At 39.5% G+C, this 144,179-nt stretch overlaps 3 protein-coding genes and 1 long non-coding RNA gene across 5 annotated transcripts in view; 2 read left to right on the top strand and 2 right to left on the bottom strand.

Annotated features, from left to right (window-relative positions):
- Window positions 1-3,264, bottom strand: part of epas1b (endothelial PAS domain protein 1b) — a 52,824-nt gene extending 49,560 nt beyond the window's left edge. Inside the window, exon 1 of the mRNA XM_085183299.1 lies at window positions 2,833-3,264. Within this exon, the coding sequence (XP_085039425.1) occupies window positions 2,833-2,858 (26 nt within the window). The 5' untranslated portion in view covers window positions 2,859-3,264. The remainder of the gene's footprint in view (window positions 1-2,832) is intronic.
- Window positions 3,265-7,633: 4,369 nt separating this feature from the next.
- Window positions 7,634-111,977, bottom strand: LOC146505786 (protein kinase C epsilon type-like). 2 transcript variants are annotated; one of them, XM_085183300.1, is made up of 15 exons: window positions 110,847-111,976; window positions 71,026-71,089; window positions 59,993-60,161; window positions 57,252-57,286; window positions 57,073-57,161; window positions 56,847-56,976; window positions 56,584-56,726; window positions 56,171-56,267; window positions 55,814-56,082; window positions 55,539-55,712; window positions 32,692-32,846; window positions 14,601-14,739; window positions 13,525-13,713; window positions 11,152-11,298; window positions 7,634-10,879 (listed from the first exon to the last, which is right to left on the bottom strand). In XM_085183300.1, the coding sequence occupies exons 1-15, from the start codon at window positions 111,192-111,194 to the stop codon at window positions 10,733-10,735; spliced, it is 2,295 nt and encodes a 764-aa protein (XP_085039426.1). In that variant the 5' UTR covers window positions 111,195-111,976; the 3' UTR covers window positions 7,634-10,732. The 2 variants fall into 2 exon arrangements, 1 of the variants encoding a protein (XP_085039426.1); XR_014877679.1 differs by lacking the exons at window positions 7,634-10,879; window positions 11,152-11,298 and adding an exon at window positions 11,946-12,753 and having other exon boundaries at window positions 13,367-13,713; window positions 110,847-111,977.
- Window positions 111,978-123,862: 11,885 nt separating this feature from the next.
- atrnl1a (attractin-like 1a) overlaps window positions 123,863-144,179 on the top strand; it is a 384,066-nt gene continuing 363,749 nt past the window's right edge. Inside the window, exon 1 of the mRNA XM_085182462.1 lies at window positions 123,863-124,806. Within this exon, the coding sequence (XP_085038588.1) occupies window positions 124,562-124,806 (245 nt within the window). The 5' untranslated portion in view covers window positions 123,863-124,561. The remainder of the gene's footprint in view (window positions 124,807-144,179) is intronic.
- On the top strand, window positions 124,813-142,402 carry LOC146505788 (uncharacterized). The gene is made up of 2 exons (XR_014877688.1): window positions 124,813-138,037; window positions 139,171-142,402. It is a non-coding gene; the product is annotated as an uncharacterized LOC146505788 (long non-coding RNA).

Raw genomic sequence — 144,179 nt, forward strand, 5'->3', positions numbered from 1 at the left:
CAAGTCTTGTACTGTTTGTTGATATGTGCATTTTTTTTTTTTAATTTTCAGTTACTGATGAAGTCCCAACCCATCAAATTTTTGAATATTTGCCTTTAAAGTTCCAACTGCAGAAACATAAATGATTAGTCAGTTATTAAAAAAACATTTATTATTATTTTATCCATTTGCAGACTATATTGAATTGAATTGAAATGTTTATTTCAGTCAACAACAACAACAACAACAGATTATAATTTTACATAAAAGTACTCAAACAGTAACCGAAAAAGGAATAGGCTGAAGCTTTATGGCTTATACTTATCCTATCCCTTACCCCCATAGAAATAATCAAATCCTTAACCAAGAAAATAAATAGCATTGATAAATAAGTTGTATAACAGATTGAAAAGAAATCAATGATAAATCAAGAAATTAAATCAACACAAACCTTTTTTAACAAACCCAATTTCTATAACCTTGTATAATACACATTTTTAAAATCTTCCTGAAGAATGACAAAGAAAAACACATCTTCAGTTCATCATTAAGTCCATCCCCTAATTTCACTCCCAAAACTGACACACATCTATACTATATCTGACAGTTCATTTTTCCTTCTTCCATGGACATGTTGGGCTTTTACAAAACAATAAGCAAAAAAACGATCAAATACGTTCCAGCTGTAGCTTTAAAATCGACACGCACACCAACTTATAAAGAAAAATCAGTGACTCTGTGATGAAATCTTTTTGTGTATCACGATACAGAAAATATGTACCAGCCGGACAAGAAGTCAGTTCACCACATCCACATGAGTATTATTAATAAAACCAGTGAGAGACGCCGCATCTCAAATAAACACTGGCAGCTGTCATGAATCAAAACTTATCAAACCAATTATGACTTCCAGGCAGCAGCAGTGACAGCATACTACTGTGTGACACAAAGACAAACACACACAGAGCACACCAGCGAGAGGACAAACACCAGTGAACTCTCACACACTTACACACACACGCAGCCTGACAGAGACACACTTGCAGAGATCCCTTCCCCTAAAATGGCCGATAGGTCTTCAGTGGGAGCACCGAGGCGTTGACCAGTCAGAGGAAATGCCCTATACTCATCTCACTTTCCATCTCCCCGAGTCATTTTCTCCCTCTTTCTCTGAATGTTTTCACCCCTGGCACAGTTATCCTGCCTTAGTCTCCTGCTTTGTTCACCTTTACGCTCGATCTGACAGACAAGAGTCAGAGAAAAGAGTCAGAGGTGCACGGGACATACAAGCAGGTGTCGAGCGAAAACAGCTGCACTGGCTGAAATCAGTTTTCTTCTCCAGGTAGTGTGAAAGATTAATTTGCAGAAAATCTCTGGGAATCTCTTAATTAAATGTTAAGTTGAGCATCGTTTCACCAGGAATCAAGCAGCAAACCTAATTTAGATTTTCCCACAGGTAAGATGTTAAAGCTAAACGGCCTGTTGTGACCACACAAACCGAGACAGGCTGAGACGAGTAGAGCATTATTACGCAAGATTAAGCCTGAGGCTTCATGGCTACTGATAAACAATTAACAATCAGAAAAAAAAGGAATAAAGCCAGGGAAACCTGAAATATTACAATACATAATTGTAGAGCCAAATTATAAACAACTTCACTGGTCAGATCAATGCTGCGATACACTGACCTAGATGAAACAGGCACAATTATCTCCTGTTTGACTAGTTACAGGACAAGATTATCTGCTGTGATATGACTAAGTTAAGAAAAAGATGTCACAGCTCTATGACATCCAAAATATCAGCAACAGTTTTTGAGATTTTGGCTAAACATCAGGTGGTTAGAGCAAGAGCAAGGTACTGCAATATATCTGCAGGTCTAGAACTTTCCTGATCAGGCAGTCTGACATCTGCTGTAATGATTGATTATCCTTTACTGATGCCCGGCTTCTGTTAGAAGGAGGTTAAAGGTTAAGAGCTTGGGTTCTCTCCAGATAGTGCTGCCTTACTCAAAAAAAAAAAACCAAGAAAAAAAAAAGTGTGGTGTCTTTTTTTTCTTTGTTACCACTTGTTCAAAAGTCCATGTAGATCTTGTTAATATTTATACATTTATAATGACATGCACCTTTCTATAGTAAGCTGCTACTTCGCATGCAAGTTGAGCCTTTTCTCTGTCTGCTCTGCATCCTGTGTGCAGGATCAAAGTGTTTTACGTGGGTTTCATATGAAGAAAAGAACTTCTATTTACAAAGATCACAAGTGTTGTGCATTTCAAAAGTGAACCTCTACATGATTTTTTAAAAGTTAATGATTTGTTTACAGGACCACTTAATGTGGAAATTAGTCAGTAGTGGGGTTTAACCTTAGAATGAGCGAGAAGCAGATCAGAAATTGTATTAAATTTGAAAATATTTAGAAAGTATTTTAAAGTCCTTTAAAGTTCATTCGGGGTTTTAAAATATGCACAATTCAATGTGACTGCGGCTTCTCGCAGTGAAACCCAAATTAGCTCATTTCCAAAACAAAAGCTCAGTTCAGTTACAGGCTAAACCGGCCACTTACCTTCCAGCCCCGGTGCATCAGCGTTAATGCAATGCTAAGATTAAAGCTGTGTGAAACCACCGCCTGTCGCTGCCTTCCAAACGAGCACAGAGCGCAAAGCTAGGCCAAGTCACATGCAGCACTGCAGCAACAGGTCCCTCTCTGTGCCACAGCAGCCAACTGTCAGGCAATTTCTGCACTAAATAAACAGCCTCTGTTATTAAAGCCGCGAATTAATAAAGTCACATCCAAGCGGAAGGCAATTAAAACCGCAGAGAGGCTGAAGGAGAGGAGTGAATCCATATCTCTTACCTCTTTTTCTCCTTTTCGGCTGTCATATTTTCGCAACGCTGTTTCCACGACAGTCTTGAGTAAAGTCCAACTTTAGAGTTAAAATAAAATTATATTAAAAAAATAGGGAGACGAGAAAAAAGCAGGTTTAAGACCGAAGTGCGCAGGTCACAAGGAGCCCGCTGACAGATGAAGTCATTAAACCTGTGAAGCGTTCAGTTAGTCCAGGCTGGCGGTGATTGAGCTGGGGGATTGGGGCCGTACAGTCTCAGAACACTGCCGAGGATTGTACAACCTCTCACCCGCTGAGAAAAGACTCCACACAGGCTGAACGCTGAGCTGCTGCTGCTGCTGACAGAAGCCGCCCGCAGGTCCGCTTGTCAAAACTTTTCTTCGCTTGCTGATATGCAAACTCCCAGAGCTGCTCTGCCTCTGACCTGAGGCTCAGCTGAAGCTCGGTCCCGAACAGCTGATTGGCTGGAAACGCCACCGGGAGACCACCCCGCCCCTTTATTCAGCCCCGCCCCTCCCATTGTAGCCGCAGAGCTCCTTACCTGTTTTGTTCCTACAGATAAAGTCGCTTTTTGGCCTAAAAACTAACCTACAGTAACGAGACTAGAAGTATAATGTAATCACCTCTCACTTTAATGTAAGCTTATGAAGCTTTACATGAAACCATGATTACGACTGTTCTGAGAATTTATCTTTATGCCATAAACACACAGGATCAGATTGTCTCAAAAGCAGTGTTGGGAAGGTTACTTTTAAAATGTATTCCATTACAGAATACAGAATACATGCCCCAAAATGTATTCTGTAACGTATTCCGTTACGTTACTCAGTGAGAGTAACGTATTCTGAATACTTTGGATTACTTAATATATTATCGTGCTTTTTACAACTACGTGAATGTACTATTGTAGTGATTTATTACTGTTACTGAAGGTCCGAACCGTAGTAAAGGGACCTCTGGCTAATACGGCGGGTTCTGTGTTGGGTTCGTAGCCGAAAAATAGCTTTACTTTGTTGTCTGGGTCAACTTTGCTTGCGTGAGACAGAGAGAGGCGTTGAAAGGCTGCTCCAACGGAACTTATTGTTTCGGAGGAAAACACGAACAAAGTGTACAGTCGAGTCTTAATAGCTTACTTACAACTGGGCTCGTCAGGCTCTCTTCTTGGCTGCAGTGGTTATTATTATATTTACATGCTTCCAGCTGCTACATTCTTTAGAGCTATACCTGTAGCATTCTGCCTATTAGCTTAGCACAACAACAACTGCGCTCTCTCACCCAGGAAACACGCAGAGAGAGAGCGTCACCCTGTAACCATGGCAACCGTAACGCTGCCACCTGAAACAACAGAACGTAGCTGTCAAACAAAACCAAAACAGGCCTGACCCGCGACAATATGAAACAGGGAAGTCCCGCCGTGTAATCCATTTATTTCAACAAAGTAACTGTATTCTAAATACCACCTTTTTAAACGGTAACTGTAACGGAATACAGTTACTCATATTTTGTATTTTAAATACGTAACGGCGGTACATGTATTCCGTTACTCCCCAACACTGCTCAAAAGTGAGTTTTAACTCAGTGTATCCTAGTTCTGCTTCTTTAAAGGCACAGTTTAACTACTCGTGTGACCTTTCTAGGAGAAACTAAACTTTTACTGGAGGAAATGCTGTGTCAACTTAGACTAAGAAGTTTAAAAAACAGTCTTAAGTTTGCCAGAGTTTGCCCATCATTTATACTTCATGTATTAAACTTAGGAAATCCTAATCAGGTAAGGCTCAACCTCCAAGTTCAGTAAAATTATGTCTTACTCGAAAGTGAATTGACATTTTGAGACCTTTGGTCAGTAAATTCAGATTTTGAGTCAGGTAACTCAATTGTTTTGACAATTTCTGGCTTTCTAGAGGTGAAAAGCCTCCACAGAGTGGGATGATTTTCTTTATTTAACAACTGGATGCGTCTGGATACTGGAATCAGGGCGACGGCTGCGGTGATTATTCCACCGTCTCCACGCTCGCTCAAAAAACACATGCTATTGTTGAAACTTTAAAATGTGGAATTCAAAACCAGTGAGTGATGTCACGGTCATAGTCTGCATGTCATAGGTGTGTTGTGACTATGATACATCTACAATCTGTTGTTTGAAACACACTAATGTCACCATTGCACAATACAACCAAAATGTATAGTGCTGTAGTTTGTAGTACTGTAAGTACTTTGTTACACAACCTGTTAAATTACTTTTGAGTTACTTTGAAGGTTAGTTTTAACACAGACGCCAACGACAATTTCCAGTTTCCAAATTTATATACGTTTATTTACATATATATATAGTTGGAACTATGGAATGTGTATATATATATATATATATATATGTGTGTGTGTGTGTATACACATTCCATAGTTCCAACTTCCAACCATGGAATTCTTGACATTTTCAGTGTCTTGTGTCAGATTAAAATGCCCAATCATGCAACGTCAGCCTAACGTCTTTGAATGACCTGTGGTCTTAGCTAACTTGAAAAGTATAAAATGTACTAAATGTTTTTACTAGAGTTTTAAATTGGATTAAGTAGGACAGGAGTCAGTCCCGAGGCCCGTGCACGAGTCGTCTTCTCTTTGCCTTTCTTATCACTGATCTGCTGTCAGTCTTCACAGCAGTGTTTCCATCGGCGACGCTCCACAACGTTCAAAAAATGTCAAAAACATGGAAAGTATATTCATCCAAACTCATTTCTTCCACTCATTCTCTAATAGAATAATGAAAACAGCCTGCTGTCCTGCTTTTAGCCTCAGTTAAAATGGAAATCTTGTTCTGGGTTTTACGTAAAACTTAGATTTTCTATATTGAATCTCTTATCATGGAAATTTTTACCATTCAAGTCCATACAAGTTCACCATTTGAACTTTTCTGGCGGTTGTCGTTCGGGAGTCATTTACTGGCATTGTCCGCTGAACTAGGAAACAGATTTCTATCTATGCTGCAGGTTGTCAGGTGTAGATGTAACACAACTGTATCAATTTGTGTTTATGTGTGAGCACCTGCAGAACAGACCAAGAGCTGGCTTTAAATATTCACTTTTTCTAATTATGATATGTAAGGTGTACAACGAAAAACCAAAGTAGACAGCAATAAACAGCCTGTGTCACAGCTATTGTTGCTATTCTCAGCGAAACATCGAAGTTGAGCTGTCGTTTTAAGAGCAGGTTGCACCGCATTGTTCAGAAACACATGCTTTGGGTGTTTAACGTTGTCCTCCTGAGTCAACATCTCAAATATTTCAGATGGAAAAGATACACTTACAGTAGTTTCTGCGTTTTGCAAATTATAAAACACATTTTCATCTGTTTTTTTGACACATCTGAAATCAGTGCAAAGTGAGCATTAAAAATCACAGGAGCTGAAATGATACGCCAAACAAACAGGCGTCTCTCTCTGACATCATGATATTTAATCCATTTCAAAAAAAATGAAAATACACCTTCACATCCTTTTAAAATACAGTACAATTGGCACGTAGCGCAAAAGGGCGAAAAGAAAAAAATCAACATAAACACACATGAAGGGCATGGAAATAATTCATCAATGAACAAAATGTACAGACAGAGCTTCACAAATACAGGGACTGCGAACAAACCGCATAAACATACAGTAACACTCTGCGGGAAGATGAACGTTTGACACTGTATGCATCATAATACTGTATCCACTGTTTGAAATCAACATCGTGCCTCCTTGTTTTGCATTTATCTCCAACCGCCTCCATCGCCGATGTGACAACGAGTGAAGATGAGCTTCCTACATGAAGGATGTTTTTGTTGGAAACGGCATTTGGCATTTAACATGGAGGACTGGGCGTCCCTTTCTAGTTGTAGTGGGACAAATAGTTTGACTTTATTGTTTCAAATTAAAGACTAAAGCAACAGGAGACACGAGAGAAGAAGAAAAGTTGGACAACGTTAATCGATAGATCCGCTGTATTTACAGTAACGCATCTTCAGCTCTTCAAACTGCTGCTACAGCATGAGTTTTACTGCTACATGAACGGTGCTGCTTGTTGTGCTATTCTTGGACTTTAATGAAAGCTCATTTAAATGTCATCTGCATGTGAATAAAATTAGATCACAACTCCCACAAATTACCACATATGTAACTTTTTAGCACGATTTGAAACCAATTTCGCAGTAAAGGTTCTGTGTTGTCATCTTTTGGCTGATATTAGCCAATCACTGCTGTATGTTGTCAGATTTCTTTCTTTTACACAATAAAAAGAAAAAGCATAAAAGATGCTTGATGACATTTATAAATGCCGTCATCACACAGTTTGTTCAGCTTTGACTGACTGGCGCTGGTACCGGTCCAAAAAATGCGGCATCACCCTTGAAATGTTTGAGCACTTTGTAAGCAGAGGCTTTATAGGGATGGATGGGGAATCATTTTGGAAATTGAACATATATTCTATGCCGTTAACATCCCTGACACTCTGCCTTCTTCCTCTACTCTGTGCTACCTTAAAGGGACCAAAAGTAGCTTCTGAGATACTGAAATGTGCTGCTACATGTCTGGTGGAAGTATTGTGCTCAGGGGACATAAGCGGCTCTGGTGTATTACCGGGACCAGTCTTGCTCCAATCATAATGCTTTTTTTACACACAGCACTCAAAATCTTCAGATCTGAGAATGGCGTGTCTGAAAAACACTCATCGTCTATCCCTGTATTTCAGGGTGATATCTTGAGGTTAGGCAGCTAAAACGCAGAGATAATTCGGATTTTAATTGTAACTGCATTTTCTTTCTGTTTGTTTCAACAAATTAAGTTGTTATTTTCTGAGTTGTAAATTAAATGCAACCCATCAGTGCCAGTGCAGTAGTTTTGTCTTTGTCTAATTCAAAATCAAAGTCTTTGGTCAGCATGATCCATCCATCCAATTCTGGGTCAAGGCAGCTGGAGCCTATCCCAGCTGCCATAGGATGAAAGCTGGGGTACATTTGGGACAGTGCTAACACGTAGACATTCACACCTACGGCCAATTTAGAATCACCAGTTAACCTAAACTCTACTATCTGCATGTCTTTGGACGATTGGAAGAAGTACCTGGAGCGAACCCATGCAGATGCAGGAAGAACATGCAAACTCCACACAGAAAAGCCAGAGGCTGTGTGCCCCATGATCCGTCAAGAAGATCTAACATGTTCCAGATATTTTAGCAGATTACCTGCAACTGCTTCTGTCCCCAGATAACCAAGGATTTCTCAGCAGAGAACCGGGGTGTTGTCTCCCACTGGAGCTGTTGTTGCCTCTTCGTGATGGGGTGTCACACATATGGGTGGAGGCTGCCCCTGTCAGACAGGCTTTAAGGTAACAGCCCAGCATCCCTCACACCGTTCAATTAATTTTGTCATTTATTTGTTTTGTAAGAATCATTCTAAGTAAGAATTAAAACTACGAATGACCAAACTAAATGGTCACCACGACGAGTTAAGAAAGGTGTTGATGTCCACAACCTGCATGGGACAGGTGTGACCTCCAAGCACTCCAGTGTTGCACATTTTCCTTAAAATTGAATTTGAAGTTTGCACATTTACTCACGTAGCAGCTCAACATGAAACGTGCACTTGGGAGAGTTTAGATTTGCTCCAACTAGTGGTGCACGAGCCCATCGGCGGTACAGAGACTACTTCCTGTTTAGCTATTTGGGAACTGTGACCATTATTTACACACTAACTGAAAAAGTACAAGGAAATTAAAGAGCACATACGCTTTAGGTATTAGTAAACTTTCGGTCATGTTTGTGTTGATTAGTGCCCTTATAATCATAATTTCTGTTAAATATGCCCTCAGGGGCACTTATTGATACATAAATGATTATTTTTTTATAGGATCTGAAGGCAGATTTCAAAGCTTCAATCTACTTTAAAACCTCGTTGTGTGTTTCCTTCAACAGTTTTTTACAATCGTCTTTGTTCTGCTGTCATGCTGGAAGGAATTTAATAAACAAATGAAAACTTGCAAAGTCTTTTTAAAGTCACACAAGTAAAAAGTGCCACAAACTGTAGCCATTTTTTTTCTTATAATAGCGCGCTACTTTCTGCACTGGCTGCTCTTGACAATATTCATTTTTGGCAAACATCTTTCATCAGTGCGTGGCAATTACATATGAATGTGCGAGAAATGGTGCTGAAATGCTTATTTGATGGTTTCTGAGAGAAGGTGGTGAATACTTGTGACTTCTCTCTGTGAGCTGAACCTACTGTACTTCTCTTCAAATGCAAAAAAGATAGAAAACCCCCCAAAACTCCTATTTCAGAGTATTGCACATGGAGCTTTCTTTAACATTTCTGGATTCTTTTCAGCTCGCTATAAAGGTATCAACCTGCAACATGGAGCAAAATCGGTCCAATATCTTCCTTATTTGAAGCTTATTTTACTTCCATGTTTAGGCCGTACAAGAGAGGGGAGGAAGAGGTCGAGTGAGTCTCACTGAAATCTACAACATGAAATTTAAAGATTTCTAAAAACACAAAAAGAACAAGACAATCCAGTAAAAACTACTCAACAAAAACCAAAAAAATGTATTAAATTAAAGTACAACTTGATGGCAAGAGAAAACGGGCTCTCCACGTATGTACACACACACACACACTGCAGAGCAAATACATTCAGTTGAACACATTCTCCTCTGTGTACGATCCTCGACTTTCCTGTGGAATCACGGGGGTTTGGTTTGTCACGTTAGAGACAGTAGGTCCAGTACGTTCACTGGTAACGCAGTTACTGTACACACACGCGCGCGCACAAGGCATTTCAAGGATAAACTGGTCACAAAGGTGTTTAAGGAGCTGACCCGGGAAGATTTCGCTCCGCAAGGTGCATCGAGAGAGTCAGTAACAAGCACTTCAGCTAAAATGAATCGTCTTTTTAAAGGGCGCCCCGGACGTTTCCGATTCAGCTTGTTCCAGCTTGTTATTTGGCTTTACTAGACAAGTGTCTCCGTGTCAAGTATCGTGTTGTATGCAAAACAGCTTGTTAACACTGTAAGCAAACCTCATCCCCATAATGGACACTCCCAGTAGTAAGCTACAGTAGTACCATTTGTTTTTGTTTGTGTTTTTTAACGAGGAACTGGAATGTCGATGTCGAGAAGCTAAAAGAAAGTTAGTAACGGAGCGCAGCAGAACTACTGAGATAATGCTAAACTCAAATTTAAAATGCCAAAGTGTCACTCCAGTGATGCCTCTTTTCTCGAGTTATTATTTAAGGTATTTAAACGCACTGACGAATACTGAGACTAAACTTTTAACGGCAGAAAAATCTCTGAATTCTCACACCTCCTTTCCACACTTCTTTCCATAACGAATAAAACAGTTTTCAAGATATTTCTTGTTTAAATACAATCATTGGTTCAATGATTTTTTTTGTCATTTACATACACGTAGGAAGGAAAAACACTGTTTAAACACTGAGATACAGGACGCAGCACATCATGTAAAGAAACGACTCTCTCTGGAAGAGGTGTGCAACAACACATGCATGCACACTTGTACACACATGATTTCTCTCTCATTCTCACACACAAAGAACATGACCTTGCCTTTGTATCTACTTCCGTTTGGTTTTGTCCGCCTGCTTTTACAACATACCCGAACCAGCCGAAGGAGCATCGGGTCGTTTCTTACAGTAACTGACCTGCACTTGCATGCTGCTTGAGGTCCATGGGATATGCACAAATGGACAAACGACAAGAGCACAGAAACCATAATGAGTAATACAAATGGTCTAGTATATTTCCTGGAGTGGTCAGAATCTGGAACAGCTCAGGAGGCCGTGTTTCTTTAAATACGGTGTCTTTGAAAGTTTTTCGGGTGTGGTGTGGTGTTTGTGGTTAATGTTACACATCGGCATGTACGTGTCTAGGCTTTGGTCTCATCGCCAAAATAGGAGAATCCTTTGAACTCGTCTTGGTTGATCTGCTTGATGATGCTCTCTTCAACAGGCGTCAGAACGGGTTCCTCACGGGTGAAGTCCTGGTCAAAGTTATTGACGTCCCTTTTGGTTTTCTGGAAGGAAAGGAAGAAGAGATAAGGTCTTCTTTTGGTGGATTTAGCCTTTGGACATGAAGTAACTGGGTGTGCAGCAGTGTCAGCAGTCTTCAACAAGTAAGATCAGTGTTTGGTCATTCAAAGAAATTGCATTTTTGCAACAAAGGCTTAACTTTAACTTCTTTTCTCCACCTTTGAACAGAATAGTAATAATCTTCACATTTTTGCATCATCCTCTGCAAACAGCTTTCCCCCACAGTTGCTTAGTTACTTAGCGTGTGTGTACTCACGATGCGAGGTTTGAACGGTGGTCTGATCTTCCTCTGCTCCAGCAGCGTCCAGTCAATCTCTCTAAAGAACGGGTGAAGTTTAATGGCCTCCTCCAGACCCTGAGCCACCACGCAGCCCAGACGCTTGTTAGGGCTCTTAGTCATAAACTGACAAGTGCCAGAGAGAAAGAGGAGAAGCAGATACGAAAAGAAAAAGCGTGAGAACATTTTTAAGGATGTGATTTAAAAAGGGAGATTCGCTGCTGAACAAGAATGTCTTTGTTAAGTCTGTTTCATTATTAATTTCTATTTCATTTCCTGATTCTAATCTTGTAAGAAGCAATTAACAGGTATCATTTTCAGAGATCTCAGACTGAGTCAGAGGAAGATTCGCACAATAAGGCCAAAAACACCAAACATTTAAAAAAGACAAAGTTTTGTTTCAGAACAGAAATTTAAATTAAAAATCTTTCATTTTTTTCTGACTCTTCAGGGTCTTGCTGCGGCTCTCCCAGAACAAACTACCAAATATAAATTACCACTGATGGAAATAATCTTCTTTTAATATTGTATTTTAATATTATATAATATAATTTTTTGCCTTACAGTTGTTTGCTCTTTTTCTAATGCGATCTTTTACGTATAAAGGCAAAAAAATAGCATTAAGGCTCAGGATGGGTTCAGATCCAAAGGTTTATAAAACAGCATGTGAAGAATCACCATATTTTCAAGCAGAAAAGGGGAAATTCTGGGACTATTAGTTGCTTATTTATATAAACGATACATAAGAGCCATTGTTTTTTTATTAAAATGCCTTCAGGATTTTTCGCATGTATGTTAATTAAAAACTAGTGGAGCAGTAGCGCACAAGCTGTTCATGTGACTTGAAGTCCTTCAGCTGGATGACATGTCCAATCAGAGCCCGTAGCACCGGTCAAGTGACCGGTCAGAGTCCAAGACACTGTCCAACATAAACACACACTTTCCCACAAGGCTTTGCAGTCAAACTGTACCCACAGCCAAGGTAAACGCAAAGCTTGTGATGGAAAAACTGGATGAACAAATACACAAATGGACAAGTGGTGCTGCACACGCAACCAGTACCACACAGAGACAAAAGTAATAGAGAGGGAATTATCTTATGTTGCTTTAGTGGAGGAACAGGAAACATGGATCAACAAATGACACTGAGAAAAAAGCAGCATCCTCACTCACATGTGAAAAAGAGACAAAAGCGGGGAAACACGAGGACAGATGGAAACACACGACCAGCTCCATTTGTCCAATTGTGATACACTCTACTTGAATCCTTTATAAAGTGCAAGTTTTAGTGCTAAAGATATACATAAGATCGAATTATATGTCTTATGTAGCATAAGGAAAAACACAAGAAAAATCAGGAAAGACTCAGAAGATGGTAGTAAAAAGGGTGATTTGATTATGTTAATTTGTGTTCTTACTAAATATCCAAAAATGTCACCACTGGAATTATCATGATATGTGGAAACATTATCTTTCTGTCTTTGTGGAATCTAAAATTGGTTCAGAATCTTCAGAATAATCCCCAAAAGTCTGGACGCAGCATTATCCACATAGCAGACTGTGTAAGTCAGGAGTGTCCAACTCCAGGCCTCGAGGGCCGGTGTCCTGCAGGTTTTAGATCTCACCCTGGGTCAACACACCTGAATCAAATGATCAGTTCATTACCAGGCTTCTGGAGAACTTCAAGACATGTTGGTCGTGTCCAAATTCATGGGCTGCATCCTCCTGAGGACCCGGCCTTCGCGGTCTACGTGGGCCGGGTCCTCAGAAGGTCGGGTAGGCCGGAAGTAAACGGACGTGAAATTGGACGGTCTAGCCGTTTACACAGCCACTTTCTCGCCTGAAAATATGTTAAAAGTTTATTTTGTGACCCAGAAAGATTAGTATGAGTAATTTTAAAACTTAGTAGCGGCCCCCATTGTTGGAAACTGGAGTTTGGCTGGGCCGCGCTATGAATTCTGGGATATGGTAGGCCACGAAGGACACACCCGACCCATCCTTCAAATTCGGGGAAAAGGAGGACGCATTTGTCGGCTGCATTCAGAGGAGTCTACGAATTTGGACAGCCTTCGGCGCGTCGCTGTGACGTAATCGGTCTATAAATGCAGGCTCAGGCGGATGCAGCCCATGAATTTGGACACGACCGTTGAAGAGGTAATTTAGTCATTTAAATCAGCTGTGTTGGATCAAGGACACATCTAAAACCTGCAGGACACCGACCCTCGAAGCCTGGAGTTGGACACCCTTGGTGTAGGTGAACTGTTTCTATTTAATCTGTATGAAAGTGCTTAAATAACTCATTTGCTGGATGTCGACAACAGCGCAAACGACACAGTGCCACAACTAACTGACCGCTCTTAGAATGGACACGGCCTCCTTGCTGAGCCAGACCGGATAGAGCACGTCATCGTGGAGGATGGACTCAAACAGGTCGTCTTCGTTATCGGCCTCAAACGGTGGCTGTCCTGCCATCATCTCGTACATCAGCACCCCTAGCGCCCACCAGTCCACTGACGGACCGTAATCCAACTCCTGGAGGATCTAAAAAAACCCAAAAATACTCCTGTCAAGCCTAAAATGCTTTTATATACAGTTTATCTTTCTTTCTTTTCTTTCAAAGGTCTTTTTATTAGACAAAGGTTCCAATACAATGTATACAATAATGCAAAATGCTTCAGAATATTCCAAAATTTCAATCTTGTTCCCACCCTAACCCTTAAAACAACAAATAATTGGCAGCCTGCTGCCCAAATAAACCAAAAAACAAACAGAAAAAAACAAACAAAAGCAAAAAACAACAAACAGACTCATAAAAGAAAAAAAAAACAAGACGGGGGGGGGGGGGGGGGGGGGGGGGTGTTCCTTGGACTGCTCAGTAACAGTAGTTGTTGGCCTTTCAAAGAAGTCCAGAAAGGGGGACCACAGTTTATAAAATTTATTTTTAGACCCACGAACTGTATATCTAATTTTTTCTAAATCCATACAAGACATTATATCTTTTAGCCATTGTGTGTGTGAGGGGGGAGAAGAGTCTTTCCACTTCAGCAGTATAGCTCGCCTGGCCAACAATAATGAAAAGTTTAGTGTTTTGAGTCTGGAGTTGGACAGATTCAGGTTCTGGACCGCACCAAACGTAGCACAGAGTGGCTCTGGTTCAGTTTGATGCTGCAGGACTTCAGACATGGTATGGAAAACAGATTCCCAAAAGGTGGACAAAGAAGGGCAGGACCAGTACATATGAAACAATGTACCAGGAGCTTATATAGAGTTTATGAAGATGAGCATTGGTCCCCCTATTTAGTCTATCTTAATAAACTGTCGGGGATGGCGTGCTTGGTTATAAAAATACCCGTCTAATCACAGCTTAGTGTTTAATACTCAAGTGATGTTATGTCTGTTGCTCTGTTTATGCATTGTTTGAGTGTTACCTCAGGTGCTATGTAGTCCGGTGTCCCACAGAAGGTAGTGGTGGTGACTCCATTGAGAATTCCCTCCTTGCACATCCCAAAGTCGGCCAGCTTACAGTGACCCTCAGCATCCAACAGTATATTGTCCAGCTTCAAGTCTCTGCAGAGCGGAGAGGTTGTACGGATGAATAATGACAGGCATCTGTGTTGTATAGCTACAGCGTGTTTCCATATTCAGAAAGATCAGTCAAATATAGGCATAGGAAAAGCTTTTCAGGAACAGGGGAAGAAAATATTCATTTGGAATGACGCGGAAAGCAAACGTGTTAGTTAAAGCTACAGTTGTATCATGCACTTTATTTCACACAAGAGTGTATATTTGAGAAGTGAAAGATATAGCCACAGTTTTAGTCACAAAATAATACAGGGAACGGCAGGAGGACGGGGGGCAAAGAGAGAAAGTTAAGGGTTGAACAGGAGGAGCACGTAAAGGCGAAAGAGAGAAAATGAGAGAGTCAAAGAGATAAGAGCAGCAGTGTTGAAAGATGACAAGGTTGGTCATGAATGCAGCCGCTCTGGGCTTGATGGTTGATCGCTACAAAAATGTCAACATGTCCTCGATGCAGCCACTGCAGCCATTCAGCCCGAGGTGTTTTCATAAATACAGTCGCCCCGACAAGCCAAAAAGGAGACGGAGCGTGCGTGCTTCAGGTCGAGAGCTTATGCAAGTGTTCTGTTTTTGTAAGCCCCAAAAATAAAAAAGGGAGTTGCACAATCCCGTGCTGTTGAAAAGTTTGTTCTTTTCTGTCCCACCGTGTTTTTGTCTGATGGAGCGTTAAAAAAGAAAACCCTACGAAAAATTCAGATATGCTAAAAATGTCTATCTGGTTCCTGTCCGTTATGTTTCATAACTACACTTATATCATTTTTTGTCATGTGATGTATTTCGCGGTAATCTAACAGGTCCGAGCAGTTAGGAGATGCATCTGGATCTCGTGCAAAGTTAAGCCGCGAATGCTATGCTAATGGGAAAACTAGCGTGACATGTTAGATGCAGCAAAGCCTGACAGCTGGGTTTGACCACGTTTTTGCATAACAGACTTGGAGTCAGGCTCAGGTCACAAAAAATACTGAACATTTTCTTTTTTTTTTTACAAGTTGGAGTGATTTTCAATTGAGCAGGGGAATGTAGTGCACGAGAAGATGATGTTTAATGTTGCGCTGTTTTCACATTCATTCGGTGATTAACCCTTTAAGACCTACCATAGAACCAAGTCCGCCAGAGCTTATATTATATTTTTACATGCTGTGGAGCCATTTTTGGGAGCATTTCAAGTTGTTATACATCAATACAACCATTATAGCCCAGATTTTAATAATATGTCTGCATTAAGTGCATAGTAATTACATAAATTGCAAAAAAGTGCAATAAACTACAAAAAAATTGAAAATCGTTTTTGTTTTTTAACATATATTTCTAGTTAGAGAAATTTAAGAGGCTTATCCCTCAAAACTGTAAATACAAAAAAGTTGCACAAAATAGTTTCCCACCACAGGAAAATTATTTTGAGTGTCTTCATAGTTTTATTTTTGAAATACACCAATTTTAATATACTGCAGGAAAAACGAAAATAAATATTATAATGCAAATTTGCAAAAAAGCAGCATATGCATCAAAAGAAACTATTTCCAGCAGTGCAATATGAGTCCTAAGCATCCCAGAAACGACACAGAAAGTCATAAAGTCAAAGATAACTTTTAAAAACACCAGTATAGGCTCATGAGGCCTTGATGGTAAAAAAACTACATTTCCGCGAAAATGACGTCACTTCTGGTTTCGGGCAGGTCATGGCGGACATGCGATAGTTCGCGCTGATGGACGTAGGAAGTGTTACAAACAGCTGATCGGATCGGCAAAGCGTGTTTTTGGAATATTATGTTTTTGTTGCTGCAAGTGCTTTTTATGCAGTTTTTGCAAAGCTATATGTGGAAGGAAACTGTGACCGAGGACAAGCTGATGGCATAAGATGTAAGTACAACTCCTCAGGTTTCATATGCAAAAAAAATTATTGCGCTAGCTTACATGGTTGCAGAGCTACCGGGATTTAAAAATAGCTACGCAAAACGGAGCGTGTCCGCTCTGACCGGTTTTAAAGGGTTAAAGAACATTCAGCTTCGTCTGCCAAGAAATCTATTTTTTTGTGGTTTTTGTTGTTGATGAACGTTTGCTTTCATTTCTCTGAAAACCACTGGAAACCCTAAACTCTCATCAATCCGAGCTGAGCTGCCCAGAACAACCGTGGTTTTGTCCCGCCGAAGAGCTGGACGCTGTGCCTTGCCAAAAGGCACACTGGCACAGCAAAGAGCAGCGCTTGTTCTGTACTTTCCCAGATGAAAAATTACAACTGCGACCCCCCCGGCTGCCTGTTTGCATATCTCACCCCAAGGCGACTCCCTGCACATTAATTCCGCGCTGCCTGTGGAAAGGTACAAAAATCACATATGAATTTAATGCATTTTTGATTGAATTTAAATGCCCGCTGACGTTAATCTTTGTATTACACATCACCTCGGTGCAGGAAATTCAATATTAAGTGGCTGCAGGTGTTCAGCAGCACTAATGGAATGATATTTATTAATGTGAAAATGCTTTGTGGGCTCAGAAGTGGGTGTAAACAAGAGCTAATAATCTATGTTGCAAACCAGAAAACAGACAAAATTTATATAATCTTTGTGAGTATAGTTATATCTTTAATTAATGTACTGCAGATTAAGAATCCGTCTTCATCATCAAACTTTGATTCTCTGCACAAATCTTCACTGCTATTATCACAAGTGATGAAGTCTTTCTGTTAATAATTGGTAGGATTATGGTAGGATGCACGGCAGCCTGGATCAGAATGAAAAAATAAAAACGTCTCTGGGCTTTGAACCAACTTCTTTATTAAGATTAACGATCAGTACAGCCCATAAATGTATTAGTTTTTTATTTGCAGGAACAACTTTCAATAGAGATTTCACATTAACATGTCTTTATTACTTTACTAATAAATGCTATGGTTTGCTCGTTTCATTCGTACAGTGTGCTCCTTAATATCAAGTCTGAAAAACATGTTCGTTGTGTTCAAGCAACACAATAATCAAAACCATAAAACATTAACTTATGTCATAAAGATTCAGGATCAAAAGTTGCAGTATCAGAGTCCAACATTCAGTTAATGCTTAAGTACCATGGCTTGTATTTCAGTCTTTTAGTAAGTCCAACGAAAGCAAATGATAAAATGTGTCATCAGTAGATGGTCAGGGTGTACGAGATATACAAATCTAATTGTTTGAGTTTCGCAGCTTCAAAGTCGATTGAATCAAACGGTGCGGAAGGTGGGGAGGGGGTCAGTGCATGCAAGGTAGTAATCTGGAGGGTAAAAAAAAGAATAAAGCCAAGACAGAAGTGCAAAACACTACAGCTACTCAAACGGACAGAGATTGTGTCTAATGTCTCCAAAAAACAAACAAACAATCAAAAAAAAAACCTCATGATGTGATATTATAGTATATCAGAAATCTGTTCACTATTTTTATTACAAATTATATCAGTAAGGAAGCTGACTAAATATTAACTGATAATTTATGGCGAAGGGGTGGGATTAAATAAGTGTTTACTTCTTCCCTTTCAACATGTAAATTAATCAGAACGTTTTTTTTGTATGTAATTTGTATAGTTTTTTTTTCTTTCTTATTTTCTTTTCTAAATGTACTTGTATATTGTTCACATGTTGAAATAAATTACCAATCAATCAATCAATCAATCAATCCAATCTCCAAAGCTCCGTATTGAAGCAAATATAAATGTGTTTACAGACATTTAAGTTGCATTGCGACTTAAAGTTATGCATCTTTAGAAATAAGGTTGCTCCATATCACACTGCCCAATGACAGAAATACAAAGCGGGACCAACATGTAAGCCGCCAATGATGATTCAATAAAAAGAGAAGGTAAAAAGGGACCTACATGAAGGTTGTTCAATATTAACGTTTTTGTATTCTTAATTCCTTTTTTTCTAACTAAGGTACCTCTGTCTGTTTGATAATATGCATTCAGTGCACTTGTCCACATCTGGTTACTCCTGGATCCAAAAATCAACATCTATGATATCACCCCTTTGCAAACTCTGAGGTCCATAAACAAAATTCTTACTTTAGGCAGCTTTTACTCAAATTTTCAAATACAAACTATTATTTATTATATTTATTTATTTATTCATTTCGTGCTGGCACTAACAGAATAAAGCATTACGAAAAACTGAAATTTTACTTTATAGAATCTCCTGGGATGGAATTTTGTAGAAAATTGTATCTTATTGTATCCAAATCAGTATCAAGTCATTTTCTTTCTGCAGGGAATTCACTGCTGTAGTTTCTTTTAGAGGAGCTGTAATAATGCTCAAAAAACAGGAGCTGCTCTGCTCACACTGTCAGGAGCTCTATTTGGAGTACGCACACACGCACGCACACACAAGGCAATCAGGCCCAATTGAGAGCATTTCCTGTGTTTCATGGTAATCTTGAGTGATTTTTCCATTACGTCCCCAGCGGCAGGGCCTATGCTCTGTGACAGCTAACCCTTCTCTCCCAACTCTCTAACCCCCATCCTTCCATCTCCTCATCTGTGTGACTATATGTTCCAAACACACATCTGGTCAAACATACAAACACACACAGACTGTTGCCACTGTATATTTTCCCTTTGTGGAATCACTGCATGAGAGGCACATCAGGCTGGGAGGATATTAAAGTCAATAAACTTGAGGATTCATTTGAAAAACTATAAAAACTATATTGATGTCAGCGAGTATGAATATTAGGTTTTGCAACTATACTTTAAATAAGCAACCATGCCATATGTGACAGAGTAGCACTCAAATACTTAAGTTAGATATTAAGGATGGAGTTTTATTACTTTTAAGCAGAATTTAAAACTTGCAAATTCTTCATAAGAAAAAAAACCCCTTATCTAATTACCTATTATAAAAGAAAACAACTTACCTAATTTCAGTTACTACTACTGCTTATTTTTTTGGATTCCTCTCAGATAGTCATATCTTTACCACTTGTTTTTGTGCATGTGCAATAATCGCTACTAGTAAAAGATCTGGGTCTTGAGGTTTGACCCAGACACCCAACAGCAGAGTTCAAAACAAGATTTTGTGATGACCAAGTGTTGCATCAGGACAGGAACGTGATCAATTGGGAGACAACAATATAATCGTCACTCGAATTGAAGACAAGCTGTTTTGTCACAGATAAAAAGGCACATGAGAGCATGTGCAAATGTAAGAGGGTGCACCGAACAAGTGGAATGAGTGGTCAGAGTGGGAATTTGACTGTGGTGTGGAAAGAGTCTAGAACTATAGAAAAAGATGACCCTGAAAGCTTGTATATGGTGTTCCTTTTTAGCATCAGGGCAAGCAATTTCGATCAAACGCTACACTGTAAACGACTGAGTAGCATTAGTTGTTTTGACGTATTCATATTCACGTTCCTAAATTAATAGCATATTAATTATTAATTAACTTAATAAACTTCATTTATGACATTTAATAATTAATAGGTTTATTATCCCATTGTCTTTTATTTGGATGTAATGTTTCCCAGATTTCCTCTAACTTCTCTACTGTGATACTGTCCAAAAGAGGCACATTTGGCCTTGAGGGCCAGTGTCCTGCAGGTTTTAGATCTCACCCTGGGTCAGCACACCTGAATCAAATTATTAGTTCATTACCAGGCCTCTGGAGAACTTCAAGACACGTTGAGGAGCTAATTTAGCCATTTAAATAAGCTGTGTTGGATCAAGGACACATCTAAAACCTGCAGGACACCAGCCCTTGAGGCCTGGAGTTGGACACCTGTGCTTTAGGGAATTATTCTAAAGATTCAGAACCAATTTTAGACTCGACAAAGACAGCAAGATATGGTTTCCACATATTATGATAATTCCAGTGGTGACATTTTATTTATATTTAAATCAGCTGTGTTGGATCAAGGACACATCTAAAACCTGCAGGACACCAGCCCTTGAGGCCTGGAGTTGGACACCTGTGCTTTAGGGAATTATTCTAAAGATTCAGAACCAATTTTAGACTCGACAAAGACAGAAAGATATGGTTTCCACATATTATGATAATTCCAGTGGTGACATTTTATTTATATTTAAATCAGCTGTGTTGGATCAAGGACACATCTAAAACCTGCAGGACACCAGCCCTTTAGGTTTGGAGTTTGAGACCGCTGATTTAAGCTATCCAGATAGAAGATAGCAATAGCTATCTGCTATTCTACAGGACAGATTTAACAAGTGTTGGATACATTCCTGAGACATTTTGGTCCATACTGGCATGATAGCATCACACAGAGGTTGCTGCAGATTTGTCGGCTGCACATCCACGATGTGAATCTCTCATTCCAAACGTGCTATTGGATGGAGATCTGGTGACTATGGAAACCATTTGACTACAGTGAACTCATTGTTATGTTCAAGAAATGATTTGTGAGATCATTGAGCTTTGAAACATGTGATCTACTGGAAACAGCCATAAGAAGATGGGTACACTGTGGTCATGAAGCGATGGAAACTGTCCGCAACAATACTCAAGTATGCTCAGTTGGTGCTAAAGGGCCAAGAAGACATCCCTCACCCCATTACAGAGACACATCAGACCAAATTTTTCTTTTCTACAATTTCGGTGTGAACTGTAGCCTCAGCTTCCTGTTATTAAATGACAGGCGAGGCATCTGGTGTGGTCTTCTGCTGCAGCAGCTCATCTGCTTCAAGAATCAATGCGTTGTGCTTACAGAAACGCTCTTCTGCACACCGAGGACAAGCTGATGGCATAAGATGTAAGTACAACTCCTCCGGTTTCATATGCAAAAAAAATTATTGCTCTAGCTTACGTGGTTGCAGAGCTACTGGGATTTTTAAAAAGTTATGCAAAACAGAGCGTGCCTGCTCCTACCGGCTTTAAAGGGTTAACTTACAATATAAAGTAACTTTTGCACCATTTGCAAAAAATTAATTGAATTGAATTAATGCCAGTATCTGAGTGGACAATCACATGGCAGCAACTCAGTGCATTTAAGCATGTAGACATGATCACGATGAACTGCTGAAGTTTAAACCGAGCATCACAATGAGGAAGAAAGATGACTTAAGTGAACGTGTCGTAGTTTTGGTTCCAGACGGGCTGTTCTGGCTATTTCAGAAACTGCTGATCTACTGGGATTTTCCCACGCAACCATCTCTAGAGTTTACAGAGAATGTTCCAAAATAAGCGAAAATAGCGACAGTGAGCGGCACTTCTCTGGCAAAAATGTCTTGTTTATGCCAGAGGTCAGAGGAAAGAGGCCAGACTGTTTCAAGATGACCGGAAGGCAACAGTAGCTCAAATGAGCGTTAGTTACAACTAAGGTCACAGTTTCCTTCCACATATAGCTTTGCAAAAACTGCATAAAAAGCACTTGCAGCAACAAAAACATAATATTCCAGAAACACGCTTTGCCGATCCGATCAGCTGTTTGTAACACTTCCTATGTCGATCAGCGCGAACTATCGCATGTCCGCCATGACCTGCCCGGAACCGGAAGTGACGTCATTTTGCGGAAATGTAGTTTTTTACCATCAGGGCCTTATGAGCCTATACTGGTGTTTTTAAAAGTTATCTTTGACTTTATGACTTTCTGTGTCGTTTCTGGGATGCTTAGGACTCATATTGCACTGCTGGAAATTGTTTATTTTGATGCATATGCTGGGCTTTTTGCAAATTTGCATTATAATATTTATTTTCGTTTTCCCTGCAGTATATAAAAATTGGTGTATTTCAAAAATAAAACTATGAAGACACTCAAAATAAATTTCCTGTGGTGGGAAACTATTTTGTGCAACTTTTTTGTATTTACAGTTTTGAGGAATAAGCCTCTTAAATTTCATTAAAAACTAGAAAAATATGTTAAAAAAAACAAAAACGATTTTCAATTTTTTTGTAATTTATTGCACTTTTTTGCAATTTATGTAATTACTATGCACTTAATGCAGACATATTATTAAAATCTGGGCTATAATGGTTGTATTGATGTATAGCAACTTGAAATGCTCCCAAAAATGGCTCCACAGCATGTAAAAATATAATATAAGCTCTGGCGGACTTGGTTCTATGGTAGGTCTTAAAGGGTTAAAGACCCTAAACTATTAAAAAGGAACCCCAACTACATCTGACTCGTATAAGCAAGCGCTTTGGCGACAGCGGGAAGGAAAACTCCCTTTTAAGAGGAAGAAACCTCCGGAAGAACCAGGCACGGGGAGGGGCAGACATCTGCCATGACTGGTTGGGAGATTAGAAGGAGACAGGAAAAAAGGCTACACCTCTTCAACTGCATTAACAAGCAGCTGAAGAGGTGTCTCTAACAAAATGTACAATACTAAAATAGGATATAACGAATATTACTAACCATATAACTAACAGCAACCATAGAACTGATTCAACTATAATACATGTTAAAATGAACTAAATGGCTGAACCCGATAGACAGACCATCTCATTAGGTCAGGCATTCAATCCTAATAACATTATGCTGACTGTGACCCAAAAGACTGTGAGGTGCGACATCTAGGTCTTTGTTCCCACTATTGTATGACGCCGTGTGATGGTGTATATTCATAGGTTTACTTTACACAGATACATATCTGCTCTTAAACCAGTCTCAACCTGCTCTGACAACAGTATCACCTCTAAACATTACCTTCCATTTGGTCACATAACAAAGTTGAAAAGAAGGGAGCGTGAGCTGCAGTCTAAAAATATTTCTTTATGAGGAGTGCGGGGTGGTGGTGGAGGTGATGGGAGCATAGATGAGAGGCTTATGGGAGAAAAGACGAGATGGCGAGGAGAGGGAGGGAGCAGAGGAAGAGAGCCGGGACGTAATGTTCCCAAAACACTTGTTGTTCATCTTCCTCTGTTCAATAAAGTGGGTCAGGGACAAGAGAGAGTGAGAGGAATAGGTGGCGAGAAAGACACAGTGGTAGCTTAGTCAACTCAGCCATCGTGAATTAACACGCAATGCGTGCGCATCCTTGCCAACCTCTGACAGAGTAATATTCACTATCAAAACAGCATGACTGAGAAAACACTGTTGAAAGACTGAACCATTAATCTCAATGTTCGCGAACGCCAAGTGGAGTCGGTTTGACCTGGGAATGGGAATGAATTCCTTCTGGAGGTGAGCCAGGAACTTCAAAAAATGTCTCCATTATGATGAATTTCAATATGCTTGTGCTCTAAACTCAGTGGAAAATTACCTTCTGTGATACATGAAACTGAGCTGGAGCAGTCAACAAAGCCTTGGAAGCCCTTTCTCGCCAAAAATGCAGAATTCAGATACAGAGCAACAATCCTGCTAAGGCTAACTAAAGCAAGAATTATTCTGACAACCTACTTAAAAATGTCCAAACATGGACATAAATCTTATTGTCAAGTGATGCTCTATAGCAATTAGTAGGAAAAAAAAGTTCTGCATCTTTTTGAAGTATTTCTGTTTTTACAAGATTCATGAGGTGGACTTTGGGTGGAGTTTCACTTTAATGCGTGATTATGAGGCCAAAAGCAACAAAAACGAAACGCGGGACAATAAAGCTTAGAGCTCTTGGTTAGGACTTTGATGACTGATTTGGATACCATTGTGCCAACCAAAAGAAACACAGACATGTTCACACAGTTGAAATTGTATGATTAGACCCTCCCCCTTCATTAATAAAACCATTGTAACACAAGCTGTGTGAAACAATGAGTCCTGTTCGAGCAGGCACCAACAGGACGGGACATTTGTTTGTCTGAGATCATGTATCCAAAACAACCACGTAACAAAACAGAATTATGAAAAACTGTAGATCTGTATTTGACATCCTCTGTTTGTAAATTATGTAAATATGTTACACAAGTGTTGCCTTTTTTATCCTTCTTCTTTTTTATGTAAAAGCTTGTTACTCTTTCTTCATATTTAGTTTTCCACTATGTTTAACAGTTCTGCTCTTTGCCCTTGTTCTGAATTTGATGTTCAACCAACCATAACGTACTATTTCAGGCATTCACTCTGTAGCTGCTAGTCAATTTAACAGCTATATGTTTCATAAGTAACTAGTTTAGTTTGTTTACCCATTATAGTCAGCTTTACATTTTTAATACTGTTAGTAATAAAAACTGCAACTTAGTTATCTTTTTAACAATACCAAGTCATTGGCTTAGTTTTGGCAAAACACTTTAATTAACATTCATATTAATTAATATTGATATTTTAATATTTTAGCTCACTGAGAAAAACATATATCAGCTGTTGTATCTATTATATGTAGCTAGCAATGTAACTTTCCAAAGCATGAAGTACTGATTCTTACTTTTAAAAACTATTTAAAAACTTTCACTTTTAGACCATTGTTTTGTGCAACTTAAGGTTGCTTCACACACACACACAGAGCAAAAGGTCAAAGGCTTCAGTGAATAGGTGACATAATCCATTTAATCCATTACTGGTTAAACTTGTTCAAATATGCACAATTATTCTCCGTGTACTCCTGGTTGGGAAACACAGCTGTAACTGGCTTATCTTTAGCACCCAGCAGGTACTGTGATATTTTTCGTTGTATTTCAATGTAAAAAAAGACTGCATAAGAGATGGATGTAGCTTCCAGGTTTTAAAAAAGGATGTTAGTGTTCAAGTGCCTTACATTAGCTTTTTTTTTTTTTTTTAATGGCTATAAAAAGACTTTCAGTCCTGAGTCGAACACACACTTTCCTGGTGAGTTGAGGTTCTCAGTCACTGGGTTACAATCAATTTTTTAAGTTTTCTTCATATCATGTCTTAGAGATGATTATTTGTGGTATGCTTATTGGCTAATGATTTGCCAAATCAGTGTGTAGTTTTACAGGATTCCAGAAACCAGGTGACATCACAACATTTCCCATCATCTCACTCAAAGTGCTTTTTAAAACTTGCCTCAGTCACTCAGTCATACAAACACTGTTTTCTATGCTTTTTCTATGTAAATGTGTTCTATCTAGTGTTCACACACTATCATACTCAGATGGATGCTTTGGAGAGAAACTATTTTTTGTGTTTTATTATTCTGGAATTACAAAAAAATGGCCAACCCATTTATTTCTTGTTTATTTCTTATCCTATTCTTTCATTTGAAATGAATATTTTTCCTTCAAAGCACATCTGATTTTATAAATATTTACATTTTCAACTAAAATCTTCTATATTTAGTTTTATTAATGCTTTACTGACACATACAATACTGTAAATATAAACTAAATAACACGCCAGACACTAAGATTTGTTATATTAACTTCAAGGAAAAAAAGTTTTTTTTCAGTAGATGCACTAAAAGGAACAAAAAAGTTTTCTGTTCTATTGCTCCTTTGACTCAGCTGATGCTAGTCATATTTCATCCTGTCTGTCTGAAGAGCAAAACAAAGAAAACATACCTGGCAATATTGTGATCAGCTACAACAAAATGAGACTTTATTAAACCCTCTGGCAGAAATCAGCTGTTGGAGCAACAAAACAACACGATTCATACAAAGTAAGAATGTTTAAAGCAGTCTCCTGCAACCATTATTATCCTGCACATATTCATCTGATAGTTATGACTTTTTGAGTAATTTTTAGAGGGGTGTTGAAGAAGAACCCCCCCAAAAAACACATGCTTGGTAGGTTTCTGGAAATGAAACCAAAAGACTGAAAGGGCAGATAACAAGAATTTTAGGTGGGTGATTACAGGAAGAATGTGCGTTGTGCAAATGGAGTTTACCATCATCTCTGGCGTGAACTGACCTTTAATTTCTGGGCAAACGAGCAAATTCCCAGTTCTGCTCACACTGTGTTTTTGTGTGTTTGTGCATGAGGATTTCATCCCATCACTTTGTATTCATGGCTTTGAAGGGCAGACACATGGACAATAAAAAGTCACCACAGTAAACGTGCACATACACACAACCAGCAGCCCCGGGACAAGCTGCAACCAAAACAACCACATCTGATGTTAATGCAGTATTTGTTATTGTAATAACTGATATATCATTTTAACAGAGGCATTTTTTTTATTTCAGGACATGTTTTGGAACAACTCAGAGACATTTCCAAAACAGCGGTGGTTCTTTTTGTTCTTAATAATAGCCCCAATGTTTAATGCCAAGACTGGAACCAGATAATTAGACTATTAAAGGAGGTTAAGTTTTTGGAGGTTCTCACATCATAACCAGCCAGGGTACCTGCTTATTTGTGAACAACTGCTGCATTTATCAGGTATCATTAACAATATCAAAAAGTTTGGGTTCAATGAGAAGGGTTTTTTTTAGAGTAAACTGAAAGTGCATCACCAGGCTGCTATTTTAGTTTAGACTGGCATTAGCTTTTAATAGGCTTAGAAGTTACGGTAACTTTGTAGAGCTGCACCGATTACTGGATAGTTACTGGTCTCATTGACTGTTAATTTACATAAAACTGTTGTGTCTGCTCTGACAGGATGCTTACAGGTTTAAATACTTTCACGTGAGAAAGAAGGTTTTCACAGGACTCTATGCAGTCCTTTGAAAAATCGTCGTGGAGGACTTTTGGCCCACTCTTCTTTGTAACAGTTAACCAACATTTGCAGCCGTTCATTTATATACAGCTCACTTAAGGTTCACCCACAATATTTCCGCCGGGTTGCGGTCTGGACTTTGACTGGGCCACAGGGACAACTTTTCTTTTTCGGCCATTCTGTTATCAATTTGCTGCTGTGCTTGTGACCATTGTTGTGTTGCTTGAGCCAATTTGAGCCAAGCATTTAGCTATCAGACAGATGATCTCACATTTGACTCTAGAACACTCTGGAGTTTGGAGTGCATGGTCAACTTAACTGCAAGGTCCCCAGGTCCTGTGGCTAGAAAGTGAGCCCAAATCATCACCCGAGGTGTCGACACGAGGTGTTTATGCTGATATGCTGTGTTGAGTTTTTGGCTGAAGTAGTGCTAAGGCTTATGGCCAAACATCTCCACTTGAAAAGAGATATTTGGCACCCCTTTCAAACAAGCCATAGTTGTTCAGTCTTTTTCTAATTGTGTGGTCAGCTTTAGTATTCAGTATGCTGACTGAGGCCTGTAGAGTCTGATATGTGGCTTTTAGGTTCAGAATTAGGATTAAATGGTCTGATATTCTGGTGAATCTGCTTGTACATCAATCCCTGTAAAGACTGTGGCCTCCTACAGCAGCCTACAGTTATCTGGAAGCAGTAAGGCTTTACTCAGTTTTTCACAGACCTACATGGAAAACTATAATTTTTACACAACTTCCTTAACCCATAGGTATTGGTTCAGAATAACAAGGTAAAATGCAATTATTTGGTAAATTTTACAAATTATCCTGATTGCTAATGTCACCGTATTGTCCTAAGTTTGATAAGCAAGCAACTACCAAGACTGAAAGTATAGTTTACCTCGTAAATCTCACATCTGTCCTTTTTCCTGTCAGCTACCAAGCATTTTGTTTTTTGTTAGTTGGCAAACAGCTGTCATTTTGTCACATTTTGTCCAATCTTCTCGCCCGCTCCAAAAATAGCACACTCTTAACAGTGCCGTTACACTGTGTGATCTAAATGTGTCGAGGGGTCAAAAATAGTAGCATTCAGTTCTGAAATGTTTGTGCTGGCAGAATCCATACAAACTCTGAAAGGACAGTTTGATCCTGTTCAATGTCTTTTATCAGTAAATGTGTGTTTAAGATTTTTAAGAACCAGCCTGTAAACAAGACAAGTAAAAGTAGCCAGTGTACTTATCTTTTCTTGAGACTTTTTTTGAGAATAGACAAAACAATGAAACAGTTTTTATTGTTCTGCTCAGTTTGTAGAGTTCATCAGATATCAAAACAGGGTGAACCTGAAACTGAATAGAAACTTACTACTATCCCAGTACTCTTTAGCCGACAGGGTGGAATAATCAGGGCTGTGTAATTTTTTTCAGATAGGTCAGAGCTGTTGTGGTATTCTTTCTCTATTATTGACAGGAACAACCTAAGACCTTGACAGTCTCCACGCTGGGAAGGTTTTGACAGTCTGCCTGATTTCACATCGCCTTCTAGGGTTCAATCTTGACCACAACTCTGACCCGTCAGAATTTAACATTTTTAAATATTATTTGTTTTTCTCTTGCTGCACTGATCTTTTCTGCTGTGGAACAATCAGCTTTTAAGATAACAGTAAGAAAAAAAAATTATAGATGAAATTTGAATATCAGAGATGTGCCTCAATCTTTAAATTAACGTCTTAACTCTGAGAATTTTATCTCCTTATTTCTTATATTTACTTCTGTTGACAAGAAACTGTCCTGAGATGTTTGAAGCAAACATGTCAGAATTTTGTCATCATCAAGTTCGAGACATTTTATTTCTAATGATAAAAATATTTATGAATTCTTAATGAAAAGTACATGTAAATGTGTTTAGAAAGTGGGAGTATTGAAAGTTGCAGGACATTTTCTTAAAAAAGATCAAGTATATGGACAGGATATTTTCATATATGGTCTTAGACAAGGATGACATGTGGAAATGTTTAAAAAAGGAAGGGGCACATGGAGGCTGCTGTGCCTCAGGAGGTAAAATTATAGGTCGTGTAAGACTGGAAGGTCAATAGTGAATGATGCTTGTAGTATACATATATATATTTATTCTTTCTGGATTCTTACAGTGAGTGTATTTTCTAACATACAACAGAACATTTCGTTTTTTTTTCACAGCACCATTCAAAGAGACCTGGTTGTTAGTCTAGATTCGGGCTGGACAGACTGCTGTGAGGACTGACATGAGGTTTCAACTAAGGAAAATGTTTTATATCAACAAGCCTGTAGGTATAGATGTGAGCTTGTTTGTGTGTTTTAAATATTTTGCTGTTGGGAGGATCATACAGGTGTCAGGGAATTGGAAACTTAAAGCCATGGTAGATGGTACGACATAAACACATGCAAACTCATGCACAGGTTGCATGATGAGAGACTCTAAACAGCAAATTAAAGTTCACATTCATCCAGGAAAACAGCAGAGAGAACAACATGCTTTTCTTCCATCAGTGATATTTTTGGATCAAACAACCAAAATCTTCTCTGAGTCTCCATCCATCACAATGGTGTTGTGATTCAAGTTGTGTGGATTTTTTGGGACCAATTGTGTGTTTCTTATTGGTTGACAATGATATTATGACTGAATGGATCCATGCAGACAGAAAATACCTGGAGCAAAAGGACAGTGAGGTAATCTCAGCACACGTATGAACGCAGAGCACTTCCAGGGTCATGACCAAACACAAGAACACTCTGTGAGTCCTCGACAACAAGCAACACTGTGTTAAAATGAGCTGTTCCTCTCTCAGTCGCTGTTCTGAAGGATCCAAACCAACCTGACATCAGTGCCACTCAACATGCCTGGATGAAGTTTAACTACACTCACATATTTGGCTTAATTGTTGCTTGAGGATGTTTTTTCTTAAAGGGTGTCCATCCTCCACAGAACCAACTAGCAGTGGTATAGAAACCCAAACATTCACTTAGCATCACCGGGTAAAGTATTCGTTAGCAACACGAAGTGAGGCAAATGACTGAAGCAGCTATCGGTAGGAAAACCACTGATTTACATGTGACTGAGAAATAAATCCATTAGAGAGTTATCTACCTAAATGATTGTGCACTAGTTACCAACTGTCAGCAAAGCAACCCCCACTGAGTGAATCACTTTCTATCTTAATAGGGCTTTGTGTTGGAAAATTACGTTTTTCTGTGGTTGTTTACAAAGCTAACAATGTGCAGCCCAAGACTGATGATGCCTGAACTAAACTTGAGTTTAGCTTGAACGGAAAGAAGTTAGAAAAAAATAATCAAACACTGGTCAAACATAGCTGGTGAATAGAACTGAGACGACCAAAAATGCAAACATCTTGGTATTTAACAAATAGTTACCAAGATTTTGAGTTTGATGAGAATCACGGCTTTACTATTATTCTTAAAGTGTTTTTTTTAATCCACCCAGTATTTACTCAGAAAATACATTCATAACAGACAATATATTAGATACTTTGGTAAGTCTTTGGTAAGTCGGAGGAACTCTCATTTATACAGTTTTATATATAAGGCAATACTTGGGTTGCTGCCTTCTTATATATGTTCCCTGCTTGTAATGAAACATGCTGGTCGGTATTCTCTTCGTCCGCATGGCTACTTGTTGCTTTCTGTTCCATTTGCCCGAACTGAACTTGGTAAAAGAGCTTTTGTCCATTTAGCACCCTCGGCTTGGAACAAACTGCAGAAGGAAAATGACTGAATTCATTTCATTAAGTGCTTTTAAATCTAAACTACGAATCCTTGAGGCCAAGTCCATAACATGCAACTGTTTCACTTAGATTGATTGTCATTTTAACTGACTTTTTTATTTTTATTTGAATTGTATTGAATTTTATTTTATTTTATTTGTATTCTTTCACTTATTGTTAAATGGTAAATGGACTGATTCTTATATAGCGCTTTTCTACTCTCACAGAGTACTCAAAGCGCTCTATACAACATGCCTCATTCACCCAATCACACCCATTCGCACAAGCACTTTATCTACACTTAGTGCTTTCTAACGACATTCATACACATTCATACTCCGATGGATGCATCGGAGAGCAAGTTGGGGTTAGTATCTTGCCCAAGGATACTTGACATGCAGACTGGAGGAGCCAGGGATCAAACCACCGACCTTCCGATCAGTAGGTGACCTGCTCTACCTCCTGAGCTACAGCCACCCATTGTTGCATGTGTGTTGTTGCTGCCTGTGTTTGAGTAATTTCTGTAACTGTGAGACATCTGCTGCTGCCTATCTTGGCCAGGTGTCCCTTGAAAAAGAGGTTTTTAATCTCAATGGGATCTTCCTGGTTAAATAAAGGTTAATAAATAAATAAATAAATAATACTTACTGGAACACACTTCTACATACAGGGGTGGATGCAGCTACCAGCATCGCCATCACTGGCTAATAAATCATACAATAACTGACTCTACAATAAATAAATTGTTGTTGCTAAAGTGTTTAGAAAATGTTCAGGACAAACTGTATAAAGTTTGCAGTTGTTGATTCTCCATTCATTCTCTGACTTTAAGCATTACAAACTGCTGCACTGCAGTGCTGATGTACCAACTTCGGACAAATGCTAGTGCCTTAGCCAAGGGCAATGACAAAATAATAGTAGCAAGGTAAAGCAGATTAAGCATGGTGACAGCACGCAAACTGCACAGAAGAGATGTTATGCAGCATTTTTGTCAAATTAAATGGTTACCTAGCACCGTATAGCAAAATTTGAAAAGGACTGGTTTTTGCCCCAAAGCCACTATCAATAAACAGATAAAACTACATTTGGCACAGAGGAAAAATATTACTTTAACAAGACTTTATGTTTTTTAATTACTGTGCTGCATATGTATTGAAGCAAAGCAATAGTTGTAAAGTATTTGGTCATTTGTGTTTTCCACCTTGGAAACTCAAAAGTACATATTTAAAGGTTCTTAAATATATTTTCAAACCTACCACTCCACCTTTTATGGTTCGTGCATTCAGAAACGTTCAAACCAGCAGAATGATGTGCAGCCACTGAGCAGTTTGACAACAAAGTTCACAAATTACGTGCTCAGTGATTCTGTGAATCACCCACCTCTGAATGACTGTCCAAACAATGGAAACATGTTATGTGTTGTTAGAAGATGGGCGCTCTGACACCTACTCAGACCAATGTACATTTCAGGAAAGGAAGGCTTTGCTGCAGTTTTCTTCATTCTTTGATTTTTTTCAGAAATTCTCTTATGTCTCCTGTTAATCGAACAAGCAGCATGTGCACGCTTCGCAATCACAATTAAAGAAGGGCGAGTTAAAAGGCTAAAACTAAAATATGTCCTGAAAGAGGACTGGTGTGCTAAACACTGCTACACCCGCTAAAATGTGGTAATACACCATGAAAAGAAAAAGATTGCATGGTTGCCTGCTGACCATTTAAACACATCACGGTTACCTGTAAATGACTCCGTGTAGGTGCAGGAACATCAGGGCAGATGTGACCTCGGCGGCGTAGAAACGAGATCGTGCCTCATCGAACTTCCTCGATCGCTGGATCTGAAACATCAGGTCTCCTCCATTAACATATTCCATCACAAAGAACAAGCGGTCCTGCGGGAAGACAGTGAAAAACAACTTTATTCAGTAACTGTGGAAATATTTCAATTCGAAAATGGCAAAAATATCAACATATCAACACTGATGTTGGTAATTTTGTGATGAAACATGGCAATAACAGAGCAGCACTTCCTCTTTTAAGATCCTTGATTTTAAGCTAGTGCTTTTATATTTATCCATTAACAATAAATAATTTAAACCCATAAATCATATACAGTCATTAAAACAAAATACATTGTATACACTTGCTTTTGAATATTTTCAAAACTTTAGATTATATGAGTTTTGGAAACTACGCAGAAAAAGTTTACAGTTAACGGTTAAATCTTCTCTTACATATTTTTTGGAAACTTAAAAGGAACCTATTATTCTTTTCTTTATATTCTGTCTAATGAAAACCATTACACTGGTGGATGTTCATTTTAAATATGTTTCAAACGTTTCAAATAATGAGGTCGGTGTATGTACGAAGAACCCCGGTAAGCCAAAAGTTCCATTTTCAAACCGTTTTTCTGCTCTTGATTCTATATCAAGCCTCTTCAAATGGCGGCCCAGAAGCAACCTCCGAGTGGCCCTGCCCGTGGTTCTAGCAGAAACGCAGAGAAAACGAAAAAAACAAACAAAAAGAAATTCCTACAGCATAGTAGAGGTGGGAATCACCATACATCCCACGATACGATATTATCACAATACTTAACGCACGATACGATATTATTGCAATTTTTAAAAAATATTTTGCGATATTCAGATTCTGTACATAAAGGTAAACTTTATCAATATTCATTTGATCTAATATCAAAGTCTCACACTCAGTCTTTCTCTCATTTCAGTTTTATTGTTGACAAACTGAACGGTTTGTATTACAGTCTAGTCCAACTTAACTGAATCAACCATCTGGTACAATTATAGCTATTCTGAACTATGCAGTTTATGAAAACTATGCAGCCCCTTCAGCAACTGAAGAATTTGAAAGTAAATTAAAACAAAATATAATTTTACATTAAATAAAAAAGTTTTACACTTAATTAAAATAAAACATGTCTTAAATTAAAATAAGTAAACTGTCATGTTTATTGCTGCCATAAAAAAGTTAAACACATTTGGACAGTGAAGGAATGTCAGGATTCTTGCTCAGAAAAAGGATCAACATGCTCTGAAGTCAGAGCACAAAAACCTTTTTTGTAACAAAATATCGATTTCTGCTGTCCCTGTATCGATACATTATTAGCAAACAAAATATCACGATGCTACACAGTATTGATTTTTTCCCCCACCCCTACAGCATAGTGTGGACTATGAATGCAACACTCCTAGTAGCCTAGCAATATTCCACCCACAATGCACCGTGTTGTAAACATATCGAGCTATCGCTTCACCGTTGCCTTCGGATTGCACTGACATCTTATGAGCCAACAGTTGCCGCAAATGTTCAGAAAAGAAAATGTCACTTCTCCCATTAATAATGTCAGCGTAACTATAGCCCACATATCAACATAATGTGGAATGTCTAACAAAGCCATGCCTAATTCCAGGGGTTGATATAAAACAAAACTGTATTACCTCAGTGTGCAGCAGTAAATGTTGTATTCTTACGTGTTACTGCTATGGGTTTGTGCACTGATAGCTTCTGTTCTATTTTAATTGTGTTAAATGCACTTTAAGATGTGTCTGGGTCACATATATATTGAAAGGGAACTTTCAAAATGTTTTTTTTATTTTATTTTTTATTTTATTGGAGTTTTTGGTGTGCATTTGTGAGATGTCACCAGATTTAAAAGGGACAAAATGAATAAACATTACTTGTTTTTTAATACGTTTCTGTTGGTTTGAAATTTATCACGATATGCTGCACGATAATATCTGGCCCAGATAAATTCCTTGTTTTGAAAATCAGGCCCAACCAACTTTTTACTTCTATATAATATCCTGGAGTCTCTCATATGATCGTCACAGGTACACAGCTCTGCTTCGCACAGCAGCCCCGCCCACCAGCTGTTCAAACATTCAGTTTTTCACAATTTTTTCATATCACATCTGCCTAAATCAAGACATTAGAAGAAAAACAATAAATGGAACACGAACTGTTTATTAATCAGAGAGAAAATCTTAGTTGTAAATTTAACCCATTTTTAAAAACACAAGACACTTTGGATTTTGTCTCAAATTTCCCCGAGTAGAGAAAGAAAAACAATACAGATCGCTATGTGACAACCACTAATTGTCCCTACTTCCATAGAACCCCTTCCTGTGATACACACACATACGGAGGTGAAAAACAACACACACACTGCTGTAGACCACGCCCTCTGAGCTCTATTCTCTTGGTAATGAAAATGGGCTCCGTGGGGAAACAAACGGCCTCCTTCCTGAATTCCAGCTCGCTTTCTCATATAGGAAATAAGAGAGAGAGAGAGAGAGTATGTGCAGTGAGGGTGCTGTGATATAAACAGCTGGGTATATAAGAAACAAGGAGGAGCCCGTCAGAGCCATTGTGTGAGGCCTCAGGGTTCACATCGTTAGCTGTTAAGGTGACACAGAGCTACAGATCTGAAGCGTCTGTGTTTCCACCACATTAAAGGAGACCCCCGGCTGTGAGGCGTATATAGGATTTGTAAAGAGCGACAAAGACTGAATCTGAGACACAGGAAGTATGTAAACAGAATATGTGCATATGTCCATTTATCCCGTAAACTCTCTAGAACAAAGACAAATGAATTTCTATGTGTGCGTTTCATTACATCGAGAGCAAACAAAGTTCTGTTTCTTGCATGTACCTAAAACTGTGGAGCTAGCTGCACAAACAACCGCAGTTTCCTCTCCAATGCAATTAGCTGTGAATGGGTTTAGGCATGACCTTTATTTTTAATTTGCATGACAATGATTGTGCATGTTCTACCCTTTGTTATTTAAAAAAGACAACAGCAAAGAAGAAGTCGAAATTTTGTGATTGTCTCGCACCCACTGAGTTCTCCTTATTAGCATTGGAACAGTGATTAAGCACAAACATACAGCATCTGCTCCATTAACTCATCAGATGCACGTCAAACCTGTCGCCTGCTGGATATTTGGGGCATGTTTACCTAAAAAACTGTCTGTATGTTTGGCCATAATGGAGTGTTGAGTTGCTGATCCTGAACTAGTGAAAGATTTTGAAGGTAGTCGTCACTCTAAAAGAAAGACATCTTGATTTGTTGTTTCGAACATTTCAAAAAGCTGGAACATTTTTCTAATACCTTAAAAAAAGCAGTTGGTCTTGGTTTAAAGTCCCGGAATAGACAGCGAATGTGACACAATCGACCTGTCAGGTGCAACTCCGTCTTTGCAGGTTTGTAAGCGACTGTAAATGTCTAATGGACTAAAGTAAACAAATACATAAGGACAACAGACATTTATGAGAGCATCATTAAACCAGAGAATTGAAAAAGTTTATGGCATAAAAAAGCCTCTTGTTTCTTAAATCTAAAATTAGAGTTTTCAGTTTTTTTGACCACTTTGCCCCAGTTTTCCCAACCCACTTTACAGATGAGGACATAATTATTAGCCTCCAAGTATTTCCCAAGTGATGTTAAATAGAGCACAGAATTTTAACACAGCTTTTCCAAACATCCTGGTTTTATTTTGGATGCTTACATTTGCACAGAAGCAAAATGAATCTGAGAAAAATCAAAAACTACCAGCGTCAAAATGATTAGGCCCTGTGATACTAATAGACAGTTATGTTGTAGTGCAATCATTTGTTGTAGTCTCACATCCTTCTCTCCCGAGTACTCCCAGACTATTTTTCTTTGGCGAATCTTTCAAACTTCTCTAGATTTGCTGGTCTTCCTGCATAGACCTTGATCTTCAGTTCACCTCAAAAATTTCACTGGGATTCAAGTCGGGGCTTCGTGCAGGCCAGTCAGTAACCTTCATATTGGTCTTTTGGAGGTAGATTTTCTGCCAGGCTTGTTCTGTACTGTGTGGCTCTCTTTGAATTTCTCAATGATTCTTCCCACTTGAGTTTTAGACACTTGGAAACACTGTGGTAACTTCAATTCAATTCAAAATGTTGGAAATTTATAAAACAGTGCACAGATTTATTTCTCTTCTGATAGTAATATTAACCAGATATGGCAATTCCATTTTAACCATTGCAGCTCAAACAACACAACAGTCTGTCACCAACTGTATGCTTCCTTTCTACAGATATACATTAACCTTCCTCTGGTTCCCCTTTTTTTAAATAAAAAATACAAATAATTTATATTTCAAGTGCTAAGTTTCCCAAATGTGAGGGTCATTGCTAGATGGAGAAACTACCCGTTTCTAAAATTTTTATCTTGATCACAACTTTTGACTTTCCACAGTTAACCCTTTAAAGCCAGTCGGAGCGGACACACTCCATTTTGCGTAACTATTTTTAAATCCCAGTAGCACTGCAACCACATAAGCTAGCGCAATAATTTTTTTAGCATATGAAACCGGAGGAGTTGTACTTACATCTTATGCCATCAGCTTGCCCTACGTCACGGTTTCCTTCCACATATAGCTTTGCAAAAACTGCATAAAAAGCACTTGCAGCAACAAAAACATAAAAAAAACCCCAAAAACATAATATTCCAGAAACACGCTTTGCCGATCCGATCACCTGTTTGTAACACTTCCTACGTCCATCAGCGTGAACTATCGCATGTCCGCCATGACCTGCCCGAAACCGGAAATTTTGTTTTTTACCATCGGGGCCTCATGAGCCTATACTGGTGTTTTTAAAAGTTATGTTTGACTTCATGACTTTCTGTGTCGTTTCTGGGATGCTTAGGACTCATATTGCACTGCTGGAAATTGTTTATTTTGATGCACATGCTGTTTTTTTTGCAAATTTGCATTGCATTTTGCAGTGTATAGAAATTGGTGTATTTCAAAAATAAAACTATGAAGACACTCAAAATAAATTTCCTGTGGTGGGAAACTATTTTGTGCAACTTTTTTGTATTTACAGTTTTGAGGGATAAGCCTCTTAAATTTCTCTAACTAGAAATATATGTTAAAAAAACAAAAACGATTTTCCATTTTTTTGTAGTTTATTGCACTTTTTTGCAATTTATGTAATTACTATGCACTTAATGCAGACATATTATTAAAACTTAGGCTATAATGGTTGTATTGTATTGTAAGTTGATGTATATCAACTTGAAATGATCCCTAAAATGGCACTACAGCATGTAAAAATATAATATAAGCTCTGGCGGACTTGGTTCTAGGTTTTAAAGGGTTAAATGGGGAAAAATGGGGAACAAAAAAATCAGTACCCATTAATGAACCTGCTTGTGCCAATCCCAGTGCCATACACCACCATTTCTTCCTGTTAAAAGGGAGTTTTCCTTCCCATTGTGGCCCATTGCTTGCTCATTAGGGAATCATACAATTATTAGGTGTTCTTTCTAATCTTGTAGCGTCTTATGATGTAAAGTGCCTTGCGCTGACATATACTGTAAATTTGTGCTATATTTTATTAAAAGCTGAACTGAAATAAATTTAACTGAATGCAGTTACAGAGCTTCAAAGACTTGATTGTTCTTTAATGAGAGTCGCTGAATGTAGACGACGAGGAAGTCCAATTTTGTTTGGGTGCAAAAATTGTACATTAGCAGATATTTTGCAAACTTTTCTTCTTCTCATATACAGATACTTCATAAGACCATTTTAACCCTTTCATGCATGAATTATGACAACCTCAATCAGGACTTTTTTTTTCTTAAGCATTTTTATTCATCTTTAGGCATGAAAAAAAGATTTTTGAACTTCATTTTTTTAAACATGAGTTTTTTACATATCTGAATTATGAATTTGGTATGGAGGGACACATCACTGTCCAATGTACTGGTTGATGTGCAAGTATGCCATCAACACTGGCACAAATACAGGAAAACAGCCTTTGAATAGCCACTGTAGTGACCACTATGCGTGAAAGGGTTAATGTGCTATCATTATTTCCAGCAGGCAGGTTAGTATAACAGATATGATGGAAATCCTTTGACTTCAAAACAGTTTGCAGTTGTGTAACAACTATATGAAGGCTACAAGAGCTAAAATATTACGCTCTATATGAAATATGTCAACGCTTATCATATCTAAGGGTATGATAAGGGTACCAGATGTTGGTAGATATTATGGTCTGCTGAGATTGCGGTTTAAATGATTAAATTGGATATGGACTTAATTAAACAGCATTTGAAAATCATGTCTTCTTAGCTTACCAACCTCTGTCCCTATGTAGATGTTATACCTTATTTTGTGTTGTGTTGTGTAGCACTGCCTAACAAGTCTAAAACTGATTGTAAACAGGTACAAAGTCCATTAAAATGTGATACAAAAGGGTCCTGACTAGCAGTGGGTATATGTTACTATACTAATACACTTTTTAATCCTTTTTAACTGTCATGAAATCAGGATTGCTACTGAGTTTTAGGGACCTTCCATAATGAAGTGTTATACTGTCTGTAGTGTATTGTTGCTTTTCTTTAGTTGGATCTGATTAAAAAAATTAATTTGGCCATTCACCAAAACATGTCACATTCATGCCATGTATATTTAAAGCCAACCTTGGGCTCTTTTCTCCCCTCTGTTATCAGTTTAAAGAGGCCTCAAAATTTCGTGTTACATAAGTGGCCGATAGTCCACCTCAGAGAGAATTTCTTCCCTCCCTCCACTCCTCCTGAAAGCGACTTTAAACAGGATGTTGAAATAGTTTGTTTAAATGTACCCAAAGTCCCAGCTGGTCCCACCCAATCAAACACGAATAAACATTTCCTGACTGTAATTACAAATGTACAGATACTGGCTTCCCATTTCTGACACACGGGCGCGCACACACCTACACACACACACACACACACACACACACACACACAGAGACAAAGTCAGGGCATATTTTAGAGGCACACGGCCAGACGATTCACTACATACTACATAATGCTGACAATAACGTCTTGATGGTTATCCGACTATTTTGTGTGTGTGTTTCTAAAGTTTGTGTGTATGAGCCCTCTTGGTGCCAGCCGGCTGTTAAACAAGTCTTAACTTGAATCTCATTGCATCTTATATAAGCCCAAACCATTACCTCATACTGTCTGTACTGTGACCACACAGTCAATCACACACACACACACACACACACACACGCGGTTAGCTCATTAACGTGTTGACGCCACGTCAACGTGTTACTGATATATATATATATATATATATATATATATATATATATATATATATATATATATATACACACTAGGGGTGCAACAATACATACCATTCAGTACAGTGCTTTCGGTTTGGTACGCATATGTATCGAAAAATCCAAAATTTTTAATTTATTTTATCAACTTTTCTTCTGACGATGGAGCTATTTTGGTTTTCATGTGAAGTATGACCCTGATGGACAAAAGTAAAACAGTATGTCGGATGTGCCACGCAATGCTCAGTTACATTGGTGGGAACTAGTGTGTTAGCGCAGTTAGCTCGTTGACGTGTTGACGCCGTCCAGCCCCATGCACGGGGTGATCCGCGGTAGCTCGTTAACGGAGATTTGCCGTGTTGTGGCGTTAACGTCATTTCAGATTAACGCTGACAGCACTAGTGGGAACACAACGAATATGACTGCACATTTACTCCGACATCATCCTAGTGCAAAGACAAGTGGAAGCAGACAAAAACAACAAGCACGCATGCTACAAACTTTAGCCGAGTCATTTAGACAGCCGTTAGCACATGGTTCTCCTTATGGGCACCTGATATGTTTAATATGCTGCTGAGAATATAGCCCAGAAGAAGCGTATAGTATAGCTTTTATTTTGGAAAGAGCCATTTCTCTGTAATAAACTCTCTTTTCCAAAGATGAGTGATTCCTCAATCAGATAGATTTATTATTTTGTTGTTTCAGCATATATCTATCTATATATATATATATATATATATATATATATATATATATCAAAGAAAGGAAGAAAAAGAAGTAAATTGTGTGCAGCGTAGAGGAGTTTTTCTGTATTTGTTTATTAAATTGCAATAATTTTGATGTGCTTAAAACTGAGATCTAATTATAGAAATGTTAGATAAGATGAGTTCATCTGCTGAATTACTTTCCACCACTCCAGTTGTTGAAATGTTAGCTGTAACGCACTGCTTCTCCTCTCCTGAAAATATGAACGGCTGACATGAAGCTAAAATAAACACTTTCATCAAAGTCAGTCAAAAAAACAACAAGTGGGGTTTGAACTTTTGTCCGTGCACGAACAAAAAAACTCAATTGCTGCCCCATTTTCCTCGGAACATTATGAGCCATTACCGTTTGGCTGCTGGTCATTACCACACAGAGGCAACCAGTAAAGATTCACTTGGTGATTTCATTCAACAGAATCTGGGTCCTGAGTTTGTTTTGTGGTAACTTTGAGAAGTGACTTTCACTCCAGATGTGACAATGACTCTTCAGAAAAACTTTGATTCATCCTTTTATTTCCCTTTTTATTTTATTTATGTGTTTTTCGCAGATGTTGACTTGAAGAGAAGAGCTGGACTTGCAAAAGGAAATAATTGTAATTGGAGGACAGAGCGTACTTTGTGTGTGTGGCCACTGAACCTGTTTTTGCTTTCAAAAATTCTGCATTCTAATCAGTTAAACATATTAAACCCTAATGTGTTTATAAGTAGAAACATCATTCCTGCATTCTTGGCTTTGCCTTGAGTCTGTATAATCTTCAATTTAATTTGTTCCTCATATTTATCAATCACTGCACGTATAAACACACTACAGCAGTAATACAGGGCAATGCATAATGCAGTAAGGGTTTCATACATATATATTTTTACGCAAATGGAAGTTAAAGTTGAGAAATGTTGATCATTTTAGATGTCTGTTGTATTCCAAATGTCCTTCTACTACCCCATGTTATTAAAAGCTACCAAATTAAATATGGTGAGATGTACATTTAATAATCTGTAGCTTAAGGTGGATATATTTATACATTTTTCTGGCTCTGGCACAAAAATACAACATCCAGAAATCAGTAATTGACTCAATCATACGAACAAATGCTGGCAGCAATTTAGAGTTTTGGAAGCAGCCTATAGATGATGTGTCTCTATGGACAGACCGCAGACTGTATATAAAAGACGGTCATAGTCATCCACTAGTTTGTCAGTTTTAGTTTGTCAGTGTTTCCAACACATGCTAAATATATATAATGGCAGCTAAAAAGATTTTTTTTAAAAAACAGAGCCATAAAATACACACTTTGCTCATTTTAAAAGTGTGGACATTGCATAGTTTGTATGGCACTGTGTGATGTATGGTATCGCTCTTAAAAAAAGCTTATATATTCCAGGCTCAAACTGAGAAACAGAGACGTGCACTAAAGCATAGCTCGATTTATTTTCTATTTTCCACTAATTGGACCATAATTTTTTTTTTTTATTTTTTTTTTTAGAAAAACCTGAGATACTATATCAAAAAAGTAATTTTCTTACAGACTTTTTTTAGAATCTGACTTTTTCTCCCCCTGCTGGCCATTAGGAAGAATGCAAGTTTAAGCCACTTTAGTTTTTGGCGCATATATGTAAAAAATAATGTCAATAACTATATAAAAAAAACATGTCATCATAAACTAAAGACAAACTTTATAACAAAAAAACAATCTTATATAAGATCAAAATCAAAATTGATTTATATTAATCCTTTCTGACCTGCCACCTCTACCACCGTTAGGTTTAGGTAAGTAAACATCAAGTCTGAGGTCTAAGGAATGCATTATGTAAAGGTTTCAAGTATAAAATTACATGTTTGTCTATGCCTGAACTGCAACCCAAGAACAGCAAACATACCTCAACTAATAACTGTAGTTTTGTAAAGAACAAGGCTGACACATATTTGGCCGGGCAACCTGAATGTTGTGCCTGTGTGTGTTTATTGTTCTCACACACTAGTTAGATACTTGGTGTGGGCTGCTGGTTCTCCCTCAGAATATCTTCTTACTCCTTGTTCCCATAATAAATAAATAAATGAATGACAAGAAAAACTTGTTTTTCATTGGTCAAAAGAAAAAAAAGGAGGTAAGTAGTTGACTGTGATTCATTTAATGAGAAACAGACTTCCAGGAATGTCAGGTGAACTGTGTACTGTGTGTGTTTTGTGTGATTTTGAACTGGACAAAGAGGTAGATGATTCTGTTTGTGAAGGTTTTTTCTGTCTCTAAGCAACAAAAAAGTGCTGTGAGGATAATGTTCATCCACACATGTGTGAGCACTCCCTGCACATCTTCAATGTGTGGACAGAGTGAGAACGTGTCAGCAGCACATCAGGAGGAAAAGAGGAGGATGGAGGGAACAAGTGGCAAAATAAAGATGTTAGTCATCCTTATTTTGGAAAACAGAAGAGAGTGGGACAGATGAAGCCAAATATGTACTTTGATGGGTCGGCACAATAGTGCAAAAGTTTGCCTCACGGCGAGAAGGTTCACCTGTTGGTTCTCCTGTTTCCTCATGTTTTTTCTTGGTTGTCTTGAACAATCAAAGATATTAAACTGTATTTATGGCTCCCTCTGCCTTCTCTAGGAGTAGGATTATGGGAATTTAACCAATGCAAAAGCTGAGGACACAAACCTGTGCAGGCCCGTACAAGCAAAAAATGTGTTGCCCAACAACCATGGGGATGGATGCTACATTAAGGCCAAATTCTGACTGGCTGCAAAGTGAAATTAACCCAAGTACACATCACAAATCATCTCAATCATCTCTCGTACAACATCAAAGCGTCCCAGTGATGTGAAGATTCCCAATCAGGAAGAACAGCTACAACAGAGGAAGTGATTACCGGCAACATGGCGAGAAGAAAACACAGAAAGTCAATCACATTAGGTGACGGTCTGGTGCAGAGGTCTTGAGATAAAGTTTTCTCAACTTCAACGCGAGCAACTAAAGCAACTACCAATGAGAGTGAAGGACACTGTTGACAGACATATGGCAGGGTAGTATATACATTGGAGGGTTACCTAGGCAACCGGAGCCTGGACTGTGCTTTAGTGACCAACCAACAACTACATCTCTGTGTGGACGGCCCTTTAGGAGAGGCAGCCATCTGTTGCAACCAGTCAGAGAGTGAGGGGCAAAAAAATATAGAAAACAGGAGTGCCAAGAAACCAAAAAGGGCAAAAAGTATGAAACATAAACTGAGGAAGAGATAGAAGATGATATTTAATGAAAAAATCTTTACCTACATTAGTCCACTACGACAAAAAACCCTATGATGGGCTGGTGAGGCTGAACCCTTCTGCCCAGCTAGGCTAGGCTGCAGCTGACTTCCACCCTAGTCAGATAAGTAGTTAAAAAATGGATGGGTGAAGACGCGATTGTAATAACAGCACTGTCAATGTTACCAGTGCTTTCCTCTTTTCATTTGAAAATGTGCAAAAATGGTGCCAGCAAAATCTGTTGTGCAAAGAAAGGAGCAGCATGACACTGCTGACATCGGGTTAATGGTTGTGTCAGAGATGCTTTTTTAACCCCACTGCAGTCTTCAAAAAGCTCTTTGGGGAAGAGAGGACAGGACAAAATGCTCTCATTTTAAAGGTTGCACAAGAAGTGCAAGAACACACACACACACACACACACACACACACATCCAAATAATTTGTACTGATGAGGTGATAAACACAGAGCTGGCATCAGGCTGCTGTTACTACTGATCCGTCTATTAAAAAGCTAATTTGCCCAGAAGAAACGCTCAGAAGACATCTTCTATTCACATAATAGTGTCACAGTGACTTGTAAAGGGTCTAACTATCACCCAGCTCTCTTGAATACCACTGAAGATTTGTCATAATGATAAGAAGTAGACTATTCCTGGAAGGGAAGGCTGTCTGGGTGGATATGTTCGCTACAGGTTTTTCTTGTGAGTGTTTACATTCAGTCTAAGGTGAAGAAATGGGGTCAGTTCAAGGGTGTCAAAAACAGGCCTTGCAACTTACATTTGTATTGTGTAACATCAGGTGCTGGTCTTAGTTTATATTTAATATCTAAATCTAAATGCAAATTATGCTCTAGTTCACCATCTGACATTAAAGACTGCAAACACATCTTTAGCTTTAACTTAGCTTAGCTGCAAGAAAGGTTCAAATTTCACAATAAAATAAGTTTGCTATTACCACAAATAGCTACTAGGTTGTCTGTATTTAGATATCATGACTGTCCACATAAAAGCACATGTAGATGTAGATATTGCACCCCCAACCTCATGCACACAACGTTATTTGCAGGTCAGGTCACTGCTAAACCACAGGTAGGTTTAGGGTTAGGATGCATTTTAGCAAAACATTTTAGCAAAACAAGCATAGCTTCAAAAGCAAAATGATCTTATCTTTCAATCAAAGTCTCTGAGGTACAGTTTGGCCTTGCAATTCTTCAATTACTAAATTATGTATAAATTCCATATAAAGGGGAAGATATGACCCCAGCCATAACCCTGACACAAAGCCTGTGATGAAGTTAATGTGAATAATGTCCTGTGTTACCTGAGCCACAGGGGGCAGTGTTCAGCTGAACTGTGCACAACACTGCTGCTGAAGAGTTTGAGAAAAGTGTCGGCAGTGACAAAAAGGACATCCACTCTGTCGTCCTCAAAAGCAGAGCTTATAAGCATGAACTAGTAAGTCTAGTACATCCTAAGTAGTGGTAGTAGGAGTGCTAATGAGCTCGATGCTCAGCTGAGACATGGTGTCACACATAAATGACCAAAGCAAGGTTGCAAGATTGATATCTATCAAACTGCTTTATCCATTATTACTGCAAAGTAGAGGTGGGAATCACCATACATCCCTCGATACGATATTATCACGATACTTAACGCACGATACGATATTATTGCAATTTTTTAAAATATTTTGCGATATTCAGATTCTGTAAATAAAGGTAAATTTTATCAATATTCATTTTATCTAATATCAAAGTCTCACACTCAGTCTTTCTCTCATTTCAGTTTTATTGTTGACAAACTGAACGGTTTGTATTACAGTCTAGTCCAGCTTAACTGAACGCAACCATCTGGTACAATTATAGCTATTCTGAACTATGCAGTTTATGAAAACTATGCAGCCACTTCAACAACTGAAGAATTTGAAAGTAAATTAAAACAAAATATAATTTTACATTAAATAAAAAAGTTTTAAACTTGATTAAAATAAAACATGTTTATTGCTGCCACAAAAAAAAAGTTAAACACATTTGGACAGTGAAGGAATGTCAGGATTCTTGCTCAGAAAAAAGAGCTGATCAACATGCTCTGAAGTCAGAGCATGTTCCAGTCCACAAAAACTTTTTTTGTAACAAAATATCGATTTCTGCTGTCCCTGTATCGATACATTATTAGCAAACAAAATATCACGATACTACACAGTATCGATTTTTTCCCACACCCCTAATGCAAAGGCGGTCACTTAACATACAATAGGACAAAAAAAATTGATGAAACCAAATAATTTTTATGTCGCCACATGTGAATGTCAATAGTTGCAGATATAACAGATGTTAAAAAGTAAGACACATGGGTTGAGTTTGACTGATTTTCATCTCTGCTCTCAGTCTGTGTCTGCTATTCTCTGGCTGTCTTCATCTCTATCCGTCCTTCCATCGTTCTGTGTCAGTCCATCTGTCGCTCTCTGTCCTAAGCACCGAACAACAAAGGTTCATTAATGGACCTGCCTGGTTTCTGGCCATCCCTGCTTCCTCTGATCTTTCCCTCTTAGAGTTCATTAAAAAAACACTCACTCTCCACTGCAATCTAACCGGCTCTTTACATCACAGCTACTTTTTTTCCCCTTTAAACCAATCCATTTCAACGTCTGCTTCTCTTTATGTAATCTTTCCTTCACTTTGGCAAAAAGAAAACAACAACACAAATACCACCAGCCATCTTGTTATCACAAATACTGAAAAAAAGACTTTTTCACGTCTTCCCCTCATCATCTCTTGTTTGCTCTCCTCGCCATCTGCATTTCCTCATCCTCTCCTTCTCTGACTTCACTTCTCAGCCTCACAGTGTATCGAGCAGAACGAGGCCTTGGCGCTACTGTTGTATAATGTTATTTACATTTCTCGGCGGTAATTAGGCCGATAGGGGAACGGTTGTGATCCCACAGTCGATTAAGAAGAACGAGGAGGGCAGGGCGGTTGTCGGTAGAACATAGGTCACACAAAGTACAAAGACTTTTTTAGGCATAGTGATGTCACCATGAACTCAGTGCCTCCATCGGGTTTTGGGATATCTTATAATGTAGTCAGAAGTTTAAAATCAAATTGAATAAAAATGCATAATATAAAAATCGACCGCAATAATTATCAAAATAGATTTAGACAAATAATATAATAAAATAACTTAAACAATTAGTAAAATAACAAAAATAAATAATCCAAATGATAGTTTTCTCAAATTTTGGAATTACTCACATTTATATAAAATGAATCAATACAAGCACTAAATTAAAAAAAAATCCTATAAATATTATAAATCAAAGAAAATGGATTTTACAGTTATCACTTTAGAAAAAAAATTCAAATTAGCACAATCTCTCTTAGACAGACAGACACACAAACACTTGCATAACCACGTTACATGTATTCATCACCAAAGATTGTGCACGGCACAACATGTCTGGACAGGCTTGTGTACCGGAGGCCTGCAGGTAGAGGCCACTGAAGCGTCGCGTCCTTAGACCTCACCGAGTTAAAGGGACAGACCTGGTTACTGAGGTGAGATCAGTTTTTTTTCGGGGTTCTTTAAAAAAAATCATAATTATTATTTTAAAGTGGAGTAATGCTTCTAGCTTTGTATAACTGTGATGGCTGCACTTACAGCCACACAGTGGTAATACCCACCATGTTAGTGTAGAGGCTTCCAAGTAACATTGCATTCACATTTGTCTTTCTTTAAATATGGGAATTAATTTACAGGACAATAAATAACTGGTTTTGGTTTAGAGTTAATTCACATATCCACATAACACTGCATTCTAAAATAAGTGCGCACATTTTAGTTTACACTGTTATGTATAATTAATCTTTTGTTTTCTGAGTTACCTTAGTTGCAGCTGTTCCAGTCCCTTGATTAAGGAGCCAAGAGGTGGAAAAGGGGCGGAGCGAGCTTTAAAGGAAGACTGCAAATTGGTTCATGCCATAACTCGGGACCATGGGGGGGAATTGGAGTTCATTATGTTTGGTTTAGTTAGGTTTTGTGTGTTTTACCCCTTCTCCTGTTTTTGTGGGCTGATCAGCCACTATTTAAGTTTCCCCTTTGTCTCGTTAAGTTAGGTCCGTTTGTTTGAGTTATCAGTAGTGTTGTCAACTTTGAGTAGAGTTCTGTTATTTTGACCTCTTTTATGGGCCCAAGATTTTGATTCTTTTGGCATGATTTAACCAATTATGGGTTTTTTTGGGTTAAATAAAAAATCATTTTTTTGGACTTTAACCTGTGCCTAAGTTTCCTTCACTGCTCGGTCCATCACAATAACCTACAAGTAATTAGTAGGCTATATTAAAAGTAGCATCTGCAAAACCAAGGCACGGTTGTCATTTGGACAAGGGTGGAGATGAGTCAGGGCCTCAAGTTGAGGACTTCAAATATCTCAGGAACTTGTTAAAAGTCGGGAAGGGAGAAGATGGACTGAAGGCAGCGTCATCAGTGCAAACAGTGTATCAGTGCGCTGTGGTGAAGAGAGAACTGACCATGAAGGGGAAGCTGTTGATTTACTGGTAGATCAATGTTCCTTCCCTCGCCTATGGCCATGAGTTCTGGGTACTGATCAAAAAAATAAGATTGTGGATACAGGTGGTGAAGCTTTCTCCAAGAAAAAGGTTGAGAAGCTTGTGATTGGGGAAGTTTCAGAGGGAAGCTGCTATGACTTCGCATAGTAAGAAGCCAGTTGATGTGGCTCAGGCCTTTGATTAACACATCTCCTGAACACATCCTTAGTGAGGCTGGAGGAGGTGGCTGAGTAGAGCGAGGTCTAGGCGCCTCGGCTTAAACTCCAAGTAGTGGAAAACAGACGGATGAAAACACCTCAAGAAACAGAAATCCTTCTGCAGACACTTGAAATGAATGTCAGAATCAATCTCTTGGATTAAATTCTTCAGTTTAAATCAGTGCCACATTGTATCGTCACGGTCAGACTAGCACACTGAGTCGATACAGATCAGCCCGGTGAAAGGCTGAGTGGGACTGGCGTTTTGCAAGAGGCGAAGAGTGACAGCGCTGCTGTGTCTGTGTCGTTGTATATGCAGCATGTACATGTGGGTTTGTTTACAGAGCAGTGTTCTAAGAAGAGTGAGGTGGGAGGGTGAGGGGAAGTAGACGGGGTCAGTTGGGTGAGGCAGGTGATGAAGGTGGGGGTTACACAACATATGGGATACACATCACTGATAAGGATCAAAGCTGTTACATAAGAATCGCAGTCCCTTTGTCTCAATCAAGAACACAGTTTCAATAACCGCTGGTGTGTGTGTGTGTGTGTGTGTGAGTGAGTGTGTGTGTGCGCACGTAAGAAAAAAATAGGAAGAACAAAATAAAGACGAAATAATGCAAGACACAAATACGTTTTCTATCGTTCTCTCTCTCTGTCGACTCCACACACCTTTGTGTTCGCTTTGGAGGAAAATAACAGGAATAAATAAATTGAACAGGAAACGCCATCAATTAGTGTAAGACTTTCCAGAGCATTCAGAGAAATAAATACAGATGCAGCTTGCAAAATATCTTCTCTGCCTCCTCCCTGACATATCTGGCTCCCACTGGTCCACTGCAGAATTCTTGCAATGTGAAGTAGAAGCAGAAGCAGGTGAAATAATCTCTTTACAAGTGTGTCATAATTCTCTTCCTTTGAAACATTTCTTTAATTGTCTACTTCTTCTAGATTTTTAACTATAAAGAAGGTGATTATGGTGACACTCCTCCTTTCAAAACATTAAAAAAAAATGTCTGAAATGTCTTAAAAATAGTATGTATATGGATCACTGGCAGCAGCAAACACACCTCGAGAAGCTACTCGATTGATGGTCTGTTGACACAGAAAAGGAAAAGAACAAAGAAGCGCTGTTTTACCAAAGAAAGTTATTCCCGAAAGTGAGGTCATGTTGCTTTAAATGAGAAGGTTAACTTCTGACTTTTTACTTTGATGTTAACCTAACTTTGAGGCACGAAACCTCCCCTGAACTTCGGTCCAGTGACGACAGCTGGACCAGATCACAAAACTCAAAGATGGTTGGTTTCAATTCTAGAGTGGAAACTTAACCCTTTAAGACCTATCATAGAACCAAGTCCGCCAGAGCTTATATTATATTTTTACATGTTGTGGAGCCATTTTTGGGAGCATTTCAAATTGATATACATCAATACAACCATTAAAGCCTAAATTTTAATAATATGTCTGCATTAAGTGCATAGTAATTACATAAATTGCAAAAAAGTGCAATAAACTACAAAAAAATTGAAAATCGTTTTTGTTTTTTTAACATATATTTCTAGTTAGAGAAATTTAAGAGGCTTATCCCTCAAAACTGTAAATACAAAAAAGTTGCACAAAATAGTTTCCCACCACAGGAAATTTATTTTGAGTGTCTTCATAGTTTTATTTTTGAAATACACCAACTTTTATACACTGCAGGAAAAACGAAAATAAATATTATAATGCAAATTTGCAAAAAAGCAGCATATGCATCAAAATAAACTATTTCCAGCAGTGCAATATGAGTCCTAAGCATCCCAGAAAGTCAGAAAGTCAAAGATAACTTTTAAAAACACTAGTATAGGCTCATGAGGCCCTGATGGTGAAAAACTACATTTCCGCAAAATGACGTCACTTCCGGTTTCAGGCAGGACATGGCCGACATGCGATAGTTCACACTGATGGACGTAGGAAGTGTTACAAACAGCTGATCGGATCGGCAAAGCGTGTTTCTGGAATATTATGTTTTTGTTGCTGCAAGTACTTTTTATGCAGTTTTTGCAAAGCCATATGTGGAAGGAAACTGTGACCGAGGACAAGCTGAAGGCATAAGATGTAAGTACAACTCCTCCGGTTTCATATGCAAAAAAACATTTTGTGCTAGCTTACATGGTTGCAGAGCTACCGGGATTTAAAAATAGTTATGCAAAACGGAGCGTGCTCGCTCTGACCAGTTTTAAAGGGTTAACTGAAACTCTGAAAAATGTTGATTCTTTCCAGATCTCTTCAGAGATGATGACAGAAAGAATGGAAGAAAAACGATACCACGTGAAGATAAGGAAACTATTTCAGCAAACCAATCCCTAAAACAATGTAGAGAGCAGCAAGAGAATAAATCCATGCATTTATTATTTATCCATCCACTTTTGCAGATAGGAAGCTACCTGCTGAACTGACAACAGTCGATGTCAGAGGCACAACCTTCTATAAACTGAGGATTCCACATAAGTAAAGTTCAGTGGTTTGGTATGATTGAAATATGAAATATAACAAACTGAGAAAAACTCACATGCAGTGGAACCTGACCATTAGTGTGAATTATGTATATAATGTGTATGTATATCATTTTGACCCTGTGTGGATTAGAGAAAATTCTAAATATTGTCAAAGTTGTGCACCCGATTGTTTTATAAAACCATAAAAGTTAAATGCTATAGAATCACTCCACCCTGCAAAAATTACATACCCCCCAAAAAATCATAGAAAGCCTAAAATTACCATGACATCTATGGCCGTGACAAGTGTCTGTGAACTTGTGACCAGAGCTATACAGACAACACACATATGCAGTATGTGTATATTCCATTTCCTGTCAAAACATCATTTCCTGGAACATAAGCTGAATTCTCAGAAGTGTTAGTACCTGTAAGAACTGCACAGCAAGTCTTCTAAAATAAATGCCTCATTTACAGCAGACCTATAGTGTACAGTGCATGTAGTGAACATATAGTGTAACTTTTTTAAAGATTGTTTTAACGACTGAAACCAATATCTTCAAACAGCACCTTCAGGACCTTCAGCTGAACTCAAAGACGTTTTCACGCATTTAATCCCAGCATCTTATCGGACCTTTAATCTGTTTTGCATTTGCAGTTATCTCATACAACCGATTCCTGTCTATCTACATGAACATGAAATGGCTATTTTTCACTTTTAAGACGCAAAGGTCAGTAATGGATCAAATTATTTTGCCGATCACACCAGACACCAAAGTGTGAGAGATATGCATCATAGGCTTTTACGGCTCCTGTGTGACCAGGCTGAACTCTGGATGCTGGTGGAAGAACTGGGATGGGACAGAGCCAGCAGGCTGTCTTTTCTCACATGTTGGACATGATGGGAAATTCTCTGCATCAGATGCATCCTCACTACTCAAAAGACTCTGGCTGTATCCTAATTCAGGGTCTGCAGCCTTAAAGGCCGTATTTTAAGGCCGATTACGTCACAGCGACGCGACGAAGGCTGTCCCAATCCAAAGGCTGCTCGAAATGCGGCCCTCAAATGCGTCCTTCATTTCCCTGAATTTCAAGGACGTGGCGGTGTAGACTTCGTGGCCCAACATATCCCAGAATGCATAGCGCGGCGGTGGGTGTGGATAATTTTGCCGAAAAAAAATGGCGGATGAGGGGCGCCGAAGAGTAAACTTTAAGTAAGTACTGAATATTATGTCACTTATTTATGTGCAAATGTTTAATAACGAAGAACATTAAAACATTCCTGTTGGCCACATGTTGGCAAAGTTATGTGACATTAGTGACGTTTGTACTAACTTGGTTTTAAAGCCTTTACTTTAAAATATACGCTGTTCAATAGCTGACCTTAATCTTACAGAGAATGATCAAAGCTCATGTAGAAACAAACAAACAAATGAACAAAAGATTTTCTCCTTCATTTCTGTCAAAACAAAGCTGTATGAAACGTTTCCAGCTGTTAGTATCATGGTTGCTAGGCAACCTGGGCAGCGCGACGGAGGCTAGACCGTCCCATTTCACAAGCCTCGCACTTCCGGCCTTAGCGGTCTTTGAGTACGCGGCCCTTGTGGACCGTTAAGGCTGCGTACTTTAAGGCTGCAGACCCTGAATTGGGATACAGCCTCTGTTTGTTTCAAACAAGGGTCTGAACCAGCAACGTCAAACATGCGGACCTGAGAACAAAAGTGCACTGGCTGGCTTTTTGAAAAGTGTGAAAAAAAGCAGAAAAGTCATTAATAACTCCAATTTTCTAACTAAGTGCGCTGGTAGTATTGATGTGGGGTCACTAGTGTTGCTAAATAGCAGTGAAAATACATGCACATTTAAAGAAAAACTTCCAAATGTGAAGTTGCACGGGTCATAAATAATCAGCACAGCAACTTTTGTAGATGTACTGTGATCCATAAATTTGTGTTGTGTGAAACGATGGTTCATTAAAGGTGAACAATGGTTGGTCTAGACCATTTGAGGTCAAATTGAGCCAACTACAATGACTTTGACACCCTTGGTGTTAACTTTAAATGGTCTGGTAGAGCGTGCAGGAGGCAGAACACATGGCGTTCACTCACTCGGTGTAAATTCACTGCACAGCTGCCTCGGCTTTTCACACATGGGCATGATTAGACATTAAATTGTAATTTGCAGTAAAGAAGAATGGCAAAGAATTTATAAATCCAGCAGAACATTTGCCTTCTCGTACTCAGCTCCACCAGGCTGTGAAAGTGCACACATGAAGGCACATTGACACTGATGAGTGGTTTTAGCTATTTCAGGAAAGCTCTCGTCTGCATTTTAGAAAGGACACACCTGGAAGTAGCTTTATCATAAATACACACACTCTCACACATGTGCATGTACAAAGCCACTACATGGTTCCCGACAGGAACATTTATGTAACGCACAATAGACAAAACATACAGAGGTCTGAAAGGACTGCCCATGTAGGGGCGTCCCACCTACGGCTGCCCTTTGTGCGTCTGTCTGTCACAGCCAACTTAAAGTACTGATGGATAAAGACGCTAAAAGTGGAGATGATGAAAGCAGAGTAACCTGTGAATGAGGGAGCAAGAAGACTGAAGACCGGTGCTTCGCTGCTTTAGTGTTAAAGCTGCTTGAAAAGCTGCCTGTTTAACAGCACAGTTCATAAAATGTTGCATTCAGCAGATATAAAATATGACAGCTGAAGACGATTTGATCCAAAACATAACGAGAAGTTGTGATGTGTTCTGAGACGTGAATACAGAGCTTCTCGTATAGGTTGACTGTCTTGCTGTAGTTCTCAGTCTATTACTGCTCTGGATGTGTTTACAAACCTACACGGCATGCTTAGCTGTTAACACGTCCTCCTTTAGGGCCTATTTAACCCAAAATAATGAACCTAAAATACAACTAGGTCAAGGGGTGAACAGGTAATGGTCTTAGGCCGTTTTCACACATGAACTTCGAAGTCTGAGACGATCAAGTTGGGATATTTTCTCCACAAAGTCACTTAAATCCTAAATTTGAGCCACCTCTCATTCAAAATCTTCTTCTCAGAGATGTCCAGGCAGCTTCCAACAATGAAGCGATTTTTGGAGCACGCTCCGGAGGTCCTGGTGTGGCACCTGTGATATCTCTGTGGACCTTAAACTTGCTAGCATCAATGTCTTTTTCATACACAGACAAGACTGTGGTTGTGAGAACTGTGCGTCCCACTACAACTGAGAATTTTTCATCATTTTGCTAGACCTACCACATTGTAAGGGAGGATTGAGGATTTTTCTTTTACTTTTACAGAATTGTGCACTAAGAATTTGTACCCCAGGTTAAGTTGTTGGGGTGTTACTGCAGCATCCTGAGGGAGAACATTTGACAGCATGTCACAGTGCCATCTTGTGTCAGCACAGGGCACAATGATTATGCAACCCACTAAGGCGAGGAGCCTGAGTGTGAAGGAGGCACGTACCTCCCAGTGGTAAATGCACCGGACTATTAGCAGCACCATTTGTACCTCTGAACAATCGAACATCACTCAGGCAGGTTAAATATCAGCTAATGTTCTATCCAACATAATCCCCTGCCAAGCAGAAAAGTACACTGCTGCAGTGCACGTGTGAAAGCAGCTGTAGCGTGAGCACAAGATGTACGCAGTTTAACCCAACAATCGTTTTTCTCTTAAGGAGAGGGGAAGAAAACAAAAGGAAATTACAAAAGAATTAACAGAAGACTGCCTAACAGTTTTTCTCAGGTTTTAAATGATCTTTTATCCCCTTTACTAATAATCTAATAAGACTAAATAATCAAACTGAGAAGAGCAGTAAAAATGTTAGTTATTTTTATCTTATTTCTTCAAATTCAAGATGCAGCAGAAACAAATGATCAAAGCTTTGGATTAAAGATGTTCAAAAGAAAAACAGCAGGGAATAAGCTCGAGAACAACCTGCAGTTTGATTCAGGTTTTCCTGTGATGTTAAAACTTGTTGGGTGAAAGTTTCCCTCTTTTTTAAAATTTTTCTATTTTCATTCTTTTTAATCTGTTGTACTTTTGAAGTTTTCATCAAGAAACAAACTGCAAATGTTTTCTCCAAGAGAGCTTGTCGGCTTCGATGTACGACGGTACAGATTCTAATTCCAATGCTGCCCCCTGGAGGTGCAAATAATGTCTGCATGTTTGTGTGCGTATGTGTGTGTGTGTGTTTGTGTGTGTGTGTCCCTACTTTAGTCTGGAAGCAGCAGAAGAGCTGTGTCAGGTAGGGGTGTCTCCTGGCCAATGCTAAGATCCGTTTCTCAGTCATGGTGCAGTCCACGTCGTCGTCCTGCAGGATCACGTCTTTCTTCAGCACCTTGACGGCATAAACCTCGTCTGTGCCCTTCATCTCCGCCAGCATCACCTGGTCACATGACACAAACTCGTCTGTGTTTTCCGGTCCATCCTTTTCACTGCACATCTTACTGAATTTCACAAACAGAGCTGCAGAGGAAGTGAGCCCACCTTTCCAAAGCTTCCTTTCCCCAGAACTTTGATAAACACAAAGTCATGCAGGTTCATCCTCTTGGCCTCTGGAGCGCTGTAACCTTTGACCTCGCCATTCGCCTGACTTTCTTCGCTTTCCTCTCCGACGCTGTTCCCATCGCCTTCCGTGTGCGTGTCACACGTTACCGTGTCCACAGACGAGGAGGAAGACAGTGGGTGTGTTTTGTGCTCCTCTCCGCGGTGGTCAAACGACAGAGCCTTCCGGATGTTCTCCAGCTCCTTCACGTCTGCAAGAAACCAAGAAAAATAAGAGCTGAGCTGTGTGTCTCCATTCTGTTTGCTCCTCAGACTTTAATAGTCAGAAAATGTGCCTACCCTGATCACACGGGGAGGTGGGGGCAGACTTTGAGCGATCGTCTTCTATCTGAGGGATCCCTGATAACGGCTGCTGAGGATCCTGAGCCTGAGTAAGCTGTTCAAAGAAAACACGTCCCCATCAACATGTCATCAAGAACTTATGATTCACGGTCGGTATGTTAACACCACATGCAGGCGACAGCGAAAACGCTCATCTCAAGGCTTCATAACCGGACTTCACACAGCAGCTGTTGACACCATAGTGCGTAGATCCATCTTTTAAGTACATGGTTTTTGAAGGACACATCCCCAGTGGGTACGCCCCTCAATTAGTTTCCACTGTTTATTCAGAAAAACCTTTAAATACCATTAAATATAAAATTTAGAATAACTCTAAAGCCTCTCGAGAACACTCTGGCATATTTCCAAACCTTTTTCCGTCTCTGGGCGCTGTTAGAGATCTTGTCTGGAGTGACTCCGAGGTCAGACAGGACTTTAGCGATCCCTCTGGCATCAACGCCACAGTTTGGAGCTACGTTACTCTCACAGCGTCTGTGTACGTTCACCTTACAAACTGGGAAACGAAGCAAGAAGAGTAAGAACAGATTCTAGAAAGAGTTTATCCAAACGATAATATACAGACATCTTTGCTTACAGTTGTATTAGCTAAAGAACGTCACGTGCTCACTTGTACCTTTACACTGGAGTCCCTGTCGCATCAGACCCCACAGCAGAGACCCACAGTGGTCACAGAAGGTGAGAACTTTAAAGCTGTGGATGCTGAACTTGTGCGGGACATTAACGCTGAATCTCTGAGACCCCACCTGCAGGATGCACCAAATAACAGTAAGACAAACAGAAGGGTCCCTGAAATTTTTAAGAATCCGTGCGTAGGTTGTTAAAGTGTTTCACATCCGTACCTCCCCGACCATGTCGTCCTGCTTCTTCATCCCGGCACATTTGGTAATGATCAGCTCATGGCAGCGCTTGTGGACAACACAGGTACACACTGCAGCGGGTACACACATACAACGCACACATTAACAGGTTTTACGTGTGATTAAAGTGCAGCCACTTGTATAGGTAAATATTGTCTTACCTTGACACTGATAGCCCTGCTTTCCTAAAACCCCCCTACAATCAGACAGAGATAAGAGAAATGTTAAAAAAAAAAAAAGTGTTGTGGACTGCTGTCTTCATATTTTTTACATAATTTAGAAACTTTGATTCCCTTTTTCAAGGTTTATGTCACAATTTTAGAAGATTATTTAAGCTGCATTTAATAGAAAATAGAATATCTGATTTAGAATTGTTACAGTACTTTGATTTTGAAGGTCAAGCTTTATTGCAAGCCCCATAAAGGTTATGAGTGAACATCAATGTCTGAATGATTATAAATCTCATAGTAATGCTGGAAAACGAGTCCATTAATTTGTTACATCAGCTTCTATCAGGGCCTAGAAAAATGGCTCATCTTTCACCTGTATTAACTTCTCTTTACTTTGAATTTATAATCAGTCTTTCACAGATAAAGTCCTGAATGATGAGGACTCATTGTATTTGCTCAATGCAAATAATTTTTTTTGATTTGTCTACTCTGTTCCAAAGTTTGGGTTTTGTCCTGTTTGTTGCCACTAGGGCTGCCACAAACGATTATTTTTGCGATTAGTCGACTAATTAAATCCATCGGACATAAAAAGTACAGCTTATTGCACCAGCAGCATCTGCTCTTATATAACTATCATTAGCTTACAGCTTTAAGTGTTTAAGGTATGTGCTAACTAAAAATAAAGACAAAATGATAGTTTATTAAATTTTAATGAAAGTTGCAGATTGTTTCGGTGAAGTTTAATAAACTCCTTGCTATCTAAAACATAACGGACACCGGAGTAAATTCTCCACCATCTCACACTTCTGATAATCAGCTGTCTGCTTGACATTTATTCAGCTGTGTAAAAACTATAACTTTAATCTCAGCCAAACCGATTTACTCAGGAACAAATAAAATACAAAAAAAGGCCAAACTATAACATTTTTAAGTTATCTAAGTGACTTATATATCATGTTTAACCTGAGTAGCGAAAGATAGCGATGGTTTGACAATGATTATCCGGGAGTCCGGTGTTCTCACGGACTCTAGTTAGCCTAGCCCCCAGCTAGCTATCGAGCTAGTGGGTAACAGACGTCTCCGAAAACGTCGGAGCGCTTTTGAAAATATGTGGTGTCTTGATAAACTGAGCAGATATTTGAGGTTTACACAGCTACATTCTCGCCAGAAAATATGTTAAACGTTTATTTTGTGACCCAGAAAGAATAATAAGAGTAATATTAAAACTAACTAGCTGCCGCCATTGTTGGAAACTGAGCTGGGCCGCGCTATGAATTCTGAGACACAGCTTCTTCTTCTTCGGGGTTTAACGGCAGCTGGCATCCTTGTACATGCAGTGCTGCCATCTTCTGTTTCAGTCCGTTATTACACTCTTAAATCCTACAGCTTATTCCTGCGACTTTTGGGATCTTACAAAGCTTCAAACGAAGCGTCGACTATTAAATTAGTTGTCGACGATTTTAATAGTCGACGTAATCGGGACTAGTCGATTAATCGTGGCAGCCCTGGTTGCCACTTATCTTTTTCCTGCTTAACTAACTACAGCAGGCGCTTAAACCTGAGGCTGGTTCGACTGGAAGTGCCTCCCTGTTAAAAGGGAGTTCTTTCTCAGTTATGTCATTAACCAGTTGTTGTGGTTGTTTTTCTAAAACCGTGTGTCCTTACTTCCAATTTAAAGCAAATGTGTTTCACTTAATAAACGAGAAAGAAGCGCAGCTGTAAGCCAGTTTGTGGAAAAAGCCTTTTTGTGTTTAACATCATGCAAATTCTGCAGCATCTTCTCTTTCTCCTTTGGCTTTTTTTTTTGCACACATAAGGGAAGGTAGAGGTTGAAAGTTTTCCTCCTTCTAAAATTCTACCAGGAGGATGATGGGAGTCTAGTATTATTCTTCGGCAAGATTCAGTGGATTCTTCAGCCTCTGCAAAATGATGCAGTCTATGCTGGTTTCCGACACATTTATACGGCCAAAAAGCGAAAAGTGGCACTGTTCTCAAACCCACTGAAAGGGCGTATTTTTCAGAGATTATTTCAGGATATAACAGTGAGCTTACACAAAAATTAAACAGACTCCTTGCAGTTTTTTTGCTGATTCACCACATCACAGACCCTGACCACTCGGAGACCGAAGCACAGCTCCCTTGTGATTCTGATTACACATCAAACGTTCTTTCAGAGCGCAGCTGAAAGCGAGCGGAGCACCGAGGCCACATGGTTTCCATGTGAGTGAAGCTAACAGCCGTTTGTTGGGATGGAAACAAACACAGCTGGCTTTGTTTGTTACTCCCCACTTCACAGCATCCACTGTGCTTACGTGTAAACAAAAGAGCAGGTTATTACTGGGAGAAAACTGGGTTAAGGAAGTGAAGCAGCGAACGCACATCAGTGAAAGGCAGCTATTGTAAAACGGATGTTTACACACAGCTGGTCAGTTAAGAAACTTTTTCTTTATTAACCTATCAACACTTCATACGTTCACTCTGAACCAACCTTGGCATTTTCAGTGAGAGACTCTGGATTCATTAACCTTTGATAGAAGGACTCGCAAATGCAATTGCTTTCATCTCTTTGCACTGCTGCCACATTCCCGTCCCGTCTTCAATGCAGACACACTCTCATCTACAGTTTGTTGATTATTTTTCTTTCTTTATTTACAGGTTTCTTTCTGCCGATCTGTAACGCGATGTGTGCATATTAATCACTCTATAGACATGAGCGTGCATGTGCTTCTAACCAGATGAAGTCCCTGCAGTGCGAGCAGTACGTGGGCTGTCTCAGGTAGGTGGCCATGAACTTGTGTCCGTTGACTTGGTGGACTCTCCGACGGACGGCACCTTGACGCTTCCTGGGACGCATCCGCTGTCGAAACACGCGCTCCTCATTTTCGGTAGAGCCTGCCGCTGCTGTACGAAAACACAACAAAAATACAAGAAGGATGTTATGCTGTGTTACAGTTATGGTTTTATTTCCAGTCTCTCCAGTAAGTAACGTGAATAAGCTCCATTTATTCCGCTTTTTGATAGTCAGTGCTTTATAATCTTTGTTGGTTACTCATGTTGGCATCTCCTGTAAACGAGCAACACCTGCACGATTGATGATAAATAAAAACTGCATTTCCAACAAGTAGCCAGTAGATGGCAATGACACTACAGGGCTGGCAGTGTGTCCCTTTGGTGACAATCAGCACATTAGTCCTTTTTCCTTAAACCAAGTCCCAGTGTTTGTGACCTCTGCTTTTCTTCTGGTTTAATTACTCAGGGGTTTCCCAATGGAAGTGCAGATGTTTCAATTACTGCCTGATCTTGTTAATTACACACACATTTCATAGGATGAGTAAGTGAGAGCGGAAGAGAGGTAAAGGAGAGGTCAGTTAAAGTCAAGTAAAGAGGAGTAAGGGAAAAGAGCAAAGACTTCAGGTTGAAACTTTGTAGAAATAGAGGTAGTGAGAATTAAAAAAAGATAGAAATGAGGTTGTTTGTATTTATTAAATAGGCCAAATTGTTCAATTTGATGTGTTAATACACCCAGATCTATCAGATTGTGCCATTTGGATTGAAGAACTCCATGTGGACGTTTTCCCCCCGACTACAAGCATTATCACTCACAACTAAACTCCGAGTACTGTGTGTTACATTCCACCTGACAGTGTGTATATTTTGGAGACGACTCAAACGTTTAAAAAAAGAACAATTGAATAATTCAGTCCTGTGATAGAATTGATTTGCATTTTTGATATGACCGACGCTGCGCGAACATCTGTCTTCTGACTCTGTCGGCCACATGTGCCGTCGAGTATGCATTTCCAGTTTCCTCAACGGCCGTGGCTTGAGAACTCCAAACATCCTCTCTCTTTGATCTTACATTATTCAGCATTCAACAACACTCATCATGTAGGAAAGTAAAGCAAAGAGCAAAGCTCATCTGGGACCCTGACAGAGCAGCTGCTGCCAGTGACAGCCCAGGCTCAGCTGATATCCTCCAACACACCCAACTGGACAATCTCAAATAGAGAAAGCTATTTAAGCTACTGCAGCATGCCCATCTGCAAGCTGCTCTGCATCCCAACCCCACCACATCTCCCTCTTTCCATTTAATGCTCTGACTACATCAGCGTCATATCTGCTGTCACTGATGCTTGTTCTGTTCTGCGCTTTGTTCTCAACTTTTTTTTCCACTGGCAACACCTGCAGCACTTTATCTCCCTCCCTCTGGAGGAATATGAGTTCCCAATGCTCCCGCCAATACATGAACTTGAATGCATGAAAACTTGGTTTGCTAGCTAAAAAAAGACACGTCTACGTCAACTTACATGGAACCTGCTGAATGCTATTACGCTTAATGAGTCTTGTTCATGTATATCGCGTGTTTGCTCATGTATTTGGAGGTTTGAGAGATTGGCAGTGAAGCATTTTGCCTCTCTCTCCAAATACTAGAGCCAAACATGTGACAGATCGTTACACTTATTTCTATTTCTTTAAATTAGGGGAGTTCCTGGACTAATCTGATAGTTCATTAAGTGACAGAAAAAACATTAAGAAGATTCAAGTGGTCTAAAACAGCGGTCTCCAACCCCCGGGCCTCAGACAGGTACCGGTCCGTGAGTCGTTTGGTACCGGGCCGCGAGAGTTGAGGCTCAGGTGTGAAATGTATAGTTTTCAGGGTTTTTATCGGTTTTCAGCGTTATTTTCTTATCGTTTTTATCGTTAACTCGGTTTTCCTGGGTCTTTTCACGTGTGTTATGAATAAATCTTCTTTTTTTTCGGTACCGGTACTAGTTTTATTTTGTTGTATTTATCCGCGACACCTTAAAGGCCGGTCCGTGAAAATATTGTCGGGCATAAACCGGTCCGTGGCGCAAAAAAGGTTGGAGACCGCTGGTCTAAAAGACAGAAGACACTTAAAACTGAGCAGATTGTAAATGCACAGTTTCCTGCGTAACCTTTCTGACCAGTATAATGCTGGTTAGTGCGGTCATAATCGGTTTACTTTCCACCTGTGATCGATTATGACTTCCATTCAGATAGAGTGGGAGAGAAGGTAGTAGCAAGTGGGATGATGACATCTTCAAACGGGTAACTGTTGTCGTAGATTAATACTATAAGAATAATATGTTTAACCGACCAGTATTTCTGGATATGACTGGACATGTGCATGCCTGTTTTAACACAGTGTTAGCTTATAATATGCCATTAATCACCATTTAAACGACTACAATCACAGTTAAGGTCAAATACAACAGTTGTCATGTCTTTTAGAGCTTTTTTCTTGGAGGTCAGAGGCTCGAAAAGTCTGGACAAGTGAAATACATCAATTTCAAAGTCATGATGTTACAAAAAAAAGGAGACAACAAACATGAAGAGATGGATTTTTTTGGGTGAGTATTTCACATTTTGCTGTTATGTGGTGGTAGCTGACGGAAGACACTAAAAGAACAGAGAAAGTGAGAAAGAAATAAAGACGTAGACAACAATGTTTTAGCTGGGGGAGAATTGCAAATCACAATCTGAAGTAAGAACAAATGGTAAAATGGTAAATGGCCTGTATTTGTATAGCGCTTTACACATCCAGTCATCCACACATTCACACACTGGTGATGGCAGCTACGTTGTAGCCACAGCCACCCTGGGGCGCACTGACAGAGGCGAGGCTGCCGGACACTGGCGCCACCGGGCCCTCTGACCACCACCAGTAGGCAACGGGTGAAGTGTCTTGCCCAAGGACACAACGACCGAGACTGTCCAAGCCGGGGCTCGAACCGGCAACCTTCCGATTACAAGACGAACTCCCAACTCTTGAGCCACGATCACCCGAAGAACAAAGAACAGAACAATTTAAGACCTCTGGTTAAACTCACGTGCAGTATTTCTCATTCAAATTTGTCTGGTTTGTGTAACTTAGCTTGAGTTCTGCTGTGTTTTCTCAGAGTGAACCCCAGTGATTGTGGTGATGTAATAACTGAACTTTCCTCTGGTATCACCACCTTGTCAAACTTTACATCTCCAGCAGCACCACTCTCTAAGCCTCAAAGACTTAGTCTACATTCCTTCCTGCCTGTCATGTTCTGCTTGTCATCAGTCTTACTCCTTCAGCCCCTTTGCCATCAGCATCGCCTAGCAACTGATGACTGCTGCCTGGCAACAGTGTTAGACTTGGTGTCTTACACTAGGGAAGGAGTCAGGGTTGGAGGTTGGCAGCGGTAGAAAGGTTGCTCCTCTGTCACGTCCTTATCATGACCCCAAAAGTTAGACTTAAGTAGGCCAATGCATGCATTCTTTTTTGGCTTTCAAAGTCAGGAACATATTGACAGATAGTCTCTGATATTTGTTGAGCTGCAGCACACTAGTATCAAATGTTACCTTGAAGATTAAATGCCTGAAGAATTTTGTGAATAAATCTGAACATCATCTCCCTGCCATGAATGAATTAAATCTCTGAATCCTGAAGGATATCTGGATGCAGATTCATTTGTAACACTGTCCACCAGGCCAGTGTTCTTCAGGTCAGTGTTGATGTTCAACACTTTTATGCTGGGCAGCGCCAAGCTTGCATTTTCATGCAAATGCATCCACAGTGTTTCAAGTAATTTGGCAAATGAATAGTCAGACAAACCAAGTAATCACATTACATCCTGGGTGAGTGAAGGAGGTAAACATAACTGCAAAGCTAAGGTAGATATTTATTGTTGCAAGGATTTTAGTCCATACTGGCACGATATACTGGAAATGTTTTGGCTCCACATCCATGATGTGAAGCTCAGACTCCTCAGGCCAGGCAATCGAATCTTCCTTTCTTTGGTTTTGGTGAGCATGTGCAAATTGCAGCCTCGCTTTCCTGTTCCTAGCTGACAGGATTGGTACCCGGTGTGGTCTTCTGCTGCTGTTGTTGCCCATCTGTTTCATGGTTTGATGAGTTGTACCTTCAGAGGTGCATGCTCACCCGCATACCTTGACTGTAATGAGTGGTTATTTGAGTTACTATTAGCTTCCATCAACTCAAAGAAGTCTGCCAGTTCTCGTCTGGCGTCTGCCATCAGAAAGGTATTTTCACCCAGAGAACAGCTGCTCACTGGGCATTTTCCTCTATTTTTGGACTATTTTCTAAAAACCCTCCTGAAAGTTGTGCAGGAAAATCAGAGTAAAGTAGCTTTCTCTAAAATACTGAGACCAGCCCACCTGGCACCAATGATTATGCCACGTTCAAAGTCACTATATCACTTTTCTTTTTTTTATTGTGTGCTTTTTTTGTGCATGGCTTTATTTTGAGCCCCTACTCTATTAACCTATTTCTATTCTGATGCTCAGTTTGAACTTTGAACAGCAGGCTGTTTGACCATATTCACATGCATAAATGTGCTGGTTTCTGCCATATAAGCAGCTGAACAGGTATACCGAACAAAGTATTTGGTTGGCAGTGTTGGGAAGGTTACTTTTAAAATGTATTCCATTACAGATTACAGAATACATGCCCTAAAATGTATTCTGTAACGTATTCCGTTACGTTACTCAATGAGAGTAACGTATTCTGAATACTTTGGATTACTTAATATATTATCATGCTGTTTACATGAATGTACTATTGCTGTGATTTATTACTGTTACTGAAGGTCCGCGGCTCCGAACCGTAGTAAAGGGACCTCTGGCTAATACGGTGGGTTCTGTGTTGGGCTCGTAGCCGAAAACTAGCTTTACTTTGTTGTCTGGGTCAACTTTGCTAGCGAGAGACAGAGAGAGGCGTTGAAAGGCTGCTCCAACAGAACTTATTGTTTTTGGAGGAAAACACGAACACGGTGTACAGTCGAGTCTTAATAGCTTACTTACAACTGGGCTCGTCAGGCTCTCTTCTTGGCTGCAGTGGTTATTATTATATTTACATGCTTCCAGCTCCCGTTTCTGCTCGATGACAGCTCGTACTTTTCCTTTTTCTCCCTCCCTCGCTCACAGACACATAACGGGTATGGCAGTCCATTCTCCCTGCAGCACGGACTACACTGCCCATGATGCTACATTCTTTAGAGCTATACCTGTAGCATTCTGCCTGTTAGCTTAGCACAACAACAACAAAAAAACGCTCTCTCACCCAGGAAACACGCAGAGAGAGAGAGAGCGTCACCCTGTAACCATGGCAACTGTAACGCTGCCGCCTGGAACAACAGAACGTAGCTGTCAAACAAAACCCAAACAGTCCTGACCCGCCACAATATGAAACAGGGAAGTACGTGTAATCCATTTATTTCAACAAAGTAACTGTATTCTAAATACCACCTTTTTAAACGGTAACTGTAATGGAATACAGTTACTCATATTTTGTATTTTAAATACGTAACGGCGGTACATGTATTCCGTTACTCCCCAACACTGTTGGTTGGTTAGTTTATGTTGTATGTATTTGGTTAATAAGATTTTTTACTTTTTTATCAATAAAGAACTCATTAAATTTTTGTGTGTCCTGGAGAAAGCCATAGGCAGTGCTTACTTGAAATTTTCTTTTCTTTTTTTGCTGTTGTTATTGTTTCTTTATCTGTTTCATATTAATGTTAATATTTAGTCAACACAAAAGTGAGGTGGACCCACTACTATTGGTATACGGTATCCCGTGTGCCAACAGTCTGTATTAAGCATGTGCATCTTAAGCATCGTTTTTTCATCACTTTCACAGAAGGATAGTTTAACAGATGATAACAAAAAGGGTCAGACAAAACACACACATTACACTTGATGTTAGCAGCAGAGTATGACCCTGGAGACAACAAGGCTTTGCGAGTGTGTGTGTGTGTGTAGCTGCTTCCACAACCCCGTGCTTGTATTAAAGCTAATAGGCTGATTGCTGCTCTCAGGCCTGACAGTTCACCCATGTCTTCCTTGCTATGCAAACACGTTTATGTAATAACTGCAATTGCAGTAGATCACAAACACACAGGCACATAAACATACTGTATGCCACTGCAAAGAAACAACAAGGAGCAGAGTCCCAGCAGGCAATATAGCTTTAGAGTCCATTTACGAAAAACAGGGAAAAGGAAAATTAATATTTCCTGCAGAAAAACCTAATGAGACCTCTTTGTCACTCTCCACTGATCTCCCTCTCAATCACTTTCAATGATGTAACTGGTCCATTAGCGAACACTCCACCTTACTAATCAATTTATCACCCCACAACCACTCCCCTTCTCCTCTCGCGACCTCTGGATAACTCCCTTTCTGCCTTCTCTCTCACAGTCTCTCATGTCTCTCCAACATACCGTAAAAATGCAATTAGGTACAGATTAGATGTACCAATGTTAACTTTTCACCTCTGGTTAAACATTCTGTTAATAGGAGGCCCGATTGAAAAGCTCCACAAGTATGAAGAGAAATTTCAAAATAAAAGTTTCTACAAAAAGATGATTTGCAATATCACTGTATTTTGCTAATTTACGTGCACATATCACTCAGTAGTTACATCTCCACAACAATAGAATAGAATAGAATAGAATAGAATAGAATAGAATAGCTCTTTATCGTCACTGTTGCAAGAACAATGAAAGGCAGTTTGGCATCTCTCCATGTGTGTGAAATACACACATAACACAGACAAATTTACATTTACACAAGAAAGATATGTACAAGTTATACATGCACCTGCAAACATACGGATATGATATTGACTTTCTGCTGAAGTCTGCCAGTATAAATGTCTCTGCTGTGTGTGACCAGCCCCACCGTGCGTGGCTCTTTGTGAGTAGTTCTTAACTGAGCGGTGGTTTCCCTTAAGTGACGGCGGCCTCCATTATTTTGCTTGGCCTGCCTGGTTATTGTTAATAGCAGCGTTGCTGTCTTTTTCTGTTGAAGCCTTATAGTTGTTTTCTTTGTTGAAGTGGTCACTATCTCTTTGGGTTGACCTGTCTGATTTATCATTAAAGCAGCGGTGCTGTCTCTTTTTGTTGTTACTATTTATATGATTATTGAGTTAATTGATTATAATAAAGACTTATTTTGTGTTAAATACGTCTGCCTGCCGTTCTTTTCATTTCAACCCGGATCCAACTGTTACTGTCTCCCACCCTCTTCGCCAAGCTTTTATGTGGGGATGTAACAAAGTGGTGCCGATTGCCCGCTCTGCTGCCCTCACCACCCGCTGCACTTTCCTCGTGTTCTCCACAGTGCAGCAGTTGAACCTGAGTGTGCAGCAGTAATTTAATTTAATTTTTTTTATTTATTTAGGACAGTGCATGTTAATGAACATAAATGTAAAAAAGAAATTACATGAATGTAAACATGCCAGATTCTAGCCAAAGGCTAATTTCCATCTGTTGTCCTAAAACATAAAAAAATAGACAATAATGCATAAAAATTCATCATTCATTCATAATAAAAACTCCATCACCAAACTTACACATACACACCATTCTGTTCCCAAATAAAACATTAAAACTAAGTCAGAAGGGTCTCGATGGTGGAACGGTAGAAGTTCACTAGCAGTCTCTGGGGTCTGTGACTTCTTCAGTCTGAAGTCCGAGACTGAAGAAGTCACTTGGATGAGTGACGAAACGTTTCTCCCACAAAACGCTACATCCAGATGAACAGAATCAACTTTTGGAGATTTACTTTCCTGGATGATTGAGAATGCATCAAGATATCCAGGCATTGCTACAAATCACCCAAACTGGCACAACTGGCATTTCGAAACAAATTAATGCACAAAGCTGTAAAGGATGTCACCATGGCTACATCCATCCGGTGGTGTAATAATTTCAGATTTTCACTGCATGATAGCAAATATAATTCACAAAAACAATAATATTGCAAAATTGATTGAAAATTTGAAAATGGATGCGATCGTCATCATCCTCAGCTTCATTTTATTTACTTAGCTGAAGCAAACATCAGATATGCAATGCTCAGTTTTTATACTGCAGTAACTCAGTCAGGCCGTGCACAAACTGAAGTCAAAGCTCAGTGTAGAGCCACACAGCTGCAGTGCTATGGTTAGCTTACACTGCTCAAAATGGAGAAGAAAAACCACTGCAAGAGAAGACGATAAATCAATAATTAAACTAAGTATTAATTCATCAACAGCTTGCCCGTCTCCAATGCTTGACTCAACACTGTAACAACAGCCTAACTGTACTTTTGTCTATGACTAAGGAAGCAGGTTTGCTGCGGGAAGTACCTCGCTCCACAAGTGAGAAGTTGCTGCAGCAACAGAAAAGTGAACCGGTTAGTGGTTGTCAGCTTACTTTAGTCAGGCATAGTGTGGTTGCAGAGTAATGGTTACTGAAAGGGAAGAGAACCACGATGAATTGGAAAGTGATTCTGTTGCCCTAACTGGGCTGGGCTGATTATTTTATCATGTGCGAATATTTGACATATCAGTTCTTCATTTTTATATAACTTGAACCTTGTGTCCATCTTTTACATGCAGCCTATGGGGCCTCAGCATTTAGTCAAAGCATCAACGATTATAGTCTTGTTCCAAGTGTAAGTACTAGTTCTGTATATCACATCAGTATCTGCACTCCTCAACCACACTGTTACATCTCTGTTTTTGCAGCGAAACATACAGCAACACGTAGGAGTACAAGATTACAGCTTGAGGCTCTCTCGAAGCACTGTGTCTCACATCTTAAATGATGAGGTGATCTCTGAGTTTACAGTCAAACTCTGATTGCATCATTTAACTCATACCGAAGAAGACATCATCGTCATAGAAACACATAGGGAATCTGACACATCTATTTCCTAATGTAATGCTGCGAATTCCGTGCAGTGACAGGGTGACTCACTCCTGACGTCACATTCTCACCGAGTAACAAAAACAAAAAAGAGAAGTAAACACACATATCTGTTGGTTCATCTAACACCAACATTGTTTTTTACATTCTCTTTGTTCCTCTATTCCTAATTCCAAATTATTATTTCTAAAGTGTGTGTATGCTGCATTATAGAGCAAAAACCTACTTTCTCTTAATACAAATGGAGCACTATGCTTACATTATTGCTTTCACTTTCCTTTCACTTAACACCCACTAAAAGCTCAAAAACTGCACATTAAAATTATTAGAGAAAGGATGTGAAACTATAATGACGATCAGTATGAGTGCAGTCATTTAACAAAGGCTGTGGAGACTGTTCTGGTTTTTTTATATTAGATTTTTTTTTTCCTTAATCTGATGGACTTTTGCAAATCAAGAGGTTCAAAATTTTTGTTTAACGACCATTTAAAAAAAAAAACGAAATAAAAATAGCAGCTTTTTGCTGATGTTTTTACAATTGTGCCTTTGCTAGCACTTAAAATAATATTGTTTAGAGACCAATCTCTTGTCTCTAATCCATGATCATTTACAAAATGTTTTTTCATTTATGTTTCCTTCAACTTTTGAGACCATATTTTTGTGCAATGTACCAGTGGATAAACTGAATTCCAACGACAGAAGACTCCTGTATATCCTTCTGGCCGCAAGTAAAAAGCCTCTTACGAGAAGATGGCTTAAGCCTGAACCACCAACGATAGAAGACTGGATACATTCTGTACAAGAGATCTATACGATGGAAAAAGTGTCATTTTCTCTTAAACTTCAGAGGGATACCTTCTACGGAATATGGTCTAAATGGACAGACTATGTTAAGCATATGAGGTGTGATTTTGTATATGATGTTACAACCCTGAGTACTACGTAAACCTACCTGCCCTGCAGCCTCCTAACCCTAGTTTTTCTTTTCTTTTCTCTTCTTTTTCTGTCTTCTTTATTTTTCAATTATAAGTTAAAATGTGACAGCAAAGAAAGTGTAAAAACTACATAACATGTATTTGTCTCTGTGCAATACAACCAAAAAGGCCAAAGGATGTACCTTAACAACACAACAAGGAGGGCCAAAGTGGTATACTTGAGCTCTAAGGAGCTTGGAAAGAAAAGTAAGTTGCTTCTGTAAGTTGCTTGAAGACGTTTCACCTCTCATCCGAGAAGCTTCTTCAGTTCTAAGGTCAAATGGTGGAGAGTCCCAGATTTAAACCCAGTGGGAGTATCCCCCCAAAGAGGGACAAAGGACCCCCTGATGATCCTCGACCTAATCACATGAGCCAAGGTGTGAAAACGGGTGTGGGTCACCATTTCTTTCCAAGCTCCTTAGACTACGATGACCTGGATGACTGAGGACCTTCACAGACATATACTTGAGCTACTGCAGTTAGAAACTTTAACTTTTTAACTGTTTCTAACCGCATAATAAGAGATTAATGGCGTAGTCTATGCTTTTATTTTAGCTCTGACATACCTTTAAACTGTACTTACATATTTAACTTCACAAATACATCACTACTAGCGTTGTTATTAAAAAATGCAAAATAACAAATTATTGAACTGTCACTGCATATTTACGTATCCTATTACTCTGTCCCATCTTAAAGACAGTGTTATTAATATCCTATTTATCTTCAATATTTGGTATATGAGCTTATTTGAATTTTTTGATATAATTTATTTATAAAACATGCTGCAAATATGTATAAGGACTTTGCACACATGCAAGGTGTTTTAATAGATCTGCATGTGGCAACACTGGTTTTCTGCAATTCAATGAGGAGAAGGTGTGAATGTAGCATCAGCTGTGAGAGTCAGAGTGACTTGACAAACACAGGCTTTTGCCTCGTAATACAACATCTTCATCATCACTTTACACTGAAAGCTCCTGCGACAGTTACACAGCAGCTTTTAACAAGAGATAAGTGAGACCGAGAGCTCTGTGTTACATACATGGCAGACCCCGCAGAGCTTCATAAAACAGTTCTTACCTTCACTGGAAGATCCTGATAGGTCAATAACAACATACACCTTCCCCTCTGGTTCCAGGTCAATCTGCAGAGAGAAAGGTAATGAGGAATAAAATAAGAAAGAGACAAAAAAAAAATTAGACAAACTCGTACTAAACGATGCCACATTAGCAGCTTATGCTGCAGTGTACTCATAGGAGTCAACTTAAATCCTTTTATACTAAATGAAACTGAATTATTTCCTGAAAATAAGAAAATGATTCTTTAATAAATAATAATTAATTAACAATGCTTCTCTACTTCTTTACGTGTTAGGACTAGGGCTGCCACAAACGATTATTTTGATAGTCGACTAGTCACCGATTATTTTTCGATCAGTCGACTAATCAGATCATCATCCATTGGACGTAAAACATACAGCTTATTGCACCAGCAGCATCTGCTCTTATATAACTATCATTAGCTTACAGCTTTAAGTGTTTAAGGTATGTGCTAACTAAAAATAAAGACAAGATGAGAGTTTATTAAATTTTAATGAAATTTGCAGATTGTTTCAATGGAGTTTAATCTGCTTGACATTTATTCAGCTGAGTAAAAATTCTAACTTTAATCTCAGCCAAACCGATTTAATCAGGAACCAATAAAATACTTTTAAAAAAGGCAAACTATAACATTTTTAAGTTATCCAAGTGACTTATATATCATGTTTAACCTGAGTAGCGAAAGACCGTGGTGGGTTTGAAAACATTTGCCGGAGTCCGGTGTTCTCAGGGGCTCTAGTGAGCCTTGCTAGCCCGGGCTAGCTATCGAGCCCGGGCTAGCTATCGAGCTAGCTGGTGGGTAACAGACGTCTCCGAAAACGTCGGAGCGCTTTTGAAAATATGTGGTGTCTTGATAAACTGAGCAGATATTTGAGGTTTACACAGCTACATTCTCGCCTGAAAATATGTTGATTGTTTATTTTGTGACCCAGAAAGAATAATAAGAGTAATATTAAAACTAACTAGCTGCCGCCATTGTTGTTGTTGAGCTGGGCCGTGCTATGAATTCTGGGACACAGCTTCTTCTTCTTCTTCGGGGTTTAACGGCAGCTGGCATCCTTGTACGTGCAGTGCTGCCATCTTCTGTTTCAGTCCGTTATTACACTCTTAAATCCTACAGCTTATTCCTGCGTCTTTTGGGATCTTACAAAGCGTCAAACGAAGCGTCCACTAATCGTGACTAGTCGACTGGCAGCCCTAGTTAGGACCATTCACTCATCCTACACAGTTTTCCAAGGGTCCATCAAAATAAATCCCCCAAAATCAAAACATTTAGAGATAAGATCATTGCACGTTTAAGGAAATTGGTGTTTGCAAGGATGTTACGAGGCAGCTAAGGCAGCTAGTTAGCAGAGTCAATAAGAGTAGCTTATGTATTGTTTTGGTTGTTTATTGTATTGTATTTATGCTTTGTTTTTTTTAATGATACTATTAAATGGGGGTTTTTATATACTCCTGATAGAACATTGAGTCATTGCAAACCTTTATAAAGAGCGACTGATGCAAAAATAATATCTATCAAAATATGAAGCTGCTAGACTCGCAGAGAGAAAACAACTGCGATAGATATTTCTGATTATACCGCCCAGCGCTATCTATGTTGGTTAGATATCCTGAGTAAGCGGAAAATCACACTGAATGATGTCCGTAGCTTCATGTGCTCAGATAACTCTTAAGTGGTGTGACTCAGCAATTTATAACAATCAGGCGCTATCAGTTTTAAAATGCATGAACTTCATGCAGCAGTAAGACCATTGAAATGAAAAATGAAAAATAATTTAAATGAAGAGGTGAGAAGATGGGGGACACAGGTTAGTCTGGTAGGGATTTAAGCCCCGATTAGGTTGCGTCTTTGATCTTACAAGACCATCATCCAGACAATGGCTGCAAGTGAAGCCAGAAGCAGAAGGTTGCCCAGGCTGCAGTGGACTTGCGTGCCTCAGGAGACCAACATGGAAACCACAGGGCGAGTGAGATAAAACCAGCTGCAAAGTTGTTACTCTGACAAGCGAACAGGGCAAGAGATGCAAAGTGAGATGTAGACAAAGGAAACCATTAAAAAATCCTTGCACAGCTTCACCTGAAGGCACCTTGTGAGTGTTGCATCCTCTAAACACATCTTTTAGGCTGGAACTGAGCTAAACATCAAGTGAATTCTAACTTTCAGGCAGGGTCAAAAGTGCAATCAAGTAAAGGAAAGAGGTGCACTGACTCACAACACAAGGGGAAAAAAACATGAGTTTCCTAGAATTACTAGTTTTATTCCAATACCGCTGAAAACCAAAACTGCAAATTAAATTAAAATATAATTTTCCAGCCACCTAGCCCTACCAACAACTTCCCAGATTTGATACCATCTGAATTTGAAAACGCATAAAAAATCCAGACTTTTAGACAAGGGGCACGTGGTCTGATGGAAAACTGCTTCTCAATCTGCTATCACTATGCACCATCACTGCAAGCTAATTAGCAGAGATCAGTGGAGCAAGAGCAGGGGGTGCATTACCCTGCTCTGCCTTCCCTTCTTCAAAGTTTCAGTCACCTTGTCTCAGTTACAGTTAGAGTGGCAGGTATGTAAATGTGAGGTCTGTTTTGTCAAATGCTTTTGCATGCTATGTTGCTCTCTTGCGTGCACAATTATGCAATAAAAAAAAACACAAACCCTACCAAAAGAAGTTTTAAATAGGGGATCATTCAAAGGAAAGCCCTATGATGTGATTGTTTCACATGTGGTTTTCACAGGATTTTCCGTTATGTGCTTATGGTATTGGAAAAAAAAAAGCAACGCAACTAAAAAATTTTCACCAACCTGTGAGAAATCGTACAACTGTGGCATCCTGTTGGGCCAAAATATCACAGTGCCACTTGCAAGACACACTGGCAATGTGGCAAGAAAGTTCAAGGAAAAAACTGCTGTGGCGTGCAGTTGAGATTGACACATATCCTGTCAGACACCCACACGTCAAATATATACCTCACAAACACTCACAGCCACACTCTCACACGCATAAGACCCATATGCAAATATCGAGGAGTCTGAATGGTTTTAGGGAGACGTTTAGGGAAGTGGAGATTATTGAGTGCCTGCACGTGTGTGTGCATACAGTACACATCAAAGCATGTATGTCTGCGCCTTAGCACATTTGAGCAATCTGATGAAAGCGGGTATTGGCTGAAGGGTTCACTGAGTTTCTACCAGCAGACTGTACCACCCACAGTGGTGATAATCCCAATGTGAACACACACATTCACACATTCACACGCACACTGTGAACAGCAGTAAGCGAAGACTCGTGCAGTGAAGGCGAACAGGCGTGGGTTCAGTAATGTATACAGTAAGAGATGGAAAGCAGAGAGAGGGAGACGGATGAGGGGGAGGACAGAGAAAGTTTGTTGGCTCGTTCCAGTACGACAGTGAAGGAGGAGGAGATCTTTCTTTTTTTTTTGCAGTTGTAGTTGTTAAAACACATTTTATATCCAGTACTTGTTCCTGGAATGGCACTTCTTTTTCCTTCCCTGCTTAATGGATCTTCATCATTAGGCAGGACAGTACACTGTGAACATTTTGAGGTTTAACAAGATAATTATTCTCATCCATCTGCATTTTCTAGAAGAACAAACGGAAGGAAGGAAGTCATTGTGGCAGATGGACAGATGAGAGAGGCAAAAAATTACCATGAAACTGACAGAGGAGGGACAGTCGCATTCTGGTGACAAGACTGAACGATCTATAAACAACGAAATTACTCAGATTCGGGCTGTTTTTGTTGAATCTGTCAATCAAGCAAAGAAAGTGTGTTGTCTTTGTGACAGATATGGAAAGAACATGTAGGTGTACTGACAAGTGTATTGGGGATGTGTTGTTTTTCTAAACCCATACGCGCTAAAATTATCCAGGGTAAAAATGTTTTATAGAGAGGGATTGACATTAAGTGTAGTTAAAAGTCAGGCAGATTGTTTGGAAGCAGTAAAGCAGGCCAATGATAATTGTTTTTGATGAATAAAATGGGCTGTTTCCCACAACTGCTACAGGACCGGAAGTCTTTTTGCAACCAGAAGTATAACAATCTGGCTGTTCATCCACCCATCCACCTTTGCTTATTCAAGCCTGAGTCATGGTGGTAACAGTTCCTTTTGTAACCTCCTTTTCCCAGCTAACAAGGTGTTCTCAACCCACCTGAGAGATCTATGCAAAAAGCAAAAACCAGATCCTGAGAAAGTGCAAACCTTCCATCACTCGGTTACTCTGATAAAATGGCGTTCATTCCCCTTTTCATACATTTTTTGAACAGAACTGGTGACAAAAGGCAGCCTTGGTGGAAACCAACACAACTGGGAATGGCCTGTAGCAATATACCCCTACTATATACCCCACCCCAAGATACCCCATACTCTCAAAACACCCCAACACACCCACATACATGCTCAAGGGGATAAACAGTTTACCCGGCGTTCTGGATAGGACAATAACCAGATTGTTCCTCCTGAGTCCGAGGTTTAACTAATGGATAGACTCTCTTCTCTAGGACTCCGGTACAGATCTTCCTAGGGAGGCTGTGGATTGTGATCCCCCTTTAATTAAAGCACACTCTCTGTTCCACCTTCTTAAAAAGGCAAACCATCCAATGGTCTGCCAATCCAGAGGGATCGTGCCAGATCTCTGTGCAAGGATGGGTCAACCAAGACAACCCCACAACATCAAGAGGGTTAAGGAACTCAGGCTGAATCTCATTGGCCCCAGGGCCCCTTCTACTTGGGTGGATGAGAGTTGTGTAGTGATGGATAAGGTACCCCCCACATTCCTAGAGTGCTTCCTCTATGGAAGCAGTTGAGGAGATCATCCAAGTATTCCTTCCAACACCCAACTATATCCACAATGGAAGTCAGCAGTGCTCCATCCCCGCTGACCAGATGATTTTCCCCTCCCTAGTCATCTGATGGCTTGCCAGAATTTCTTTGAGGGCAGCCAAAAGTCCTGCTCCAGGGCTTTAACAAACTCCTCACACACCCAAGTTTTTTTATGAAGGTCCATGCTGGTTATTTGGGATGTGCCTGATGAGGCCCAGCAGGCAAAGGCCAGGTAACCAGGCACTCTCTCTAAACCCTTTAAAGATCAATCACCTGCAAAGTTACAATTACCAATTACTGTTTGGCATGTAGTTGGCAAATGTTTGCAGACATTTTCCAGCCCATTCTCACTCCCGAGGCGTAATATATTGACGATTTGTCAAGTCCTGAGGCATTCCCGGGGAACGCGAAAGGTGACCTTCCGCATTCTTATGCTACGCACCGGGTTAGGGATGAAATCCAGTAGAATGACGCTCCCGTGGTAATACACATTCCAGCCATGTATTCCAGCCCTAACCATAACCATAACCTTATCCCTAACTTTAACCAGCACTTTAATGACGTTAGATAGTGTTTTCCAAAGCAATTTAAGTAAAAAATAAAATGTTCATGCGTAGAACGGTTCTCATGTTTCCTAATTTTTCCGATCTCGTAACATAGCGACGTGTTGTCACCTGGCGCAAAATGTTACGCTTTGGGAGTAAGAACGTGTTGCATGTTCCATGCAAACTACAGGCAACTGTAGCAATCTGCTAACGACTAATCGCATCATTTGCCAACAGATTTTCCCTAGCAATCTGAGATTGTCCATAATTTTTGCCTGGAAAAGGAAGGTGTGGGTAATTTTAGTTCTACATTTACAATAAAAAAATATGTGAAGCCCCAAACTTAAAATCAGAGACCTACACAACAAACAATCGAAAGTATAAACACTGGTGTAGAGCCTTAGAATGGAAACAACATCAGGAAAGAAAAAAGCGCTGTGTCCATCAGGACCTCAAAGATCACAACACACATGCACACAGTGCCTTTGAGGTCACAGCTCTCCATTCATCTGCTGCTACTGAGCGTGCTCAAACTCACAGGTGCAGATGTCACTAAATATAGATGTTGAAGAGGAAGGAAAAGGCCCTTCAGTGTGCATGCGTGTACGTCCGCTGGTTTTGTTATTATGAATTCACTCCCATACACATGGCACACGCTCTAGATTTACTTGTCATCGCGTTTGACTGGTAAAAGGAACATTTTAAGATTAATCAGGGAATAACTTCATCATATGACTTCACATAAAACAAATCCATTTTTCAGTTTTCATAAAAATCAAACATGTTAATGTGAGATGTATGTTAATCCAATCTAGATTTGATTGGTTATAAACAAAACAATGCTGTATATCTGCTACTTGATTTCACTGGCTGATCAAACGTCACATGGTTTTCATCAGGTAGTACTTCACTGTGCATATTGTGTTGTATATCAAACAAGGAGTCAAATTTAATATATATTTTTTCTTTCGAAAAAACACACACACAGACACACACAGACACACACAGACAAACAAATGCGCACATAGGATAATTAAATTGCAGCCTTTAACTCAATTGAGCAGGTTTTCCTCCATCCTGCCTCATCTGCCCTAATGCATCAAAAGCATGTGTGTGTGTGCGTGTTTGTGGTTTATGTTAATAACTGTAAAGTGCTGAGATGATCAGTCATTCTGTTCAATCTTTTAACACCATGAATGTTCATCACAATCATCCTTTTTCTGTGTTTGCTCTCACACACCTGCTACACTCTCTGCCCGAGTCATGAACTCAGACTCGGAGGTGCTAATTCTCAACTCTGCCACTTCACGCTCGGCTGCAAACCGCCCCAGCATGAGCTCGAGGCTGTCGCTCGATGAAGCCAACAGGACTTAATAATCTACTACTAGCATAGGTGAGATCCTATACCTGCAAATTCTTTCCATAAAAATCATTAACAATCTGGAACAAAGGGAAGCCTTAGTGGAGTCCAACAGCCAACTATCATAAAAAAGAGACAATCTAAAACTACCATGACCAATGTAGGGACTTTTTGTTACTTCACTGCTACTGTATCAAATGAATTAGAGATGCAATTAAGGACTTTTTGAACAGCTTAATTTTTGATTATTACCCTTTTTGCAATTTACTAAGCAGGAGTATATTTTGATAATAAACTGAGCAAAATGTATCTTATCCACAAAGCCCAAGATTGGTTATTTTATGCAGCTTTTGACTTAATTTGGGTCTTTTCTTTTTCTTTTTCCCCCAGGTAGAAACTTCAAACAATAGCCCTGGGTGTAAGGGGCAAAAGTGTGACTCAGCTGTATATTGCTGTGCAGCTTCTACTGTGTATGAGCATGTGTGAACTCCTAGTGATCCAGACTGGCCCAAAAATAAAGGTCCTTCAACAAGTCATGACTCCTTTCCACACCTGCCAGCTCTCTAAACACACAGACACACACACAAACACACAGCTCCACTGGCTGTCAAGGTTGAAGTGAAATCACATGACTTTGGTGAACTCTTGGCTCTAAGCCGCTCCAGACACACTCTGACGTTCTCTCTCCAACATGAAAACAACAATGGTAATGGAATAATATATGCCATTCTGATTTTAGGGTCTAAATTCATGCAATTAACGTGAATGAAATACTATAATCCAGGGAGAAAACTGACAATAAAATCATCGTGTTGTACAATCATGCTGCATTTTAGTAAGTCAGGAGTGACTGGGGAGTGCCCAAGACTAAGACCAAGTATCCAAGTCTTTCAATGCCAAACTATCTGTGCAGCCAACTTGTTTACCAAACTAGAAACACCGAGCGAAACATCATGCACCCCCATGGTAAAATTCCCTCTTTAACAGGAGGAAAAAAACATTTACAGATTGCTACAGATAATCGGGCAAATATGGTCACTTCTGCTGTAAAAAGCAACATGTGATCAACCAAAATGTCCAAATTCAAAGCATAAAAATGGAATTCCTCAAACCAATCTCTGATATCATGGTAGCTATGTACAGCTTTTATGGAGTGTATAACAAAAGACACTAAATGTGGCCACGTTTCAGTGTGGACAAAACGATTATAAAACATGTTCAGCGATCAGGATTAAGCGCGGATGTGGTCTCAAAAAAGAAGAGAATCACAACTGCGGGAGAAGAACTCTGAGTGATAATGAGTGAGAGACAAAGCGAGAGCGAGAACAGGGAGCACATTGTGTTTTATCTATTCTCCGTGACAGAGAGCACACGGCCCCTGTGGACTGACACACTGCAGAACCTTCAGACACACACACACACACACACACACACTGCTAAACTTGTAAGAGCGCCTGTTGAACACACGCCTAACATAAACCCATGCAAGCTTGGTGTAAGCTTGCTGTTCTGCTCTAAGAGCTCCAAAGGACTGTCTCAGATTTCAGTTTCATCCCGTTTCAGCTCGTTGGCCTGATGTGCCCCTTTCTCAGGGAAGTGATGATCATGCCTCAGTTCACCTCAGTGTAGCCACTTGGTCACTAGGTTAATTTCTTTAATTTTTTTTATTTTTTTTTATTGCATTAATCCATTTTCATCACCGAAAAAGGGACATTGTAACATTAGATATAATAATGCAAAAAGGGTTATGAAACTACCAGAATCATAAAAGCTGGTGAAAACAAATTTGGTCATAAAAACAGACAAGACAATAAATAAATAAAAATATAAATAAATATAAACAAATAAAACCGTTTTTTTTTTTAAGTAATGAAAAAATGTCAACAATGAAGTGATGCATGCGTATCACTGTTGTGCATGGGATGGATGGATGTGATGGCATGCCACACATGGTAAGCTCCACACTTCACCACCCGTTGATTCACTTTAGTTTAATTTACAGTCACTACTTTAAAATATTCTACTTGTTGTTTAATATTGTTTCTTTATTAAATGTATTTATTTTTCCATCACACCTTCCAATGTTTATATGGCGCGCACACATATTAACGTTGCAAGGTCAAAGTTCTGTTTTATGTTATATTAATGCATCTTTCTTTGTTTGAGTTACCTGGGGGTTGGCTTCTCCTCCTGTCGGGCAAAAGGTGTGGCAAAGGGCTGGGAGAGCTGAAGTACCACTGACAGCCTAATTGGATTGCACCACATGCTTCATTGCCTGGGGGGTGTTTCATGTTTGTTTAATTGTTTTGTATTAGTTGGTTATGTGGCAGCCATCTTGTTTTCCCCCGTGTGTCATTTGGTTTAGCTAAACCAGTATTTAAGTTCCCCCTGTGTCATTCCAGCAGGTCAGTTTATCTTATGTTTGTTTGAGGTTTTGTTTATTATTATCTTGAGTTTAGTCTATTGAGTTGACCTGTTTTATTGGTCTGCCTGTTTAAGTTTTGGCTTTGTTAAATATATTTTCATATTTTTGGGTCAATAAAACTTTTTTGAATTAAACTTTTGAAGTAAAACTTTTTGAATTAAAACACCTGTGTTCTTTATGCTTTACTGCTTGGTCCCTGACAATGGAGGTAGACAAGCTGAGATTGCAAACATTACCACATTTACAAGAACATGCAGAAAACGAAATCCTTATCCAACAAATATCTGAAAGTCTCTAATATGTTACAAAATTTACAAAACCTATAACCTTTCAAAAGGGTTTCATAACTTCATTCTCACTCAACCAGCAAATTAGGTCACATTGCAAAGATGCCCAGTGGTCTAATGGATAAACTATCAGCTACTGAAGCTCGGGATTGTGGGTTCAAGTCCCATCTGGGTCATATATATAGAGTTATATATAGGCAATTCCTATGGTTGCAAACACATCTCTGGGCCTATAGAAGTTGATAAGAAAGCATCCTTCTGGTCTGAACTCTTTCATGATAAGTATAAACTCATCACTTCAGTTATTCATTTTTTTAAAATATTTTATTTATTCAAAGTGAGAGAAAGAAGCATTATCTGAGACACGCTCACTGGCTACCAACACATAAATCATTAGTTGGTAGCCAGCGAACACGGCGACAGTCAAGTCCATCACTCACTCATCACATCTGATTTCTCAGACTTGACAAACCAGTTGGTGGTGTATTCAGCACAGGCTTTTTGCACCACATGCTGAGCAGTTGTAGCCGGTTGCCCACTGTTTGTAAGGTATGGTCCAACCTCGCCAGACACTCCAAAAACTGCCTGTGATTTGTTCCTTGTTGTGTGTGTTTGTGTGTGTGTATGATAGCAATAGTGCTGCAAAAACAGGTGTAGGCTGTGGTGAAAAAGCCATTTTAGTGCATGATGTATAAATGCAGTGAAAAAAGGTGTTTCCGTTTAGATCTGAAGGTCTATAGAGACTCTGTAACCCAGAGTAAAGGACGGAATGAAAATAATCTCTTTTACTGTTGCAGTCAATTAATGACAAACAAATGGAGGCATTAATCCCAAGCAGTAAGATGAGCGCACATGTTCTGGCTCCAGAGAATGACTTTAAACAGCTGGATTGTTTCTACTAATGCACTGGATTTACTTCAAACAAACCATTTGCGACAAACATACAAATATACACACTTAAACACACAGGCCCCCTGTCGGTTCCCATTCATAACTGTCCTCGTCTTTAGCCGCGTCTGTCTTTGCCTAATTTGTCCCTGTTGAATAAGTGATGCCGCAGCATTGTGAACTAAGCAGCTATGGTGACACACACACACACACACACACACACACACACACACACACACACACAGTTTCTCTGACTCATATAAACTATTTCCACCAGAGTTATGCATTTAAAGGGTTTACTTTATTAGCTGTCAGAGATTTATTTTTCAAATAAGACTTTTGTACTTAAGTTACTTTTGTTTTCTATTTTTATAAAACTGAAATTTAAAAAAATTGTGACAAAAAAACAAATTTTTCATAGATAAATATGTCATCCCCAATATTCTGCACTTATTGACCTACATTCTAACTCAATAAGAGAAGATAAGAGAGTGTCGCTTTTTCCCAAAGTAACACTATGTTCACAGGAACATTAAATTCAGTGTCAGATTGTGGGTATTTTACATGATTTAATCTACTGCTTCAAACTGACACCAACAATACAGAGGACTCTCACACACAGCTACAGTCGTCAGATAATGTTTGATCCATTGCATATTGATCAGCCAGAAGCACCACAGAGGTGGACCTGGACCTTTCCTCGTTTTCCAAGCTGCATATCCTTAAATCCTTCACTCGCTCCCCTCACACAAAGATTAGAGGAGAGGAGACAAGGAAGCTTCCCCGGGCGCCTGCTTAGTGGCTGCCCACTGCTTCACTGAGTGAATGGGTCAAAGAGAAAAAACAAGTAATCTCCCCACGGGAAATGCACCATACAATTTTTGCTGTAGCCTAATTAATGCTCATGATAAGTTTTGCGGAATACTTTTAATTAATTGACAATATGGTAAAATATGACAAGATATTATAACTATTATATAGCTACGAGTTCTCCTCTGGTTGTGGTTTGCATATATAACTGTGTCATCCCTCTTTAACATGATGAAGACAAAAACAGCACCTTTGCCCCTCCAGCATACTCCAGATGTAATTTAGGAGTTAAGACCTCTTTCAATATGGCGTGCTGACACTGAGGCAGGGGTACAAAGCACAGAGGACACAGTTAGGAACAAATTAGAGAAATGAGAAAACTACAAGCCTGCTTCAGTGTTTCGGGAATTTAGAAGCTGTTCGGGAAAAGAACGGAGACCAACCAAAACAAAGACACTGATGCAGCTCATCAGGTTTGTAAGATGAACACAACGGGGGAAAGATGAGACAGAGATGTTGTAGTTTTAAGAGCTGTAGTTAAGCTCACAAGTGATTTCTCTCCAAAACTGTAAAACCTTCACTATGGGAAGCTTTTAAGAGGAGAGTTGCCCCATTTATTGTCATTAATGATCCAGCATTAGCTGTATGTAACAAGAAACCGGAATAACTGAAAAAACTAAATTATCCTGTTTAGTCCAATCAATATTTGTGGACATGGATGTACTTGTCTCAGTAATGCAGAACAGCCAATTAGTCGATCCACATACTCACTGGCAAAGAGAGAGTCGGAGCAAGCGCCACACTTTAGAACATCCTCTCACATCCTCACAACAACCTGCCACCGTCTGAAGTACGTTTCCTTCCCCAATACAAAAACTTTGCCTAATTGCACCATAAATGAGCTTTTCTATTCTTATCGATCACTAAAGCATTTTACTTGATAAGTTACGCTTACACAGGCATGGGCACATGGCTCGGTCTAAATGATCTGTGGTCACTTTTGAGTGACTTTAGTGGCCTACTTCTATTTCCTAAATAGAACACAAACACATGATGTGCAGGACTGTGTCACAGCTTATGATGACCCATTGTCAAGGCGTTTCCTTGCTGAAAATACGTCTTTGGTATAAATGAATAAATGAACCTGGACTTGAAAATATTCTAATCAGTGAGCTGGTGACTTTCATTTGGAGAAAGTCCAAAAGTGTTGAGTCTTGACTGAAAATAAGGGGAAAATAGTGACGGGGAATGGGAAAGCTTGAACCATGGATGACATGGTCAGCATAACCTGTGCTCAAACCTTTATCAAGACATTAAATGTTCTTTTTGATCTCATTTTTTGAAACCACAAAGAAAAACTTAAACATACTGTTAATAACGGCAGGTGAACAAATGAGATGGCATTGAGACAAAATTATAAATGTACACACTGTGATAACCAAAGTAGGTCAAAAATGTCTATCATCTAAAAATATAGCACATTTGGCACACTGGATAAATATATAGCAAAGCATATCTGCAGTTTTTGTATTGAATTCTCCTTTTCCATGCTAACTAAATTACTCACATGTTGCTCAAATTTACAACAAAATCTTGAATAATCATGCCTCATAGTGCTGTTTCACCCCAACAGAGCACTTTGCTGTCAGACTGCTGGCTTGCATGTGGCTCCTGGAGTATTGGCTGTAGCTCAGGTGGCAGAGCAGGTCAGCCACTAATCAGAAGGTCGGTGGTTCGATCCCAGGCTGCCTCCTGGCTGCATGGGCAAGATACTAACCCCATGTTTGCCTACTGGTGGTGGTCAGAGGGCCCGGTGGCGCCAGTGTCCGGCAGCCTCGCCTCTGTCAGTGCGCCCCAGGGCAGCTGTGGCTACAATGTAGCTGCCATCACCAGTGTGTGAATGACTGAATGTAATGTAAAGCATTACATTTGGGGTCCTAGGGACTGCGGCTATACAAATGCAGGCCATTTAAAAGTAAAACGGGAGGCAGAGCCTCCAGCTTTCAGGCCTCTCTTCTGCAGAGCCAGGTCCCACTTTGGATTTATAACACAGAGACACTCTCTACTTTTAAGATTAGGGTGAAAACTTTCCTTTTCATAAAGCATATAGATAGGTTAGTCAGGAACTTTGTTACACTGTAATGTTTTATTTAAGTCATCTATACTTATACATCAATACTTGTTATTAATCTCTGGCTTTCCCTCACTTTGTGTCCTTTGTCCTGTCTAACCCCCCTCACCTGTTTACGGCAGATGCCGCAGCCCCTCGCTGAGCCTAGTTCTGCTGGAGATTTCTTCCTGATAAAACTGAACTTAATTAAACAGAATTTTCACCTCAGCCACCACATTGTGCACATTACATGCTGTGGACTGATTTATAGTGTAAATTACTTGATTGTGCAAATACAGTCTGTAAGGCTGTAAACTTCCTCTGATTGGTTAACTGAGGTCCTTTAGTTTGTCACTTTTATCTGGCTTTAAACAAACACTGTACCAACCAGGTAAATTTAGTGAGCACACACACACACACACACCTCCACAAATATATCAGCAACTGCTGGACTGACAGTGCAGGATTTTAATATACTGCATGTTAGTTTGTATGTTTCACATTCATAAAATAGTCTTTGCAGCATAAGACTTTCAAGCATTAAGTTGGCACACTGAACCTCAACTTCCACAACCAAATCACTCTCAGTGTGCCTATGCAGATGTCTTAGAGGCCCTCTCTGACAATATCTGTATGTACCATTTGAACGCAAGTGCATCTGTGCAAAAAGCAGCAGTTGTGGTTTCTCACAGATGGAGATAGAGATCGTTGCCTGGAATAACGGAAGAGAGAAAAACAGAGATTGAGGAGAAACATGTGCATTAACCTCCAACTGACTCGAGGCAGGGTGGATGACGCTCTAAGGGAGCAGGAAGAGAAGTGGGGAAAGAGACAGACAATACTGGAAGGAGATTCAGAGACAACTATACTCACAGTTACCACTGACTGCCACACTGCGCCTCAGTGTCCAAACCAAATGTTAACAAATGTATCTGAAGACATTTACTTAACAGAGATAATACATTTTTAGGCCGGTGCAGACATCAAAAGAAAATAAAATACTGTACATAAAATCTAATACTCATAACTAGAGCTGGGCAGCATCTCCAAACATTTGTATCACGATATCTTCTGAGTTTCTGAGTTTGCATTGACTTCTTCTTTTCTTTGGAGTTTATAAAAACTCTTGTATCCTCATAAAACAACAAAGAAGACATAAAAACAATAAAACAGCTAAAACAATACACGCTCCACTCTCAGGCTCTGTCAACAACAATTAAATATTTGGCGCAGGGCTTCAGAGCCAGTCCTTAAAAGACTTGTTATGATTTTGACTTAGCAGTAATGTCTGCTGCCACTGTTTTTAAAGCGAGTCAACATCTGGCTCATTACCTTTAGCATTTCCAACACACAGCTGTTACATGTAGACTTGAAACAAACTCCATTTGGGCTAATTCTTCCAAACTCTGGGGCACCAGTTACTCTGTCGTTGGGTTAAAACATTATCTTTGCCTTACCGGGTTCCTGAGTTGCCTCAGTGAAGTCCATCACACAAGCAGCACAATGACAAACAGGCACAGTGAAGCAAAATAAGCAAAATGATTCTCATTGTGCTGCCCCTTTAAGGCAGGCATGATAATTTGGGTGTGTGTTTTTTTGTACCAGCAGACTTGCCGTAGTACCTCATCAGTGAAAAACAGTTCTTTAGACAAACTGTCGTCTGTTCCACTTTTTGTTCACTTTTTTTTTGTTGAGCCCGAGAGAGCACATGCCTGTAAGTAGTTGCGATTTGTTTTGTAAGCTTTCCCGCGATAGTTTTGTGTAGCAGTTTAGAGGTTTGTGTGGAAAACTTTCTTTTGTGAGGAAAAACGGCCGCGATGCTAACACGTTAGCCCGTCTATGTGATTTCCTATGTAATGTTAGCATTAAGCTAATCGCTAAATGCGTGGGCCTAATAACCAGTGAAAGGGTTTGGATAAGTTTGTGTTTATGTGTTATATACATTGTAGTGCATGACTTAATGTTTGATGTTGTAAAGAAAATGCAATTACAGCAGAAATGTAATATTTTATGTTTGTTTCTGTACGAGTTTTACAGTGCTTCAACAGTAAACATCTAAAACGTATCCGCTGACTCCTGGATGTTTATTGTGGACCTGTTAGCTATCTGCCAAGCTAGAAACCAGCTTCACACCCTAGTGAGGGCAGAATACTCATATTTAAAAAATAACAATATTTTCTAAAAAAGGAAGACACAACTGGTTTCATCGTTAAAAACCAGTCTGCAGGATTTCTTATCTCCTATTTTAACATCCAGTAGCTAGCATTACCACCTTTTGTAAGTTTATAAATGTGACATTAATAATGTTAAAAACAATTTTCTTGGCTTTAAAGTAGTGAGCCAAGAAAATTAGTTCTTAGTTAAGAGATAAAAGATAAAACTTTATTAATCCCTCGGGTGGGTTCCTCTGGGAAATTTAGTAATACAGTAATACAGTTGTAGTAATACAGGCCTCTTCTCTAATGGCTGCTAATATATCATTTTTAGACAACTACAAAGTCCACAATAAATTAATAGTGTGAATGAAATTCAGATCAGTACGCCACATGTAGAACTATACAACCCGGCAATATTGATCACTTCTACTTAAACACCAGTGTTTTTAGTTAAGTTAACCAAAACGAATCTAAAAACTAAAACTAGATGTGAAAGGACCTTATTGTAGCTGGAAGTTTCGCCTCATTCACGCAGCTCCTGAAGCAGTTCAATATTCCTTGGCGGCATTTTTTCTGCCATTTAAAATTACGTTCATTTCTGGAATTACCTGAGGAAACTTCTTTGGATAATGTAATGTTTGCATGCCTCAAACATTAATGATGACACCTTCAGTATTTCTCAGTTCCATTCTTTAATTCTCAGGCTTGCAGCGGCAACACAGTCTGCAGCGCTAACTTGTTCATCTACCGTTTTCTGTTGTCTCCTTTTTTCTATATCCTCCTTCCGCCTTACATTCGACCTTTCAAAATAAAAGTTCTGTAAACATCACAGATAAAATTATTAATAAAAACATTCATAAGAGAGGGGCGATTAAAGAAATCTATACTATATTATTAGATCTACAGTCTCCTTCTCTCTCCATCCTTAAGGCACAGGGGAAGAAAGACCTTGGGATGGATATAACAGATGAACTCTGGCAATCTTTTCTCCACAGGGTACACTCCTCTTCTATATGTGCCAGGCATGGGCTCCTCTGATTCAAGGTCCTACACCGATTACCTATCTCCAAGGAAAACTTAGCCAAGCTCTATCTGGGAGCTGACCCCCTGTGTAACAGATGTAAAGCAGAAACAGGTTCACTCCTTCATACTTTTTGGACGTGCCCCAATCTTCATAACTATTGGGTGTCTATATCTAAGACCTTTTCAGAGATATGTAACATTAAATTTGATCCTTCTGCTCTTAGGCTGTCTTTGGAGTGATACCTCAAAACGTCCCTCTCTCAAAATACTTTTTGAATTCTATTGTCTTTGCTTCACTTTTAAGATGGAAGCAGGAAGCTCCTCCCACACATGAACAGTGGCTTGCAGACCTCATGAGGTTTTTGCATTTGGAAAAGATGAGATATACACTGGCAGGTTCAACCAACAAATTTCTTAAGGCATGGCAGCCATTTCTATTTAAAACATTTAAAATGATCACCGTATCATGACCTGATACCAAATCTCTACATCACTATCGTAGTTAACTGTACACTGAATGTCCCTTATACATTTTATTTTTATATTTGAGTTATGTTTGGGGGTTTGTTTGTTTGTTTGCATTTCTTATCTCTTTCTGTTATCTTTTGGGGTATTGTACATATTGAACAACAAAGTACTGTATATTCAACGTTTTCCCAGTAACATGCTGTTGTAACTGAAAATAAAATTATTTAAAAAAAAACTAGATGTGAAAGAAAAAATGTTTCAATTAATTAAAATCAAAATAGAAACTAGACTTTAAAAAAGCCAAAATAACTGAAATGGTTTTGGGAACCTGCACTGTAAGACCGAATAGTAATAGTTTGATAAATGAAAAGAGTTCCAACTACTTAAAAACCTGTTATAAGTTCATACACCTTTATTTTTTTTGAGTAGTTTGAACAAGTTTTTTCAAGTTATCAGTACTTGAATATATTGATTAGTTTCTGACATTGCCCTTAAATAATTTTAGTTTTAACACTGACGTCACTTACGTGCCTACGTGCGTACCTACATGCGCCACCTGTTTCTTTATGAAGTGCTGGTGAACCATCTTGGATTCCTCGCTTCGAGTGCGAATGCCCGCTCATTACTCCGAAAGAAACTTGTGGAACGTTAATATCCGAACAAAAATAAAAACATTTGTGAAGGGGTTGTTTTGCGGCATTGCCTTTGACGCAGGATAAAGGAGGACGTGCTATGGTATGTTACGGACTTTTGAACTGAAACTGCACTTGGCTAGCTGCATTTACCGCCTTTGCAGCATCTTCAGGAGCGCTTTTGTGGTAAGTTTTATTTTTTCTGAAACTATAGTTCTTCGTTGTAATATGGGTTTTTATCATCATAAATGTACAACTCTAGCAGGCATTTAAGAATTACATGCATGCGTCGTTTTATCCATGTCGCCTTGGTGAAAAATATGATATAACTCAGACAAACACTGAAAATAATTTTTTAAAAATGTCCCTTGAAAGAGATCCTTCACACTTAATGTACATTGTGTATTAATACTAGTTTAGCATAGCGTTGTGTTTAGCAGCAACAACCTAAAAAAAGATTTTGAACGAAACTCTTTCAATGCAGTTTAATTAATTAAATTCAGACACTTTCTCTTGAAGAAAAAAAAAAACATATCCACTGCCCGAAGCCCTTACTGTGCGTTCTGTGTTAACAGACACTCTGCAGAATATGTTGCATGTATCCTTATGACTTTGTGCCTTGAGGGGAAACTGACTGTGGGAGGAGCAACAAGACAATTACAAACTTCTTTTACAGAGCTGAAAAACACAACTGCACTGCACAAGTTCATCTTCTCGATAATACTCGTGTTTATTGCTCTCTCACTCTCAGCATGAGTGGAGGAGAGAGGAAGAGACCGCCCACACACCCATCTGTTTCTACTACTACTGCACACACACACCCACACACGCAAAAACACATACATACGTCTACATTCAAAAAATCACGCGAAAAAGACACAAATTATGCATTAGTATTAGCAATTACACCACAGCTTTCCAACTTAGATCCATTGTGCCACAAATGTCTGCAAGAAAGTGTTTTGCATGCACCAGCCTATATTATGGTCCTGGTGTTCTTCCAGGTCTCTTGTACTGTGTGATCTATTTGAACACGTTGTCATGTTGCTAAAAAAAAAGGTTGTCTCTGGGTTATCTTGCACACACACACACACATATTCACAGTACACACATAGTATATCATGCTGTCCTCGCCCGCCAACACTAATTCAAAACATACCTGAAGCATTAGTCGACCATTAGCTCCACTTAAAGATTTATATTAGAGCTGTTTGGCCTTTATAAACAGCAGGCTGCAGAACACAGCCCTGTACTGAAAGCCTCGAACACACCACATGACAAACATCTTAACTTGTAAATTTACAAGTTGAAAGAAAAAAAAAAAACGAATTACTCAAGATGTCTGCATCTGCTCTGGATGAAGAAACTACTATGAGAAATACCCAGAAACATGTGACTTAAGATTTATCTCTGTTTGATCAACAGAAGATGAATGTTCGACATTTTCAACCAAATAAAACAGCAGTTTGTCAAAAGTCTAGACCCATGCTGGCACCATATGAAAATAGGTAACAGGGTGTCTATTCTATGTCAGAGTGAACATAGTTTATTTATATGCCTCGCCTGTTGCACAGAAACAAAAAAAGAAGCTAAAATTCAATTCAGTTCTATTCTATTCATGTAGTGCCATTTCACAAAACCAGTCACTTCAAGGTGATTTATATTGCAAGGTCAACACCCTACTAGACAGAAAACTCCAAGAATCAGACGAGCCACTATAAACAAGCACTCCGTCACAGTGGGGGGGGGGCTTTGCTTTTAACAGTAGCAGCCAGAAGACAACAAGAGAGAAAGGGAGTACACAGAAAACGTAATAATTTGTCAAAAGGAACTTCGCAATTCTTGAAAAATAGAGAAACTAAAAGACCACAGGCATTGGGTGTTAGCTCTGAAAAGGGTGACATCTGGAGTCGAGAACATTTGATGTACAGAACTGACATTAATGTACCATTTTTTAGGAGCTGGTGAAGCTGGTCCAGTATCTCCAGTATCACTAGCTTTGGTGGAATCGTAACTGGAAATAGGATACTGGCATACCTTTTATCTGCATCTAATGTAAATCAAACCACAGTTTACACAATAAACAATGTACTGAAGAAGTCTCGCAAGTAATGACTGACACCATAATTTCACCACAAATGAGTTTACCAAAGTCATAACTGTAGGAAGCACTAGGGGAGTTTTGTCATGTATATCTATCTATCTATATGTATATCTATATATACAATATATAGATTGTATATATACAATACAGCAGGGGTAGGCAACTCCAGGCCTCGAGTGCCGGTGTCCTGCAGGTTTTAGATCGCACCCTGGGTAACACACCTGAATCAAATGATTAGTTCATTACCAGGCCTCTGGAGAACTTCAGAAATGCTGAGGAGCCCTTTGAATCAGCTGTGATGGATCACGGACACATCTATAACCTGCAGGACACTCGAGGCCTGGAGTTGCCCACCCCTGCAATACAGTCTATGCTGGCCATCAGAGAGATGGTTTAAGAAGCTTCACTAGTGGCTCCGCTTTTCATTTTCATAGGCAATGTCCATCTTTTATGTACTTACTGTCACGGTCCTGGGTCAGTGACCCAGTGTTTTGAGTTTCTTGTGCCTCTGAGTTTTTTGTATTATGTTCTTAGTTCTCTTTGTTGTCCCAGCTTATTCTTTAGTGTCTTAGTTTGGTTTTCTTGTATTCTGTTTAGTTCTCTGAGTATTTAGTAGCTGCTCTCTGTTGTTGTTGTTGTCTCTTTGTTGTTGGTGTTGTCTGTGTTTCTTAGTTGCTGTCTCCCCCAGTCTAGTTTGCGTCTGTGCTAATTCCTGTTTTACTTTGAAACATGTGAGTGTATCCTACTTTGCTTCCTTGTCTCGTCAGTTCTGATTTCTCCCAGCTGTGCTCTCCTTCTGTGTCTCATTCCCCTCGTTACTTCCCAGTGTATTTAAACCCTGTTTTTCTCTGAGTCAGTGTCGTGTGGGTCTCCCTGTGAGTTTTAGTTCATTGTTTCCCAGTTTAGCTTAGTTTACTTTGTATGCTCGTTTTTTCTGTGACCAGCAAATAAAGCTGTGATTTTGAGTTCATCCCCTGAGTCTGTGAGTCCTGCACTTTGAGTCCTCATCTCCTGCCTGCCACACAGCGTTTCATGACACTTACATACTGTAATATCAAGCAACAGGTTGATATTATCTGCCGATACTAACTACTTGCCGATCTGACAGTATGGGCATTTGTGATGGCCTACAAATTAAAAATTAAAAAGAAGAGAAAAGACAGGAGAAAGATATTGATATTGTAAAGTTTGTCCACCAGACAACATTGTGCAACTTCCCAGCTGATCCTAGCAGAGTCGGGCAGAACATAAATAAGTAAATAAATAACTATACATAACACACGTTAGGAAAATCTGTTTAACTCTTTAAGACCTACCATAGAACCAAGTCCTCCAGAGCTTATATTATATTTTTACATGCTGTGGAGCCATTTTTGGGAGCATTTCAAGTTGCTATACATCAATACAACCATTACAGCCCAGATTTTAATAATATGTCTGCATTAAGTGCATAGTAATTACATAAATTGCAAAAAAAGCGCAATAAACTACAAAAAAATTGAAAATCGTTTTTGTTTTTTTAACATATATTTCTAGTTAGAGAAATTTAAGAGGCTTATCCCTCAAAACTGTAAATACAAAAAAGTTGCACAAAATAGTTTCCCACCACAGGAAATTTATTTTAGGTGTCTTCATAGTTTTATTTTTGAAATACACCAATTTTTATACACTGCAGGAAAAACGAAAATAAATATTATTGTGCAAATTTGCAAAAAAGCAGCATATGCATCAAAATAAACTATTTCCAGCAGTGCAATATGAGTCCTAAGCATCCCAGAAACGACACAGAAAGTCAGAAAGTCAAAGATAACTTTTAAAAACACCAGTATAGGCTCATGAGGCCCTGATGGTAAAGAAAAACTACATTTCCACAAAAATGACGTCACTTCTGGTTTCGGGCAGGTCATGGCGGACATGGACTAGGAAGTGTTACAAACAGCTGATCGGATCGGCAAAGCGTGTTTCTGGAATATTATGTTTTTGTTGCTGCAAGCGCTTTTAATGCTGTTTTTGCAAAGCTATATGTGGAAGGAAACTGTGACCGAGGACAAGCTGATGGCATAAGATGTAAGTACAACTCCTCCGGTTTCATATGCAAAAAAAATTATTGCGCTAGCTCACGTGGTTGCAGAGCTACCAGGATTTAAAAATAGTTACGCAAAACAGAGCGTGCCCGCTCTGACCGGCTTTAAAGGGTTAAAACTCAAAAAATATTGGTCGATATATCAGATTTTTAAATGACCAAACATTGGTTTCGGTATCATTCTAATGGCGCCTATGCTTTCAGGTAGAGGGATTCATTTTGCTGGATTCAAAAAATGTTGTTGCAAGTTTATAATATATAAGTTAATAAGTTGCTAAACCTTAGGTTTGGCGAAACGTCAAGACAAAGGTGTAGTAAATATACTCTTTTTATTTTTCATTTCATTTTTATTTTGTTTTTACAATATCCGCAAATGACTAAGGGGGCAACTGACGAAGAAGTTTGGATACCTCCAAGTCTATCTCTGACTACGAGGTTGATTCAAAGATTCAATTATTAATGTCACATGTTGTCAACTGAAGCTTAATGAGCTTCATGTTAACCTAATCACACTGAGATGCATTCCTCTGGCGTAGGGGAGAGAGAAAACTGTCCCAAAGCCTTTACAGTATCACATGAGCTTTAGTCAAGCTGAAGTCATGTGGCTTCATGTATCCTCAAAGAGACCTACAGCTACACTTGTACAGGAACACAGCACAGATAAACACAGAGATACAATCATCGAGGGGAAGTTTCATGAAGGCAAAAACTAATGAGAAGAATTATCTTGCACTTTTACTAAGAATGTCACCTAGATTAAAATTTGCAGTAATTTTCCAGTTATATACTGCATTATGCATATTTAGGTGCATTCCTGTATGGCTGCTTGTGATTCGAAAGCATGTTAACATTTCCGAAGCTTTTATTGAATCTAGCAAGACACATGATTTATTATTCCCCAGGACATCACGTTGCCTTACTTAAGAAGTCGACCGCTTTGGAAGCCAACAAGTTTTAATTTAGTAGACTCAGCTCTAGCCATGATTCACAGCTCAACAACTGTTGTCATATTTTGATTAAACTGATAGTTATATCTAGTTGGTACACCACACTGTAAAAAAATAAATAAATGTAATATAAAAGTATTTAAATTTACATAAACAGACTGTGATTTTACATTTCAAATGTAAAATAACATAAAATCACTGTAAATGTAATAAAACGTAATTTTCTCATTTTTTATATATATATTTGTGTGTACATATGCATATTTAGATTGTTAAAATACATTCACAAATGTATCATAATTTCACAAATATTTGTCCGTTATTTGACAGATTGAACTGTTAAGTTCAAATGTAATGCTATGGAAAAATATATAAAATGATTCTTATAAACGTTTTTTTTTTTTTTTTACATCGAATAATGTTATTTAGGGCGATCGTGGCTCAAGAGTTGGCAGTTCGTCTTGTAATCGGAAGGTTGCCGGTTCGAGCCCCGGCTCGGACAGTCTCAGTTGTTGTGTCCTTGGGCAAGACGCTTCACCTACCGCCTACTGGTGATGGCCAGAGGGGCCGATGGCGCGATATGGCAGCCTCGCTTCTGTCAGTCTGGCCCAGGGCAGCTGTGGCTACAACTGTAGCTGCTTCCACCAGTGTGTGAATGAATAGTGGAATTGTAAAGCGCTTTGAGGGTCTCGAAAAGCGCTATATAAATGCAATCCATTATTGTTATCATTTAAACCAACTGTTAACTGCATATTTCTGTACATTTAAGTATTATTATTCATATTGCCGCATTCATTGACCTTGTTTATAGGTAATTTCATTGTTTAATCACATTAAAATCCCATGTAAAATTAGGGCAACAAACTGTATTGTCATTACTGAAAATAACCGTATTTTTATGAGAAAGTTATTTTCTGTTATTTTACGGTATTATTTTGGCGCCCCAGCTGCCGGAACATTAGGGCTGCACGATTTTGCATGAAATGAGAATCACAATTTTTTTGCTTAGAATTGAGATCACGATTCTCTCACGATTTTCTTTTCCAGTATAAATATTTATTGCACTTATTAACTGCACATCAACTTCGTAACAGTTGAGACTGAACATAAAAACAATAAATAAACATAAAAACAACAAATGTCTCACATTTTGTCGTTGCCGCAAAATGTTGTACTGCTTGAAATTGCGTCTCCACCGTTGCTCGACACTGCGTGTATAGAGCAGGTAGTGTAACAATAGAAAAATAGTTGCGGGACGGCACTGTGTAGCGTTTGTCTAGGGTGTTGATCATTTTCCTAAATCCCTCGTTTTGCACAGTGTTGATGGAGCCATATCTTTGGTCAGGTGATAAGTAACAGCCTCCGTAATTTCTTTGTGTCTGCGGGAGGTCGACATGTATAGGGAAGCGCTGTATAAGGTTCCCGTTATTGATGTTTGGGCGGTTGACCGGGACGGATTTTCTCCTGTCACTTTCTCGTCATCCCTGACGTGCTCTCCGTTGTTTTTTCCCTGCTAATTTTAGCAGCCAGCTTCTGTATCACGTGGTATAAGGCTCCGCCCTTGTCATTTGTTGAGCAGGAAGAGTGAGCGCTTGTTTTCATGCAGATTACGTCCCGGATCAAAATGCGGTACAATCGTTGTCTTTTTTTTTCTTTTTTTTTTTCAAATCGTTGTCATTTGGAAATGAGATCGCACATAAGTATGAATTGAGATCGCGATTTTCTAACGATTAATCGTGCAGCCCTATGGAACATTACTGTTTTTTTAGGATTTTTTTTTTTACAGTGCATCTCTACCTGACTGATCCGCTCTGCTTTTTCTGGGGTGGGGCCACTATCCAGAATACTGAGTTTACACCTAATTATGTTCATTAATAGTTGGATGGCTAGACGTTTACAGACATCTTTGCCCAACTGTTACATAAGTAGCTAAGTGGAAGACCACGAAAAGCAAAAGAAAGCGATTACATGTATATGTGTAATACAGAAGTAGCTGATCACAGCATCATAAGCCGCTCAAATCCTTGAGTTTGGCTGAAAGCTTGATAAACGTCCACTCTGTGTTTGTGTGAATGGAACAACAGGGTGTTTTCTCTTCTCTCATCCTGTTTATGAGGAAATGTAGATGGTGCCTTACTAAGTTTAATTCTGTTGTGTGGAGCTCACCGGTGATTTACGTTGCAGACATTCCACAGATGCTTGACCTCTACACTGCAAATTATGATTTACAGACTTCATCAGGCTGTTACATGAGCTCTGCAGTACCTCTGTGTGGTATATATCAAATCTCCAGTTGATTTTCTTCCTTTCCTGTTCTGAGAGCCCATGTTTACATTTCTGTGTTCTGCTAATGTAATGTTAACAATTCGGCAGGTTAGCCACACATAGGTAGCACCATGTTTTAATCCTCCCAGTGCCATCCACAGTCATTTTACTAGTGAACAATCCCCTCGCACTTACTTTGAAAGGTCAGATACAGCTGAGCAGCTAACTAGTAATGCTTGCTTTTGTTATGCTTTGGAGATCTACTGCTACTTTAACTAGAAGATGGTTGTGCAGAAGCATTCTCTCAGGCTAATGCTGATATCAGTACTTGTGTCCAGACTTGTGAGATGCCTCTTTTCCGCCCCCAAGCTCAGGTGTCACTACAGGTTCTGGCATGTCCTCAGACTTTTGTTCTGTATTTAACTGTTAGCATTTAGATATGAAAACCCACATTTTAAATGTGGTTTATCATAGCTACACACCCAACTTTTGCAACAAACCAAATTGCTTGAAAGTTACTTAACCCTTTAAGACCTACCATAGAACCAAGTCCGCCAGAGCTTATATTATATTATATTATATTATATTATATTATATTATATTATATTACATGCTGTAGAGCCATTTTTGGGAGCATTTCAAGTTGCTATACATCAATACAACCATTATAGCCCAGATTTTAATAATATGTCTGCATTAAGTGCATAGTAATTACATAAATTGCAAAAAAGTGCAATAAACTACAAAAAAATTGAAAATCGTTTTTGCTTTTTTAACATATATTTCTAGTTAGAGAAATTTAAGAGGCTTATCCCTCAAAACTGTAAATACAAAAAAGTTGCACAAAATAGTTTCCCACCACACGAAATTTATTTTGAGTGTCTTCATAGTTTTATTTTTGAAATACACCAATTTTTATATACTGCAGGAAAAATGAAAAAATAAATATTATAGTGCAAATTTGCGAAAAAGCAGCATATGCATCAAAATAAACTATTTCCAGCAGTGCAATATGAGTCCTAAGCATCCCAGAAACGACACAGAAAGTCATAAAGTCAAACATAACTTTTAAAAACACCAGTATAGGCTCATGAGGCACAGATGGTAAAAAAAAACTACATTTCCTCGAAAATGACGTCACTTCCTGTTTCGGGCAGGTCATGGCGGACATGCGAAAGTTCACGCTGACGTCTATTCCAACATAGGAAGTGTTATGAACAGCTGATGGGATCGACAAAGCGTGTTTCTGGAATATTATGTTTTTGTTGCTGCAAGCGCTTTTTATGCAGTTTTTGCAAAGCTATATGTGGAAGGAAACTGTGACCGAGGACAAGCTGATGGCATAAGATGTAAGTACAACTCCTCCGGTTTCATATGCAAAAAAATTTATTGCGCTAGCTTACGTGGTTGCAGATCTACCGGGATTTAAAAATAGTTACGCAAAAAAACAGAGCGTGCCCGCTCCGATTGGTTTTAAAGGGTTAATAGTTTAGCATGACATATCTTTAGCACTAATCCTACAAAAAAAAGACAGTTTTCGTCTTTTGGGTTTTTTTTTTTTAATTATTACTTGGTTATTTTGATTATATGGAAAGATTATGAATGTGTCTGTTTTAGCCTAAAACCATTCTGCAAATAACAGAGCACCAGAAACACACTGGAAAGAGACCAGGAAACGTCATCAGTCGATAGAGAAGAATATGATATAAATGCAAATAATCCCACGTGTGGCAAGCACAACGATATGGAGAAATTTCACAGTAATTCTTGCTTCAGTTCTTTTCTTGTGAAAAGTGTTTTTTTTTTTATGAAGTGGTGCTGACAGGAACTGTAGGAGAAACAGTAAAGCTTTCATCACAAGCGGCTTATTTCTTCATCATGCATTCCTTACATATCTGTGCCACTGCAATTTACCGTGTTGTAGCGAACACGGACAGCGCAGCAGAAAAATGAATGATAACAGAAGCTACGGCGGGGCACCTGGAGAGCCAGATTTCTCATCTCCCTCTTCCTTTCTTTCTCTGGGAAGTAAACTTGGACAGTGAAAACAGGAAGTAGGGCCTACCGTGTGACTCCAACACACTGCCCCTATTTTTAGACGCACACACATACATAAACATGCACAGCCCAGCCCCCGTTTCCTTCAGCCCATACAGAGGACACCCCTCTACTACAGCCCACAGGCAAACAGGGTCAAGAAGAGAGCAGGCCTGAGCTCTTCCTCTATTCCCTCTGCATGAGAGTTTACAAAGCCCACGGAAGCCAAACTGCACTGAAAATGCTGAAGAGGCTTTCAGCAAGACACTTCCAGGTCCAGAACCCATGTTAAACACAGATATGCATGTCATTTCACAGTGTTTACTGAAACCTCTTCTCCTACAGACTGTATTGCATTTTATTGTGTAATGGTGTAACTCTGCATTAACATGCAGACAGCCTTATATTTTTGTAGCTGCCTGAGATGGTGCAAGTAAAGGACTGCTAACTTTTAAGTGGCTTCATCTTCAGGGATTATCATTTGATTGAATTTTCTACTGTTGCACCACTGTAGAAAGGTTCACTGTAAAAAGTTTAGGCGAATGATTTAATAATAAGATTAGTAAGATTTATATATTCTACCAAATAGTCCAGATGTGATTACATGTAGGTCAATGGTTTAACGTGGTCAGAGTACTAAGACTGCTCAGTAACAGCAACAGCGGTAAGTGATGCCAGTTTCTGGCAAATACATTGGTATAATTATTAATTTGATCACTATCCTCTGCTAGTTATATCCTTCCTGCACTTCTGCTATTTTTTAGGTGACACCCTGAAGGTCTGTTCTGACCAATTACACTTTTGAATGTGCAGTTTTCACCACAGACTTGTGCAAATAAAAACTGCTGAGTGAGCGAGGCCCAATGGTCATATCAGAGCACAGGCATACTGGTATGCAGGTATTTTTTCCCCCTCTCTCTCACCTTTCATTGTGAATTGTATCCTAGACCAGCGGTCTCCAACCTTTTTTGCGCCACGGACCGGTTTATGCCCGACAATATTTTCATGGACCGGCCTTTAAGGTGTCGCGGATAAATACAACAAAATAAAACTAGTACCGGTACCAAAAAAAGAAAATTTATTCATAACACACGTGAAAAGACCCAGGAAAACCGAGTTAACGATAAAAACGATAACAAAATAACGCTGAAAACCGATAAAAACCCTGAAAACTATACATTTCACACCTGAGCCTCAACTCTCACGGCCTGGTACCAAACGACTCACGGACCGGTACCGGTCCGAGGCCCAGGGGTTGGGGACCGCTGTCCTAGACTGAACTTTAAAAATGAACATCTTTACATTGTGTTCGTCTGTCAGAATTAAGTTGTCATTTCTTTTCTGAAAAAGCGAAAATGAAACACTGCATAAAACAATCAACCACAAGAAAAAAAATCTTTATCAACTCATCTATGAATATTAATTTCAACCATGACAGGGGTTTCATAGGGTTAAGTACTGAATTCAACAGGGCTGAAAATACAGAAAATGTTCTGTGACTTTCAGCGAGACATTGAACCACTGCCTGATCCAGAATCAGTGCAAAAGCGTGCTTTGACCTTCGTACGCCCATTTGCATTAGCACACTAGGGCAACGCCTTTCTTTAAAATTATACTACATGAAGTGAATTTTACTTTCCACACAGACCTTCCAGTGCACAATTGTTTTTGCATGAAACATTCCTCAGATGACTGAACATAAAGTATATAACTGTTTACAGAAATCACAGGCTGGGGCCTTCATCAACATGAGCCTTGAAGTGTGGCGCACTCGTTAACTCGTCAGTCGGAGCTGAACTTGTTTTCGCCTCGGCAGACTTTTCCTGTGTGTCTCCTCTGTCAGCTCCGGCAGCTGAACCACAGTCGTTTCAACCGCAGACAACCACACAGCAATCTGCCTTTGTCACAGTTGCAATACCACAAAAACAGTGTTAGCGCCACAGCTGGGAACGAGAGAGCTGGAAGACACACCAATGATAGTTACTGGTTGAATAAAACAATATTTTCCCATTTTAAAAACTTTATCAGTCTGCTTTCATTATATCCATCCATCGATTCTCTTCCGCTTTTGCTTTTCAGGGTGGGTTGGGGGGTGCCCGAATCAGCAGATCCCCCAAACCAATGCATCAGTATCAGATTGCAAATGGCAAAAGTTGGATCCGTGCATCCCTGGAGAGTGCAGTCTTAATGAAAATGGACATTTTCACAGATAATTTCACAGGTTTCATTTAATTCACCTAGGTAGTTTTTGTACAATCTTACCTCTACCATAGAAGAAGATGAAGAATATTTGCACATGTTTATTTTCTCTATGTACAACGGTTCTATGGTTAATTCTGTGCTAATCACAAAGAAGCTATCTCAGCATGTTTGAATGATTTATAGTGTTTTTGAACCTGTATTGTTTGCAATGCACGCATCCCACGGGAATATACTACAATCACTGTATTCCCGCCTCCTACCCCTCTTAGAGTGATGTGTTCAGCTACACACAGATTACCATAGTCTACCACTGGCACTGGTACTTCATAGACTTTTTTTCATATGTATTCCATGTCCAATAGAATTAGACTCTGCACAGAGTCCATGGATGATAATTGCTAATCAAAAGCGATGCAGGAAAGTATAGAAAATGAGAATAAATTGTAATGTCTTTCATTGCAGTTCTGGCAGCTGCTGGCTAAATCCATATGGCACAGAACCAATGTTAAGAAGATATAGCTCCTGCCAACACTACTCACATCACACCCTTTACACTGCTAACAAATGAGGGAAGGTGGGAGTCTTAGCAGGAGAGAGGGAACAACAGAAAGAGGCCAAATGTCCATGTTTTTTTAACAATTATGTGAAGCGTTTTCATTCGAGTGTATCAATGTGAGATGGGCTTTTACAGCAAGTGCGCAGACCAGTTAATCTGATGAACCTAACAATGAGAAGAGTTGTGACTAAAACATGACTGGACAAAGCAAATGATATCTGTTTGTGCTCATCAGTTCTTTCATTACATCAGATGCCCCCAAAATACATGTGAAACATTACAATTTAAACAAGGCACAGAAAGAGAGAGAGATCTTTACATGTTTCTGTGCAATCTTAATCTGCAATACCAATGCTCACTGTCTCATATCTCATTTTCCTCCTTCTGTTTTGCAGTACACTACAGCAGCGGTCTCCAACCTTTTTTGCGCTACGGACCGGTTTATGCCCGACAATATTTTCATGGACCGGCCTTTAAGGTGTCGTGGATAAATACAACAAAATAAAACTAGTACCGGTACCGAAAAAAAGAAAATTTATTCATAACACACGTGAAAAGACCCAGGAAAACCGAGTAAACGATAAAAACGATAACAAAATAACGCTGAAAACCGATAAAAACCCTGAAAACTATACATATCACACCTGAGCCTCAACTCTCGCGGCCCGGTACCAAACAACTCACGGACCGGTACCGGTTCGAGGCCCGGGGGTTGGGGACCGCTGCACTACAGTACACCCCCGCCAAGTCCCAGTTTGGAGTTTGTGGCCTCAGCCATTTGCAGATTTTTTCTTAGAACCTAACTAATAAATGTTCATGGAAATATCCTCCACAAATAAATACCCCTGTACTTGGAGGTGGTAGGTTTGAAAGTAGCCAATCCGACGGCATTGGCATTTCCGCATCATAAGAGTTTACCATGTGCAGCTATCTCGAGTGTTCTTTGTTCTTCTTAAAACCCTTAAGATGCTGCCCAAATGCATATTTAGGATTTTAACTACTTTTTTCTACCACATCTGAAATACACAGTCTAAGGATCTTGCTTTGGCACGTACCACCAACCTAAACACTGTTTTCAACCAAGCCATGGCAAAGATGTCCCCCCGGCAGGACGATAGGAACAAAAACCATGACACGAACCCAAAGTGTTGAGCCAGCCTTAAAACAGTGCATATCCCAATCCAAGTGAGAGTCTGTGGGATGTTCTAGAATAAAGCTGATCCACAAAGCCTCCATCACGCAATCCACAGTACCCTGAGGTCCTCTGCCAGACACCACAGGTATTTGAAAACAGGAAAAAAGTTAATTGAGTGGGCTGCTGTTCAAACACCATTAGACCCTAGCCTCCCATTTCCCAATGTATGGAGAGGTCTGCACAGCTCTACCTCCAACTTTGACCATATCCCTGACTTTCACTAGAAACACTTGCAGCTATACTTCTATAACTAGGACTGATGTATGTAAGAACATGTTTAGCTGAAAAAGAGAAGTTATGGTTCTAGCATTTCTATCACCAGTGCTATGGTATAGAAAAATGTCTATTCAACCATGGAATCCATAAGAACTTTCATTTTGATGTGCATTTCTAAAATCCTCAACATGAGTTTGACAGCTGCTGCAGTCCTCCCCCTCCATCCCTCAGTCATTTAACCATTCAAAAGCAGACAGTTTCCTTCAACACCCTCTTTGTCTTGCTCTTTACTGCCTCTCTACCTCCCCTCAATCGCTGCCTGTTTGGCAGAAACACCAAACCCTGAATGTCCTTCTCCACACTTCTCTCTTTAATGACAAGTTCCGACAAGGCAGCTGCCTACACACGATTCAGAGGAGAACAGAAATTCCTGACAGATTTAGGAATGCGATCTCCTTTTCATGTCAAACGAACATCAGTTCTTGCACCTTTTTTCTGTTCTCCAGCGTTTTTTTCTCGATCTTAGCCAAAGCCACATATCAAACTGATATTTGCTGGACTGAAGTAGCGTTAATTCATAAATCATGTTCACCACAGACCAACCAGTGACCGGCCCTGCTAAATCACATCCCACATGTGCTGGATATGCAAGGCAAAGCACAGTTATCTCATTAATTCTGAAATTATTGAGTTTATTTACAATTTGCCACATACTTTATTACATCTTGGCAGTTTGGAAACTGAATGACTGGTCAGTACCCAAATGCTGTCACTTCAGCAAGTCAACTGTGAGCTACTGGAGCACTTTGCACAATCCATTACACAACAATTTTCATATCGTTGATTACTGTTCTTCATGCATGCTTGAATAATGAGCTCAAATTTCTGGGATGTGAACTCACTGTTATGACAGAGTGTGTGTGTGTGCGCGCACTATGTGACCTGCTCGGCAGGTATGACTTTCTCCTGAAGGTGATCATTCACAGAGCTTGTAAAGGCTTGCGGGAATACAGTGACACATTTGGATTTATGCCCAGTTTCTTTTTTGTTGTTGTATTAATATTGTTACTTGTCACAACACGGGTATTAGGTTTCAGTTCACATGCTTTTGCCAAATGAAATATCTGCTGATTTTTTGATTTCCAGGCACAGTGGATACTGTATCACCATTAGACAAAGACAACACACCAGTGTCTCCAAAACCTCTTTCGTTTGCTGCAGAACTATTTTGCGTCATGGGATAAGATCTTGCCAAAGGATAAAACTGTCCAAAAACCTTAACTCTCTGACGTTCCTTTGCCATGAATAAAAAGGCTTTTGTATGTGCGGCAAGTGGGGAACTGTGTGGGTTCTTTAATGGAGTTCATAAAATTCATAAAAGATTAAAGGAGAAAGCATTATCAGATATGAAGAGATAACAAAAGTGTGAGAAAGCAGAAGCCACAGACATAGACAGAGGAGGACAGTAAAGCATTCAGGTGGGACATTGTGGGACAGTTCAATGTGTTCTCGTCCCAGGGTTTCAAATACATCCATTCTGTCACATACTGCTGGCATTACAGAAATACACGCAGGTATTGGTGGTGTTGGTGCTGTGATGCACCGACTGTGGCAATACTGGTCTAATGTTTTAAAGAACAGTGGACCCTGGATTGAGTCCCAGTCCCAGTCTAATTTCCTTTCACTCATGTTTTTGTGTTTGTTGGTAAAGTTTAATAAGGTTTGTTTTAACATGCAGCATTCCACGATATTAACCCTACACACTGCAAAATGATGCTTATGGCCACTGACTGCATCTAAATCAGGGGTCTTGAACGCCAGGCCTCGAGGGCCGGTGTCCTGCAGGTTTTAGATCTCACCATGGGTCAACACATCCAAATCAAATGATTAGTTCATCACCAGGCCTCTGGAGAACTTCAAGACATGTTGAGGAGGTAATTTAGCCATTTGAATCAGCTGTGTTGGATCAAGGACACATCTAAAACCTGCAGGACACCGGCCCTCGAAGCCTGGAGTTCGAGACAACTGATCTAAATGAAAAGCTGTGGTAAGTCTACTGGCTCTGAATGCACCTGAGTGACTTTTATGTGGCAAAGAAATCATTTTAACTCATTATGTTGATGAATTACTGGATAACACAATAACTGCTGAGTTTAGATAGAAAGCAGCCTGGGTTTTCTTTTGTTTTCTCTGTGCCTGTGGTTACTGGCTATTGACAAGTGACGAGGCACCATCTGATATGTGTATCAGTCTGATCCTGACCCAAAAACCTAGATGGTGACAAAAGATTTCCCTCAGCAACAATCAATGGAGCGGTCTATTCAGTTCTTTCAATTTATAAAGCGTGGATAGCCATGTTTAAGTTGAGCCGTTTGTCACCTTACACACAAAACAGACACTCACAGCCTCTTTATCATGCTGACGGATTCAGTTTCCTAATTTAACGCTAATATTCAATCATTATTCTCATCATTTCTTTTAAATTAAAGATGTGTTTGAGTCCTATGGCCTATTTTTCATTGTCCCAAAATGTTTATATTAATTTCCATCCTCTATACAGCCACCGCTGTTAGGCTTTTGCTAACTCTGAAATCACATATTTATTTTCTTGTCTGGTGTTTGAGCAATCCGCACAACATTTTATTTCATCTCCTGTTTTCAAACCAACACTCCCTGAATCAGCAGCAAATTTCACAAAAATGTAAGATGAATTAGTCTTGTATTCATTAGTATAAAGAGGAAATAAACTTGGAGAGATACCATCAGTCTCCCACCCCCATGGGGCCCCGGTGTTGGTAATAATAGCAGATGACACTGCAGCACTTACTCTAACACACTTTGGTCATCTAAACATAAAATGATGAGAACCATGTAGCTCCAGAAACAAAGCACAGACTGCATTTGTATGACACTCGGGGGAAAAGTAAGAAGTTGTGTTTCATGATTGATGACATATGATACAAAAACAATCTGCTGACTAACAGTAAGTACTCTGCCTGAGTTCCTGGAAGACATGTTTGGGTGTCACAGACAGGTGGCACGGCTCTCCTGAAAAATGCTGTGTATAATAAAACATCACTGTGAGGCAAACAATGTGCACACTGTGATTTGTGGTAATGTTCTTCTGACTTTCTAAGCAGTCTGAGTATCATTCTCCTAAAAAGATCTCATACTTCTTCAAGTCTGTCATATGCCAAAGAATAAAATAATACGTTTTTTTTTTTTGTGTGGGAACTTACACAAATCTGTAACTGAGCCTGAGCCCAGAAATAACAAATAAATCACTCTTTGGTATAAGAGGGACTGTTTTAGTCTGGAGAAAAGTTAGTCTCCATCAACCTAACGATGAAATTTAGTTAAGGTTCCACTACTGATTTTACCGTCTAATATTATTATGGATGCATGTTATGCCATATTCTTGATATTTAAATAGATTTATTGTTTCCCTGCATGCATGATTGAAGAAATATTTGGAAAGAATAATACAACATGACACAAAACGATGTGGTACCATGTAATGCGATACGATACAATCCAATGGGATAAGATTGGATCAACAAACATGCAGGGTTGCTAGTTGGTACATGATACAGGACATGTTGGTTTACACAAGAGTTTTCTTTACAAGTTTCCTCTTTCTCACCACAATAAGAAACAACACATGGCCTTAGCTAATCAACTCACTGATTGGTGATTACTTCAGACCGGTATTGATTTCAGCCATAAGGGCAGTGCTAAGTGGTGGGAGTGAGCAAGAAATCCAGTCTAAGCAAATCATGTTTTGTTATTCTGGAATTATTTGATGTGAAGAATCGGTTTGAAGCTACTATAGTAAACATCAACTTTCTGAGCCTTTGCTATTCCTCTGCTTAAAGGATAAAAACACTCCACGACAGACTTTGTTGAGTAGCTTACGTTAGCATTACTCATGAGGAAATTACACAGTCTTAGTTCCCACACGCTGTTATCTAGTTCTTCTTTGTCTAAGCTGACATAACTCTTGATGTAGCTTAAGTTGAGACATGTTCGCCCGTGGGAGTGCCTTAAAACAAGTGCAAACACAAGGTGCAAGACTCAGAGGACCAAGATAAAAAATTCTTGTCATGCTGATGAATGAAAATGGATCAGGCTGACAGCCGTATAGCGCCTTTTGACTTAAAAAGCACCACTGCAGTTCAAGAAGATTACTATTTTCATGTGTAGTGATTTATATTTAGAGGTATATCTCTGCTATCTTTCTTGCATACATGGAGCTGGAGGCTGGGAAAAAGCAGCAAGACTAGCACAAACCACAAGTGAGCGTACTGGAACGAGAAGGCATAGCGCTAGGTTAGCAGCTAATGCTAGCAAACACTTTTAGTAAGTACCATTCATAAACTGTACAATGCACAGACACTATTAAAATATCACTCATCAAAAAACTGAAGCACAAACTTCTTGGATTAGCTGTGCCTCACATGTTGCCAGATAATTCATTATAAGGCTACAACAGCACCGACAGCACAAACGGTTCTAGCTTAGCAGCTAAAGTTATCAACAGTGGCCATACTGTTGGTTAACGTGCGTTTTGATGCTGAAAAGTTGGGCATTTTCACATGAAAGGTCTGATTTGCCTTCAGGAGTCAGCCTTGAGTGGCTACAAGAGGAAACACACTTTTTTGGCTTCATTTTTGAGCTCTGGAGGGTGCCACTTGCAGGCTAGAGTAGCTTCAATAGCGTGCCATAAATGAGATTTGTCAATATGATGCTTTACTTTTTGCTTGATATAACAACTTAAGAAGGTTTAACAAAGACCTGAACTCGATAAAGTACTCTGTTTCATAATAACTAGCAGAAAGTCTCAACAGGCACATTGTGTAATACTACTACTTAATTTAACTGAATTTTATCTAATTTGAGTTACTAGTGAGTAGTGAGGAGAGCAGTCATAACAGCATCCCTGTTTGATTCTTTCCTACATTCTACAAAATTAAGGGCAATTAAATGTTTTTAATATAGCGCCAGATGACAACAACAGTCATCTCCAGCTGCTTTATATTTTAGGCAAGAGAACTCCAACAATCCGATAATCCCTATGAACAAGCACTTGGCCATGGTTAATAGGTAGAACTCAGTTTTAACAGAAAGAGACCTTCAGCAGAACAAGGCTGTGTGATGAGCAGCCATCTGCCACGACCGGCTGTGGGATGAGAGGAAAGCGAAGACAGAAACAGAGGAGCGCAGAGAGACTGAACAACAAACAAGCGAGCAGAAATAAATGTAATGATATGAAATAGTGTAAATGCACAGGAAGTCCACCAGCAGCACATGTGATACAGCTCAGAAATATTTAAACCCATCAGAAGATTCACCGAGAGTCTCCTATTCCGAGTCCTTCTGTCAAGAACTTAATCTTAACACATGAGACTTCACACTCCCCCACAGAACAACCGTCTGTCCTACAGAGCAACATTCTGTAAAGGTTTCCATCCGCTGCTTTCTCTCATCCTGTCCTTCTCCCAGCTCTCTCTCACTGTGTCTAATGGACCTGATGGCCTCATCAATAATACAATCAACCAACTATCTGCTCCAGCGGCTTCAGACAACAATGGACGGCTCCCCAATGCTTCTGTGAATGTGTGCATGAGTGTCATGCATTTGGCCTAACTGCATCCACTCTTTGTAGCTCTGCCATGGGTCACTGGTTCATCTAACAAGAGCACAACAAAGGCAACAGGATCTATATTGTGTGTGTAGCAAACCCTGTTGTGCATCTGCTAAACTTAGCTGCAGGACAGCAGAGTTTGGGTTGCAGAGATCCTGCAGTGTACAACAAAAGCGTGATCTTCTTTGCACAGTTTATAAAGATGCTATCTGTGGTCTTTCCAGTAGATGTATCAATATACTGTATATCTGTATGTGAGAGCTGGATGAAACACCAACAGTGACCATGTTTGGAGTCGCTTCTGCTCACAAGTCCCTGCATCCCAGCATTTTGTCTTTAACCACCTTTCAGCTGCTCTCAGTGTTATGTGGCTAGCTGCTGAAGACAGTCAAGTTAGCTAGAGGAGCATGTAACAGAAGCAGAGCCAGACATTTCCCTTGGTTTGGTTCTCTGCACAGAAAACATGACTTCATATGAATCAGCATATTGTTCCATGTCTGCTAACACAGCATAACAATTTAATAACACACACTGTCACTTTCCCACTTGTTCGTTTTAGAGGAACAAATAAACTTTAAGAGTCAAGGAAACTGATGTACCAGCTCATGGTAAGAACATGAGCTTCTACAATATAAATGTTGTTATAAATATAAATATTTGTTTGTACTTTTGAATGTTTGAATGAGCTAGCGTCATGCTAAACTCTTATGCCCCATGTCATCTGCTCTGTTCAGTTGACTTGCAGGTTGAGATCTGCTCAATCCAACTTTGTTTACCTAGTTCACAGCAACAGTCATTTCAAGATCTCAAAGATACGCACAAGGTGTCCCATCGCTGCATTAGGAAATAGTGAAAAGGGTTTCATATTCCCAACTCGTCCTATACGGAGGCTTGCAAAGGACCATCTGGAATCACATTATAAGTCATTTAATGTGCATCATCAATGGTGAGAAGGTGAGCACTGCTCTTTCTCTTTTACCATGTCTTTCTTCAACACGCTAAAATGCAAACCACAGTCTCTGCAGCAAAAACCTCCGAGGCTAAAAAAGAAAGTTTCTTTTAATGGCCACTTGAAGCTAGCTACAAAAGTCCTCACATGTTAAAATGTCCTAAATTAAAGCAGAACTAAATATTTTACATTCTGTTATGATAAATATTTATGGGTTTCTTTGGGTGATGAGAATTTTGTATAATTCATCCATCTGGATACTGGTGCAGCCTAGACCTAGGAACATGGCTGCTTTGATTGACAGGTGTGCCCACACAAGGCTCTGTAGCCAGCAGCCGTCTGCTGAGCCTAACCTCCACTAACTGAGTCACTGAAACTGACTTACTGGTACCGATGCCTTTGGAGTGAAATTATCTTAAAAATAATACTACACAAAATAAAAAACTGTGTTTAGGTTTTTGTGAGTCAAACTTTTGTACTTTATTTTTAGGTTACTTAGCATTAATTACCCTGTCTGTACGTTGCACTTGTACAGTTTATAGATGCAGCTCGCAGACCTGGGCTCATAATTTAGCGCTCCACCAGCTCATCATTTCCAGATCCAAAAAAGCAGCATGCGGGTTGAGGAAACACTAACGCTGAGAATTCAAAATATAGAGTCTGAAATCTATCTTTGACCATCTTTTATATACAGTCTATGGTCTTACTGCCACCTCTCTTTTTCAAACGCAGCCTTTGTAGCTTTTTAAGACACCAGTTCTCTCTCTTCATCCACTAATGCACCATACAATAGGACACCATGATGCATCTGGTGATGCCAGCTCCATGTGGCAGTATTTAACACACTGGGATGGGGATCTTTCCCATAACTTTTCCAACAGTTGGAAAAGTTACTTTTTTTCTTGGCATCCACTCTTTACAGCTATCATTCGCTGCAAGTAAATGTTTACTTTCAATTGTGAACATGTCTAAAAGGGCAGGGCTTGAACTTGAAATCGAGATGATGAGCAAATGATCTTCACTTAATCTATTAGTTGACTCCTACTCGTTCGGAATATGAATCATTTATCAAGTTAAAAGCAATTAATCATTTATCAAGATAACACACTAAACACTGAGCGGTCAAAGCTTCTCAGGCGTCAGGATGTCAAACCCTAAAACGATGCACGTTTATGGTGGGTCGTTTTGGTTAACTGCACTTTTCTTTTGAAAAATGCACTCACTAGTTATTCATCTCTGCCTCTCTTCCACACTGCATCTTGTATTTGTCCTGTCTCAAAGGGGGGTGTTGGGGTTTTCTGTCATTTATTGTGGAGCAGCCACATAAAAAACATTTTTCATCCATACAAAGGACTGATAAAAATCTAATTTCTGTTAGTGTAAAGAAGTTTAACTAAAAATGTAATCAATTAGATATCTTAATATAAGACAAAAAGTGCAATTTTAACAGTATGTCTCAGTTTTTCTACATGATAAAAAATGCTGCTGTAGTAAATGAAAGGAATCTGTGAGTGTGACTCTTTGGGATTCAATTTGGTGTATCGTAAATGGCCCGAGGGGAAGTCTTTAACCGTAGGAAAAGCTGTAAAACTTGTTAAAAGTTCAAAATGTATCCCCTCCTTCACATTTTCCAAAGTCATCCAGAACTGCTTTGTTTGACACCCCTGTTGTTGGGTCTTTAGATTATATGTACAGCGCCTGGAGGTGACTGCTGTTGTGATTTGGCGCTATATAAATTAAATTAAATTAAAAACAACATTAGCTAAGCCTTTTGTATTATTAAGTGTTGGTCCTGTCTTAACATATCAAGTCTGTAGATTATGTAATATGATGGAACACACAGCTTGTATTTTTAGGTGTAAATCCCTGCAACTATATGACTACTTATAGTCTGCTTCCTGCCAGACTCCCGGGAGAATTGTGATTGGAAAAAGAGCGATTAACTGATTCATTGGAAAACTTTCCCACTGAGGTCCGTTTGCCTACGACAGAGAAGGTGTGAGCACCTTGTTCCACTATCACTCCCACTGTGTGTGCTTCAGGTGTCTTACCCAGTCCTCAAAGTGCTTGCTGCTGTTCTGCAGGATGTCCTCGAATTGGATGATGCAGTTGGCCACGAAGTCGTCGTAGCCAATGGGCGCGTCGTGGAAGACTGATAGCTCTATCTTGCGGCCGTCGTGGACCTCCGTGATGAACTCGTCATTCCACGTGGGGCTGTTGGTCTTCTGCTTGGTGGAGGTCTGGCCCACGCGAGAGTCGTCCACGTTGAGGGCGATGTACGTGTCCAGGAGGAAGGTCTGAGTCTTGGGACCGACGGCGTGACGCAGGGACCAAGCTGTGGGTTTGAGGTCCAGAGCCTCGCGGATCCTGATCTTCAGCTGCCCGTTGAAGACCACCATGGCGATGAAACGTGCTTCCAGTAAAACCACAGGACACCTTTCTCCTCAAACACCCCCAAATCAACCGTGCTTTAGCGCTTTGAATAACGTTCAACCGGTGGTCCTCCGGGCAGAGCGTGTTCCTTCCACTCCGATATGAAGGAGAGAGTGCAGTCACCAAGCACACCGGGACTGCTGTCGTGTCTCGAAACGTCTGCACTTGTCGATTATGCTACAAAATTTCCCCCCAGAAACTGAACTTCAGTGGCGGAAAAGCGACCGTTAGCCCGGGAAGCCTTCAGAAGTGCACGGAAGAAACATGAATAGCTACGGCGCACATACGAGCAGAGGCCCCAGATGTGAGTCGCTCTGTCATGGTGTTTACCTTCGAGGTATTAAAAAGCTCTGTTAGCTGCAGCGGGGCTCCCTGGAAGCACTGGCCTGCGTTGCATTGCACCGTGCGGAGGGTGGGAGGCTCCAAATACCTGCTGCCAGCCGCCGCGGCGCACTGGAGATGTTCGAGCCGCGAACCAGACAGCGGCCGGTAACGACCGCAGCAGGGGCGGAGAGAAGGGGGGCGGTGGGTGGATGTGTCAAAACGGGCTCCTGCTGCTTGGTGCACGGCCTGGTGTCAGTCCAGTGCAGCTGTTTGAGCTCAACTTCCCGTGGACACAGCCTCCCGACACCGCTGTGTGTCTCCGTCTCTCTCGCGCGCTCTCTCTCTCTCTCTCTCTGGTGCAGGAAATGCGAAAAACACGTCAGATTTAGCGGAGCCTGATGTGACAGACGGGAGAGTGCGACGCAACCAAGACTGGGGCGGTGTTTAGGAGCAGCGGGGCTGGGGGGGAAGGTTGGATGAATATGAAAGCAGAGAAATAAAAGCCCGAACAATTCACCAAGGTGCCCTTGAGCAAGGCTAGGGCTGTATAAAGAAGCCAGTGCAGGTTTACACAGTAATAGGCGTGCGTGTAAAACTGTTTTATTAATGCAGAAAAAAACAGGTGTGTGTGCAGAAAAATGTGGACGCCAAGCAGCATGTCTCCACTCATTTTGCTGCATGTCCAGGTGCAGAATTATGAACATTCATTCACTTAATAAAGGCCACTTGCCAAGGCCATAAAAAGATGGGACTTTAGGGGGATGAATGTGAGGCATGTGTGGAATTTAAAAGAGGTGACTGAAAGCCATGTTACTTATCAGCAGCATGATGTGTGCAGCACTGAAGAAAAAATATAACCTAAAACATCTGCAGCCTCAAGTGGCTTTCACAGCATTAAGCAACATTTCAGTTTTGGTTTACCAAGGATGCAATGCACAGATTGTGAGTAATTGCCTACTTTGCACCTGCAAGACTGCATTGCAAGATATGAATGTTTGGCTCTAGCAGGACTCTAATTAGTTTTGCAAAATCGTGTCACGAGTCTTCATAGTTTCCATAGTCTTTAAAACTGTACCATCGTTGTTTGAATTCCTTCCAGGGTAAAAATGAAGCGGCGTGTTTGCAAGGAGCCAGACGCAGCATGTGACACAGAGGAATGAGATTTTCTACCTTCTCATATATACAGACAAATGCTTTATATATTTGACACAGAACCTGCAGTCTGTTTCTCCCGAGGCACAGATGACAAATGTGATTTATGTGTAAGCTTAGTTTTATTTGGAATAATTGAAGAAGAGTCGGGCGTCTGCTTCATTTAACAGCAGAAACTACAAGGTGACCGCATGCACGGGGATCTGTCTTAGTGCAGGAGCACACATACCTGACAGGCTCAGTGCAACACCAACAGTGATTCACATTTTACACAAGGGGAGGATGCATTTATGTGCAGATAGCATTTAGCGTTTTCAGCACTGGAGCAGCTGAAAACACTGACAAAACTCAGTTTTTAATAGAGAGTGAACATGTTCTGTTATCTATTAGCAAATACGTAGGACAAATATGTAGACTTTCACTGGCTTTGTTTAACGTGTTAGACAAAAAAAACAGTTTAACAGAGTTGACCTGTTTTCAAACAGCTGGTCTCTTTCTTTAAGTTCACTTGTGTTGAATACTTGTGCAACAACAGTTACAAAAACAGAGAACCTTTTATTGCGATGTGTCTTCATCTCTTTATCTCAAATATGAGGAAGGTTGAGAAGGCTCCAAAATATCTTTACAATCTGCAGAACACAAGTCTGTTAGAGGCTAGTTTACTTGCCTCATTTAGGCCACGTTATGCAAAAGTGAACATTAATATAGAGTGGGTGCAGATTAACGAAAAAAGGTGGATATTGAGAAACACTCAGATGAGCAGGGTGAAAGTGATCTGTTGTGCTTAAACCTTGAACATCACTGACCCCTGTTGTCGATTGTTTGTCATTTCAAGTTTCAGGCACCTCCCACCAGCTGCAAAAATGATAAACTGCACTGCTTCTGAGAGAGGACAGAGCAGGGCCGTGCAGAGAGGTTTAAAGGGGCGGGTGCTCAAGCCCCTCTAGCCCCCCCCTCTGCACGTGCCTGGGACAGAGAAAGTAAATTACTCTACACCGTCTGTCCCAGTTTAATTCTCTTACAGCCTCTTACCATGGCCATTTCTGTGTCAGAAATACAAGAACTAGTGTATTTCTATCATGATTTTTTTCAATGTCCTAAAAAATTACAAGGTGACTGAGAAATAAAGAGACTTTTTCATATACTCATCATATACTGACCTAATGATTTCAAGTCAAGTCAAGTTTATTTATAAAGCACATTTAAAAACAACCAAGGCTGACCAAAGTGCTGTACAATAAAATACAAATATAAAATACAATAAAACACAAGTACATAAAACACCTCACTGATAAAACAATAAGTTAATACAGTAAGTTAAACCTTGCTAAAAGCCAATAAGAAGAGGTGAGTTTTAAGAGCAGTTTTAAAAGTTCCTAGGCTTGTGGAGAATCTGATGTGAGGAGGTAAACTGTTCCACAGTCTGGGTGCAGCCACAGCAAAAGCCCTCTCTCCCCTAGTCTTTAATCTGTACCTGGGAACATCTAAAAGCATCAGGTCTGCTGACCTCAAAGATCTCCTGGGGCGGTAAATGCTAAGAAGCTCTGCCAGGTAAGGAGGTGCAGTACCGTTAAGAACCTTAAAAACCAGCAGTAAAATTTTAAAATCAATCCTAAAAGCAACTGGGAGCCAGTGGAGAGAGCAGAGGACCGGAGTGATGTGGTCTCTCTTTTTGGAACCGGTCAGCATGCGAGCAGCAGCGTTCTGAACCAGTTGGAGGCGATGCAGACAGGAACGATCTAAACCAGCATAAAGGGAGTTACAGTAGTCCAGCCGTGATGTAATAAAAGCATGGACCACCCTTTCTAGATCGTTCCTGCACAGGTAGGACTTGACTTTAGCTAAAATCCGTAGATGATAAAAAAGATCCCTTGACTACGGAGCTGATTTGTTTATCAAATTTAAAAGCACTGTCAAAAGTAACACCGAGGCTCTTAATGGAGGAAGTACATTTGGAAGTTAGGGGTCCCATAAAATCAAAGGAAAGGTTGGGGTCTTTAGGAAGCCCAAACACAATGACTTCAGTTTTACTAAAGTCAAGTTACTATTTCAAGAAACACACAGAGGTGGAACCATACTTGCATACAGGCAGGGAAACATTTTTAAGCCATCTTGGGTTTTAAATCCTCTGGTTTGTACATTTTATTAAATGTTACACTTTGTTACAGTAAATGTAGAATATTAGCAAATAGTTTAAGATAAAATTAGGCTATGTGTGTGTCTCAGTTTAAAATGAGTTTGACACCTCCGATCTAAAAGAAGTGCATTGTTACTCATGTTACCAATAGATGTTAGCTTAATGTTGGCTTAACATTAGCTAATGTAACATTTGATTCCATTCAGTGCTAATGTTAAGGCAGCTTTACTGCAAAAAGTCCAAATAATAATATAAGATAAATAATAATTTTTAATAATAAATAATATAATAATAATATAATAATATAAGATAAATAATAATTTTTAATAATAAATAATATAATAATAATATAATAATATAAGATAAATAATAATTTTTAACAATAAATAATATAATAATAATAATATAATAATAATATAAGATAAATAATAATTTTAATAATAATCCAAAATAAGAATTATAAGGTAAAATATTACTACATGTAGAGAGAGGGATGATACATAAGGATCAACAGAGATTTGTATTATTAACAAAGTGATGAGGATCTGACAAACCTTTGAAGATATAAAACCACTATAAGCTTTAAATATTTCTTTGAGGGAAATCAATCATTATCCAGATACTTTGGATGCTTTGAGTGTATAAAGAGATACAACTGAAAGCAAATATGTGGGAATGTCAGCAGTTAAACTGCTGCAGAAAGATGTTATTTGCTGTGTCTGGCGAGCATTTGGTGGAAGCTCAGTCTATATTATAGATGTGAAAACACAATTTTGTCTTCCAGTTGTAGAAAAGGGTATGAAGCTTCCTTTTATGACTCTTTCAGCTGCTGCAGAGAGGAACGACTGTGGTCGGTGGTTGCAGCAGTGAATCTAATATTCTTCTTTTCTGTGGTTTTCCATCATTGTTTAAAAGGAACAATGTATTTCGAAGACTTCTCCAACTTGTTTTCTCATTAGCACATCAGCCAATGTGTCTCTGAGCTCTGCAGATAGGAATCAATCACACGCACAGGAAATCCCCTGGACTCCGGCCACGTCCTGCCCTCTTTCCCCTCTCACTCGACCGGATCTAAATCAAACGAGCGTGGCTTGGCAACAGTGGATAGGCTCTTCATCACAACTGTAACTATGGTCACACTAGGACAGTAACATCCCCATGGCTACAGAAAAATAACTGTCCTGAACATTTTTCCACTTTAAGTGGCTGCAGGAATGAAAGGAAAATTATTTTTATGGATCAGAGAGGAAGTTCCCAACAGGAGAGAGGAGAAACTGTAGACTGTAGAAAGATGGAAAACTGTTCTGAATAATTGTAGGAATTGTTACTAATTTGTTTTTATTGAATTTGACATATATTCCAAACATAAAAATTCACATCTCCAATAACAGTTCATCCATCCTTTCCCTAACTGCTTATCCAGCTATGGTTCCTGGAGGCTGGGAGCTGAATGATAAATAATAAATTCATTAAAAATAATAAAACATGACAATATTGTATAGGTTTATCTAAAGGGAAAGTTTTAAGATAGTCTTTTAAGTCTTATTGGAGCCTGATAGCCGAAGACTCTGCCTGCCACTCCTACTTTCAGAGTAGGAGAAACATGACATCTAAGAAAATTGAATAAAGATGTTTACATCTTTTTCTGAGTTGTTCTTCCCTTCCTGTAGTCGTATAAGTCAGTTTCTCCACTACTTACCTACTTTTACTGGTAAAACAGCAATCTTTCTGAGAAACAGAGAAATTTGATTTTGAAATGAAATTAAACAATTACTAGTTGAAACTAATCTAATTTTCTTACAGTTTATGACCCTGTTTTTCAGAGCGGCACGTGTTTATATCATATTTACAGGGCAAGTCTTCACTTCTCCTTTTCCAAATGATTGACACACTCAGTCACAGATGTCCTAAATCCATGATTTCACAGTCTTTTGTCATGCGTTTATTTTTCAAGAAGGGCAAAGAAATTAAACAAAGAGTCAATCATGACTTTCTCACATCTTCTGGGGGCCCTAAGCAGGATGGAAAACCCCACTCAGCCTCCAGTTAAGCCCTTCTGTGTCTTCTGTATCGATATTTTTTTAAACTTTTCAACTGGATATTGTTTGTGTTCCTCTATCAATCTTGAGTCTGAGTCTGGCTTAAGTTGAAAAATATATATCAGCGTTGAAATCTTTATACTGGGGGTTCTTTAAGCTCACAAGGACCAAGTGCCAAGTTAGGAAACCAACATATGATTGAAGACTTCACAAGAAAATAAATGTTTAGTCCATGTTTGTAATGTGTCAGGTCAGTGCACCAGCTGTTTGTTAATGTTAGAGAGGGTTACACTGTTGTGATGGCTAGAAGGGCTGACGACTTCACCTTGTCCTCGGGCTTAGAATAATTGATTCCAAATTAAATTACTATTAAATTACTTTTCCCCTATCTTGTTGGTAAATTTCCATGTAACCTGCCTTAGCAGCTACTAAACACCAGGGGGCACCAAACATCAATCAACATTTCTAACGTTTTTATTATCTCTTCCCAAGGACAATATAATTCCCCTTTCTTTTTTATTATCCACTCTCCCGCTGCACGTCAGCGTGTGTGTGTTTTAGTGTGTCTTCTTTCTTTTTTATGTCAGTGAAATGGCGGCAATCGCTCTTAATCTGTAGCCATTTTTGAGGCACATCTGTGTTATTAAACACCTCACAGCTGGTAGTGAAAAACATTAATATGAGCACGGAGAGGAAGCTGATGGGCAGCAAACCAAATGCGCTGAATGCACCTTCTCTGTATCCTGCATGTTCGCATAATCCTTACTCATCCCCGTCCCTCCGCACCACTTAGTTATTGCACTGTTTAATTATAAACAAACTGTCAAAATCAATATTGGTTTATTTATTTTTTTCATTTTTCCCCCTCAAAGTGGGTTTTTTTTGTGTAAGCCAATCAATAATCCTACTTTGGCCCTTGGGGGGAGGTTAAAAACGATCTATAATAGGATTCAACTCAAGCAGCAGGAATAACAACGAGCCAAACCAATTTCCCACAGGCTAACAGTGAGGTTTAACAGCACAGTTCGATGTCCCTTGTAGCTTAAAAGCATGAAATATGAACACAGAAGTGACAGTTTGCGTTTATTAGGCCTTTCAGCCTAGAAGTGTTTTAAAAGAATGATGACATGTAACTTTCATTTGTATTTATTCACTCAGAAACATCACCAGGGATGAAAGCATCTAGTTAAAGTTACAACACTGACAGTCCTGACACTGCGCTGTCACAATTAATTTTCTACTTCATGTCCTGCCAGAAAGTTAATGAATATTGATATGCAAAAGGTGCACACCCCCATATTCTTGACCTTGTCATTTATCTCATCTTATGAGGCGAAGCAGAACCCAGATCAGTATTCTCATCGGAAGACATTTGATAAATACTCTCCCTAATTTAGAAGCAAAGCAGATGGTCTTGTTGCTGGCAATAGAGTTGCGAAATTGGGGCAGAGAAATAAGTGTGTGTCAGCAGCAGAAGCATCAGCAGCAGCAAGGTGCTCCGTGAAGAGCAGGAGGTAGTGCTGCGTGTCCCAGGAGGGGTGTAGAAAGGGAAAAACCAGCCTGCAATAAAACAGCTGTTTCTGCAAGAAATGGCTGGCTGCCGAAATACCTGCTCCGCTCAGATAAAACCGAGTCCAAATAAGAGTTCTTGCTAAGCCAAATGTATTCTTTACATACCGGAAGGCACTAGAAATGAATTTGACTGTTCTTTTTTTGTTTTGTTTTTAAAGTAGGCTGTTAAAATCATTTAATGTTGTTGATTAATGTGCCTAGTGTGAAGTAACAACCCATATAAAATCAGTCCCAATCATATGCAGCTGATGGATCTTTTACACTGTAAGATATACTCGGTGTTTTTGCTGAACACTGCAGGCTTTCATTTATCTTTTTCAGAGTCTTTTTTTTCTTCTTCATTTTAAAATTTTGTAAATCAGTGAACACCAAAGTTTGGATGCTTGGTGTGTGGATCTGTTCCTAACCTCGACTAAACAGTTTCAAGTCTTGAGGTAAGTATCACTCATGTGGATGTTGCTCCTGAATGGCTTATGGGGATCATAGGAAATAAGAAAAAAAGCTCCAGAAAAGCATCTAAATTGATGTTTGCAAACTGTTCTGGTGCGATAACGTCACCGGCTGTCTTATGTGTCAACTTACTGTAATTATCATTTAGGTTTTAGACATTTTTGCACCGAGTAAGGTTCTCAGAGTCAGCAATTTCTTCTGAGCTCACTGTCTTAGAGGTTGCTCTATTAACATTTCCAAGTAATATTTCATCAGCTATATTTGCATTAATGATAATTGTAAATGTCATCATGTAAGGTTGTGTTACATTGGTGCTAATTTAAGCTTTTGACCTAACAGAGATTTATTTATAAGCGAGTAGTCAAGGATGTAAAATGTGTGTTTTTGTTGTAGCCTTTACTCCTGGCCTATACTTTCTTATAGACACCTGCCATCAGTATGTGTGAGTGTAGTGGTAACAGTACTCACCTATGAAACTAGGGTGTGTGCGTGTAGGTAGTAGGTCCATGTAGTGTGTTTTAGACCCTTTCAAGAAGACAGAAGTAATATTATGTGAAAGACTTATTTGTAATAGCTGAAGTCCATGTGTGCTTGTTGATCGTTGACAGTTGCTCCAAGCATCATCATGGTGTCAGTCAGCAAAATGTTTGTCCCCGTGTGGTTTAATGTTACACAGGTGGACACTGATACTGGACCATAAGTAATGCATCATAAAAAGCATCACGATCACCCTCTGATAAAATAAATTGGTCACATCAGTGTTACAAGAACTTAATGTCATAAAAAGGATCTTTTTTAACCAAACTATGATATTTTCTTTGATATACCCGAACTTAAAAAAGCAGCAAGTGAAAATCAAAGCAACACTGAGTGAAAGCAAAACTTAACTGTGGTCACAGATGAAGCTTGACCACAGTTAACCAGTTCATGGTTGAAAGTCGGGTGTGTTCGTGCCACCTTCCTCCGTGGTCACATTTCTAATGTGAAAACATTTCTTTTTGTTGCTTCAGGAATGCTAAAAGAAATCGGAGCAGCAAATCTGATGATCTTTCAGGTGGGAGACTTATTTAATTTAAAGGTGCTTTCTTTTTTATTTTGGCTACTTGGGGGAAAGATTAACTCTTGTTCTGAGTAGTTTTGTTTTCTGTTTATCAAACTACACCTGCAGTTACTCTGGAGGTTGTAGACACCTCTGTTGCTCTGGTCAGCTGAGCTGCTATGTTAGCTAGCTTGCTGTATACTTGTTGATGTAGATGTTGACATTAGACTGTATGGTCATTAGAGATGGGCCGATTACTTTTTTCAAGTAACAAGTAAAGTAAGGGATTACTATTGCAAAAACGGTAATTAGATTACCGTTACTTTCCCGTAGGAACGCTGCGTTACTAAAACCGTGATTTTTTTTGCAAGAATGTCTCATGACAGTGACGTAAGCAAGTGCGACGTTTGTGACAACAGCTGTGTGCAGATCAACAGTGGATCATATATCGAGTGTAGAGAGAGTATGAGCGTGCAGCGTTTAAAGCGTGGAAGTACTGACCTTACTTTGAGTTTGATTCCATAAAAAGTGACAAAAACATTAGTGTCCGTTGTGCGTGGGAAGAAAACTTCTTTTTACAGCGAAAAAAACCCTAAACAAGCACCGAGTGCGCTATGACGTAATGGGAAATTCACAGAGAAACTGCCGTATCCTTCCACTGACGGCGGCACACCTGCACCAGGGTAACCCTCCGCCTAACCTACTCCTGCTTTACAGGTGAAAATAGAGCAACAGGACCGCCAGTCTTTGACTTTATTTATTTTCTGCTGTGTTTTACTTGCATCTATTTGAAAGACTGAGTGTAAACACACACAAAAAAAATTATTTTATGTGCTGGAATTTGCAGAAAATAGGTTTAAATGTTAAACAAATTTCTTCCAGTCAGAGAATGTTGCATATAATTTAATTTTTGCTTGATGCATAAAGTTAAAAGATTAAAACTAATAAACAAATTTTAAAAAGATACTTTTCCATTTGATTACATTTTGTATGATGGATTATGTAGAAAAAGTAGAATTGGCCTGAAAGATCTATCACTTTATCACCTATTCAGGTTGTAAATCGTGTTTTTAAAAAGTAACTAAGTAATTAATTACTTTTGAAAAAGTAATCAATAAAGTAACGGGATTACTTTTTGGGGGGAAGTAATCAGTAATTAGTTACTGATTACTTTTTTAAAGTAACTTGACCAACACTGATGGTCATATACAATAACCTTTGGCTACAAAAAAGTCACACAGACTAGTGCTAAAGCCAACAACAGCAGCCCACAATCACATTGGTGACATAGGGAGGCCATGCTTTGCACGAGGTGTGATCAAAACATCCAGGTCCATAAAAATATCTACTTAAATCTGCCCAGTCTTATCTTTAGATCTCTTATTGGATGTGTTGGATCTCCCCCATTATGTCAGAAGACCAACTCTTCAACTTGTTTTTTTTTATTTTTGGGAAGTGGGTGAAGCTGAAGGGAGGAAGATCTGGGGTACAGCTGGTGAAAGAAGAATGTGCTGGTGTGACCCACTCCTCAGCTGTTGCAGCATGACCTGAATCTCATCACCAGCCGTGATCCTTTCACATGAAATTCAGGTCAGTTTGATACACTTGCTCTCTGCACAAGTTAGAAGTTTATGGTGAAATCACTGAGCACACAGTATAAGTGGTCACAAAGGGACGTTTCTGCTAAAAACAGCTGAGAGAAGCTGTCTGTACATGCCTGAAAAGACTTTGAACTGAATTACAGCCAAATTTTAGTCAGGCAGGGTTTTTGAAGTTTATTAACCTGCTGGTAAAATCTATATTCTCCACTAATTATTAAGAGTAATTTCTGACCGTTTACGAGCTCTGTAGATGTTCCTGTTCCATCATCTGCTGACTGCTAACTTTGCCTGACTGTTTGTTGTGCAGGAAGGACATTTTGCAGTGGATTTATCAGAGCTTGTATTAAATAGTTACATATTCCTGCTGAAAACAGCTTTTTGGTGAGGGCAGTGAGATCGAACCTTGCAGCAAATAAGCTGTAAACCCCAAAACTGCAAGATCAAAGATACTCACAAAGCTGCACCATTAGTAATAATTTGGAGTCCGTTTTGTATTACACACCTGAACACAGAATACCCTTAGCTTTTATTTATTAGTATAATTTAGCCAATATATGCATTTTTGGCAAATTTTTGCCGTGCCTTTTTGTAGCTTGGAAGAAATTTGGATACAAATAACTCACTGCAGTGTTGAGACTCACCTTGTTAAACACCAGGTGTCTACACACATGTGTAACTGCTGTAACCAATATCTCAAGTTGAAACAGAGTGATTCTCTTCATCACACTGTGGCAGAGTAATATCTTGCTTTAGAGAAGTCAATGTTTCGGTTTGAGGATTATCGTCTTTTGGCTTGCTGCGTGGTTTTTGTGAGCCCTCGGGGAGTGCAGATGCAAATCTTGGCTTTGTTTTTCAAAAGCACCGCTTGGCTCTAAAGAACATCTTTGTGTCTTTAAAGCCTTCAGAGTGAGATGAAGTTATAAATCAGGCAGACAGTTTGGGGAATTAGGCCTCCGTTGTGTCAGTCCGGTTTTAATGTTGTTGTCATATTTGCCTTTGAATCGACTCAGATGCATCCAAATGTGTCCAACCAATGCACCGAGAGCTTAGGTGGAAAGAAAGAGGTTCGTTTCTTATTTGAAAGCATCTTTTCTCAGCTGTAGATATTTTGCACTTTAAATCAACACTGATTGATCTCTGAAATAGAAAGACAGACTGTGGGATTACACATCTTTTACTGTTTCCAGCTGGTTTTGAAATGTTTGTTACATAGATAATAACTATTTAAGCAATAAAGTGTACCAGTGATTGCTAGAATGAATGCGGTGGGGGTTGTTGTGCTGTCTCCAATTTGTCTCGGGGCAATTGTTCTAGAAGAAATTACCATTTTGCTGCAGTTTTATTAGCGATCATTCCCCGCGGTTACCCTTTCTCATAAGTTTCTGTGAAGGCGCGAGTGTGTGCGTGCGTGAAAAACTTGTCGAAAATGAGTAACAAAATTGGATTTTGACATTATGGTTGAATTTACTCAGCCTTGAAAAGCTAAACAGCCAGTTTTGGGTTTTGCTGAAAAGAATTAAGCTAATTTAATTAGCTAATTTTTTTCATCAAAGACACAAAAATAATCGAAAGACAATCATATGGATAACAGACTTTCAGCCTCACTGGGTAATGCTTTGAGTGATAACGTGTCCTTTACAAGGCATGCATTTTGTTTTGACATAAGCATCATACAGCATATACATTAGCGGTCTATACAGTGTGCATGAATGTACCCTTGGTGGCCAAATTACTGGATATCAAGGTCATTCTGCATGATGTTCAGGGCCAAAAAGGTCCACATTCACAAGATTTCTTCTAGATTTGCTGGGGGAATATCAGGAGACAGCTGGCGGTGAGGAAAATACAGAAAGGTGGTGGGTTTTCCCTGTTTTCCTCCAAAACATGTGCAGTTTTTGTTTTACTGGCGAAGTTTGCTGTAGTTGCAGATAGCCAAAACTCTCAGTGATCAGTGACACTGAAGAAAAGCTACAAGAATTAAGTTTCTAAATGGAAGAAAGAAAAATAATTAAAATAAATGTAAAGGAACCCCTATACCCGATTACTTACAGTACAGCACATGGTGCATCATTTTGACTTGGAAATACAATAACTCTCTCTCTCGCTATCTCTGTATAGATTTAGGTAAGGAAATAGTGTAGGTATGCATGCCATAGGAGTAATTATTGTAAAATGAAAATATTTCTTCTGTGTGCAAAATGTCTTTCTTCCTTCTTCCTTCTTTCATTGTTCGTCTCGAACATGCGCTTCAGGTGTAAAAACGCGCTGAGACAGTCGGTGTTGCAGGCGAATGTCACCGGCTTTGTCTCTGCTGCATGCCGTTTAAAGGGAACTGCCCCTTTAACCGCGTGGCCGTACTGCTCATGCTCGGGGCTTTGTGCTGGAGTTTCCCCCTGTCAGAAACCAGCTGTGTGGACTGAAGAGCGAGAGCAGCAGGCAGGAGAAAGAAGCAGAAGAAGCGACGATCCGGGGGGAGCTGCGGCTGTCGCATCCTCGGAGGAGAACAAACCCGGGCAGAGGGGAGGGCGCGTCTTTGTCTGGGAACACATCCAGCAGGAGATGAGCGCACGGTCGTCTGAGCTCTGTGGATTGATTTTATCTCCTGGATTACAGCTTTTCCCCGCTGAGAGAGCATCATCCGCTCACCATCGCTTGTATTCATTGGAAACTGCACACTGGAAGTTATCTGGAAGAGTTGCTTGGACGCGCGTAAGGAGGCTTTCGATGTGAAAGTGGATGAATACGAGAGGAAATGCGTTCACGGGCTTTTTAACGTCGGAGCAGTTTCCATCAAAGTTTCACCTCTTTGTCCCGTCCCGCAGCTTCTCTCCTGCAGCTCGGCATGTTCTGACAGCGTAACTGCTGTTTTCCTGCGCCTTTCCCACAGGCGTCACAGGTAAGCTGCTTGAGCCAAGTGACACCTCAGCTCATGACAACACATCACCTCACAGCCTAACGTGACGGCTCGCTTACTCTCAGCTTGCAGCCTCCGAAAAAAACAAGTCTACCCGCGTCCATCATGGTCCTTGTTAGCGGGACACGTCTGCTCACCTGGACCAGGTCTTCACAGAGCAGGTCCCGGGAAGTGTTGAAAATATACCTGGGAATACTGATGATGCTTCATCTCGTGGTCCACGCGGAAGCCTCCTCGGTGTCCAAGTCTTGTGATAAAAGCTGTTTTTCAGGGAAGTGCATCAACGGGACCTGCGTGTGTGACCACGGCTGGGTCGGGGATCAGTGCCAGCACTGTCAGGGAAGATTCAAGTAAGTTGGTCGACAGCTTGCGTGAATTTACAGTTCAAATCGTACCTGTTGTACTGTTTCTCATATCACTGTTGTGGCGATCAAAGGCCAAAACATGCAGGGTCTAAACTCTGCAAATGGTTACTACATCTTCTTTTCTTTGTAATATTAGTTACCTAATCTCACTCTTCGGGGATTAAGTGTAAAATGTTCACCTGCGTTTAAACCCAAGCACTGTGGATGATACCTGGCTCTATTGTCAGAGTGTATGAGGGTAAATTAATGCCACAGCAAAACAAAAACTGAGCACCCTGATATTATGAATTCATATTTTATGTAAAAGAAATGGTAGAAGTTGGTACACAGGAATATTAAATGTAATCTACAATAGTAAGTCATGGTTATGCATGAGCAGTGTTGGTCAAGTTACTTGAAAAAAGTAATCAGTAACTAATTACCGATTACTTCCCCAAAAAGGTAATCCCGTTACTTTACTGATTACTTATTTTTAATAGTAATTAATTACTTAGTTACTTAGTTACTTTTTAAAAACATGATTTACAACCTGAATAGGTGATAAAGTGATAGATCTTTCAGCCCAATTCTACTTTTTCTGCATAATCCATCATACAAAATGTAATCAAATGAAAAAGTCTCTTTTTAAAACTTGTTTTATTAGTTTTAATCTTTTAACTTTATGCATCAAGCAAAAATTTATTTATATGCAACATTCTCTGACTTGAAATTTGTTTAACATTTAAACTTATTTTCTGCACATTCCAGCACATAAAATATATATTTTTTGTGTGTTTACACTCAAATAGATGCAAGTAAAACACAGCAGAAAATAAATAAAGTTAAAGACTAGCGGTCCTGTTGCTCTATTTTCACCTGTAAAGCAGGAGTGGGGTAGGCGGAGGTTTGCCCTGGTGCAGGTGTGCCGCAGCGGTCAGTGGAAGAATCCGCGAGTTTCTCTGTGAGTTTCCCATTACGTCGTAGCTACTCGGTGTTTGCTTGGAAGTTTAGGGTTTTTTTCGCTGTAAAAAGAAGTTTTCTTCCCACGCACAACGGACACTAATGTTTTTGTTACTTTTTATGGAGTCAAACTCAAAGTAAGGTCAGTACTTCCACGCTTTAAACGCTGCACGCTCATACTCTCTCTGCACTCGATATATGATCCATTGTTGATCTGCACACAGCTGTTGTCACGAACGTGGCACTCGCTTACGTCACTGTCATGAGACATTCTCGCAAAAAAAATCACGGTTTTAGTAACGCAGTAACGCAGCGTTCCTACGGGAAAGTAACGGTAATCTAATTACCGTTTTTGCAATAGTAATCCCTTACTTTACTCGTTACCTGAAAAAAGTAATCAGATTACAGTAACGCGTTACTGCCCATCTCTGTGCAGGAGTGTAATGTACTGCACAGCTTTGTTTGTTTGGCTGCATGAGTGTAAACATATTTCTAAAAGGAGGACATTAAGTTTTAAAGCCCAGACATCAGACTGGTCACTGCTTTAGAGCTGCAGGCACGAGTCTCATTCAGCTGGCATCAACCGAGTGATTCAGCCATTGCACGGCTGATGCCTTGCCTGTGACGTTTTCTGAGACAAATTTGATTTGGTTGCAAAGCTGAATTTTGAGTGAGTTTGAGTAGTAAGTGAAAAGTAAGAAGCGACCATACCGTTGGGTCTGTCTAGCACAGGCTGGAACGAGACAATTTAAAAACTCAGCAAAAGCATTGAACACCAAGTAGGCAAAGTTCTTCGTGTTACTCATGCATGAGGGAGACCTGCCTGGAGCCAAGTGTCGTTCCACCACTTGACCTCCGTCAGACTCTCGTCCGCTCCCCGGTAACACTGCTCTTTTATTGAGGTTACATGAATATACATAGGTTCATTAACATATGACGTCTACATACAAACAAAGAGTACCTTGCCTGTGCGTTGTGTAAGTGTGTGTGTGTGTAACCCCATAAATGACTTCCCTAACCCTGCTGGTTTGGAAGTCCAGTAGGTCATCTAAACAAAAGGCACTTAGACTAAAACAGATATAGATACGCTTATCCTACCATAAAACAATAAGAGAAGGTACGACCTCTCCCATGCTCCCAGAATGTGGGTGTGAATGCCAGAACACTCTGGAATGCGCACAAAGCCTTTGCAGACTATTAAGGATCACACATACACAATCGATTATACACCTCTAAGCATATATGGTTAAATATTTCTAAGCATAAATGACAATACAAACAATACAAATCTAACACATACTTCTTGAGAAAACTTAAACAAAGCTGACTTAAGACGTTAAGTTCTGATTAACGTCTCCAGAGAGTCTGAATGGGTTCTGCTAAAATATTTATAAAGACACAAGCCTGACCCGAAAAAAAAGGAAGAGAAGAAAAGAATAGGCATTGTTTTGTAGAAGCACTAATTAGTACAAACCACTGTCACCTGCTCAGCCACAGGCAGGAGAAGATGGTACAACCACAGAACACAGTGCTAGTGTGTACTCTAGAAAGGATTGCAGCAACAGTTAAGTTTAATAATACATCCGAGTGGGGACATATGTGTCTGCGTGCATGCAAAAAGACAGTATGCAATAATTTCAAATATGGTTCATACGGACCACATGGTTTTCTATGTGTCACTTGCCCAGAACTGGCACCAGAGTAGGTCCCTGGTACACCTGTCTCAGGTGGGCTGACTTGATCATTTCATCTCTTTATCTTCATACATGTTCTGAATTGTTCTTAGTCTGGTTTCATTGGGAAACCGTTACAGGAGAAAAGGTGGAGATTCAGAGACTTACTTAGACTTCGATCCTCCCGCGCCGATCGGCGGGAGAGAACGCCATCGAACTCGGTCTATCGCGGCAGTTGTTGCTTCATCCCGTGACAGTTCGACTGAACGTAAATCTTCAAGGAAAGTCCTCCTCCATGTTATTTTAGGTCTTCCTCGCCGTGTCTTTCCATTCTTTGGGTTCCACAGAACCGCGACACGGGCAGGTCTTGGGTCCGGTAGCCGAAGGATGTGATTCACAGAGATTCAGAGGGGGTAAAGAAATTTTAGCCCCACAACTCATTCAGTATTATATACAGATATGAAAACATCCCTTCTGAGAAGTTTAGGTGTAGAAACATAATCTGTACCACTTTATTTTATAGCACATTATCTTTTAATGCATTAAAGATGTAGTAGTAGACTGCAACTGATTTTTTTTATTTTAATCTTTTGATCTCATGCTGCATCTATGTTCAGCAAAAAGTTTTCCAACAAAGGCAATGGCACATGCATATTTTGTCATTAAAATCACTTTTAGTATTGACACCTCTAATAAGTGAAGCCAAGTAAAGGGAAGGGAAATTACCAAGGTTATTATCGTTAACGAAAACTAACGAAATAACGAAAACTAGAAGTGAAAAAACATTTTCGTTAACGGAAATAAAAATAAAAACAAAAAAAGGAAAACTAACTAAAACTGGAATGAGTGTTCACAAAACTAACTAAAATTAACTGAATTTATAGCAAAAATGTGTTTAGTTTTCATTGATGTGTGCGTGTCATACAAGAGTCAAGGGTGAAAATGAAGTTTAGTTTCCAGATTTTTTTCTTGCTGTGTCTCATTATGCCAGCAGGTGGCAGCACGTTAGTCGAGTCGTCTGTGTTGCTGCTCCGTCCACGCGCAGAATCATGTCAGGAAAAGTCGGGAGCCAGAGTCCAATTTGGGATTACTTTGAATATGACTGTGTTTTGGATAAAGCAAGTGTCTTGTAGTGGAAAGAGACAAATTATGAGGGACATTTCTAAAGGGAAAAAAATCCCACAAACCTTAAAGTGCACTTGAAAAGCTCACACAAGAAGGCTAACCTAGCTTACCTTGAGAAGGTCAGGGAGCACACTCAACCCTCATCCCCAGAAAACAGAAGCTAACCCCAGGCAAGGCAGCGTGATGCATCCCGAGACAACAGGACGGGGATATCTACACAACTGTGTGAGTCAATTACCTTCAAAAAGTTTATCAATTAACTTGAACCAAAATTACGAACACCCGGTGCTGCGAGAGTTAATAGTCTCATTGGGGCCAAGATATACATTTTATAGTTGCCTGGTATCAATGGTTGTTCATCTGCCTTTATTTATTTATTTAAAGAACCCATAGGTGGGAATGTGAGTTGTCTGTCTCTGCATGTTAGCCCTGCGACAGACAGGCGACCTGTCCAGGGTGCAGTATGGTAGCTGGAATAGCAACATACCCAAGGATAAGCAGAATGACTGATATGATGAAACTGGGATTTTGTTACACTTAATTATTGCAAACACGACTAAAACTATAACTGAAACTAATCAAAACTAAACTGAAACTAAGGATTTTCAAAAAAATAAAAACTAAACTAAACTAGCAAACAATTGGTAAAAACTAATTAAAACTGATATAAAATTGAAAATCTGAAGTCAAAACTAAATAAAAATAAAAACTAATGAAAATTGCAAAACTATTAAAACCCTGGAAATTACACAGCAAAGAGCAGATACTGGGGGGAAAAGTCAGTCCACCCACTGCCTGTTCAACTGGTTTATTCCCTCTTGACTTTTATAGCAATATAGAAGCCCCACATCACATATGCATGATGATAAAAGTGAAACATTTTATATGAAAACAATGTGTTTGCTGTTTATAAAAGCACACTAGTATAGTCACTGATGTCTAGGTCAGGTTGTGCTTCCAGCTACAGAACATTATTCTGATAAGTCTTCCTGGGGAGTGTGTGTACGTGACATAGAGGCAATTTAATCAAATGTTAGATTAAAAGTCTTCTATAAAGGAGGTGTTTCATGCTTGACTTAGAAAAACTGCTTTAGGTATTGTAAAAAAAACAGATATTTCCCTCTCTCTGCCTGGGAGCAGCTTAAATGGCCAGATCCCCTCTCCCTCCTCGCTCTGTGGCAATATTCACCCCTCATATCGTCCTGAAGGAACAAGCATACCTTGTCACGGTCACCTGCAGCCTGCTCTGTTTGAGTACGGATGAAGAAATGGCAGGATATCAGTCTGGTATTTTCTCTCTAGAGGACAGTATCGATTCCTCAATCAATACGAATGTTGCAAGAGCACCGGGCAAGACAAAACTGCAGGGATGAGCTTTTCTTCTTAGCATCCGCTTGATATCATTCACTAATACAGAGTGCTTCTTATATACAAGCGATGGGAAATGATGGGAGTGCTCGATTAAAAAGGTAGAACAGCTGCGCCATCAAATTGCCCAATGAAGTGAAAGCGTATCATTCATGATAGTTCTGAGCTATCAGTCTACAGCATGTTTAACCCTTACGTGACCACTTTACAACTATACAACTAATAAGGGCTTGCTAAGCAGAGGCTTACGGTGTCAGGAGGTCCCTGCAGCAGATTGCATCTGTTTGGACTGTTTACATTTCTTGTTTGAATGTTTATCAGCTTGCTACAAAGGTCATTAAAAGACAAGAAAGGGACTCAAATGAGTACAGAGAGACTGAAATGACCGTAAAGAAAGAAATAATGATTGTAGAGAGACACAAGCTCACTACAAAAGGGTGCAAAAAAGCAAACAGATGAAAATAATAAATGACCACAAAGAGATAGTTAAACGATACGAAGAAAAGACAGCTAAAGTGACCACCAACAAAAGAGCAAACATAAGTAGCATAAATTGGGATGTGCAGGCAATAAAGACACAGATGAAAATGGCTCACTCGCTATATCCTAAATGACCGTAGACCCCAGGGAGACCTAAATAACCACAAGGAAAGACAGATTTATCGCACAGAGACCCTAACTCGTGAAAAATATGAAAGAAAGTCAAACAGATGAAAATGATGGATGTTTTTTTCATTAGGAAGAAGCCGTGAAGCGAGACTTTTAAACACGGCACGTCTTAAATGCAGGTGGCGGCATTAACCGATAAACACACTGAAGATGGTGATTTAATGGCATACGAGGTCGTTACATATAATAGGGACTCAACTATGTGGGAAGTGACATGCGGGGAAAAATTGCCTGCATCTCGGGCTTTATATGGCATTTATTCTACTGCCAAGTGGCGATAAAAAGTGCCTACTGTGGCTCTCGTTATCCTGTTGCAGGTATGGGCTTAATTAGAGTTGCTTTGCATGACTGACAGTTCAAAATAATCCTTATCTATGTTTGACCCTTAGTTCATCCACTGTATGAAACAAGCTGTTCTTTGCTCCTTTCCCGCTCTCTTTTAGTCAACTTTGGCTGCCCCTTGTAAACAAAGTTTAAATAGCAGGTGAATAGCTTACAGTCAGTGATGTAACCACATCAGGGATATCCTCTCTCACTGATCTTATACAGAGGCTAGAGTAGAATAAAACTTGTCTGAACACTGAGCTCAGACATTTGGCATCAACTTGCACATATCCTAAAATAATTATATGAAACTTCAGCCATGTTTGATGGAAGCATCCAGCAGTGTAGCAGGTTATGCATGACAGAAAACAGGAGAGAACAACATAAGATCCTTTCATGATACGCATCTGATGTCAGAGAAGGATTAAAATGACCATGAAGTCTTGATGTTACTGGAGCGGTGGGGGAGTGGGGTACATTTACAGGCCTATGCCTGGGCGCCACTGACTCAGGCTGCTCAAGATGTGACTGTTGAGTGACCTTTGACAACATGTTTCTAAACATAATAATCTTCCCATCCTACTCGCATGAATATGGTATTAATGTCTAAAATAAAAATGGATGGATGGATTTCAAAACCTTCCTTTGACCACTAGAAGCAAGCCTCATTGTCATGCACTGTAATTAGCGCTGTGTATATATTCTACACATTGTACCTTAAAAATGGACCGATCCAGCACCTACTGTTTAGACTGTAGCTATTTTGTTTTATGTGTTTTTTGGAGTCAGAAGTATTTAAAGGATGGAGTGCTAATTGGAGTGGAGTGCAGCAAACGCTGCATCTGTAAAGCATATGGGTGCATATGGGTACACCTGCCAATTAGTGGGAAATAACAGATAATTAGTATCCCAGAGTTTCACTCTGAGACTGGAGCACAGACGTCATATTGTCACTGTTACGTCCCCTGGCTAGTCTAGGGGGTTGGAGGGACGAACATAAAGGTGGATAGAGAAGGAGGAGCCAAAAGGGTAATTTTAGTAGGTTTATTGAACACTGGTGATGGGATTTGAGTCCAGACTGAGGTGTAACGTCAGGGAGAGCCAAGGCCAACATAACAAACAAAACATCCCTGATGTAGAAATAAAAGAAACTTACCTAACTCCAAAGAAACAAAATATACAACCTATAACCATAACCTACCTAACAGCACATAAACAGGAGAAAACAGGGTGTCAAAGCAAAAGGCAGCTCTCCCCTACAAGCAGTCTGGACAAGACAACAACAATGCTCATACCAGCTACAAAGGCATGCAAGCCTGCTCAGGTATGGCAACCAAAATGGCCAGAGGGCACAGAAGCACAGCTCCACAGGCCTTACATAGTGCTCTGCTGATTACCAATCAGCCGGACTCTGCGCAGCATCCAATCAGGACAGAGGAGGTGGAGCCTGGACAAAACAAAGGGTTAGTAGGGAGAAGAGACATCCTCCTAGGGGATGTAACACCCCCACCCAGAAAAACAAACGTATAAGTTTGTTAACCTTACACCATCACATTCTTGAGAGGGCATCTGCCACAATATTTTCACATCTTCTCTTTATTCTTTATTCATCTTCTCTTCGCTTTATTTCAATGTTGTAGTTTTGTGAAATTAAGGCCCACCTCATCAATTGTTGATTGTTGTTATACATACGAGAGAGGAACACGAGAGGATTGTGATCAGTGAAGACCTCTACAGGTTGGGAAGTAGATCCCACATACACATCAAAATGTTGAAGAGCCAGAAGCATGGCCAGAGTCTCCTTTTCAATTGTCGAGTACCGTCTTTGATGAGTATCGAACTTCTTGCCAAAGAAGCAGACAGGATGACTCACTCCTTGTCTTGAAGAAGAACAGCTCCAGCCCCCGCCTCACTGGCATCCACTTCCAGCTTGAAAGGTTTAGAAAAGTCTGGAGCAACAAGAACAGGTGAACTCGACAGAAGACCTTTTGCACATTCAAAAGCATGTTGACACTCAGGACTCCAAATGAATGGTATCTTCGGGCTACACAGGTTTGTCAGTGGTGTTACGACTTCAGAAAAATTCCTACAGAAACACCTGTAGTAACCAACCATCCCCAGAAATCTGCGCAGCTCATGGCGTGTTGTTGGCACAGGAAAGTTGAGGATGGCATTAACCTTTGCACTGATAGGGAAACTTCCATAGGGATCCAGTTAGTTATGGAGATGAAGTCTAGCAGACAGCAACATACTTGACTCTAACTTTAAACCTCACTAGTATCCAAATGAAAGAGTTTAGTTCTTATGAATAGGGAAAAATGTATCAGGGTGTAAAAATGTTTATTTCAACAGTTATTTTAAAATGAAAAAATAACTATTGAAACATTTTAACGTGGGAATCTATGGAAATTTAAAGTGGCTATTTGAGGAACTGCAGTTTTCAGTATTTCGACATTATCTTCATTTTCCAGCCTTGGAGGTTTTGCATGGAAATATAAAAAGATATCTTTAATAAAAGACTTCTAATTTTAATTTGTAAAGTGAAAATGTGTCTTTATGTTAAAGTTAATAATGGAGCAGAAAGACACTGAAGGTTACTTCCTGGTATTATGAACAAGCTGTTGATAAGTTTCCTTGTCAACAATGCTCTCTCCAAACGGTTGTATTGTCTAATGGAATTCACTGTTTCATCAGCTGCATCTATAGTGAGGACAGACTGAAGGGATCTGTGCTTCAATATCGCTGGTCTGCTTTGGAAATGCTCTATAAAGCTAAAGCTTTACTGGCCATTGGATTGCAGTTGGATGAGACACACACACACACACACACTGTACTGTGCCACATAGATAGATCCAATAAAGGAGAAATAGGGAGACAGCTCTGCTTGTCTATTGATTTAAGGCATATGTGCTCTGTTTGGTCTTATTGGTTCACAGTATCACTCTTTGTTTTCAAAAGGTATTTTCTCTCTTTATTTTTTTCCTGCTCTCATGTTGTTTTTCTTTTGATACAAACTAGATAGCATCTTTTTCCCACCTACAGCACACAAAAGCATACTTAAAGACGTCATCAGCCATCAAAACGCTTAACTTTAAAATCCAATTTCCTTTGATGAAATGGTTTTTATAACCATTTGCACTACAGTTTCCAGTATATTTGAAGTTTTTGAAGCTTTATAACATCTTTAAACACGTTGTTTTTTCTTTTGTGTTGGTTTGCAGTAATCTATTTCTGTCACAGTGAAAGAACTCATCAAAGATCTATCCAAGTCAACATGGTAAAAATGTTGGCCAATCCTTAAGCTCTTATTTTGAAAGTTCAGTTCAAAGTTCACTAACAACCAAATAGGTCCAGTCGTCACCCTCTAGTAATTCCCTAAAGCTTGATCAGATTGCTCTTCTTGTGGTTCTCAGTGACATTCTGATGTCTTGAATCTGTGATCTTCATGTCGTACTCATTCTCATTCTGCTCTGGAGATCGGCTGTAAACTGGAGGGTGACTCAAAACAGAACCCACAGTAGTTGGAGAGCTGGTGCTACTACACTGAGTTCAAAGAGGCAGCCAAGCAGAATGGGGAAATACTGCTCAGCGCTCTCCAAGGTAAAAGAAACTATGTTTAACATCCATTTTCACAAGTGCTGGATCTAAGGTGTAGTGGTTTAGAAATGTTTGCCTTACATTAAAAAAAAGATACCTGGTTTGAGACACAAACTCAGCCTCTGAGGGTCACAAGCAGTGTTGGTCAAGTTACTTGAAAAAAGTAATCAGTAACTAATTACTGATTACTTCCCCAAAAAGTAATCCTGTTACTTTACTGATTACTTATTTTCAAAAGTAATTAATTACTTAGTTACTTAGTTACTTTTTAACAACACGATTTACAACCTGAATAGGTGATAAAGCGATAGATCTTTCAGCCCAATTCTACTTTTTCTACATAATCCATCATACAAAATGTAATCAAATGGAAAAGTCTCTTTTTAAAACTTGTTTTATTAGTTTTAATCTTTTAACTTTATGCATCAAGCAAAAATTTAATTACATGCAACATTCTCTGACTGGAAGAAATTTGTTTAACATTTAAACCTATTTTCTGCACATTCCAGCACATAAAATAAAATAATTTTTTGTGTGTGTTTACACTCACTCTTTCAAATAGATGCAAGTAAAACACAGCAGAAAATAAATAAAGTCAAAGACTCAGCGGTTCTTTTGCTCTATTTTCACCTGTAAAGCAGGAGTGGGGTAGGCGGAGGTTTGCCATGGTGCAGGTGTGCCGCAGCGGTCAGTGGAAGAATCCGCGAGTTTCTCTGTGAGTTTCCCATTACGTTGTAGCTACTCGGTGCTTGTTTGGAAGTTTAGGGGGTTTTTTTCCGCTGTAAAAAGAAGTTTTCTTCCCACGCACAACGGACACTAATGTTTTTGTCACTTTTTATGGAATCAAACTTAAAGTAAGGTCAGTACTTCCACGCTTTAAACGCTGCACGCTCATACTCTCTCCCGCACTCGATATATGATCCATTGTTGATCTGCACACAGCTGTTGTCACAAACGTTGCACTCGCTTACGTCACCATCATGAGACATTCTCGCAAAAAATCACATTTTAGTAACGCAGTAACGCAGCGTTCCTACGGGAAAGTAACGGTAATCTAATTACCGTTTTTGCAATAGTAATCCCTTACTTTACTCGTTACAAGTAACGCATTACAAGTAACGCGTTACTGCCCATCTCTGGTCACAAGCTAGTGCACTCACAGTGTCTCTCCCAAGCCTGGGTAAACTGGAGGGTTGGGGCAAGCAGGGCATTTGGCATAAATGGTTACAGTCCCCATTGGGAAATAAAGCCACAGCTGAAAGTACTTACCTTTCACAAGTTGTCCTTGTGTCCTTCTGTTAAACTGATACATACTCTTTCTTTTTATTTCTGTGTTGGCCTGTATCTACTGTTCTACTGTTCGGTCTGGGTATTGCTATTTATGCATTTACTTGGTTGACATCAGCTGCAGGACTGCATGGTTGCCTTGTACTATCCCTCCTCCCCACTCTCCTGCTGGACTGTGTACACCTTGCCTTGCACATCAGTTTATGTTAGCTGCACTTGCTCACTTTCTCTTTTATGCACTCTTGAAGCTGAGCTGGGGAAGCGTTGACACACTGTCCTCTAACATATTTGGTAATTAATTAACAAAATGATTTTTTACAGAGGTAGCAGATCCCTGGTCGGACACTGGTAACGATCACACTACAGACAGACTCCTACAGTGCATGATTTGCTTAACTGTGCAGTTATCACACTAGTTGAACAAACTGATCTTTGGGGGACAACTGTGCCCAGAAACATTATAGAAATCACTAAAGAACTACAAAATCTCTCCTAGTCTCTTCTAGTAAATGCAGAGGTAGTCATCCTCCTTATGTTAACTTCGGAAGCACTTCCTGTAGTTTAGCACCAAACCTCAATATCGCCATAACTTCAAATAAAGTATAAGAATAAGGGTTAGCAGACCCATCCATCACCAGGAAACTCTTGCTTACGTTAACACAGTTCAGAAAAGTAGCCCTACAAACAAACAATCACATTGTATTCGATAATACCACAGTTTTGAAAACAACTTAAATTTCGGTGATGAAAGCCGAGTGTACGATGTCCAAATCAAGCGCTTTGCTTGTGTATTCATCTTTCATAGCTGCTGTCAGCAACCTTTCTAATGGAAACATTTGAAAAACAACCCATGCTTATTTTTGTTTTAATTATTTAATTATTATTATTATTGTTTTCAGCACTGTTCAAATGGCAAATTGAAGAGTCTCCTTAAGTCAAGTGCACAATCAGCAGGAGTAAATCATAAATCACAAAGGAGAACTATGCAGCAATGAAAGAGTACTCTCAATGGAAGAATTTCTTCTAAATATGTTACCTGTTTGTCCTCAATTAACCTCATGGTTAGAAGGAAGAGGCGGTGAAACACTTGTAGACTGCGTAACAGTGGCATCTGGCAGTTTCACCAGCAAACTCTGATGCAGCACATCAAAGTCAATCTTTTTGCCCAAGGTTTTGCTAGAATAAACTGCTGCATTAATCTTGCTTTGTCTCTTGAAAGTTAAGTGAAAAATGAATTCACACTGATCAAACATTGCCAAGCCATTATCTCCCAACAGAGATGTAACAGGGAGGTCTGAAAGAAGATGCTGATGGTACTAATTGATAGAGAGGAGGGGGAAAAAAAACATAATGCTGCTGCTGTTGAGCCAGATGGAGCGAACTCAGTTTATCAGGCTTGGTGTGATAAATACAGCACGCTTCGCTCCAAATTTAGACAGGAGCCGATCAGATGACAATACAATAATGCAGTTATATTTAGTGAAAATATACATGCAGAAAATGCTATTTTTATTTCTATAAAAATGTTTATAGCTTTAGATTAAAACCCTCCACTTCATGTCTGATTTAATCTGTCAACTAATACTGTGAGCGCAGTTTTGATATTATAGTGGCACCAAAATCCTATTACGTGATGCTGGAGTCCATTATGGTCCCCGTTCAGCTCTGCACATCACATCTGTGTGCAGCAGTGTGAATATCATGAATATCATTTCCCTTGTTGGTTTAGAAGTTTGGCCTAACAGAGTTAAATCCTTAGAAGTGATAGATGAGAATTTAAATCATGATCATCGGAATTTGTTCAGTCTGAACATGACATGAAATCTTGTTGCCAAGTCGGAACAACATAGGATCTGTTGCCAAAAAGAACTTTTAACTATTTGAAGATACTTTACTTTCTAATAGGTTGATGACTCATTCTTCTGTATAGAGTAAATTGGATTCAAGACACATCCATTGCAAAAGTAAAATATGTACTTAGCAAAAAACAGTTTTTTATTTAATATGAATTAATCAGCAAACATTGACCTATAGTAACTTTGAAAATAAATCTCCATCACAGTAAAAAAGCTGAAAAATTAAGGGATTCTACATACCATATGTAGAAATGTGTTATTAAAGAGCTTTTTGTGTTTCTAACTTATGATGTTAGACTCATGGGGTGGCTGTAGCTCAGGCGGTAGAGCAGGTCATCCACTGATTGGAAGGTCGGTGGTTCTATAGAGATTGAAAATGTGACGTCATTCAAGGGTAAAACCGCAAAGAATTCTGGGAACTCGTGGCAAGAGGTACTAGCGCACGCAGGCTTTCAATTGAAATCAGTTACACAGCGATAAAAAGAAACACAAAAAACTGTCAAGAAGCGGTTGTATTATTAACTGCAATAGCCGGTCGCATGACAGCCATGAAGCCGACGGGTAAAGAGATCGTTTTTTTTTATCGATTACGTCGTTGAAGAGAAATTATTCGAGCCATGTTTCTGAAGTAAAAAGAGGCGACGGATGGCCTGGATTGCAGCCATTCAAAGACCAAATATAACGTCCCAGAACATCCAGCTCACAGGTTAGTCTGCTCCAAGCATTTCCACAAAGGTCAGTGTTTTGTAGTAGTTAATACGTCATTTTTCTTAACATAATTGGTGATATAGGTTACAAGCAAGTCTGGCGCTGAACAGAAATTGTGTGCTATGCTATCACTAATTGCCCAGTACGATTACAGCGTACAATATTATTGTCACTGCTATATTTCTGTAATGCGAACCAGAAATTATTTCCACTACTAATTAATCACCGTTGAGCTCAAAGGTCCTATTAGTAAACGGTTAATGAATGTGTATTTATGAAGACGATTTGTGAGACTCGTAAACTTATGATACGTACGATGGTCTTTCGTTCTACACGGTGCATTTCAAGGTCCTGTACCCATCCGTCGGTAAACTGTACCTGGGCTTGATGCAGTGACCTGAAGTTACTGAACTTCATGAGTGTATGCACTCACTCCAAGAACCGTATCATTATAAATATGAGCGTGGTGAAAGTTGGGCAGCACGCTAACGTATTTTGTCCACTCTGTGTGCTCGTAAGGGTCTAACCCTTTCACTCCTTTGATTTTTTCCTCGTATCTTTTCTTTGCCTTTTCATCAAGTCTGTCTTTGTACGGTCCGGCATTGTTCTCCTTCGTTTTGTACATAACTTTTTTGGGGGGCAAAGAAAAAGCAAGAAGGTATTGGAACCGGAGAATGAACGTTTTGCGGTGCTGCAAATGCTTGCATTTGATGCGGTACTTGGATTGTTTTGCCACGAGTTACCGGCATGCAATGCGCGAAAGTCACGTGGTCTGTCAATCTCTATTCCTGGCCTCCCCCTAGTCTGCGTGCCAAATATCCTTGGGCAAGATACTAACCCCTTGTTTCTCTCCGATGCATCCATCGGAGTGTAAATGTGTATGAATGTTAGATAGACAGAACAGATTAGAAAAAGTGTTTGAGTGAATGAATTAGTTGTATAAAGAGCTTTGAGTGCTCAGAGTAGAAAAGTGCTATATAAGACCTAGTGAGTCTTGGGAGATTAAAAAAAAAAAGAGATAAATGTAGCCACTATCATGTAACTTATTAATTTGTGATTTTAAAACCATGAACATTATTATTATTAGTAGTAGTAGTAGTAGTGGTAGTAGTAGTAACTGGAACCAGAGCAATCATCTTCAGTTATTAGCTAATGCTAGCTTGGCTAGCATTAGCTAGCTTGGCTAGCATTAGCCAAGCTAGCATTAGCTAATAACTCGCAAGGTGTATCAAGGTGTATCCATGGACTGATGACGTAGCTCGAGTGCTGACTCCTTCTTGGTCTGTCAGTACAGCTGAGTGCAGAAGCGTTATTGCTTTAAAACCACAAATGTGGTTGAGAGTTCCAGTTTATAAAATTAGCTGAGGTGATGCCTGGCAGACAGTTAGTGGCTAAAGCTACTCATGTCAGGAACTGTCTACCATTCAAAAGCAGCCTTATCCTTATTAACTCTTTTTCACCAAGTATCAAACAGACTGCCTGGACCTATGTTGTAGTTTTGGCTGTAAAATTTCAAGATAATTCTCATCTTTTCTGAAACATTTCAGTTTTCTCTTTAGCCCAAAATGGTTGAGGAGTTATGGAAATATAAGCACACATGGTAACATCTATTCCCAGCTGATTCCTCTATCTGTGTGTTAAGTGAGCAGTACCTTTTGAATGGTTTGTGCTATTGTGATACAACAACTATCCTTATAAAACACACGTCTTTTCTTCTCTTCTTTCTAAAACCATTTGAGTTTCTCTGTAGCACAAACGGTAACAGACTTACGGTCGTTAAAGAGTGCCTGTGAAATCGGCCCACTGTCAGGCTGATGGTAAAAAGAGTTAATGTTTCATGTCTTAAAACAACTGAAGTGGCTGATTGGTTAACACCATAAAAAGAAAAAAAATCCACCAGTTATCAGCTGTTACTAGGAAGGAAGAAACGAGCCTTTAGAGAATAAAAAAAGGTTTCCTACCAGACTGCAACCATGTTAATTTGTGCTTTAATGGGAGTCTGTTGTAATTGACTTACTTTTCGAAACAACCCCAAGTGGCTATTACTGTGTTTTGTTTTGTTTTTTCTTGGTATTTTAGGTACATCTTTTTAGGCCACGAGGTTGTGGAGCTTGAGTCCAATCCAGATTGTTGTAGATTGTGAAATAGAACAGCACGGCTTATTTGAGCTGCAGTGTAGAGAATGCAGAGCTATATTATTTATGGCCAGTTTAACCATTATCACACAAGACGCCTCTATATGAGGATCAGGATTTAACTGTTAAAAACTAAAACAAATGCCCCTTTTCAATAAATTTGTAGAGAAGTTGTAGAAATTTTAATGTCTTAAAAAATGCCAACAACACGATGTTTTAAGTGCATTAAAAATATTTTGCAGATGAAAATTCCCAATAAGGTTTCATCATCTCACTTAAAATTACAGTATCTATTGTATTTATAATACCGTACCTGTATAGTTATTGTTTTCTGTAAATTAAGTATTAAAAATATGTCATATTACATTTTCTTGAATATCCTCAAAGTGATAAAATGAACACTGTGGCTTGAAGTTTAACACTTTATTTTATAGTTTGGTAAGTACCGAAATATTCAACTTAAAAACACACACACACACAAAAAAAATAAACAACAAAAGAAAAAAGTAAAAATGTTCTATAACTACCAGCAGCTGGTGAGAATTTCAGTTCAAGAAAACTCCAAAATATTTATTGCAGTTACATCTCAATCCTGCCAGTCTCGATTTATCAGAGCACTTATACCCGCCATCAGATTTTCTGTTTTTTGTTTTGTTGTAAGCCTCTTTAGTGAATTTGACCCGAGGATGAACGTTATCGAGAACACAAAGTATAATATAAGAAAACATTTTGATTGCCTTAGGAGATGCATTTGATAACAATCAGGGTCTTATTCTTAAGAAAATATCTTAAAACACACTCATCATGTTTACAGTAAATTATAGCCACAAATATGCATAAATAGTCACAGTCGCAAAGGGAGTTCCAAATATAAATCTTGCTGGGAGAATGGAGCCATTCAAGGATAAAACAACCACACAAGTGTTTTAGTGAGAGACGTGCAGAGTGGAGTCAGAGTAGAGTGCTTTTTTTTTGCCATCAGAGTCATCATCTGCTGACATGGGCTCCAGTCCATGTGTGTTTGTGTGTGATTACGTGTGTTTAAGCCTCTGGCAGTGTGGCGTAATGATGACACAGCTCGTCTACTGAAGATGCCACCGTTCTGTGCAGAGCTGTGGTTTGTTTGTGAGTGTGTGTTGGTGTGTGTCTATGACAAACCGTGCGTGGGAGGGAGGAGCATCACACTGCCATCTGTCCAGTGGGAGTTAATCCTGCTATGATGAGAGAACGCAAGGGCATAACACACGCATGCACACATGCACGCGCAGCCGGATTGGCAGGTGTGTTACCTGAATAATGTCCCCCATGTGGTCCTCCCTGAGGCCGTAGCAGTTTCTCAGAGATGAAGGTCTGTACATCACAATAACAGTGGGCTCCACTAATACTCCATCTATAGATCAGACAGGACAAATTTAGGTTATTTTCAAGTAATTTTCCATCATTTGAAGAATTTAGCATCAGTCATCTATCAGCAACCATTAAAACAAGTAACGTGAATGTCACTGATCCAGGCATGTGCACCCCATCTAAGCATATGGGCTAGGCACATATGATTGGAGAGAAATGATAAGGCCCAATCATATCATTTCCTCTCTGTCACCTTGTTTTCAGTCCTGATTTAGTTACATGCAACTCCACATCATTAACTGTCCTTCTATTAAAAGTGAGGTTTTTTTCCTTCTGAGTGTTGCCAGTCTCAGCTATCAGGTTATTGTAATAATTTAGGATGTTTACCTTTCAATATAAGGGGGTGTGAGGTGACTGTTGTTGTACATTGGTGCTTTATTAATGAAACTGAATAGAAATGAACATGCCTTCATGAAGGCATGACACTGCCTTCTGTAATGCCACACTGCAAAAACTGCTCAGTGTGTCAACACATGAAAAAGAGCTGAAGGTACCGACCCCGATTCTCCAATCTTAAGATGTTAGACTAATTAAAACTCCACAAAATGCTATGAAATCAGCCTGATCTCTGCTTTTTTTGCTGGGCCCCCCTTTGTTTTACAGAAAAATGTTCACCCTCCCCCCCCTCGCGCGCGCGCACACACACGCACACATCCTCCAACCACACACACCCATGTTTTGCTCAATTGCGGTTTATTTCACACCTCAAACATTTAGTAAACAATTAAGCAACTACAAGTAATCTGCAATAAATTACAAGTAGTAATAAAATAAACTACTAACTACAGTTAGTAAGGCTACGTTCGCACCTACACGGGTATTTTTGAAAACGCAGCTGTTTCGTCCACACGTAAACGGCGTTTCAAATCACCGAAAACTGAGATTTTTTTAAAACTCTTTTTTTCCATTTACGTGCGGACGAGGAATACAGAGTTCGTCAAGCAACGTCAAATTTATGTGCCTTTTTTCACGCCAGCTGTGCGCCACGTTATTGCTTGCAGGAGATAATAATAATACATTTTATTTAAAAATAGCGCCTTTCAAAGCACCCAAGGACACTGTACAACAGATAAAAACACAAAAACTGAAAATATACACAATAATAAAAATAACAGATAAAAGTTAAGAGCATACAGAGGTTTAAACATAAGCAATTTTAAACAGATGAGTTTTGAGGGTGGACTTAAAAAGAGGGAATGAAGTAATGTTTCTGAGGTCAGGGGGTAAGGAATTCCAAAGTCGAGGGGCAGAGTAACTAAAAGCTGAATTGCAGAATGGCAGATAGTCAGATTAACAGTATTTTGTCTCTATCTTCAGGTTTTACACACACAGTTACTGTCCCTCCATTTACAAAGGCAGAGGCGTCACGGTGTAATTATTTTACTGTAGTTGTGTTTTTTCCTGTGTAATAATATTCAACATTGGTATCAATACATTTTTCAAAAAATGCCTCTCAGTGCAAAATGGGTTTAAAAACATAAACAGCTGTGGGATCCTGTTTGTCCGTGATTTGAACGGGGTAACAAATCATGGCAGGATCAGCCTGATGTTATTTGTGTCCCGCTGTAACTTTACTGTATAAAGAGCTAACATCTCCAAAATGTCAGGAGTAGTTAGTCATTACAACAAGTGTTTGTGAGCTAAAAATCAAGAATGGGGGATACTGTTTGTCTGTGATTTAAACAGCCCAGCGCTGCTCCCGACGAAGGGAAAACCAATTCTGCAGGGAGACCTACCTCGGCACTTGTGCAGGTGAAACCAAAGGGAAGATTTGCTTCACCATATTTTCTAGTCTTTGGCTTAGAATGAAGTTGGTTTGGAAACATATTCAGCGATGCTTCATCTCCTGCTTTGCTTTGTGTGGGCGCCCGTGCTAGCCCTAGGGGGCGGGCCCCACACTTTGGAAAGGTCTGCCATAGAACAAGGTGGGAAGTGACTTAAACTGGCCAGAAGGGAGTGACTCCTCTGGTTGGAAAAAGAAGTATGATTGTAGGACTCTATAGTTAGCTTAATTTAAGACCTCAGTAAACACCCGATGACTTTATAGTCTGAATCTATTATTTTATTTTATACAACATGTTGTAAATTTTTATTTTCATATCTCAAGGTCTTGTTTATGAGTGTGGGAACGGCAGAGTGGGAGATTGACAGAAAGATTGGTGTGGCATCTGCAGCGTTATGGACCATATACTCGTCTGTTATAGTGAAGAAAGAATTGAGCATGAAGGTCAGGATGTTGATTTACTGGTCAACCTACCAACCCAGTTAAG

This window comes from Neolamprologus multifasciatus, chromosome 13 (genome assembly GCF_963576455.1).
Source record: "Neolamprologus multifasciatus chromosome 13, fNeoMul1.2, whole genome shotgun sequence".
In the NCBI taxonomy this organism is placed as follows: domain Eukaryota; kingdom Metazoa; phylum Chordata; class Actinopteri; order Cichliformes; family Cichlidae; genus Neolamprologus; species Neolamprologus multifasciatus.

Excerpts from the sequence above, each read along its gene's own strand:
- LOC146505786 (XM_085183300.1), bottom strand. The coding sequence starts at position 111,194 with ATGGTGGTCTTCAACGGGCAGCTGAAGATCAGGATCCGCGAGGCTCTG. Across the intron at positions 32,847-55,538 it reads TCTGCTGCTTCCAGACTAAA|GACCGCTTGTTCTTTGTGAT; the intron begins GTAGGGACACAC and ends GTCTTCCCGCAG. Across the intron at positions 14,740-32,691 it reads CTACACGGAGTCATTTACAG|AGACTTGAAGCTGGACAATA; the intron begins GTAACCGTGATG and ends TCCGCTCTGCAG.